This window comes from Rhinatrema bivittatum, chromosome 15 (genome assembly GCF_901001135.1).
Source record: "Rhinatrema bivittatum chromosome 15, aRhiBiv1.1, whole genome shotgun sequence".
Taxonomy (NCBI): Eukaryota; Metazoa; Chordata; class Amphibia; order Gymnophiona; family Rhinatrematidae; genus Rhinatrema; species Rhinatrema bivittatum.
The window spans coordinates 49,709,151-49,847,934 of NC_042629.1; the positions used below are offsets into that span (position 1 = coordinate 49,709,151).

Sequence of the window (138,784 nt, forward strand, 5' to 3'; positions counted from 1 at the left end):
CCCCTTACCTTTGTCGGGGGATTTACGCCTCCCAGAGGGAGGCGTAAATCCCCGCGCGTCAGCGGGCCTCCTGCGCGCCGGGACGCGACCTGGGGGCGGGTCCGGAGGGCGCGGCCACGCCCCCGGGCCGCCCCGGGCCGTAGCCACGCCCCTGGCCCGCCCCGGAACGCTCCCGACACGCCCCGAAAACGCCGCGCGGTTCGGGCCCGCCCCCCGACACGCCCCCTCCGAAAACCCCAGGACTTACGCGAGTCCCAGGGCTCTGCGCGCGCCGGTAGGCCTATGTAAAATAGGCTTCCCAGCGCGCAGGGCCCTGCTCGCGTAAATCCGCCCGGTTTTGGGCGGATTTACGCGAGCAGGGCTCTGAAAATCCGCCCCTAAGTAAATTTGATTAATGGCCATTAATGGACTTCTCCTCGAAGAACTTATCCAAACCTTTTTTGAACCCAGCTACACTAACTCCTCACTTAAGCACCTGCATTGCTCTAGAAACATCAGGGTAGATCTTGATCTTTTGGTCCAAAAATCATTTCTATTTAAGAAGAAATTACTTTAGTACCCACTCACAATTTAGTTCTAACAGAAAGGACACCAAAGAGTAGCTTTTCCTAGGGACTCATGCCTGTGAAAGATCTTTTTCCATAGCAGGCCCCATTACCTGGAACTCCCTCCCTGTGCAGATCCGTCTTTTAACTGACCCCAAAGAATTCAAAAAGGCTCTAAAAACCCATCTATTTACATGTGCTTTCCCAGAATAACTTTGTTCCAACTCATTCTCCTTTTGATTCTCTATTATTTCTTCTTGCTTTTCTTCTTTTTCTTTTTTCCTTCCTTCTCTACTCTTCTTCTTTTTAAGAATATTTTATTCTTTTCCTTTTCTTTTCTTAACTTTACTTATTCTATATCATGCTATTATTGTAATTTTATTGTATTGTTTTTATGTGATCCTAATTTTATGTATGTTTTTATTGTAAACTGCCTCGAACTTTAGAGGGTGTGTATATAAGTATTTTAAATAAATAAAATAAATAAATGAATCAGACCCTATATGTTAGTTTTGTTCCATATTGACATTTTATTTTGCAAAGGGTGAAGCTGCTACCACTGACATGATCTTTAAATAAGGTCCAATGATAAAGTTCCATGATGCTGTATAATATTTATGTAGCGCTATTAGGGAGTCAAATTTAAAACCCGCACGCGCGTGTCCATGTGTGCGCAGTTCCCAGCACGTGTACATAGATGCAGCTATTTTATAATATGTGCGTGTTGCCGCGTGCATAAAATATGATTCCTGCGCGCATGTGCGGGCAGGTGTCCTCTAACGTGCACAACAGGCGGGGAATTTTCTAAAGAAATGTTTGGCAATGCAATAGGGCCTTCCCCAGTTCCCTCCCAGTCCGCTCCAATTACGCTAACTACCCTTCTTACCTTTTTCCCCTCTCCTCTCCTCCCTGACCCCTAACCCTAACGATCCAGTATCGTCCGCTCGAGGATTGCCCGTCTGTAACGTGCTCGTAGCGCACAATTCGGGCGCGCAAGGCAATTCGGCGATACAATCTCCAGTTTCACGCGTCCGTATCGCTTCTGAAAACAGACGCATAACCCTTTCCGCACCCGGCATGTAAATGAACGAAAAAGCTGTATAATGAAGGAATTAGTTATTCCCCTGCGATACTGTAACGGGCGCTGATATTATCTCCTCCGTAACCCGCTGTTCTGCCGCGTCACACCCCGTCACGACGTTTGGCGTCACGGGGTGTGACGTCACGTCTTCAGTGGCCAATTGCACGATTTTCCCGTGCAGGCGGCCATCTTTACTTTGCCACCTACCTGCCTGCTCGATCGAACATGCTGCCGCTGCTGGCTCCCCGGATCTCGCTGCCACCCCCCCGGCCCCTGCTGCCGCTACCCCCCCGGACCCCGCTGCTGCCTACCCGCCGCTCCCGGATCCTGCTGCCGCCCCCCGCTTGCCGCCCCCCCCCCGCTGCCGACCCGCCCGTGCGATTTTGGCGCTCATCCAGGCAGGGGAGGGAGGGAGGAAGGGAGAAGGGACTACCGGATGCCGCTGATGGCTGCCCGCCGCCCACCGGCCGCCTGGACCCACGGCCCTCCGACAGGTATTTAAAATTGTTTTTTTTTTTTATATAACACACAGGTTTTTTGTTTTTTACACTTTTTACACTTTTTTACACTTCCTGGTGCCTGTCATTCCAAATGTCATTTGAAATGACAGGTACCAGCGCACCCAGGTTACTGTATAGGCGCTGTTACAGCGCCTATACAGTAAAATGGGTTGCGCGGGCATAACCCTTCCCTAACGCTTCACAGCCGCGGCATGCATTTGCATGCGATTAGAGGAGAGTATCGGGGAGTTAGTGAAGAGAACTGTGCGTGCGGGGAGGAAGGGTGCGCCTGACACTACCTCACTGTTTTTACCGCGGCCTTACTGGATCGAGCCGCTAGTGAGTTAAAAGTTTTGGGGTATATTTTAAAAGGGCGCGTGGGCATACACGTACGCGCGCTACCCGTCACGCGCACATGTACACCCAATTTTATAACTTGCGCGTGCAAGTTATAAAATCAGGGGTCGGCACACGCAAGGGGGTGCACAATTGTGCACCTTGTGCGAGCCAAGATGCACTGCCTTCCCCCGTTGCCTCCCCTCTAACCTGACCTTCCCACCCTTTCCCCTAACCTTCCCCCCAGCCCTACTCTAACCCCCCCCCAAAATTTTTGTTTTGTTACCTTTTGCCTCTGGGTAGGCTGAAGTTGCGCGCGCCGGCCAACAACCGGCGCGCGATCCCCGGCACAGTGGCAAATATGGCCGCTGTGCCAGGAGCCTGACCCTGCCCCCACGCCGCCCCCGGACCGCCCATTCCCCGCCCCTCCTCCACCCCTTTTTGCAAGTCCCGGGACTTGCATGCATCCCGGGGCTTTACTCGTGTCACTGGGCCTTTTTAAAATAGGCCTGGCACGCGCAAGGCCGGTTACGCGCGTAACCCTTTTAAAATCCGTCCCTTTGTGTTTTAATACACTTCCTGCTCCTTCAGAGCAGAAGTAACTTCTGCTCCCCAGCCAGCTGACGGTGCACGCTTCCCCAGGACAGGGCCTAATGGCCGTTGTCCTGCTCGTTCCCCGCCCTGCCCCTCCCCGCCCTGCCCCCTTTTGCATGGCCCGGCACTTCTGTGCGTATCAGGAGATATCCGCGTGGCCAGGCCGTTTTAAAAGTGCACTCGGAGTGCACACAAGGCGCAGCCACGCACGTATCTTCCGAATTTTAAGCGCGTGGCCTTTTTAAAATTCGGGCTTTAATGTACAAAGTATTTATTTATTTATTTATGTATATAATGTATTTATGATTTTCTTCTAAATATATATCCAAAAAAAATCCCAAAGTGGGCTACAATAAAAACATGATACATCAGATAGAAAAAAAAATCTTCTGAGTTAAAACAACAAAACTCCTCCAAACACTTAATCCCCCAACCCTCCCTTCCCCCACTTTCCTTTAACCACCCCCATCCTCCATCCCCCCCCCCCCCACTCACACTTTCCCCTTTATTCACCAACTGTATCCTAATTTCTTGAAAATCACCTCCAATCCCTACCCACATGTGCACACCCTATTCTGAAAATCCTTTCTAAAACAAGAAGTAGGTTTTTTTTCCAGACCCTCAGATTTGATTTGTATCAAGAAAGTCGGTATATAAAAGCCTTAATAAAATAAATAAATAAATAAATAAATAAACAGATATCCAGAGGAACTAAATTCTACAATCTTAGGCCTTAGTTAGAAAATGTGGTGTTTTTAGTGAAGACTGGCTGAACCTCCTGAAATTTAGGCACCATCAACAGGGCTTGCTGTAAAGATCACAGGGGACTTTTGTGGCTCATAACAACACAGTAATTGGCTAAATCACATGGGGCCTCATTTTCCAATATCGCATTGGTAACGCATTAAGGGGCGTTTCCCATGCAAATGAGGCTTTTTTCGTGCAGCGGGGAAACTTCGCATGACGCGATTGCGAAAACATCGTCGCAGTGCACAAAAGTGGGAGAGAGAGAGAGAGAGAGAGAGAGAGAGAGAGAGAGAGAGAGAGAGAGAGAGAGAGAGAGAGAGAGAGAGAGAGAGAGAGAGAGAGAGACTTGCTATAGTATCTCTTCCCTAGACAGGTATTTGTATCCCTATGGGAGGCCCACCTAGTAACTCGAGGTGGGGATTAGGTATGAGTGTAGGGGGTTGGGGGCCACTTTCACATTCAACATGAGACGTACGAACAGAACAGTGGTCTCTTGTGAAGATTTGCTGGCCTTCGGAGTGAGGAAACTCACTCCAAGATGAGATTTGGACAATGTTCTCTCCTCCTAGCTTGTTGTTGCCCAGGTAGAGTGTCCACACGAAGAATGTGAGTTACTGGATCTGAACTCTTTTTTTTCCACCTAACTAAACAAGCTGAGGTAAATTTGTAATAACTGCAGCTACTTCGTCCTAATCTGAGGGAACTGCCTGATAAAAGGGCATTGCAGTGGTCTGTTTTACTAAGCCTTTCTGGTTTTAACAGAGCTCTCAATTGGTAGGCGTAGAGTAAGATCATAAAAGCGCTTCTCAGCACTGCAGATATCTGAGCATCCATCTGCAGCTGAGACTCCAACATCACATCCAAACTGCACACGAACTCCTTCAGTTTGAAAATGTGACCCTGAATGGAGGGATCAGCTAATCACTGATCTCTCTCATCTATTGACCCAGAGTAACTCCGTGCAGATCTCAGAAGGCTTATGTCCAATGATCTCAAGTTAGAAAAGAGTGTGATAAGGCTGTAGCCAGGGGGATGCTAGGGTGCATAGGGAGAGGCATAACTAGCTGAATAAAAGGGAGTGATAATTCTTCTGTAATTATTAGTCAGACCTATGCCTGGAATATTGTAGCCAGTTGTGGAGGCCTCACCTCCTCAAGGATACAGACAGGCTGGAAGCAGTCCCGAGCAAGGCTACCAAAATGGTGCAGGGTTGGCACCAAAAGTCTAATGAGTTGAGATTTTTCGGGCCCAAATCTACATTGCCTGGAGAGAACATCCGAACATAAGGAATGCCAGGCTGGGTCAGACCAATGGGCCATGGTGCCCAGCATCCTGTCTCCAACAGGAACCAGTTTGGGTCAGTAGGAAGTACCTAGCAGATCCGTATTATGTCATTTACTCCCAGAAGTAAGAGTGGGAGATTTCACAAGTCTACCTGGCTAATAATTGTTAATGAATCTGTCCTCCTTTATTTAATTTGTCAAAACATTTATTTAACCCTGCTATACTGTTAAACATTGACCACATCTTCTGGCAGCAGATTCCACAGATTAATTGCACTTTGAATAAAAAAATACTTTCTTAAATTTATTTTAAATCTGCTACCAGTTTCCAGAAGTCTCTGTCCCTTAGTCCATAAGGGGTAAATAACCGTTCCCTATTAACTTGTTCCTCACCACTCACGAGGAGAAGAGGCAGGAGGATAATGATGGAGATGTTTAAATATCTGAAGGGCATAAATACAGAAGAAGTAAACCTTTTTCAGAGGAAAGAATGCTCTAGAACAAGAGGTCCAGATATGAGGTTCAACGGGGGGGAGGCAGGGTAGATTCAGGAATGTCTCTTCACGGGTACACGAAATGATCTCTCGGGGGAGGTGATGGAGACAAAAGCAGTAACAGAATTCAACAAAGCTTGGGAGGAACACAGAGGCTCCTCAGTTGCAAAGACGTTAAGGGGAGGGGGATTGTGGACCAGAGAGCCACTGGATTTTAAGGCCTTGCACCAGGAATGAGACTGGACAGGCCAGATGAGCTTAATGGTCTTTCTTTGCTGTTATATTCTGATTCAGTACAGTTCACGTGATTGCAGTGCCCCTCCCCTGGGGAATTTACAACCTAAGAAGCCTCGGGAGGTCAAGCAGCTAAGCTTAAGGCCACCTTGTGATGTGTGGCTAGGGAGAACCGAATCAAGATCTCCAGGTTCCGGGCCCTGTGATCTCTCTGCCCGGAACAAGCCTTTCTGTGAGTGTAGCATGATCCGTGTCACCCCCTCGGTTACTGCAGAAAGAGGATGGGATGGGATGTGAAGGAGCTGGAGATGGGGTCTTTACATCTCTGATATCCTCAGAGCATTACCGGCTACCAGAAAGTAAATAAACGTTTGGGGGTTGTTTTTTCCATAAAGGAGTTAGTTTTCAAAACTGCAGCTGTTTGGATTAAAACAAAAAAAAACCTGATTAATTTTAGCTGGATATCTTTAGGAGAAACCGGGTCGGTTTTTAGCCAAAAGTTTACCTAAACCCAGCAGGTCAGTATGTGACACGTGGGACTGCTATTCGCGCAGCTGGAGTTGCTCGCCTATACTTAGCCGGTTAGCAGTAAAAATCAGCGCTGGCTAGCCAAGTCATAAATCAGCCCCAAGAGAAGCCCTGCAGATGCCCCTTCTTCTGACTGGCTAAACTTAGCCACCGTGTGTGTGTGTGGGGGGTGGGGGGGTAATATTTAAAAGCAGAGGCTGAAGTTAGCAGTTAAATGTTTCCAAAAAACCACCTCAAAGAGGCTGGGGAAGGATTAGATCTTTATTAGGCTGTTGACGTGCATAATGAAGTGAAAAAAACACAATCCCAGGAACTAAAATGACACAATAATAATTTAATTCATGACAAATTTCAACTGGGATCGCCACTGGAGGCCAAAAGCCGGAGGAGCCATAGGAGTGGGAGCAGTCAGAACCTGTATATTGAAACGCCATGCACAGCTTAAACGTGGTCTTCGTTATTTTTTTAGAGCGCCAGTCAATGTACATAGCACTGTACCAAATGATCCACAAGGCTGATGAGCTTCCCAGTCCAAGCTTGAGCACAGGGAAGCTAGATAACTCGCTCAGGGTCAGGTCTGGGTCTCCAGGTACCACAGCTGTGAGCGCCCGCCACTGAGCTATGTCGCCAGAGCAGGGAATAAAACCTTACTATAGAAAAAAAATATTAAATTACTATACATGCACTGCTGAGATACCAACATTTTCCATGGGAATTCGACAGCAAACCAGAACTAACACTGAGGTCAAGATTGATGAGCAACATATCCAGATGTTCTTTTTTGCTTAGACCCTTAACAGGGACTTGTTCTGGCTGCCTTTCTGGGGATCGGGAAGGAATAACCTCACCTGGGCAACCCAATCAGATAAAGCTCCAGAGGGCTTTTGCAAACTTGGGACCTTATCTACTAAGCTTAGACACAGGATGGGAAAAAAGCCCTTAGTAAATCAAATCCTTATTTAGCATCACTACATAGAATAATTTTCCAAAACATGAGTAGTTTATCAATAAACTTTTTGATCAAGTTTATAATGGTAACAATAATAGTTTTGAATTAAACAGCAGCTTTCCTCAATACAGGATACTAATGTGCTAGAGTTTAGGGCTGCGGAGACATAGAGGTGTCACCTCCGGCTGCTCTGACAGCACATTCTGGTTACCGAAAGTCTCCAAACTGGGGTAGGGTAGAAAAGGGGATGAGGAAACAAGGAAAAATATTATTTTTATTACTGAAGTACAGCCAGATGAAGGTGAGGCACTGGGAGGTCAAGGGCACACAGTCAGTGGTAAAGGTGACGTCTCAAGCTACCTTTTTGGTGTTCTGCCCGTTTGACCACATCCCCTCCAGCACCTCAGCCAAACTAACAACAGAAAAGTACTCCTCTCACACAGAAACAAGTGAAATGCAAAACCAGAGCTCACCCAATGGGAGGACATCATTATCATGTAGCTGGTTCATGACTGGACAACAAGAAAAATGTCTGTGCTCCCAAAAACACTTGAAAAAAAAAAGGCAAGTGTGCGGTCTCAGAAGCTCGTGCACTGCAATGTTTCTGAACAATTTGCACACAGGTTCAACTAAAGGGGTCACAGCCTACAAAGAATCTAGTTTGGTCTCCAAGAGCAATATGGCTCCTAGCCCTCTGCATCTCCTCAGGATACCGAGAGAAGTCAGTTCTGCTCCACGTAGTAATCCAGCGGCTTCTGCTGCGCGCGGGGCCGGGGCCTTGGGTCCCGTTGCTTCTGAGGGCCCCGTTGGGGCGGGAGTGGCTGCGGTTTCTGCACGGGCGGCCGGCGCTGCTCATGCTGCTTTATCTGCCTCCGGGGCTTCGGCTGCTTTTCTCGCTGCGGCTGGTCCAGAGGCTCGACCGGAGGCTCGGGAAGCTGGCGGGGAGGCTCGGGAAGCTGGCGGTGGCTTCTTCTGGGAGCGGGTTTCATGGTTGATAGCTCCGCTTCCTCTTCTGCTATTCAAGGGGGGAAAAAAACCAACAACATTTCTTTCTCAATCGATCTGATTTGGAATCGTAATGATAGAAGAGGGTGAAGGGTTGTGAAAGAAGCTGGGTTTGAGAGATCACTGGGAGACTTAATAAAAGCCCCCTACAATCTGAGCGATAATTACAGTGATGCTGTTCTTCAGGAGCTAAAAAGTCACAGAAATGCAGGACGGTAGCTCCACATCAAAATCTGTTTCATTGTAGATTTTGGTACAACTAAAGCTCATGAAGTTATTTTGCACAGTAAATTAAAAAACAGTCTAAGTCGGAGTTTGCCATTGGCAGTGTTCCCTGCTGTAATGCGGAAACAATAGGAATCCCTGCAAAAGAAGGCAGAGCTCTGGCTGGCTCTGTTGGGCACGGAGGAAGGTCATGGTCTGATAACACTTCCACGCAGCCCCCGCCGTCCCCCCCATTTCCAGGTGAGCGTGGGCTTGCAAGAACTTAAAACAATTAAAAGAGATTGGTGCTTTGCAACCTCAGATGAGAGGGAATGGGAATCTCCTGAGAGCTTCTGCTTGTGGCGGGTGCCGGGGTGAGTGCGTGCACAAAATGATGTCACAGTTTGCCTCTCAGTCAGGTCACACCTGTAACTTTTTTTCTAGTTCCTCTGAAATAAGATCAGCTTCAATGTTAGTTCCTTGCTGTTCCTGAAACCAACATCCATATTATTCCATCTCTTTGTGGATGTTTCTGTACGTTTGCACTTGAAATAACCAACAAAATCTATTTATGCCTCTGGAAGGCGGCTAACCTGAAGCTCTGTATTTTTCCATTCTCTCTGTGGGTAGGAAGATCCCCCAACTGCCTCTTGCATACAGGTGCAAGCTGCCTCTAAGAGCTGATGTCTGTTGCTGGGTTCGGCCATGTCTCTCATAGTTGCAAACAAATACAGGATTACTTAACATGTTTTTAGCGTTTTCCAACACCACGTAAACCAAAATGCACATAGGAGAGCTGGTTCACTCCGTCCTTCTGTCCACCCACCCAGAAGCAAGATAACATCTGTGAAAATTAACCAATTGAGTCCAGATTGGGGAAGGGGGAGGTAAGGAAAGGCAGAACATGGACCTGGATGGGGGTCATGATTAGCAGGGTCAAAGTTGAAAAGCACTAGGAAGTTCATCCGTGAGTGTGGTTTCCACTTCCTTTCTTGTTTTATTTTGGGAGGGCTCAGCAGTTTTCTCCTGCTCTTTTTGAGATTCCAGCTCCATGAGTACTTCCCATTAGGGCTACAGCTGTGTGAGCGTTTCCCCCATCCTTACCCTCCACCGCCCTTCCGGACCAACCTCTTCAGTGACAGATCGTGACCAGGGGCCATGGAGTCTGCCCCCTGGCCGACAGGGTCTCACCGTGATGCAAACACTGGGACTCTCCACGCCTCTTAGGGTAGGGAGGGCTACCTCGGCAGCATCCCTGGCCTCTACTTGTCCAATGTATGGAAGTCAAGCTCGGGAGCCAAACCCCAGGCCTTCCTCATGGCAGGCCTGCAGCACAAGCACCTGCTCAGCCCTGAGCTCTCCATCTAGAATACACCACACCAGACTCAGTGTTAGAGCCCAGTGCCCTCAGCAAAGCTCAAAAGCAGGGAGGTTCTCTTACTTACAAGCCATTTCTGTTACCACAAGCAGGAAACGTCTCTCCTGAAGGAAAGGGCATGAGAAAATATAGTCTCCCTTCTGAAAGACAGAGAGCTTCCCCTGGCACCAGAGTCTGAGAGGAAATGACTTTCCTCTGCTGTGCTTCACAACAGGGGTTTATGGAAAACAGGGAAGAGCAGGAGAGAGGGGCACCAGCAGAAATATGGCTCGCTGATTTCATAAGAGGCATGGCAGTGTGGTACCAGAATATCACTAGGGTCTCCCCATACCTAACCTGGGCATGCGCCCTCTTTCTAAGACTGAGCTGACTGGGGAAGGACTGGTTTGGAGTGAGTAAGTTACAGCCCCGCCTCGTGCTGAATTACTGTTTGTGTCCCACTCTTAAAGACCATGCGGGAACAGAAGCAGATATTTCCACCTGTAAGGCCCATACCAGGCATGGCCCTAGATGCATGTGGAGTATTGAAAGGTTGTTGTACTCCTGGGTCTCGCCTTCATCTTCTAAGACATGAATGATTGCTATACCTGGAATCTAACAGCGAGGTGTAAGGCCGGCCTGCTGGATCAGCGGCAGTGCTGGGCAGGAGCATGGGGAGGGCCTGGGTTTGATTCCCAGGCGAGAGGGCTGCTCCCCGGGCTGGCTGGGGATGCAGTCCTCACAGCTTCTAGTGGGGGTGGGGAAGAGGGAGGAGGTCCAGGCATCATTCGGCGGCGGCCCCCAGCGGGGTCTCTGTTAGCTGTGCTCCAGAGGGCGCTGCGGTTGGGGGCCCCTGGTTGTTGCTGCAACAGCCAGGGTTGAGCTGGGGAGAGAAGGATGTAAGAAAAGGAGAAGGGAACCCCTCCCACCCACCCCCCCGGGGTGTTTGGGAACGAAAGACTCACGGCACCACAGCCCACTAGAGCCTTGACCCATTTTTGATGGAGCTGGAAACCCTAAAGGAGAAGGAGGAATGCGCCAGGCCAAATGCCCCTCCCCCCCCCCCCCCCCCCAAACCCCCAACAAAACAATTCTTACCAGGGTTGCACTTCGGCTGCTTTCGTCTCCTCAAGCAATAAATTAACAAACTCAAGAAGATAACAAATAAAATTGCTCCACCGGCAACGCTCAGAATAAGGATCAAGTCGAACTCTGTAACTGAAAGAAAAAAGGAGGAGGAGGGGGTTAGAAATCAGCTCTCAGGCCCAGGCGATTTCCCTCCCCTTCCCCACGGGTGGCACGTGCTGGAGAGAGAGCGTGGATTGTGTGGGGTGTGAATGGGGGAGGGAGAAAGAATGCAAGCAGACCCAGCGCCCCCAGGGAAGGTCTTTGCTCACAGATTCGGTAAAGAGACCAGGAGCACAATGAGAATACATCAGACAAAAACGAAAGATGCCTCCAGAAAGGAACGTAGGTGATGCTGGTGAACATGCAATGGGATTCCTTCTATGCCACTACCTGGCGTGAAGGATAACACAAATCTCAGAAAATCTGGTATTCTAGTGGCAATACGCTATCGGGGGGGGGGGGGGGGGTTCAGGTGGGATTTAGCCCAGCAGTTTTCTTCCTGCTCCTTTTGGGCCTCCAGCTAGGTCAGAACCAGCCTCCAGTGGGCTGTGGCATCATGAGTCTTCCTGTGCTTCCACCCCTATTTTTGTCCCCTGCCCCTAACATGAACCCAGCCATGGCAATCCCCGGCCTCGGCCAGGGGCCACAAAGTAGGGCTCCCTTTGGAACCTGCCAAATGTGGACCCTGAGCCCAGCCACTAGGTGTCAGCATTGTGCACTGCTCTCACCCCACAGGGTCTTTCACATGGTAGTGCATCACCAGACCAGTCCCGGCTTCTTCTTCTTCTATTACCATTTCAAAACCTAGGTGCCATGATAGTGCCATGAATCTGGCGGGCATGACATTCAGTTATACTATTAACTATCTACTGCAGGAAGGGGGAAAGTCACAGCTCCTGGCCCTACTGACAGAGGCAGTGCAATGACATTCCCTGCTAGCACTACGCATCCAAATCAGAGCCCAGGCAAGCAGCTGGCTCCCAATAATTTTTACTCTGAAATCAGTCACACCACAGTTATCTGGCAGGATATGTAAGCACAAGTTTTGACATCCATAATTTGAGTGGGTGGATAACCCTCAAAAAACAGCAGCATTTGATGCAGGCAGCAGAGGTGCATCAATCAAGGCAAATGTGGGATAGACCATAGAGACAACATCGGTTGAAACTTGGTACGAGGAGCCTTAAATACGTAGGGCCTGATATTCAGTGCTAGCTATTTAAGTAACTTAGCCAGATATGACTAATCTGGCTAACTTACGATGGATATTCAGCGGCACGGCGAAGCCACTGAATATACGCATATATGTATGCACTTTGTCTGATAAGTCCACCCAGCTAAGTTTAGACCTGCTATATGGGGCATCTATACTTAGATGTAAATGTATGTAGCTAACTCTGAATATTGGTATAATTTATCTGGCTAACTTGCTCCACCCTGATCTGCCCAGTACGCGCTACTTTTTGGTGCATGTAACTTTTAGCCCTATAAAGGACTTATACTGCTAAGTGGCAGCCGCTGAGTGTAGGAGTATCTTCAGCAGCTGCTACTTAGCTGGATAAGTCCCACTTATCCAGCTAAAAAGCACTGAACGCACTGTGAATATTGGGCCCGCAGTATTTAACTCCTGTGCTCAGTGTTCTATAAATGTTTACTATTAAGACATGAAGCAAAGATAAAAAGGAACAGATGGCGTTTTTGTAACAGTATTGATTTAATATACACTGCAGAGTGGATCTGTTTTTTGTTTAGAAGTCTAAATGCATAATACCAGTGGGGATCTTAATTCCAAAGGATCCTGCAACAAAAGGATTTACTCTGATTGCTCGCAGAAAAAAGTTTAATCAAGGTTATGGGGACCTTGGATGCTGGATATTTGGGAACAGCTGTACTGGTGTTGGAGTTAGAAGGGGGAGGGGGGATGTGTAAACTGAAAATGATGATTTTGCATGTTCGGCTACCCAGGAGGATGAATAAAACCGCCTTGGATAAGGAGTGATATCCTTGAAATCGGGCCTTGGGGGTGCCGTCCTTAAGTGGGTGTCTGCTTTTTTGCAGGACCGTCCACAGTTCCACAGGTTCAATAGGGGATGGTCCCCACTGTTATTTCACTTGTCTTCAGCCCCACTGGGGAAGTTAATAAGATCATTTGGTTTCTTCCCATTTGTTTATGCAGATGTTATCCAGATATTAGCGTCGTTGGGAAGAAAAGAATCAGTGGCAGTAGATTGTTTCTCATCGGTGGCATCTTGGTTAAGAGGAATTGGATTGGTGAGAATTGCTGAGGTTAGGCCCAGGTCCTGAAATTTCCCATCCTATTTTACAAGGGGTGAGGCTGTTACTGGCTGAAGAGGTAAAATTCCTTTGAGAAACAGGTGGCGGTCCAGAGCAAAAGCAGCGTTCTGTAGAACAAAATGGGTTTTAGACAATTGTGTCCTTTTCTGGCTTTGCCCTCGTGCTGTCGCTTTTGGACTACCGCAACGCCATATATTTTGGGACTGTCAAGTAAGGTAAGAAGAAAACTGCAGGTGGCCCAAAATGCAGCAGCGCGGGCAGTACTGGGTCGTGCAAGAAGTGTGCCAGCATCCCCGTTGCTGGTTAAACTTACACCGGGTGCCGGCTGCACGGAGCTCTGCTTTTAAAAATCTTCTATTGGCGTTTAAAGCGCTTCACGAGTTGGGCCCGCCGCAATGAAAAGGCTGAATTCAATGGTATACTAGTGGGAAGGAAGAGAGATCGAATATGAAATCGCAGCTGCAGCCTTCATCAGTAAAAGCTTTTAGGAAAGTCCGGTTGCAAAAGAGATTTTTTTATGACGAGCTCCCTGGGGGGGGGTTAAAGAGAGGAACGAGATCTTATGAAATTTCGAAGAGGGCTTAAAATGTGCAGCAGCAGAATTTAAAGAGCACACAGGGGGCTTTAGCAGGTTGCTAGGCGAGATGTGCATCAGATACATTTTTTACATTTTTGTGTGTAGGTTTGTTATTTTATTGTTATGTTTTATGATATTGATTGTACCTCGCTTCGGGAACAGCGATTCATAAATGCTGTTAAATATTTAAATAAATAAATAAAATAAATATCCTGCAGATGGCCACGCTGTATGACTAGCAGCTGAGATATTACTATCATTTTTATAAACCACATAATCTTTCATGTCCTTGGCAGTGTGGACAGGAATAAATGGGAGGCTTTGGTGGACCAGTTTGGTCTTGTTTTACCATTACCTGTATGTTACTGTTACAGTGGTGGTCAAGAAGCATGCAGATGTTTTGATGCTGAGAGCACAGACCCTTGGCGGGCCAGCTCCCAGACAGATAAAGTTAAAGCAATGGAGTTTGTGCTGAGTTTAAATCAAATGCCCACAGAGACTGACTAGCAGTTCTATTGCTTCAGCACTCCAAGGACTAATGCAAGCTGTAGAGTCGAGCTTCTGTAGCTTTTCTGGACTCTTCGAGCTTCTGCACACTGCTCCTCATCCTCGCTCCCCTCCAAACCAGAGGCAGACTCTCAGCTCCACCTGAGGTTACATTACCCTGTCCAAAGCAGGCCAACATGAGAGGTGCATTAAACATGAATGCGCCAGTCATGCTTTAGAGGTAGAGTTTAATTTAACTTTTAGAAAATTACCACAGGGCAGGTTACACCTTTAATTTCTAACTTACATGTGGACACAGCAAAGAAATACATAAGCAGATAGAGCAGAGGAGAGCCAACTTAGACCAAGCATCATGACGAAGGCTTTCACAGAGCAGTTTGTGTTTCTTTCAGGGGAGGCTGAGTCCCTGAATCTCTAAGGGCCAGATTTAAGAATCAAGCAAAATTAGGGGATGAGTGAAACAATGAATAAAATGCCAAAGCTAGCAAGTCAGGGTGCTTACGTGAGTCTGAAACAGCACATCACCCAAGATTTAGTTTCCGGCAACTACAGAAATGGAAAAAAAGCAAGCAGCAGAAAAAAAACCCCCAACATATGCTAGTAAACCTGGTGCAAAAAAACATCAGGGAACTTTTGTCTGATGGTGCCAAAGGTAAAGAGCGAGCCAAAGAGCCCGCCACATTGTTTGGTTTTTTTTTTTTTGCACTGGTGTTTGCATGCAGAAGATTTCTATGTGGAAAATATTTCCCTTTCAGAAGTTACAGGAAGTTAAAGCCTCAGAGAAGAGATGCACCGTTTTCAAACTGTGCAAAGTCAATCGATTCTCAGGCTTTGCATGCTCTTAGGTCTTAACGTTTGCTTGCTAGCCTTTAATGTAGTCTTTAACGCTCCCCAACCCCCCTAACGCCTAGTCTAGGTCTGGTCTCTCTAGGTCTGGAAGTTTTCAAAGCCTTTGACAGGATTAGAGCTAAAAAAAAAACCCAGGATTCCGTGCATACTTGCCTGCATTCTGTTTATCTTAGATTTTCAGCCAGGGCAAATATCGTGCATACTTCCACCCGACGTACATGGGCATTTCAGGGGCACGATGGCAGCGTAGGCACGCATTGCATACTTTCAGTGCATTGTGTGCACTGACAGGATCATCAGACTGTACATACTTTGCACTGGCTTTTTAAGCAGGTAAGGCAAAACACGCCTGTGCCCTTGGTACCGTAATGGTTGGTCTGGTGGCAAATTGTTGGAGCTTTTGTTCCTTTGCTACAATGAGTTTGTGTCAGCCGTGGGTCTTGAGCCATGACACCAAGAGGAGGCGTAGGCAGCAGAGGAAGAGGAGAGATAGCCAGGGCCGTCGGTGTCCACCACCCTCGGAGCACTAGATAGGAGTGGGTGCCCGGCACGCCTTGTCACCGCTGTCACCACAACTGCAGTGGTACTGGTGAGCCCTCACATGGGAGCGGCGGCACAGCCACTTCATCAGATGGGGGCAGGCCCTCCAGCCGGCTGTGAAATCAGAGGGTGTTTCTTCACCCCCATCCCCCCCGCAGCCTCCTGGGGCTCCCTTTAACCCTGGAATATCCTCCAGAAAGGGTCTACAGGCCCAGAATCAGGTTTTTGGGGTTATCCGAGGAGCAAGTGTTCATCAGCTGACAAAGTAACTACTGCGCATCCCTGCCAGGCATTAAAGGCGGATTTAGAGCCGTCCAACCCAAAGAAGCCATGCCTTGCCCTATAGATTTAAGTCTCCTCTGGCCTAGGCTTTCCAGCTAAAGGCAGCTTTCTCTGTAGGGGACACCACCGGCGTTAGCCTCATAGCCACTTCTCACTGTATTACCCAGTTTATTGATGCTCTTTTTAGGAAAACTCATCAATATATTTCCTTTCCTCAAGAAGCACAGCACCAATAGCAAACCATGAGAGACTTTTAAGAAACTGCTATTTTCCCATCAACGTGGGGGGGCAACAGAGTGCAGTCCCATTGCAATCAGGGCACCTGCAGAGAGGCGCCTCTGTATCGCTCCATGGTGAGACCGCACCTTGAATACTGTGTACAATTCTGGTCGCCACATCTCAAGAAAGATATAGTTGCAATGGAGAAGGTACAGAGAAGGGCAACCAAAATGATAAGGGGAATGGAACAGCTCCCCTATGAGGAAAGGCTGAAGAGGTTAGGGCTGTTCAGCTTGGAGAAGAGACGGCTGAGGGGGGATATGATAGAGGTCTTTAAGATCATGAGAGGTCTTGAACGAGTAGATGTGACTCAGTTATTTTCACTTTCGAATAATAGAAGGACTAGGGGGCATTCCATGAAGTTAGCAAGTAACACATTTAAGACTAATCGGAGAAAATTCTTTTTCACTCAACGCACAATAAAGCTCTGGAATTTGTTGCCAGAGGATGTGATTAGTGCAGTTAGTGTAGCTGGGTTCAAAAAAGGTTTGGATAAGTTCTTGGAGGAGAAGTCCATTAACTGCTATTAATCAAGTTTACTTAGGGAATAGCCACTGCTATTAATTGCATCAGTAGCATGGGATCTTCTTAGTGTTTGGGTAATTGCCAGGTTCTTGTGGCCTGCATTGGCCACTGTTGGAAACAGGATGCTGGGCTTGATGGACCCTTGGTCTGACCCAGCATGGCAATTTCTTATGTTCTTATGTTCTAGTCCCTTAATATGCGGGTGACGTGCACTGCCCAAAAATGTCAGAACTAAGGTGCTGTCAAAGGAGCCTAGCTCTTGCCATGAATTTTGTCCTCAGGACTAAATCATCTCTTTAAGAGCGGCCAAACTAGAGATTGAGTGCAGGCTTCCTGGGGGATTTCCAGTTGCTTACGGCTTTACCACTCCCGATCTACACCCATTCTACCCCCTTTCTTTGTTTTCCTTCTCCCACTTAAGAGCCTGAAATGTGAATTAAATTCATTTCACTTTTTTTTATTTCTATCCCAGCTTTTGTGACTGCTCAGCCACTTCAGAGCGGATCACGTTCAGGCCCGGTAGGTTATTGCCCGGGCCCCAGAGGGTTTATAATCTCCGCGTAAGGGTAAAATGGTCTGCCCACGTTCACAAGGAATGGCAGCAGGGCAGGGCTGCTATCGTGGGCGCCTAATCCCATCCCATTCTGCTGTTCCTCAAGTTGGAGGGAGGGAGTCACAAGCTGCAGGGCCAGAGAAAGGGAGCCGGCGACACGTAGCGTCCCTCGGGGGTGCGCTCTGGCATGACGTGCCACGGCGTCCTCGTGGCTCGGGAGGCAGGGAGACATGGGGCAGCTTCCCAGGACCCTTGCGCTCATTGGAGTTCCAAGTTCCAGCGCCGCTGCTGCTGCTGCTTTCGGGTCGTTTGCGAGGGCGTGGGGGCTCCTTTCCTGGAGCGTCAGCAAAACCGTCCAGCATGAGGCCGGGAAGCAGAGAAGGTTACGCAGCGTGAAGAGGCAGCTGCCAGCGCAGATGGGGGCAACTTTAGCGACAGATCTGGGGTTTTCCTCTAATGGTTCTTAGTTTGCCACGTGGGAGTGGAGCACCCAGTGCAAGAGGTGCCGCATTAGGGGATGCGACCAGGAGACTATGTGGGCTTTGGCTCCTTTTCCTGCCCCACCCTTCCAGCTCCTCCTCCACTTCCGGCCTGCTGCATGAGGGATGGGCACCTGCATGGGCGGGAGCGGATTCTTTGTGACCACGGAGAAGGGTGGCACTGGGGTCTTAGAGGGGAGGTGGCACTTCCTAGGTTGCAACCCCTTCTGATTTAGACTAGCTGTAACCCGTCTCAGCAGAATGAGAACGAGCGTTTCCCCCCTTTCTGTGGGGAAAGAGTCATCCTTTTGACCTCTTGTGTTTGCAGGGCTGCTCTCGGCTGCAGTGGACCTGTCTGATGATCCTGGATGGTGTTTCCCTTCTGACTCATACTTCCCCCGTTCCTGGCTCCTGTAGAGGATCAATGTGGCCCCCTTCGCTGCCTGATTCTGGGGACCTACCTCAAGGCTGCACCTGGTGAAGGTCACCCACCCCCAGCTTTATCCCTGTTTTCTGTGTTCCTGTGAACTCTTGGGCTGCTTTGCCCTTTGACGTACACTTTCTATATGCACATGGACCCTAGTGGTGGAAGAAAGACAGAACACCAGATTTCCACAAGATAGCAATTTTATCAGGAATATAATGAAAATATTTACAAAAAGGTAAGGATGATAAAGAAAAAGCAGAAGAGCCAGAGGAGGACCTCCCTAACAGGGGGAGCTGCCTCAGCAGCGGCAGTCTCGGAGGGGGTGCTGGCAGCAGGAGTGGCCTCTGAGCCGCTGGTACCTGTTAGACAAGAAAGAAATGACTGTTAAGTCCCCAAGCTGCATGAAGACTTTCCCCAGCATGAGTTTCTTCCAGTAAGAAGAGAGAGAGAGAGCTGTAAACCTTATCAGAGGAGAACTCTTTTCCCCATAGACAGCACCTGTCCTGTGAGTTCCCAAATGATGCCCACTACCCACCCGTAGCCCACCGAGTTTCCTGCAAGGCTGCCACACACCATTGCACTGTGCCGACCAGACATCTCCAAGCAGTGTTTAATTTTTGGTTTCCCTCTACTCTACATCCCTACAGTGTGAGCGGGAGCAGTAAGTGCGCAGAGGGAATATAAAATGGGATCGTTCCATTGGAGGAAGATGCTGCTGCCATCTCCTCCCACTCCCAGACCTGCCAGCCACGAAAAGTGCACTTGCCTCAGGTGGGTGCTTTTACTAAACCTCTCCTGGGGATCCTACTGCCTGTCATGTTTTCAGGACATCTGCAACGAATATGCATGCGATACACTGGCATACACTGAGGCTCCATGATATGCAGATTTATCTCATGCATACTCATTGTGAATATCCTGATAACCCGGCAGGCAGTGGGGTCCCCAGGACAGATTTAGGAAGCCCTGTACCAAACCGTGAACATGCCAGTATCTGAACTTACCTGGACTGGACTGCTGAGAGGAACAGAGCTGGTCCACTCATTCTTGATGCCTCAGCCTTCTGGTTTTCTTCAAGGTCCTCCATCTCCTGGGGCTATAGCTGGCCTGGTGGTGGAAGCACTAGAGAAGGGCAAGGCGGGAGGGGGATATCTGGGCAAGATTCCTTTTGCCTGCCAGCTGCTGGAAACAGCTGCTCCTCCTCCAGCAGGAAAAAGAGCGACACTTCAGCCCTGGGGAGAGAACGTGGGCCTTGTGAGCTCCTTGGGGGGCTGCGCAGCGGCAGAGGAGCCGGAAACAGAGCACGTAAAAGTAGGCTCGTAAAAAAAAAAAAATCCCGAAGGTCATGTGCAGTTTTGGCCACAACTCGTGCAGCGTTTTTTGGGCGGAGGAGATTTTCAAAACAGTACAACAGCAGTTTGAAAATCCGAGAGCCAGCTTACTGTGGCTGTGGATACCCCGCCTATCTGCTCGCTTAGGAGCACTACTGACAAACGGCCTCTGTAGGTATTTCATTCTGTCAGGAAGTGGATGAAAAATCCGCGTATTCTGACCTCATGCCTTCTGCCGGCTCATTCGTTTTGGTCTCTTTTCTGTTTGCTAAGGATCAGCTGACAGAAGAGGGAGCCCCGGGCAGTGCTGCAGATTTGGCATTTTACAGGGCAGCATTCTCTGCCAGTAGGTAAGGCTGATAAATGTTATCGAGCCATGGAACACAGAATACGATGGCGGATAAGGACCATCGGGCCTGTCTTATTTTTTTGCCCAGCTTCTTTCCTGGTGCAGTGCTGAGGTAGATCTCTACGATATATGTCTTCTGTACAGCACTGCGTACGTCCACCAGGAGCTCTACAAATCCTGATGAGCATTTCTGCCTTTCCCTCTGCTTCTTGGGCATCCCACGTGCTTGTCCCAGCCCTTCGTGAATTTGGTTATTGTTTTTGCCTCCACTGGGAGGCCGTTCCATGCATCCCGCGCCCTTTCTGTGAAGAAAGATTTCCTTCTTTATTTTTGCTGGGACCCAGCAGTTTCCTCCTGTTCCTCTGTGTTTCCAGCTTCATCAAAACTGGGGCTGGGATCCAGCCCTGAGCTTTCTTTCGCAGATACCGGGGTGGGGTGGCTTTCCTCTATTTTATATCCACCCCCGGTCCCTCAGCTGGCAGCCGTGCTCCAGGGCTCCTGCCAGAACTTGAATCCGACCATGAGGTGTTGACACTGTGGGGTGCCCGAGACGCCTTCCACATCTGGGACGCTTCCACAGCCTCAGCCGACCCAGGGAGCGGAAGGCCTCAGCCGTGAATTCAATTCAGATCCCTCCCTACCGAGTGCTGCAGATTTGGCATTTTACAGGGCAGCATTCTCTGCCAGTAGGTAAGGCTGATAAATGTTATCGAGCCATGGAACACAGAATACGATTACGGATAAGGACCATCTGGCCCGAAAAATTATTTCCTGATGTTATTCCTATGTCTACCCCCCTCGGAGTCTCAGGCTATGACCTCTTTTATCCTAGAGCATTCTCTCCACTGAAAAGGTGAACTTTGTGTGCATGTAGACCTTTGAGGCCTTTGAATATCTGCCATACCTGGCAACTCTCCGGATTTGGCCCGGAGACTCCGGAATTCTAAAAGAATTACCGGGTCTCCGGGCCAATACCGGAAATCTCCGGGTGCTGCAGCAAAACCAATCTGCATGGATCCGGAAATAAGAAAGGAAAGTTATTGGTCTTGGGTGGTTGAAAAAGGAGGAACCCGACAATGATTTCTACCATCCCCGGACCTTTTTAACTCTTAACTTCGCTTCCTCGTGACACCACCTGCTCCCTGTATCCAGCCACTTGCCCGCCCCATCCTGTTTGACTTGGCCAATCGACACTGCGATTTCCTGCCCGTGCATCAAACGAGGAGTAAGAAACAGGCAGCGTCCACTTCCGCAGAACAGGAGGAGAAGGAAGAGGCTGCTGCTGTGCTCCAGGAGCCCACGTTAGAGTCTGCTGTTGCTAGTGTGTTTTGAAAGGGGGGAGAGAGAATGAATGAGCATGTCTGTGAGAGCGAGTGAGTGTGTATTTGTGTAGGAAGAAGAGATCTGAGAGTGTATGTAGGTGAGTAGGAGAGAGCTGAGTGCAAGTGAGCATGGGTGCGAAAGTGAGTGGGCATGTGGGTATGGAAGAGGGAGAGACGTGAGTGAGTGTGTGTTGGTGGGAGAATGGCAGAAGTAAAGGTGTAAATGGACATGTGAGAATGTGAGAGAATGAGCAGTGAAAGTAAGTGTGAACATGTAAGAGTGTTTATGAGAGCACATTTGTGAGCATCCAGTCCCCACTGTGCAGTTGCGCCCCCCCGCCCCCCCCCCGGTATGAATATCTGAGGCATATCCCCCATCTCTCCTCTCCTCTAGGGTTAATTCTGTGGATATGGCACCCTATAGCCTGGCCTTCCTCTGGGAACAGTATGGAGCTGGTATACTGTAAAAAGAGTGTCATATTATCAGATGGTAATGTGAGAGAGTTAGGACCTACACGCATCATATGGCAATCACTCAGCAGAGGTTTCAGGATGTTTATGAATCTGAAAGAGCAAGGGGAAACAATGCATCACAAAGGCACCTGTGTATGAGGGACATGAGAAGCATCATTTTGTACCTGCTGCTTTAGAAGTGCACTGAATGTTCGTCTGCGTGCTTTTTGCACCAAATTTGTTCTGGACGACGCACTTGAAACTCATCCCGGAACTTGTTTTCGATACGCTTTTGGTCATGTTCATGGCGGAGTTCCCAATCTGCGTAGCAGGACGACTCAATAAGTCATCTTTCAGGAACAAATTCATCTCTGGCTTGTCCCTGGGGTCAAAGTCCACCGCGCACCAGAGCCGGATATCGCTTGTCCTGCATGTCCAGTTGATTCTTGGCGCAGATAAAGGTTCTGAAAAGCCAAGTTGCAGGTGGTGTTAGTTATGTGGAAATCCAGATGCAGGAGAAATCAGAACTGCAAAATGCAAGTTTAATGTCGCACAGTAAAACAAAGCTACGTCTGCGTGAACTAGCCCTGGTAGGGACACTTTGCAAAGCCTTAGCATCTGCATGAAATCCTGATGTCACTTTTGCTTTAAGCTGGATACATTTTTTTCACTATAACATGTATTATTTATTTAAAATTGCTTATATTCTGCTTTTTATAGAATAAACTATTCTAAGCGGATTCCATAAAAGCGTAAACAACCAAAAGTCCTACATGTAAACAAGCAACCAAACTGTCCAGATAGTAAAACTAAGCCTTTTCCTTTCGGTTTAGTGACGTGGATATGTTGGCTTTGGGAACGGGAATGTGTAGCATTGCTGATGTCTTTATGTTTTGCACAGCATTGCATTGCATGCAGAGAATGGCTTCTTAGGGGTTCCAGGTCAGTTTCTATTTATAATTCAGGGTGACTTATACTGTATTTGGTGAGGGTCTCTCCATGCTCTGTCTGTGTGCACAAGGTGAGATATTCTGCTAGCATAGTTTTTGGATAGGGATCCGTATCAGTCCAGCTTCTTCTTTTTTTTTTCCCCCAATAGGAGGTGTGTTGGTGTTCTGCGGTCAAGTGTATTATTTGCAATGCTGTCATTTCATAGGTGGGACTCTGGATGGCGGTCTCTTCCTTTCCCAACCCGCTCCCAGGGAGGTCCTGGCCTGTGAGCACCGGCACCTTTTTTTTTTTTCCAGACAAAAAAATGTACTGGAAATAATATATTTCAAGCACAGGACCTGCATAGGAATACACAATCTGCGTTTCTTCATATTAAGAGGCCAAGGCAATAAAATTAGAAGAATTGCATGAATATGGCAAATGCTGCACATTATTTGCAATCACGGGCGCCGTTTTCTTTTTTTAAGCGTGCCAAGCGGGTACAGAGACCCCAGAGGGATCTCCTCTAGCAGGTGGCCTAGTGCTAGGTCCTGGCAGAGTAAGCATGGAAAGAGCACATATCTCAGATCAAATGTTGGTATATAAAAAAATAATAATAAATAAATATCATTTCGCCAGAGAGCGCCCCCATTGCAGGCTGCTTCACTGCTGGACTCCTGGGACTGCTGGGGAGTTTTGTCGTGGAATTTGGAGAAGAATCGGATTTTTGTGGTTCCCCTGATCTTTTTTCAGTACTGGCAAAAAAAAAAAACAAACCCAAACCCAAATCCTTCCATTTCTGAAACGTGTAGGAAGCAACTGGATCAATGTGCTGACTGCCGGCCCATATACAGTGGCTGCTGACTGGGGTCTTTTCTTTAATATATTTTTTTAGTATTTTTGAGGTGTTGGGATTTGTTTTATGTTGGGTGGAAATGTATTGTCCCAAGAGGGAGGCGGGGGAAAGAAGAGGAACTGAGTGTTCCCTGCTGCTGTGAAGAATTTTATTTATTTATTTATTTTTCAATTTTTCAACCGGAAGGGTCTCCGGTGCCAGCTGAGAGGAGTCTGGAAGTGTAAAGGATTCCATCTGGGGAAAGGAGGAGAGACGAGACCCCCCACGCAGGAGTCTGTACCCCGGAGAGGTTTGCAGTAAAGCAATGGACCATAGGTATTCTGGGAGGGGAGAGCAGGGAGCGTGGCAGATCCTTTCCATCCCAGCGCAGCCTTTTGTTCTACTCTCAGGGGAGAAAGGGGACACTGAGGACCCTGCCAAGGACCCATAGACACAGATAACGCTTTGGAGTGGAACTGTTGGACTGGTCACGGATGTAACCAGAAGGAAATGTGTTTTTTCCTTTTAGCGCTCAGAAGCGCACTTTTTTTTTCTGTATAGCTGTAGAATCGTCTACCTTTTCATTTCCATACTGAGGTCAATTTAAAAAAAAAAAAAAATCTGAGTGAATAACTTATCCAGCTAAAGTTAGTGAAATAAGTTACCCTGGATATTCAGTGGGATAAGTGACCACCTGAAAATTCCTGAATAAAGCTGTCCAGTTAAAATCAGCTATCTTTGAATATTGCTAATTAAGTTTAAAGTTATTCGGCTAAAGGTAGCCGGGTGACTTTAGGTTTAACTGGCTAGATTTAAAAGAATCTGGCCAGCTAAGTGGCAATATTGTTTTGTTGTTGTTGTTTTTTCTAAGTACAATGTGGGCCTGGCAGCTCTGATTCCTCATCCTCCAGGCCCCACTACAATGTCTGAAAAATGGTTCCTGGCAAGCAGAGGTGCCCCCCACCCACTCTCCCAAACCCGTCCAAGCAAACTTAAAATTATAAATAAGCTGGGTCCGCTCACAGGCCACATCTCCTCCACCATTAGATGAAATCAGATGGGAAATCCCCTCTCCTCTAACTGCCTCCTGTTACATTTGCCAGTAAATGCACCAGGGCCATGGACTGCCACACTCACCCTTGCCTCTGGGGTTTCCTGAGCCACCTGCTCCCTCAGCCTGGACAGCCCCCGCACTTGTCTGGTCCTCCCATACCAGGTACCGCCACGCAGCCTCGGCATAGCCACCTCGGGCCAGCGGAGCTCCTGCCTCATGCAAGCCCCGGGCTTGCTTCCACTGACGCCATCAACCAGGGCACCCCCTAGGTGTGTGTGCACGCACCTTCCAAATATTTAAAGGACCCTCAGATGCTGCCTGATGACATCACAGCCTTCCTCGAAGGCTCAGTGCCTTGGCAATAGGTCGACTACCTTCGGGTAAATTGAGTTGCCATGGCATTATTCCTGCATTCCAGTCCCCTTCCTGTCTATGGTCTCTGTGTTCCTGTCTCCTGGGTGTCTGCCCAGTCTGGACTCATCTTTGGTCAGTCTTGTCCTATGATCTCCTTCCTTGTCTGTTTTCTCCTTCTGGTCTCCCGCCTGTCCCACTACTCTTCCGGACTTTTGACTTTGACCTCTGGCTTGACCCTAACACTGCCTGCTTACTGCTGCCTGCCTCTGACCACCGCCTGGACACCGACCCTGCGTCTCCATGCATGATTCAGCCTTCACTAGCTGAACTTCCTGCGGGTTCACCCCCGGCTGAGCGTCTTCCTCTATTGCCTGGATTCTCCGCTCAGCTGGTCCTTTACCCCGTGCTCTGCTTGGACCGTGCCTTCTTCCTGGGACCTGTCCTGCTTCTTCCATCTCCACAACTCGTCGCAGAGGCCCGCGCCTAAGAGCAGCCGGCCCCGGCACCCGAGGGCTCAACCTAAGGGGAATGTGGGCTGGTATTGGCGAAGCTCCTGTTGGGCCTCTGCCTCAGTCAGCTCTGCCTGCTGACGGTGGGGACCTGTGGAGCTCCTCCCCGCAGGTAGCGCCAACTCCCCCTTAGCCCAAGGGTCCACTTCGCCAACACCTCCCCCCCAACGCCTTTCCAAATCATTTTCAGCCTTTCAGCCACTGGGATCAGAGTACGATTATGTGTGTGTGTGTGTGGGGGGGGGGGGGTTTGCACACGAGTATGCACATGTGTGCATCACTAGCAAACAGAAATACCACACAAAAAATTAATACTATAGCTTACCGAGCACTACCACGTGGAACTTATATTCCTTTAGGTGCTTTCCGTTGTTAGCGTAAATGTCCACAGTGTATGCTCTTTCATCTTCTTTCATCAACCGATGTATCCAGAGAGTCCCGTTAGCAAATATCTGACACCTCGGTTCATTGGAGATACCGCACGATACTTCAGAACTTTGCAGTTTACCAATTCGAATATTTGAACTCCTCCATTCAACACTTGAAATACTTTCAAACTTGTCTGAAAAGCCCAGGAGCACTGTACCATTTAATTCTCCATAAACAGTGTTGGCTTGGTCCGTGGCACCTTTAAGGGAAAGAAGGCCTGTTAAAATTCTGATCAGTATGCGAGAGAGAGAGAGAGACAACATTTTGTGCAATGATTTGAACTCAAGTTTAGTTTGTAAATGAAAACTTTGGGGATGGAATTGAATTCAAAATGCTGGATATTTTGGCTATATTCTGGTATAAGGATAAAAATATTAAAAGGTGAATTTTAAAAGCCCGACATGCACCGAAACCAGGAGATACATGCACAAGTAGGGGCGGCACGTGCCGAACGGCTTTTGAAAGCCGTCTGTGTGTGCGGGTACTTGTTGCTACCGTATGCACTCAAATGAAAAGTTCCAAAATGGGGCAGAGCATGAGCATTCCTGAATTTAAAATAGAAGTGTGCGTTACAGGTGTAAGCCGGAGTCCCCTGCCGCGTAACTAAAATCAAAGTGTACGTTACAGGTGTACGCCGGGGTTCTCTGCCGCGTAACTAAAATAGAAATGTGAGTTACAGGTGTACGCCGGAGTCCCCTGCCGCGTAACTAAAATCAAAGTGTACGTTACAGGTGTACGCCGGGGTTCCCTGCCGCGTAACTAAAATAGAAATGTGAGTTACAGGTGTACGCCGGAGTCATTACAGGTGTACACCGGGGTCCCCTGCCGTGTAACTAAAATAGAAGTGTGCGTTACAGGTGTACGCCGGGGTCCCCTGCGTATAACTAAAATAGAAGTGTGCGTTACAGGTGTACGTCGGGGTACCCTGCACGTAACTAAAATAGAAGTGTGCGTTACAGGTGTACGCCGGGGTCCCCTGCGTGTAACTAAAATAGAAGTGTGCGTTACAGGTGTACGTCGGGGTACCCTGCACGTAACTAAAATAGAAGTGTGCGTTACAGGTGTTCGCTGGGTCCCCTGCGTATAACTAAAATAGAAGTGTGCGTTACAGGTGTACGTCGGGGTACCCTGCACGTAACTAAAATAGAAGTGTGCGTTACAGGTGTACGCCGGGGTCCCCTGCGTATAACTAAAATAGAAGTGTGCATTACAGCTGTACGCCGGGGTCCCCTGCGTATAACTAAAATAGAAGTGTGCGTTACAGGTGTACGCCGGGGTCCCCTGCGTGTAACTAAAATAGAAGTGTGCGTTACAGGTGTACGTCGGGGTACCCTGCACGTAACTAAAATAGAAGTGTGCGTTACAGGTGTACGTCGGGGTACCCTGCACGTAACTAGAATAGAAGTGTGCGTTACAGGTGTACGTCGGGGTCCCCTGCGTGTAACTAAAATAGAAGTGTGCGTTACAAGTGTACGCCGGGGTCCCCTGAGTATAACTAAAATAGAAGTGTGCGTTACAAGTGTACGCTGGGTCCCCTGCGTATAACTAAAATAGAAGTGTGCGTTACAAGTGTACGCTGGGTCCCCTGCGTATAACTAAAATAGAAGTGTGCGTTACAGGTGTACGCTGGGTCCCCTGCGTATAACTAAAATAGAAGTGTGCTTTACAGGTGTATGCTGGGTCCCCTGCGTATAACTAAAATAGAAGTGTGCGTTACAGGTGTACGCCGGGTCCCCTGCGTGTAACTAAAATAGAAGTGTGCGTTACAGGTGTACGCCGGGTCCCCTGCCGTGTAACTAAAATAGAAGTGTGCGTTACAGGTGTACGCCGGGGTCCCCTGCGTGTAACTAAAATAGAAGTGTGTGTTACAGGTGTACGCTGGGTCCCCTGCGTGTAACTAAAATAGAAGTGTGCATTACAGGTGTACACCGGGGTCCCCTGCGTATAACTAAAATAGAAGTGTGCGTTACAAGTGTACGCCGGGGTCCCCTGCGTGTAACTAAAATAGAAGTGTGCGTTACAGGTGTACGCCGGGGTCCCCTGCGTATAACTAAAATAGAAGTGTGCAATACAGGTGTATTCTGGGTCCCCTGCTGTGTAACTAAAATAGAAGTGTGCGTTACAGGTGTACGCCGGGGTCCCCTGCGTGTAACTAAAATAGAAGTGTGCATTACAGGTGTACGCCGGGTCCCCTGCGTATAACTAAAATAGAAGTGTGCATTACAGGTGTACACCGGGGTCCCCTGCGTATAACTAAAATAGAAGTGTGCGTTACAGGTGTACGCTGGGTCCCCTGCGTGTAACTAAAATAGAAGTGTGCGTTACAGGTGTACGCTGGGTCCCCTGCGTATAACTAAAATAGAAGTGTGAGTTACAGGTGTACGCTGGGTCCCCTGCGTATAACTAAAATAGAAGTGTGCGTTACAGGTGTACGCTGGGTCCCCTGCGTATAACTAAAATAGAAGTGTGCGTTACAGGTGTACGCCGGGTCCCCTGCCGTGTAACTAAAATAGAAGTGTGCGTTACAAGTGTACGCCGGGGTCCCCTGCGTGTAACTAAAATAGAAGTGTGCAATACAGGTGTACGCTGGGTCCCCTGCGTATAACTAAAATAGAAGTGTGCGTTACAAGTGTACGCCGGTGTCCCCTGCGTATAACTAAAATAGAAGTGTGCGTTACAGGTGTACGCCGGGGTCCCCTGCGTATAACTAAAATAGAAGTGTGCGTTACAGGTGTACGCCGGGGTCCCCTGCGTGTAACTAAAATAGAAGTGTGCGTTACAGGTGTACGGCGGGGTACCCTGCACGTAACTAAAATAGAAGTGTGCGTTACAGGTGTACGTCGGGGTACCCTGCACGTAACTAAAATAGAAGTGTGCGTTACAGGTGTACGTCGGGGTCCCCTGCGTGTAACTAAAATAGAAGTGTGCGTTACAGGTGTACGTCGGGGTCCCCTGCGTGTAACTAAAATAGAAGTGTGCGTTACAAGTGTACGCCGGGGTCCCCTGCGTGTAACTAAAATAGAAGTGTGCGTTACAAGTGTACGCTGGGTCCCCTGCGTGTAACTAAAATAGAAGTGTGCGTTACAGGTGTACGCTGGGTCCCCTGCGTGTAACTAAAATAGAAGTGTGCTTTACAGGTGTACGCCGGGTCCCCTGCGTATAACTAAAATAGAAGTGTGCGTTACAGGTGTACGCCGGGTCCCCTGCGTGTAACTAAAATAGAAGTGTGCGTTACAGGTGTACGCCGGGTCCCCTGCCGTGTAACTAAAATAGAAGTGTGCGTTACAGGTGTACGTCGGGGTACCCTGCACGTAACTAAAATAGAAGTGTGCATTACAGGTGTACACCGGGGTCCCCTGCGTATAACTAAAATAGAAGTGTGCGTTACAAGTGTACGCCGGGGTCCCCTGCGTGTAACTAAAATAGAAGTGTGCGTTACAGGTGTACGCCGGGGTCCCCTGCGTATAACTAAAATAGAAGTGTGCAATACAGGTGTATTCTGGGTCCCCTGCTGTGTAACTAAAATAGAAGTGTGCGTTACAGGTGTACGCCGGGGTCCCCTGCGTGTAACTAAAATAGAAGTGTGCGTTACAGGTGTACGCCGGGTCCCCTGCGTATAACTAAAATAGAAGTGTGCATTACAGGTGTACACCGGGGTCCCCTGCGTATAACTAAAATAGAAGTGTGCGTTACAGGTGTACGCTGGGTCCCCTGCGTGTAACTAAAATAGAAGTGTGCGTTACAGGTGTACGCTGGGTCCCCTGCGTGTAACTAAAATAGAAGTGTGCGTTACAGGTGTACGCTGGGTCCCCTGCGTGTAACTAAAATAGAAGTGTGCGTTACAGGTGTACGCTGGGTCCCCTGCGTGTAACTAAAATAGAAGTGTGCGTTACAGGTGTACGCCGGGTCCCCTGCCGTGTAACTAAAATAGAAGTGTGCATTACAAGTGTACGCCGGGGTCCCCTGCGTGTAACTAAAATAGAAGTGTGCAATACAGGTGTACGCTGGGTCCCCTGCGTATAACTAAAATAGAAGTGTGCGTTACAAGTGTACGCCGGGGTCCCCTGCGTGTAACTAAAATAGAAGTGTGCGTTACAGGTGTACGCCGGGGTCCCCTGCGTATAACTAAAATAGAAGTGTGCGTTACAGGTGTACGCCGGGGTCCCCTGCGTGTAACTAAAATAGAAGTGTGCGTTACAGGTGTACGCCGGGGTCCCCTGCGTGTAACTAAAATAGAAGTGTGCGTTACAGGTGTACGCCGGGTCCCCTGCCGTGTAACTAAAATAGAAGTGTGCGTTACAAGTGTACGCCGGGGTCCCCTGCGTGTAACTAAAATAGAAGTGTGCGTTACAGGTGTACGCTGGGTCCCCTGCGTATAACTAAAATAGAAGTGTGCGTTACAGGTGTACGCCGGGGTCCCCTGCGTGTAACTAAAATAGAAGTGTGCGTTACAAGTGTACGCCGGGGTCCCCTGCGTGTAACTAAAATAGAAGTGTGCGTTACAAGTGTACGCTGGGTCCCCTGCGTATAACTAAAATAGAAGTGTGTGTTACAGGTGTACCCTGGGTCCCCTGCGTATAACTAAAATAGAAGTGTGCGTTACAAGTGTACGCCGGGGTCCCCTGCGTGTAACTAAAATAGAAGTGTGCGTTACAGGTGTACGCTGGGTCCCCTGCGTATAACTAAAATAGAAGTGTGCAATACAGGTGTATTCTGGGTCCCCTGCTGTGTAACTTTACTTCTATGGATGACATGCAAGTTGTGAAATAAAGATAAATAGACAGATTGGCGGAATTTTAAGGGTCAAGGCTAACAGGAGAAGGGAGGCTATTAATGTAGGGGATTTGGAAAACCTATTTCTTACTTGGGCAAACTTGGAATGAAATGGGAACACTGGTAACGGCATCGACATGCGTATCTGGTAAATCCCCCCCACTTACCCGACAGAAGCGTCATTTGCGCACATAGGCGTGCGTCCACTTAAAATTGTGTGCACATGTGCAAGCGGTCAGTCTATTTTCTAACATGAGCGCACATATACACGCATGTTATAAAATGGCCGTGTCCCTGGGTGCTGGCTGACGAACGCGCACACGTGTGCGCCCATTTAAAAGTTACCATCCCTGTGTGCAGGCACGACATGCGGCAGCGTTACTCCGGTGCTATGTCAGTATTCAGAAGTGGGTGCCCTCCCTGTGCAAATCATGTACCTTAGAGTTGGCCTGGTTTGCCCAGGGATTTTCTGTAATCCAGGGAGTCTGATGCAAGCCTATTGCAGCGTCCTCAGTGCTAGCTGAAAATTGTAAATAGCCCTTCCTTTCCGATCCAGTTTCCGAGCTCTCAGCACTTCAAAGACATTTTACAGTGACAATTTGTTCATTGCAGGCAGGGATGGCCTCAATGAAATATTTAGGAGGTGGGTTGTCATGGGGGGAGGAGAACGCCATGAAGTTGTGAATTTCAATGCGGACTAGTGAATGAATGGCCTAATGCTTAGAGCAGTGGGGTTGAGAACCAGTAAAGCCAGGGTTTAAATCCCACTAGCGCTTTGTGAGACCCTTGGCCAAGCCAGGTACTAACATAGACTGTGAGCCCTCTGGGGACAGGAAAATACTTACCAGCATCTGAGTATGAAATGGCTGAGCAATCACAAAATGCAGAATAAATTAAATGAAATACGCCCATTTCATGTGTCGCAGCAAGGTGCATCTCGTGGTGTCCTGTTATATGGTTTTCAAATTCTGGGTCAGTCCCTGATCTTAAAAGCAGGCGGCCAGAGGCTGCTCTAGGGACTGTGCAGGCTGGTGCTCTGCCTCTTCACCTGAACGGTGGGGTCATACAGAGGGGGCCATTCCCTATACTTCTGTCAGCATTAGTGAAGTAGGGAATACTTCTGTCAGTGACTCCTCCTCCAGCAGTAGTGAGTTTTGGTCTTTTATGATTTTTCTCAGTTTTTCCAGCTCTGCGTTCTGTGATTCTACAAGGAGCAACTTACAACCCAGTCCTGGAAAAACTGACAGAAAGGTCATTAAAGGAGGATGAGTCACCGAAAGAAATATTCCCTGCCCTGCCAGTACTGACCTTCTGTCCGGCCCCCTAATCTGAAGCACAAACTAGTGAGATGCAAGAGAGAAGATAACGGTGCATATACCTGCAGGATACCATGCTGCAAACTATTCCAGCAGCAGTCTCGGGGCCCCCAGAGTTACACATGGGAAAGACATTCAACTCCTCTAATGTAGGGCTTCTTATTCAGTGCAGAAAACGTGAAGCAGGATGGCACACTGGAGAAATTATAGACATTTAAACTGACAAGAGACCCAGAATTACATATCCCAGAGAAGAGCAAGGTAACACCTGGCTGGGGGAATGATGTTGGGAGCCAGAGCACTGCTTCCATGGCCTTATGATCAGGATACCAAAAGGTAAATTCAGAACAAGCCAGCAACATATAAAGCATTTTAAGTCAAAACACTTTGGACCAGACACCAAAGGACTGAGCAGAGACTCGAGGTTTGCTTTTTTTTTTTTTTTTTTTAACTCACTACCAGAAAGAATCCAACTGCCTCTCTGTCACCTTCTTATCAACATAGCACATCAACCCCCCTACTCCCACCGTTTCCCTTTCATTGGAACATTGCGAGTTGTAGTTTCTGACACTTCACCTCTTACTCTGACTGGTTCATTCTGTTTGGACCTGAGGAAGGAAGTGTTAAATCCTAAAAACAAGTTATGAAATGAATTAAGTTGGTCCAAAAAATAAAAAGGCATCGCCTTGTTTTATATATTTTTTGTTTTGTTTGTAAACCTCTATTCCTGTGCAGATAAATGACAGAATTTCTTAATCTGCACGTCGCTTCAGAGAACAGAGCGTGGGGCGGCTGGCAAAGAGAACACTCTTTTCTGGGTCGAGGTTGGCGCTGTGAGTTTGTTTCGACATGCCACACCAACAGGCCCATACAATAAAGACACACGGAAAATGGGCACTCAGTGCTGAGCGCCCGCTCTCCTAACGTATGCCTGGCCACCTCTCCTGGGCGCATGATACTTTATTTAAATGAGGGGTTGCGCTAAAAGGAGGAGCTAGGGACAATAGCATGCCCCTAGCGCCTCCTTGGCAGCAGACGCCCAGGACAGGAGGCTGTCAGCGGGTTAGGAAAACGGATGTTCAGTTTTATGAGCGTCTGTTTTCCTAACCTGTGCACAGCCACGGGTTAGGAAAATGGACGCTCGTTAATTGTCCCTTTTCCTAACCTGACCGCTGACACACTTTATAATTTTAACCTTTTGGTTCTTCTGACTTAATATTGCCACGATATTAAGTCAGAGGATGAACAGAACAGCAGTATTTTCTGCTTTTCTGTACACTTTTTTGGACTGCTTAGAAATTAACGCCTGCTCCGGGTTGGATGACCGTTTTGGACGCACTAAACCCCTTATGGTATAAGAGGTTGTGGACGCACGTCCAACCATGGGTTAAACAGTGCACTCACACAGTATTATATCGGCCTGCAATTCAGTGGCAGTTTATGTTGTGCTGACTGCTTGCATGATTGGATGCAAAGAGGAGGAAGAGGTGCACAGTATGAGGATGGATGTTAGACAGCATGGAGGTCCAGAATTCATAGCTCTCATAATTTCCTGGAACTTTTCTACCCCCCCTCCCCCCCAATAGCTGTATTCTATCTGGAGCGTCTGCTCTGAAACAGGGCTACCCAAACCCATAGCCAGTCAGGATCTCCATCGTGAACATGCACGAGATAAATCTTCATATACTGGGTCTCCAGTGCATGCAAATTTATCTCCTGTATATTCATAGTGGATGTACTGAAAGTCTGAATGTCTGTGGGGTCCCCGAGGCAGGGTTAGGGAAGCCCTGCTCTAGAGGGAAAACCTCCTAGCAGGCTTCTGTATGCATCCGTGGGTGGGTAAATGTAAGACAGGAAGAAATAATCCACAACTCCACAGGTGCTCAACCTCTCTCTCCAGAAGCATTTCCAAAACCATTCTAGAGATTAGAGACACAGATGGATATTCTACCAGGATTACCCCAATTAACTCTTAGTGACTTGAAACGGTTCCAAGGGACCAGGAAATAAAATAAAACGACAGGGAGAGCGTGACCACCATCTTCCACACTCACTCTTCCCTCTGTACAGGTCATTGGTGAGGCTTCACCTAGCGCCCTGAGATCAGTTTTGGAGGCCGTATCTCAGAAAGGACAGAGAGAGGCTTGGAGGTGTTCTGGGGAAAAAGAACTGAAATGGTGCAGGCTCTGTGCCAAAGGCCATGAGATGAGATTTAGAAACTTAAATATTTATATCCTAGGGGAGAGGGGACACCAGGGAGATACAACAGAGACATTTAAAGGTACTAAAAATACACCAGAAGCAAACCTTTTCCAAAAGAAAGAAATCTGTAAAACTAGGGGTCATGATATGAACTTCCAAGGGAGTAGGACTCAGGAAAAACATCAGAAAACATTTTTTTCAGGGAGATGCCTGGAACGCCCTCCCGGAGGAGATAGTGAAAACAAAAATCAGTAAGAGAATTTTTTAAAAGGCCCTGGATAAAACCCTATTATCAAGAGGATGTTAATGCAATAACAGGCACGGAGCGCCAGTTCGGCTCCAAACATCGGTGAAAGGGCTGAATTGTGCTTCTGAGAAGGAGCAGCAGTTACAACCCTCAACGCTTTGCTGGCCAGACTGGATGCGCCAGTTTGGTCTTTATCTGCCGTCATTTTACTATGTTACTGTGCAGGAGGGGGTGAATGAGAACGGTGACTGGAAGAGAGTCTGGCTTGCATGACTTCCATGCAGACCAAACCACTAACGGGCTTTACTTTCAGAAACCCATTTCCCTTCATTTTATGGTGACAAACAGCTTCTTAATATTTTCTTCAGCTAAATCGCATTTAAGGGGACTAACGTTTAAAAAGAAAGCACTATTGTTACTAAGGTTTTGCAAGGTGATTGTCCAGCGCAATATTTTAGCAGATGAAAACTCAAAGGAAGACAAGACTGACTTTTCTCTTGGGTTAAATAAGGCAAAGAATGGGGTTCATTTCCTAAAGGATTTCTCCCATTCTGTGTCTTTGGGAAATGCTCAGTAAATAGGGCCCACATGTGAGGATTTTCAAACCTACATTCCTTCTAGATCTAGACTGGTAAGTACCCTGGGGAAAATCTTCTCCAACTAACATAACGTTTTCTCTATAAAGCTTAGTCCTCTAACATAGTCCTACCTATAACAGGAATTAGATATTTTTGTAGCAACCCACTGGGGTGAGCTCACCGTGTTTTACAAAGGGTGGTTTTTTCCACTTGTTTTAAATGTGCTTCCCTCTTCCCCTTCACCGTCCCAAACAGTCACATTCCTCACTGATATTTAAATTCCCTAATAACAGTCTTCAGAAAACACTGTGCTCAGACCTTTTTGAACCAAGCATGAGGTGCCAAAGGTAAGATGAACTAATCTTGGAGCACACAGGAGAGAAATATTGGAAATAAATAAATGTAGATGGAAGATGCGCAAATGGACAGTAGCCAAGGTTGAAGCTTTGGAGACTGGTGCTATTGCTCACAAGTTTCAGAGATCTGTGAATCCGATCCCTTTGTGTGTCTGTCACCGTGTGTCCCATATATGTACACGTTTTTCATTCACTAATCACATGTGAAAAAGGGATTGCTTAGCTACAGCAACGTCGCTGGATAATTCTTGCAAGAAAAGTGTCATCAGGAATTCAATTTTCTCCAGAACCAAGGCAACTACTGGCATGGGAGCCAACTTTTTTTAAATGACTGGGGACGCTAAACTCAACACAAATTACTCTTCCCTGGGCCCTGTGAAGGTGTCTGCTTAATATTGGAGGCGCTCAAGCATCCAATGCACCCCCAGAGCATTTATGGCTACTGGAGCTCTGCACATTCAAGAAAAAAAATCTTTTTTTTTTTTAAATGAGATTTCTCTATTTTACAAAGAAGGCATTGAGAGGAGGAGGAGGAGCAGCAGAGGATCTAAGATCCCGCATATCCACATACCTGTGAGAAGCCAGAGAGAAACTGCAAGGAACTTCGTTAAGAGACGGATGTGGCACTTCATTGCCAGGCTCTTTTTCAAGCTCTTTCGCATCCAGACAAAAGCTTGACAAGAACAAAAGGTGTGAAGGCTTTTGAACCAACTCACATCAGGTTGAGGCTTCCTTCTGTATCTAGACCGGAGGTTGTGAGGGTGAAAGGGAGGGGGGGGCAAGGGAGAGCAAAGGCAAAAACTCAAGTCTGCATGACTCACAATTTGTGGGTTTTTTAAGGATTGGGGGTAACAGCGGCAATTTTTAGAGAATGTGGAAGGGCACCAGCAGAGAGGGAAGAGTTAACAATATTAGTAATGGGTGAGGCTATATCATCTTTAATGGCTTTAAGAAGAGCAAAGGAACAGGGTGATAGAGGATGAGATGAGGGTTTCAATTTTTAAATTATTTGTAGGATTTCTGTACGGGCAATAATCTCGAAAGTATCCCAAGTCTGGGTGGGAGGAGTGAACGCAACCGATGGAAGAGACATTGGAAATGTTATGATTAAATTTTCTCTGTGATTCCTCCTAATAGAATCAACGTGATACCAAGTAGGAGGCACCAAATAAAGCAGTATTTAGGTTAAAAAAAAAAAAAAAAGTTTTTGAAAAAAAAAAAATTCTGGATGCCCAATACACAGTCCAGGCCGAGGAGGCACTAGGGATGCACATTGCACATTTTTCCCTAGCGCCTCCTTTTTAGTGCGACGCCCTCATTTAAATAGTGAATCACGTGGCCAGGAGAAGTGACTGGGAGAGCGTTAGGAAAATGGGCGTTCAACATGAGCACCCATCGTCTGTGCACAATTATTGCATTGGCCCCCTTGTGTTTAATAATGTGCTAGAGGGAGTTCTTGGAGTTAAAATTTTCTAGCATAACAAAACAAACATCAAAGTGGAGCAGAGTCGGTGAGAAGACCTTAGATGCTTCTCTTGCACGAGTTGCGTCTGCTGTGCAAGCAGATCCCTCATGTGGTGAAAGAGAAGAACTTTGGGGATTTATTTCACAAGAGTGTTAATTATCTTGCTTTGGCCATAAGAACATAAGAAATTGCCATGCTGGGTCAGACCAAGGGTCCATCATCCTGTTTCCAACAGAGGCTAAACCAGGCCACAAGAACCTGGCAATTACCCAAACACTAAGAAGATCCCATGCTACTGATACAATTAATAGCAGTGGCTATTCCCTAAGTAAAATTGATTAATAGCCATTAATGGACTTCTCCTCCAAGAACTTATCCAAACCTTTTTTGAACCCAGCTACACTAACTACATTAACCATATCCTCTGGCTACAAATTCCAGAGCTTAATTATGCATTGAGTGAAAAAGAATTTTCTCCGATTTGTCTTAAATGTGCTACTTGCTAACTTCATGGAATGCCCCCTAGTCCTTCTATTATCCAAAAGTGTAAATAACCGATTCACATCTACTTGTTCAAGACCTCTCATGATCTTAAAGACCTCTATCATATCCCCCCTCAGCCGTCTCTTCTCCAAGCTGAACAGCCCTAACCTCTTCAGCCTTTCCTCATAGGGGGGCTGTTCCATCCCCTTTATCATTTTGGTTGCTCTTCTCTGTAATCTAATCTTGACCCCCAACAGTATCACATGGCAGGGTGTTAAAACAATCCTGCCCCATCAATCCAATTTTATACAGATTCTCAAACTCAGCTAATAGTCCAGAAAAAGAACCATTCCCAGCACCTGACTCAGAGCCACACTGTATTTAGACAGTCTTGTTGGCTAACCAGTGGCGTTGTCATCTGCCTATATACATCAAAGCCACAGCTGCCATCAGCACCTTCTAGTTCACCCTCATCTCAGGGTGATGCCCTCATTTTTAGGAACTCTCTCCACATGTTAAGTGCCTCCATATGCTCCATTCTCAGCAGGCTTGGAAGATATTAAGATATTTAAATATTTTTTTCTTAAAAAAAGGAATTGAATTCCCTTCGTTTGGAAATCACTAGGGTGGAAGATTTGCCAGAAGGCTGTTGGCAAAAAGAAGCACAAAAGGCAATCCAGAGGTCTCATTCCTGATATACTACTAAATTGGTTTGCCTGAGACTCCCTCATCTGGGGACCATGAGACTTCCGAGTGTGCTCCCTTCAGTATCCCTCAGAGGTCAGTCGGGCATTCATGCTTTTATAGGACACTGCAACATGCAGTACTTGGTGCCCTATGATTGCTTTCTTACTGAGGACTAACACATGGAATAAATCCAAAATATTCAAATGAACACAGCTGTTAGACCAAAAGTGACAGAGCTGATGACTATTCAGTGTGGATATCCTGAAAAGCAGACCTGCTTGTCTCTCTCTCTGCCCTCCTCCGCCCAGGATCAGAGCTAAGAAAAGCAGACAAGATTTAAGGGGCTTGGCTTCTGTTTGCCAACTGTGCCTCATTACCCACTGCCACCATAGCAGTTCCAGGTCTGGCCAGCCCAGGGAGGTATCAAGCTCCACGATCCAACCTTTGCTGCCCAGCATGGCGACACACAGTGCTGTTGCTGGATCTCTGCGTGTGCTCAAACTGTGCCAGTTTTGTTGTCTAGTTCGGCATCACGAGACGAGAGCTATTCTGATTAAATCTGCTGCTTGCTGGGGCAGCTGGCTAGAGCTGGCACAGGCATATTTTTGTATGAAGGTAGAAGGTGATGCATATCCTATTCTGTGGCTGAGAGCTATTCTGCCTGCACTTGTTTTGGTTTTTCCGTTCAACTACAGAGACTTTCAGTGGTTTCCAGTCCTGCAGTCTGAAGAGCAAACAGTTTCTGTCTGTTGCAGCAGCAGTGCAAGCTGGAGTCTGTTTTTTATTTCTAGGTCTTCTTTCTCTTCTGCCTGTGTTGTAATGGATACATTTTCAGAAAACATAGTGCCATGTTACTTGGATAAAAATGTAACCGTTTTTATACTTGTTGCACACCATTATGAATGACCTTCTGAAAGCTGGGAAGGCCTAATATATAATCTAAATAAATCAATAGGTCAACCTAAATGGGTACATGGATTTTCAGATGCCTAAAACCCTGTGCATGCGCCTATAATGTAAAACAAACTTGGCCGCATAAGAAACAGGCGTTCCAGGGGACATGTGTGACGTACACACGTACTCTACATTTTCCAAAGGTGAAGTGTACAGAAGGGCTGCTGCTATCAGGCTGAACTTACTGTCCCTGTTTTGCATTTCCTAAATGTGTGCACCACCATAGCAACCCGATTATCACATGCAACATACGAGGGACGCTTGGGTTTCAAAAGCGCTTTCCCACCTTACTGTACATTTACCCTTCAACATCTTCATTTATTTTGAATTCAATTTGGCCACTTTTTAATAAAGCACATCATCTATCCTTCCACATTAAAAAAAAAAAGTCAAATCACCACATCTCTGTTTGAACCTGCTCTTCGGTTGTTCCATGCATCACGAACACATGCGTAATTAGGGACTGGTTGACCTAAATTCATGAAGAGAGGAAAGGGGCAGGTCAGAGGAGCTTCCAGGAACTTTAGAAGCTGACATCTCATGGGAAATCAGTGGCGAGTGGTGTGCACACTTAGTAATTTTGCTTTAAGTGACAAATGTCAGTCCTACTGCTTTTTAGAATTACGACATACGGTAATCAAATTTCAAGAAACCTGTCAGCTGGTCCCAGGGCAGGCCAGGTTACCCACTGTTTCACATCTTTCCATGAAGTAAAAGTGACAAAAAAGCTGGTGGCATCCTAGAAACTAACCAATTTATTGAGGTGGGAGCTTTGGAGGACAATTTTTCTGATTTCCAAATGCAATGTGAATTACCCCAAATAATGATTGAAACTTGGGTCTTATCAAAATAACCGATATGAAAGACACATAGAAGAAAAGAAGGCAAAACCATCCATACTCTAATAGTCTGAAATGATAAAACCGGGATAAAAATCACCTTTAAAATTTTGTGCTGATTGTTTGTACTAACATAGTAAATGTTTACTTTACTACCAATCAGGCAGATACAGAACAGAGTGCACCGTTTAGCCCTCGTTTGGCTGCGAGTTTTAGACGCGCTATTATTACCCCTTTTATACTGGAAGGGGTAACAGCACGTGGAAAACGCGTGGCCAACCACCCCGAAACTAATAGCACTCATCACATGCATCACCTGCTTTTCTGTTCACCCTCCGACTTAATATCATAGCGATATTAAGTCCGAGGCACCAAATCTAAAAAAATAAAAAAAAAAAAAATCTGCCACCTGCTTGGTGGGTTCGAAAACTGATGCTCAGTTTTGCCAGCGTCTGTTTTCCGAACCCATGGCTTTCAGTGGGTTTGAGAACCGACACCAGTAAAATTAAGCGTCAGTTGTCGGACCCGCTGACAGCCGCCGCTTCCAGTAATAAGGAGGTGCTAGGGACGCCCTATTGTCCCTAGTGCCTCATTAGCACGACACCTAATTTAAATAGAGAATCACGCGCCCAGGAGAGGTGCCTGGGCGCGTGTTGGGAGAGCGGGCACTCAACTCGGAGCGCCCGCTCTCCCGCATGTTTTACTGAATCGGTCTGAATGTAATAAGTAAATGAGAAGAAGAATTAAAATTGTGTCGTAAACAGGAAGTAAAGATAACTTTGAAATTACATTTACTTTCTTTTTTTTTTTTAAGCTAAACTTCAGTGGTTAGGGATGGAACTTAAGTTTTACTCACACCTCTAGCCATTGAATTAAAAAATAATTGAACACTCTCTGGTTCAGGCCCAGGACTCCTGAGGCAGAGATCCTGTGCCTTGTAACCCCCGAGGCAGGAGACTGAGTCTCACACACTCACTACTCAGAGTAGTGAGTGGTGAGGGGTAGGTATATAATGTGGGGTTCAGAAGAGTGGGTGGTAAGGGAGTTAGGGGATGGATTAGTAGGTGGATGGAGGAATAGGGAAAGGATAGGGGAATAAGATGAGTGGTGGGGAAAAGTAGGTGGGTGTGGTTAGTGAGTGGAAGATTAGGTAAGCAGTCAAAGAGTGTTGAGGGGTATTTATTTATATTTGGCTTATGCCTTTTCATTGGTAGCTCAAGGCGAGTAATATTCAGGTACTGAACGGTATTTTTTTGTCCATAGAGGGCTTATCATAACACCTAGCGCCAGTAAGCCACGATGGTTTTTCACAGGAGGGTTTCCATTATTATGAGGGGGGGGGGGGGGGTTCACCACAATAGGAGACCCCTCCCCCCATCAAAGTAGGATGGCAACTTGTTTTGTCTTGCTGCCAAACACTGCAGGACAAAACAATGTAGCTAGGGGCATTGGCGGCCCCAACCTCAAGGGATGGCCATCGCCTTAAGGGCCGACCGCTGAAAAAAATGGCTGCAAAAAGACAGTTGAGCGGGGGTCAAGACTGACCCCTAGCTCAATCAGGGGCTGCCACCCCAAAGTGAAAAACCAGATGCAAGTGCATATGTGCAGCCCCCATCCCCGATATATAATGCCTGCCCAACCCAGTCTTCAATAAAGAGTACCCCACTCTCCCTTTCTAAAGACATGACCTCTGAGAGCCTTACCCCAAATTGTTGGGGGTATAGTTCTCCCCATCCTCCAGTATATTAAAAACAAATCATTGGTAGCTCGTGGAAGGCCCCCTGCTGCACCCCAAACCTTCAATCAGCTTTTGCGGATCCTTGCCCCAGTTCCTTTTTATCTCCCCTTACCTATCCCCTCCCTTCTTCCTTCGCCTCCCCCACGCCCTCTCACTTTTCTCCTCCCGTCTCTTCCCTCTCCCTCCCTCCTCTTGTCTCTCCTCCTCCTTAACTTTGCTAGTCCCCCCCCTCCCCTCCCCTCCCCTTTACACGTTCTTCCTCCCCCGCCCCTTCCTTGCCGTTCCCGGAAGTGGGCGGAGCTCTCCGGGGGTCGCGTTATCGTGCGCGAGCGGCCGGACTCATGTCCGCCTTCATACGGAGGCTGCGGGGGCGGCCCCGCGCACCGTCGGCAGGGCATGGGTCCCGGGTCGGGGAGGCGGAGTTATGTGCCTGCGGTCTTACAGGTCGGTACCGTCCCGGGGGAGGGACTGGCGGCGCCCGATCCCTGATTACTGCTCCAGGAACAGGCAGCAGCCTCCACCTCTCATCTTCCTGGGCTACCCCTGTAGAGATAGGGACCGGCAGCCTCTCCCCCGTTCCCGATCACTGCTGCAGGATAAGACCGGCAGCAGCTCCTACCGCCACCCCTCGGAGACTGTCAGTAGGCTTGCAGGGAGAGGGACCTGGAGCTCCCATTCCAGATAACTTTGTAGCAGGAAAAGACCAATTACTCACCTCGTCTACCCAGTTATTTCCCCCCATACAGGGATCAACTTTTTTTCATGTTGGTTATACCTTTCCCTGTGCATTCTGACTCCGACCACTGCAGTGTAGTACTGTTTATCCACAGCTATGATCACCCCACAATCTCTCTTGTTTTGTACCCATCGGTATGACACCCCCATCATGCTCTTTGGATTTCTGCACCTCGAATCAATGATTTTGCACTCAGCTGCCAAGCACTTGACTTCTCACTTCCTTAGGTTATGCCTCACCTTATCTGCTCCATTAGTGAACTCTTTGTTGCAGATCTTAGTATTATCTCTGAAAAGACAAACCATTCCTGCTAACCCCATGAAAATATTGACCAGAATCAGGCCCAGGACAGCTCCCTGAGGCACTCCACTTTCAGTGAACATCATTGATTGTTTAATGTTATATGTGTTTATATTGTGTATGTTATGCTGTAAACCGCCCACAACAGATGTCCGGGAATTGAGCGGGTTAGAAATTACTGTAAATAAATACATTTACTGCTGCTTTCTGTTTCCCGTTACTCACTTAGGGGACCTACCCCTCATCTGTTCACTTTATTTCTGTGTGGGACAAAATACAAATGAACTGCATCTACTGCCTGCTCATGATCTCATTCTCTGGTCACCCAATCAAAGAAATTGATGGGATTTGTTTGAAATGTTAAGAACATAAGAAAATGCCATATGGTCTGCCATACTGGGTCAGTCCAAGGGTCCATGTTTTCCATCTGGTGCTGCCTCGGATCCTGCGATCCCCTGGATTCTAGATACCCCACTGGCCTCTCGTACTGCTGACTCAGTTTATCCATGTGGCACTGAGCTCATATTGCCAGCCTGTTCCCTAGTACATTATGGATAAGGAATTTGCCCTCCTCTCGGTCTCCAGAAGCAGTTTTGTCTCCAAAGACTGAACAGAAGGGCCTGAGCCACCAGACGCTTTCCGAGCTCCCCTCTTATCCTAGGATGTGTCCTGTCTGGTCCCGTTGCCATCTCCACTTTTCAGTTTTGCAAGGCTCCATGCAAACCGGCTCTTCTGTAAATGGAGTTACATCCACCTGCCCGCTGCACATAGCAAAGGCCTCCGAAGAAGAAAAAAAAGAGAGGGAAAAATGATGTTGTCTCCTCCAGTTCCCCCCACCCCCCTGACCTTACCATACTTGTCTTTTACTGGGCGGGAGCGATTACTGCCCCGCCAGAGAGACGCTTAGAAATGGCGCCGGCCTCGGTCTGCTAGCGCCATTTGTAAGCACAGGGCAAGAGTGCCTGGGAATTGCTCCTTAGATGGGAGAGGAGGGTTTGTTTTGATTTGTTGTCATTGGTGCTGGTGAAAACATTTTGAGGTTTTTCATTTTTTTCCCTTTTATAAATGAAATGGGAAATCTTTTTGTTTTAATGTCCTGCTTCATTTTAAGATGAATACTCAACCCTATTGTATTATGGGTTGTACAGTTGTCTATTGCTAATATGAGACACAGAAGTGCATAAGGGGACTTGTTCAGCTTGGATGCATTTTACATTGCCTCTTTGTTTTGGCTTTAGGACTCCAGCTACGACCCTACCAACTAGAGGGAGTAAACTGGCTGATTCAGTGTTTCAAGGATTATCATGGCTGCATTTTGGGTGATGAGATGGGTCTTGGGAAGACTTGTCAGGTATGTTCCTGTGCTACGTTTGAAAAAGACTATTAAATATTGTCAAACTGTGCCAACCTTGCTTTGTCATTGGGGCTGCCAACGTGAGACAGGGCAAGGGGAATGCTTAATCCAGACCCAGTCAAGTAGCGGGTGATAAAGAAAACTGTTCTTATCCAAGGCAGCTTTTGTTTTCTTCCTCTTTGCTGCTCTACCATTCTGGGTTCAAGTTCTCATACTTAATCCAGCACTCAGCCTCTCTCACCATGTCTTGTCACCAAGCTTTGAAATATTCTAAACAGCCACCAAAACTAGTAAGAGGGCAACCTGAACACCTGTCCCCATGGCCTGGCTGGCCAGCATCCCACCACCACCACCAACTTGCCAGCATTGAGCCAGTTGTAGACTGCTGGATCCTACCCAGCTAGGTCATAGTTCCTATAGCTTGTTTTCTCCTTATCACCAAGAATTGAATCAGAAAGGATCCAGCGCCCGGATCCCTCCCCATAGGCCTCCGACCAGCCTCTGCGCCTACCTCCGTTCACGAGGCGCCGACCCAAGGCCTGCGACCACCACTGAGGCCTGCCAACTCAAGACCTGAGCGTCGAACTGAGGCCCGTGACCACCACCGAGGCCTGCCGAGGCCCACGAGCACCACCAGGCCTGCGACTGCCGCTTGCAGAAGCCCCTGCTCACCACCGGTGACGTCAGAAGCCTCCAACCGGCGACATCACCCAGACGCGACGAGGGAGCCCTTTTAAAAACCACGCTGGTGAGCTCTGATTCCCTCTTTCCCGCTACCAGCGCCCGGATTCCTCCCCCCCCATAGGCCTCTGCGCCTACTCCATCCATGAGGTCCGCGACCACCACCAAGGCGCGCCAACCCGAGGCCCGAGCCTTGAACTGAGGCTCGTGACCTCCACCGAGGCCCACAAGCACCACCAGGCCTGCGGTCCCGCGACTGCCAACCGCAGAAGCCCCCGCTCACCACGGCGACGTCAGAAGCCTCCAACAGACGATGTCACCCAGACGCGACGAGGGAGCCCTTTTAAAAACAACGGTGGTGAGCCGTAGGCGCCGTGCGCCGAAGGAGTACAACTAAGGGGCAGGCCCCTTAGTGCGCCCCTTTGTGCTGCACCAAAAAGCAACTTCACCAAACTGCACCCAGAGCGACAGAGAAACTTCACCTAGAAACGACACGGGACAGCTAGTTCAAAGATTCCATCAGACCAACATGCTCTCCAATCAAGCACACGGACTGCTACACCACAATTGACATTGACGGCCCTCTAACTGTTCGTCGACCCAACCGGCATCCCGAACAAACCGTCCGCCTGACTCAGCCAATGAGGCTACAGCATCGGACCCAGCGGCTCGCGCGATCGGCGCACTCCCACCGGGGTGGTTGAGGTGTGTAACCTCTGAGGTATGAAATCTCATTTCTGGCATCCTCCCGGTATCCAGTGTTGAGAACCCGGGGACCTCGCCCTGAGCACGCCTGTCCGGCCCCCTATCCCCCCGTGCCCATGAGGCCCACAGCCCGACTCCGCCGTGATTTCCTGCTGCCTCCTAGCAGCTGAAATCCCGCCCACCAGCATCAACACCGACACGACGAGGGACAGGACAGCCTGCTTTACATTATCCCATAGCCTGTTCCGTTCCACGACAACCTACCCCGAACCTCACTGAGCCTCTGGTACCCTGAACAGCTTTGCTGTATTTCCTCATCTTCCGCTGTCCACCCCAGACGGTTCACCGAGCCCACGGAACCCTAGGCCCCGGCCACATCGGATATAGATCATATTTCCCACTCTTAGCCTGGGCTCCGTCTTTATATTCAACAACGTAGTGCACCGTTGTCCAGTGCACCATGGTTTGTCTACTCCTCTGATAGGTCTGTTAAGCTTTGCCAGCTTTAATACCGCAAGCTGTTCTGTGAACTATGGTTTGTCTACTTCACTGGTAGATTTGTTAATCTCTGCAAGCTTCATAATACCGTTAACTGCTATTTCTTGCTGCATCCTTTGTTCCCCTCACCCTATCTCTGTGGTCTAACATGATAATCCATACCACCCTATCTCTGTGGTCTAACATGGTAATCCATACCATCCCCCGTATTCATCACCCTTTCCACAGACACATCATACCCGCCATTCACACACACACACGCAAACACACACCCCCCAGCACAGCGCAAATCACTCCTCCCTATTTTGATCTCCCCTCTGACACAGCTCCTTGGTCTTACCACCCTATCTATCGTTCTCCTCAATGCCCAATCCCTATTGAAGAAAACTCCCATCCTCAAAGATCTCCTCCTAGACTGCAAGCCTGAAATTTGCGCCATCACTGAATCCTGGCTTAAGGACACTGACAATGTCCTCTTAAATTAGCTCCCCATTCAAATTTATGATATCTTCTCCACCCCATAAAAGAGGTGGTGGTCTCCTCCTAGCCGTCAAAAAACACCTCAAACTGAGACCATTAAACATCAAGGCCCCCCACAGATTTGAAATCTGCTTATTTAAATCCCTGGAACTTCAAATTTGCCTTATCTACACCCCCCCCCCCCCCCCCCCCCCGGCCTACTTGAACACAACCCATCCCCCCAAATCAAATTCATCACTGACAACCTTAATATAGACTTCCCTTTTATTAATAATTTTATTTTGTTTAAATATCTTATTGTATTTTAACTACCAGAATTTATTGTTGCTTTTATGATTTTATGATTTCATGATTCTATGATGTGAACCGTTGTGATGTTTCTTGCGAATGATAAGAACATAAGAACATAAGAAAATGCCATACTGGGTCAGACCAAGGGTCCATCAAGCCCAGCATCCTGTTTCCAACAGTGGCCAATCCAGGCCATAAGAACCTGGCAAGTACCCAAAAACTAAGTCTATTCCATGTAACCATTGCTAATGGCAGTGGCTATTCTCTAAGTGAACTTAATAGCAGGTAATGGACTTCTCCTCCAAGAACTTATCCAATCCTTTTTTAAACACAGCTATACTAACTGCATGAACCACATTCTCTGGCAAAAAATTCCAGAGTTTAATTGTGCGTTGAGTAAAAAAGAACTTTCTCCGATTAGTTTTAAATGTGCCCCATGCTAACTTCATGGAGTGTCCCCTAGTCTTTCTACTATCCGAAAGAGTAAATAACCGATTCACATCTACCCGTTCTAGACCTCTCATGATTTTAAACACCTCTATCATATCCCCCCTCAGTCGTCTCTTCTCCAAGCTGAAAAGTCCTAACCTCTTTAGTCTTTCCTCATAGGGGAGTTGTTCCATTCCCCTTATCATTTTGGTAGCCCTTCTCTGTACCTTCTCCATCGCAATTATATCTTTTTTGAGATGCGGCGACCAGAATTGTACACAGTATTCAAGGTGCGGTCTCACCATGGAGCGATACAGAGGCATTATGACATTTTCCGTTTTATTCATCATTCCTTTTCTAATAATTCCCAACATTCTGTTTGCTTTTTTGACTGCCGCAGCACACTGAACCGACGATTTCAATGTGTTATCCACTATGACACCTAGATCTCTTTCTTGGGTTGTAGCACCTAATATGGAACCCAACATCGTGTAATTATAGCATGGGTTATTTTTCCCTATATGCATCACCTTGCACTTATCCACATTAAATTTCATCTGCCATTTGGATGCCCAATTTTCCAGTCTCACAAGGTCTTCCTGGAATTTATCACAATCTGCTTGTGATTTAACTACTCTGAACAATTTTGTGTCATCTGCAAATTTGATTATCTCACTCGTCGTATTTCTTTCCAGATCATTTATAAATATATTGAACAGTAAGGGTCCCAGTACAGATCCCTGAGGCACTCCACTGTCCACTCCCTTCCACTGAGAAAATTGCCCATTTAATCCTACTCTCTGTTTCCTGTCTTTTAGCCAGTTTGCAATCCACGAAAGGACATCGCCACCTATCCCATGACTTTTTACTTTTCCTAGAAGCCTCTCATGAGGAACTTTGTCAAACGCCTTCTGAAAATCCAAGTATACTATATCTACCGGTTCACCTTTATCCACATGTTTATTAACTCCTTCAAAAAGTGAAGCAGAGTTGTGAGGCAAGACTTGCCCTGGGTAAAGCCATGCTGACTTTGTTCCATTAAACCATGTCTTTCTATATGTTCTGTGATTTTGATGTTTAGAACACTTTCCACTATTTTTCCTGGCACTGAAGTCAGGCTAACCGGTCTGTAGTTTCCCGGATCGCCCCTGGAGCCCTTTTTAAATATTGGGGTTACATTTGCTATCCTCCAGTCTTCAGGTACAATGGATGATTTTAATGATAAGTTACAAATTTTTACTAATAGGTCTGAAATTTCATTTTTTAGTTCCTTCAGAACTCTGGGGTGTATACCATCCGGTCCAGGTGATTTACTACTCTTCAGTTTGTCAATCAGGCCTACCACATCTTCTAGGTTCACCGTGATTTGATTCAGTCCATCTGAATCATTACCCATGAAAACCTTCTCCATTACGGGTACCTCCCCAACATCCTCTTCAGTAAACACCGAAGCAAAGAAATCATTTAATCTTTCCGCGATGGCTTTATCTTCTCTAAGTGCCCCTTTAACCCCTCGATCATCTAACGGTCCAACTGACTCCCTCACAGGCTTTCTGCTTTGGATATATTTAAAAAAGTTTTTACTGTGAGTTTTTGCCTCTACAGCCAACTTCTTTTCAAATTCTCTCTTAGCCTGTCTTATCAATGTCTTACATTTAACTTGCCAATGTTTATGCTTTATCCTATTTTCTTCGGTTGGATCCTTCTTCCAATTTTTGAATGAAGATCTTTTGGCTAAAATAGCTTCTTTCACCTCCCCTTTTAACCATGCCGGTAATCGTTTTGCCTTCTTTCCACCTTTCTTAATGTGTGGAATACATCTGGACTGTGCTTCTAGAATGGTATTTTTTAACAATGACCACGCCTCTTGGACATTTTTTACTTTTGTAGCTGCTCCTTTCAGTTTTTTTCTAACAATTTTTCTCATTTTATCAAAGTTTCCCTTTTGAAAGTTTAGCACGAGAGCCTTGGATTTGCACACTGTTCCTTTTCCAGTCATTAAATCAAATTTGATCATGTTATGATCACTATTGCCAAGCGGCCCCACCACCGTTACCTCTCTCACCAAGTCCTGTGCTCCACTGAGAATTAGATCTAAAATTGCTCCCTCTCTCGTCGGTTCCTGAACCAATTGCTCCATAAAGCTACCATTTATTCCATCCAGGAACGTTATCTCTCTAGCGTGACCCGATGATACATTTACCCAGTCTATATTGGGGTAATTGAAGTCTCCCATTATTACTGCACTACCAATTTGGTTAGCTTCCCTAATTTCTCTTAGCATTTCACTGTCCATCTCACCATCTTGACCAGGTGGACGGTAGTATACCCCTATCACTGTAGTCTTCCCTGATACACAAGGGATTTCTACCCATAAAGATTCAATTTTGTATTTAGTCTCATGCAGGATGTTTATCCTGTTGGACTCTATGCCATCCCGGACATAAAGCGCCACACCTCCTCCCGACTGCTCCTCTCTGTCATTGCGATATAATTTGTACCCCGGTATAGCACTGTCCCATTGGTTATCCTCTTTCCACCATGTCTCTGAGATGCCAATTAAGTCTATGTCATCATTTACTGCTATACATTCTAATTCTCCCATCTTACTTCTTAGACTTCTGGCATTAGCATACAAACATTTCAAAGTTTGTTTTTTGTTTGTATTTTTATTCTGCTTTTTAATTGATAGGGATAAGTTAGAATTTTTTAGCTCAGGTGAGTTTTTAGTTACAGGCACTTGGACTACTTTTCTAATTATTGGAACCTCACTGTCGGGATGCCCTAATTCTAATGCATCATTAGTATCCTTTAAAGATACATCTCTCCGAACCATGCGCTGCTGAGCGACTGTCGGCTTTCCCCTTTGTTCTAGTTTAAAAGCTGCTCTATCTCCTTGTTAAAGGTTAGCGGCAGCAGTCTGGTTCCACCCTGGTTAAGGTGGAGCCCATCCCTTCAGAAGAGACTCCCCCTTCCCCAAAAGGTTCCCCAGTTCCTAACAAAACTGAATCCCTCTTCTTTGCACCATTGTCTCATCCACGCATTGAGACTCCGGAGCTCTGCCTGCCTCTGGTGACCTGCGCGTGGAACAGGGAGCATTTCAGAGAATGCTACCCTGGAGGTTCTGGATTTAATCTTTCTACCTAAGAGCCTAAATTTGGCTTCCAGAACCTCCCTCCCACATTTTCCTATGTCGTTGGTGCCCACGTGTACCACGACAGCCGGCTCCTCCCCAGCACTGTCTAAAATCCTATCTAGGTGACGCGTGAGGTCCGCCACCTTCGCACCAGGTAGGCATGTTACCAGGCGATCCTCACGCCCACCCGCCACCCAGCTATCTACATTCCTAATAATCGAATCACCAACTATGACAGCCGACCTAACCCTTCCCTCCTGGGCAGTAGGCCTTGGGGAGATATCCTCAGTGCGAAAGGACAATGCATCACCTAGGGAGCAGGTCCTTGCTACAGGATCCTTTCCTGCTACACCTGGTTGGTGCTCTCCCATTATGAGACCTTCTTCCTCCAAGGCAGCACCAGGGCTGCCAGTCTGAAGTTGGGACTGGACTACTATGTCCCTGAAGGTCTCATCTATATACCTCTCTGTCTCCCTCAGCTCCTCCAGGTCTGCCACTCTAGCCTCCAGAGATCGGACTCGTTCTCTGAGAGCCAGGAGCTCTTTGCATCGCATGCACATGTACAACTTCTCACCGGTGGGTAAAAAATCATACATGTGACACTCGATGCAAAATTTTTAAATAAATAAATGTCAACCTCCACGTAGACTCCACCCCCCCTCTCCTCTTCCTGTGAAACTTTCCTTAACTCTCTCAATGCCATCGGGTTCAGGCAACTCATCACATCCCCCACACACAAAGCTGGCCGCACACTCGACCTTATCTTTGTCAACGCCTGCATTGACTCCCCTAACTCACCTACCTGTACACCTGTTCCCTGGTCAGATCACTCACTCATCCACGCACTCCTCTCTATAAAGCTCTCAACCACACTCAACCCTACCCACAGTAATACCATTATCTTTAGAAAACCCTGCTCTACAGAGGATTTGATCTCTTCCCTCACAAACTCTCTCAACCACCTAGACCAAACCAATCCAGAGGCCGCACTCTCCTCCTGGAATAACCTCACTAAGAACATCACTAATGAAATATGTCCCCTCATTAGTAGAAAGATACACCACGCGCAAAAAAGCCTGGTACACCCCCGAACTAAAAAGACTAAAAAACGACCTCAGACTTAAAGAGAGAATTTGGCGCAAAGACCCATCTCCTCAACAAACTGCCATATATAAATCTGCCCTTCACACCTACAGACTTTCCACACTCCAGACGAAACGTGACTACTATGCTACCAAAATACATGACTACCAATACAATGCAAAAGCCCTGCAAACTACAGACCAATCTCCAATCTCCCCTTCGTTGCCAAGATCCTGGAAAAAACTGTCAACAAACAGCTCTCCGAACATCTAGAACACCACAAAATTCTAAACCCGGCTCAACATGGTTTCAGAAAACTCCTCAGCACAGAGACACTCCTTCTATCCCTCACCGACTCCAAGCTCAGAGGCCTAGACAAGAACACATCATACCTCCTGATACTCCTTGACATTTCTGCTGCATTCGATACTATCAACCACAACACCCTGCTAACCAGATTAAAAGAAATTGGTCTAGGTGTCACCACACTTAAATGGTTTGTCTCATATCTCTCCAGCAGATCCTACTCAGTAAAAATAGAATCATTTCAATCCAAACAGATCCCCCTACCACACGGCGTACCCCAAGGATCATCCCTCTCCTCCACCCTGTTTAACATCTGCAACCTTCTTTCCAAAAAAGGCCTTACCTATTACTTATACGCAGATGACGTACAGATTCTGCTCCCCCTCAATTCATCCCTCGAAAACACTCTAAAAACCTGGGACACCCATCTGTCAGATATAACTCAACTCCTCGCTCAGCTCTCACTCCACAAAAAAACTGAAATCCTACATATCACCAACAACACTACCTGCAACCTTAAAATTCAAAGCATAACAACCCTCCCGAACCAACAACTAACCATTTCAGCAAGAAACCTCTGAGTCACTCTGGACACGGAAATCAACCACAAAAAGCACATCAGAACCACCATCAAAGATTGATTCTTTTAACTCCAGACCCTCAAAAGACTCAAACCACTCCTCTTCCCATACGACTACAGAACCATCCTCCAGACCTTACTCTTCTCAAAGCTTGACTACTGCAACTCCCTTCTGCTCGGCCTCCCTGCTGCCACAATCAGACCGCTGCAGCTACTACAAAATGCAGTAGCCAGATCCCTCACAAACAGAAAGAAATCGGACCACATCACTCCAGTCCTCAAGGACCTACACTGGCTATCCATCAACTTCTGAATACAACACAAAGTCCTATCACTCATCCATAAGTCTCTCCACAACAACAAATTGAATTGGTTAAGCACACCCCTACGATTCCACACACCGAAACGAAACCTCCGATCCTCTAACACTGGTCTTCTCCACATCCCCACCCCAAAAGAAACGCATCTACCCATAACAAGAGAACGCACACCGACCATAGCCGGACCCTCACTTTGGAACAACCTTCCAGTACGTCTCAGATCAGAACCCTCAACACAGCTCTTCAAAAAACTCCTAAAAACCTGGCTCTTCCAACAAGCCTTCCCCCAATGATCCTATACCCCCACCACCCTTCCTTCAGCACCATTTTCCCGTCCGACCCTTGTTACACATATTCTCTGCCTCTATGTTTCCCATCACGCATGCTGGTTATGCTTATTATGTTTACATTTTCATTGTTGGATTTCAAGCCTCACAAAATTACTTTAGAGGTCTTTTCATATGAATTCATATTTTTAATTTCTAATTTTAGTTCTTGTTAATTAAGTTGACTCGTAGGAAATATGCAAGAATCCAAGTTTCATTATTTTACATTATTAAAAATAGGTTCCCCCGCTTATTTCCTTTGTTATCTGTAAACCGATGTGACATCTCTGATCTAATGGCGGTATATACAAATGTATAAATAAAATAAATAAACTCTCCTTGGCTTGAAGAGCCGCTCCGCTTCCTCCCCTCCAAGCGCCCCACTAGAACTGCACAGAAAGGTCCCCTTCCTTAAGAACGCAGACCTCACTTCCACGCGGGAGCGAGCACTATCTGTGGGCAGGCCCGGCCCTCTGGAATACCCTGCCCCCTGAACTCCGCCTCCAGCCTTGCACAGTGAAATTTAAGAAAAAGCGAAAGACCTGGCTTTTTAAACAGGCATATCCAGATGAGGTTTTAAGAGTTTATCCTATTTAAAAGTGTATCACCCCATTCACCCTCCTCACCTGATATTCGTCTTTTTTACCTGTAATCTTCCCCTTTTTGACTCCACCCTGCACCCTTCCTACCCGCTTTATGCCTTCTATACCTTGTATCCTCCACCTCTATTGACGTTATCTTCCCCTTTATATCTGTCCTTTCTTTTTCTTTCTTCTATCCTCGTCACTCCTTTCCTTTTCTTCAGAACTTGCTCTCTAGACTTCCCCTGTTTCATTGGTAACTTACTTTTTAGACACCCTGTCTTGTTATATTGAATAATGTATTTTCTGTTCACCTTAGTTGTTAATTAATTTTTCAGTCACCCTCTTTTCCCCTCTTTTGAATTTTTTTACCTGGTTATTTTGTAATAATGCAGTTTACTGTTCGCCTCAATTGTTAATTTACTTTCTCTTTTATTTCATGCTTCTCCTCTCTTGCATTTCCTTTTCTCCCGCTGCTCCCTACCCCCTCCCCTGTTTTATGTATTTCATTAAATTTTATGTAAACCGATATGAGGTACCCACGAATACCGGTATAAAAAAGCTGTGAAATAAATAAAGTAAATTACCTTTTCAGCCCCTGGATGTGGTTTTTGCCAGAGTAGGGGGTGAGGCTTATTAGCAGGGTAGCATTGCTGCCCTTCTGTGCTGTCACCAGCAGGGGGCGTAACTGGAGATTTTCAATTTGCTTTTGCCCAATCTAAAAATTATCTGAATGCTTTTTTAAATACAATCTGCAAACATCCTGTCCCTCTCTAATTTTTAGACTATCTCACTTCTTGTTTATTTGAGAGAGAGCCTGAAGCAGAAGGATCCTTTCCTGGTTCTTTGCCCTCTCTCTGTCCTGAGCAATTGGAAGGAGGAACTGGCAAGGTAAGTCTACAACAGAGATCTGCCCTTCCTCAGGCATTCGAAATGCTTTTTGTTACTGCAGCAGAAAGCATCTGGTGAAATCTTGTGCTGAACGTGTGTGTATGTCGCAGGTCTCCTCGTTTCCCCTGTCGGACCTAGATCTATCCTGAAGGCCACTTTCCTCACTCTGGTATATGCTGCTTTTGGTCTCCGATTATAATATTCAAATTACCCGAGAACAGGCAAACTGGTCTTGGGGTGGTGGGCGTTTAGTGGTTCTCAACCCGGTCCACAAGGACCTCGGAGCCAGTCAGGCTTTCAGGATAACCACAGTGAATTCCCATAACGTACGTAGTACATACACTTCCTCCACTGTAAGGCAGCAAAAGGCCAGCTGGCCTGTCCAGTCTGCCCATTTAATCCTGCTCATGCTGCAAGGATGCATCCCAGCTGCCAGCCACAGAGCATGACTGCTTCTTAGTTATTGCTCCCTATCCAGAACAGTTTTTGTCGTCATTCAGCTTATGGTGCTGGCATACAGCATCCCCGACTTAATTCAGGCCCAGCACCCCTTCCTGTCCCATGTCTAACCACACAGCTTTGTAATAATGTAAATGGCTGCCCATTCCAGCGTGGACGCTGCCTGAACATCTGGCCTCATAAGTCCCCTGCATAGGCTGCTAGACAGACCTGGCCACGTGAGCGCCCGGGTTTCTGCTGGGACCTCTTACAGTACATAAGTTAATTCTGCCCTCGCAGCCTGTCAGACGAAGCTTAGTGACGACCTCTGTTCCCATAAGGTCTCTGACTTTTCACATTACCCACTTTGTCATTTGTTCTTGCAGCCCCAATGCTCAGCTTTGAATCGACCCAGAACAGCACTTTAAACACTTAAACACATGTCACTTGTTAATTTTTTTTTTTTTTTTAATATTCCACCTTTCAAATACTTCAAAGCAGATCATGTTCAGGTACTGTAGATATTTCCCTAACTCGGTGAGGGGTTTGGAGGGGGTGGGGGGTTACATACACAATAGGAGCAAAGTTGACATCCTTTAAGATTTTCTGCTGTTTGAATCAACGAAAGGTATAAGAGGAGTTGATTTGTACAATGCCCTCTCCATCCTCTTTCTCCTGGGTGGAATGTTTCCACGGCCTCTAGATCTTTCTGCATGGGTGCCTAGGGAAGGCGATGCAATCTACTATGTAGGGGTTGTGTGCTCGGGCTTCCCATTTGTCGGTCATGACAGGCAAATGCCGCAGGGAAATTGAAGAGGGAGAAATTGCATATGATTGAGAGCCGCTTTGGACTCTGCTCAGATTGTTTTCTTTTTTCACAGAGATGTCTTGCTGAGTCTGTTGGCTCAGACCCTGAACATGCTTAGTGTGGTCGGAGATCAGTTTTAAGTTAAACATCCTGTTTCTTTTCCTTCCGTATCCAATTCAAGAGATATTGGATTTGTTAACATAATAACAGGCACGCAGCGCCAGTTCGGCTCCAAACGTCGGTGAAAGGGCTGAATTGTGCTTCTGAGAAGGAGCAGCAGTTACAATCCTAAACACTTTGCTGGGCAGACTGGATGGGTCAATTTGGTCTTTATCTGCCTTCATTTTACCATGTTACTAAAGAAGGTAAACTATGAGGTCCAACTCTGAGGACTGTCATAGCAGCGGTATGAAAGGGAGACTTCTTGGCATCTCTTGCCTTGATAGAGGCGTATCTGCACATAGCCATCAGACTGGAGCATCAGATATTCCAGAGGTTCATGGTCTTAAGAGAACATTTTCGGTTTTGAGCCCTTCCCTTCAGCTGGCGATGGCTCCATGTACCTTCATCAAGGTGATGGTGGTGAAGGTGGCCGCATTGCAAAAGGAGGGTGGGTTGGTGCATCTGTATCTGGATGACTGGCTTATTCATGCAAAATTAGATGATCTCTGTCGACAATCAGTACAAAAGGTACCAATGCACTTGAAGTCTTTAGGATGGTTGGTGAACCTAGCAACGAGCCATTTAGTTCTCTTACAAACTCTGGAGTATCTGGGAGCTCAGTTCGACACATTGGCAGAGAGAGTGTTTCTTACCAAGAGAGATTGCTGAAATTGCAGAGTCAGATTAGGTTTCTGCTAGACCTTTCAGTGCCCAGGGTCTTGGACTATTTACAGGTTCTATGACATCAACTTTAGAATTAATGCATTGGGCGTTCGCACATATGCGGCTTCTGCAGGGGGCTCTTCTCTCATGCTGGAATTCGTTATTGGAAGAGTTTCATCTTCCTCTTCCATTAGAGAGGGAAGCTAGGGACAGTTTTCCTTGGTGGCTTACTCCCACCAGTCTCATGTGTGGTGTGGAATTGGAGATTTCAAATTGGATAACAGTCACGACCGATGCAAGACCGATGCAAGATGCCCTCTCCGGATAGAGGGCAGCGAGCAAGATCAGTCAGCGCAGGGCCAGTGGTTGAAACAGGAGGCGTCATGGCCTATCAGTCGGTTTGAGATGAGAGTGGTGCATTTCGCATTGCTTGCCTGTCTGCCAAGGTTACATGGCCATCCAGTATGGATCCTATCTAACAAGGCGGTGACAGTGGACTACATCAACCAACAAGGCAGAATCAAGAATCAGGCAATGGCTCGATAGGCCCTGGAGTTGATACTCTGGGAAGAGCAGCACTTGGAGCGGCTGGCAGTGTCTCACATCACCAGAGTAAACTATGTTCAGGCGGGTTTTATCAGTCGGAGAAAGTTTTACCCTGGGGAATGGGTTCTGTTGGAGGCAACGATATATCTCATTCATGGAAGATGGGGATATCCCAAAACACCAAGGCATCACGGTTTTACAGCCGTTAAACAGAACACAGTACAAAGGAATTGGAGCTCTGGTGCTAACGTGGACTCGAGGGATTCTTCTTTGTCTTCCCTCTCATGGCCTCTGGTAGACAAGGGATTACAATGGATAGAGAAACATCCAGGCCACGTGATTCTGGATTGCTTCCCAGATCTGATCAACATGGCGATAGATGGGCCCCTCAGGTTCAGACAGTGGTTGACTGTTTTCCACCAGGGCCCAATATTTTTGGGTCAGGCAGCTCACTTCTATCTCATTACTTTGCTTCTGAGAGAAGACATCTGAGATGTAGGGGATATTCCGAAGCGGTTATTTCCACCTTGTTGCAGACTAGGCAATCTTCTACATTCTTGATATATGTACAAATTTGGAGGATCTTCAAGTCCTGGTCTTCTGTTGACGGTGTAGCCTCAGTCTGTTCAGGCTATGGTGTCACATATTTTGGCTTTTCTGTAGAAAGGTTCTGGTCAAGGGACTGGCCTTTAACTCTCTGAGAGTCCAGGTAGTGACACTGGGTTGTCTTCGGGGTAAGGTGCAAGGGTATCCTCTTGTCCGTTCATCCGGATGTTATACGGACTTGCATCCTCTGGTGCAGAACATTTGTCTGTCTTGGAATCTAAATTAGTCCTTAGAGGATTGTGTGAGGCTCTGTTTGAACCACTAAAGAGAGCTACATTTAAAGACTTGATTCTTAAAGTGGTTTTCTTGTTGGCTATTTGTTCAGCCAGGAAAATTTCGGAGCTCCAAGCACTGTTGTATCGAGATCCCTTCTTACAGATGTCTGATTCAGGGCTATCTTTATGCATGCTGGCTTCTTTTCTGCCTGAGGTAGTCTTGGTGTTCCATCTTAGTTAGCAGTAGAGCTTCCAGCTTTTATGGATATGGATTCCTCTGCACCTCACGCAGGGGAGTTTAGGCTTTTAAGATTGCATTATTAAGCTATCTAAAGGTCACATATGATTTCCATAGATCGTATCACCTCGTTGTACTGTGGAGTGGTCTAAAGAAGAGAAAGAAGTCATCTAAGGCTACAATTGTGCGGTGGTTGAAGGAAGCGATCGAGTTGACTTACATTTCTAAAGGGCGCCCACTGCCAGGGGGGGGTTAGTGGAACACTTGATGCGTTCTCAGACGACTTCCTGGACTAAGTCATAACAAGCATCTAAGCATGAAATTTTCTGGGCAGCTACTGGGAAGGTATTGCACACTTTTGCTAGGCATTATTGTTTGGATGTGGGAGATTCGGTTTCCATGTGCTTTAATGAGAGTGTTCTATGAGTGGAACTCTCCAGGTCCCACCCGAGTTAAGGGGAGTTTAGGTACATCCCAGGAGCCTGGACTGATCTGGGTACGTAGAGGGAAATGGAAATTGGTTCTTACCTGCTAATTGTTGTTCCTGTAGTATCACAGATCAGTCCATAGACTCACCCATTTACTGGGAGGGGGGTGGGGGAGAGTCCACTGCTCATATTGTTGCTTTGTATATAGTGTGAGTTGTTGGAGGTTTTTCAATGCTGATCACTTATGTTAAATTTGGGAAACAAGTTTTCCATTATCTTTTAGGGCAACTTCACCTTCTTCCATCTTATTGGAGGGGAGAAAGTTTGCTTAGAAATTTAAGGTTGTTGCTGTTATCTTGGCTTGGGTATAGGTTAATACTAAGGGACTGCAGGTGGCCCACTGAGTTATGTACAGTGTCAGTGAAACTTTCTCTGTCTCCATCTGCTTCGAGGGAGGCAAAACTACAGGAACGAAAGTTAGCAGATAAGAACCAATTTTCCTATTTTGTTTTGTGTATTTATTGTGGATGTCCTGAAAACAAACTGACTGGGTGACCCTTTGGGCCAGGTTGAGAATAGCGACTTCAGAGTTTTTAAAGAACTCCAGGATTTGCTTCCTTCAGTTATCAATAGACACCACTTCTCTTTTGTGCCCAGCCAAGACATGTTTAATGGCCTTGTAAACATGTACCATTTTACACATTTTCAAGATTTCTTTTTGGTAAGAAACTTCTTTGAGTTTATAGATATGGCCTTATGCCTTCTCATGAGGAGCCTTTGAACCCAGCAGGAAGCCAGGGTTCAAATCCTGCTTCTCCCACTGATGCCTGTTGTGACCTTGGGCAAGTCTTTTCACCCTCCCCTCAGCTACAAACGTAGGAGAAAAGCCTTAATGAATCTGGCCCTTAGATTGTGAGCTCTCTGGGACGGAGAAATATCTGCAGTACTTGAATGCAACTTACCTTGAGCCAGAGTTTGGAAAGGCGAGAAATTAAATCTAAAAATCCAAATTCAAGTAGGTTTTGGATCCCTGGTTCTCAATAGTTGAACTGTACACTATACAAAAATATTGTAATTACTCTTTTATTATCCTAATTAGCACTGGAAATGACTTGAAGTTTAGTATAATTTGCTCACAAGGAGCTTATCTTGCCATTGTTGACAGTTGAATTTAGCTGGGTGTAGCTATGCTCCTGCTGGCATGATGTGAACACAAGCTGGGTATAATTTAACAGCATTTTTTGGGTGAGTCTAGAAGATTTACAGATGAATCCGGTCATACCAATGACTTTGACTTATGCTGCTCTGGCAGATGGCAGTACTTAAGGAGAAATCAAAGATTTTCTGGCCATTCCACCCTATGTTCTTAATTGTGAACCTTAGCTTGATACTGAGGACTGGCAGTAGGGAAGGAGCAAGACATTTAGGCATGGCTGAATAGCAGCAGTGACTGGTCGGCTCAAGGGTAACCTTGTCCGTATCTGCAAGTTATCAGTCGGGGAGAGACCAAAGTATAGCACAGGCAGGTAGAAGTCACAAATAAAAGCGCACCGTGCCTTAGCCGTGGTGTGAAAGCACGGTGATGAGTGACGCCTGAGGCAGGTTCCGAAATTCAGGAATTCCCAAAATAAATCAATAAAGGACGAGACTTTGACACGCTCCATCTGTTTTGCATTTTGTGCCGTTTTAACGTGTTCTTGTCTTGGCAGGTTTTCTCCAGGCCTTTCTGTCATGATATACGCAGGAGACAAAGAGAAAAGAGCCGAGCTTCAGCAAGACCTGAGGAACATGGCTACCTTCCACGTCCTCCTGACTACGTATGAGGTAGCTGAGCCAGCGGGATGGAGGTTGCCTGCATCCACTGGATCTGGGTAGCATGGGCTGGGATGTGCTCTGAGTTTATTTGGATTGCTGCCTGTTGCAAAGGTGTAGTCACCCATACGGTGTTTGCTGACGGATACCGATTCGGAGAGACTATTCCTGTGTTCTTGGGAAATAAGAGTATGAAACTAATATATATTTTTTTAGCTTTGAAAGATTCGGGTTTCTATGGTCAAATCAGACTCAATTGATATGATCGTGGGCTTTGCATGCCAAGGTTATCAAGGCAACTTTCTGAGAAACTTTTTCTGTTTTTCTGTACATTTTTGGCATTGAAAATTAACAGTCTCCTTTCATTTTGTTTTGGGTACTGCTTTTTTTTTCTTTTTTCCCATTAGAGAGTGTAAATTGTAAATTTTAAAAAAAAATTTTATTCATTAGGACGCACAGAAAAGAGCAAACAATACAATGTTGGATCAGGCATTGGTTATTATTATTTTAGGTAATATAATATAATATGGCACTTCTGAAGTCATAGCTCCACATTGTTCAAAATGGAGGAGAGGGGGAGAAGAGGTGCAGCCATAATAAGATATGTGCACTTTTTTATTTCAGAAAATATGGGGGGGAAAAGTATGAAATGAACTTTTAGACAAAAAAATCAAATAGAACTTGGAAAAGCCCAAAAAAGGGCATCAGTAGTTAGGCACGTGGCTATTTTGTGTAATCTTGGGTGCTCTATTGCTTTAAGTTAAACCTTAAAGCAAAAAATGGAATACTAAAACTACGAGGAGCTTGCCATCTCCTCGCTTTGCGAGTGTTAACACAGCAGATGTATCAGGGTATCGTGGAAGGCATCAGAGAGGATCAAGGTTTTCTATTTATTTATTTATTTTTTACAGTATTGTTGAACTGTCAGGCCAGCTCTAGTCTTCCATTGCTGTCGACATTGACTGTGCATGATAATCAGTGTCAGGCATCGCCTCCAATGTATGCAGATAGAGCTCTTGCATATTCATCGTGGATAGCCTGAAAACCAGCCCTGTTTGCGGACCAGAGTTGGCCGCCCCTGGTGTACACGGTTGTGCTGCACATTCACTGTTTGCAGAGGTACAAGTGCCTTCCCTGACTCTGATATTTTCTTGTTTTTGTCTTACTTCCAGATTTGCTTAAAAGATGCTGGTTGGCTAAAAAATGCGTAAGTAAAAAAAACTTCTCTTTCTTAAAAGTGTTACCTTCTCCCGTCCTACGAGCCCTGAGAAGATAGAGGTTGAAACCCCAAGGATTTGCGCATGAAGCCTGATAATGCCGTAGCCTGGTGGGGATGGGTCTGATCGATCTGGAAGTCCAGGGAGCAGGAGGGAATGCCTGGGCCCAGAAAATGAGCAGCGCGCACTGCCCCGTTCAGCCCTAAGGACCCCGAGGATTAGCTTGGAACTGAATCCAGATCTCCAGCCCGGCCTCTGTCCTTTTTATTTCTCCTTTTAGCTGTTTGCCACAACTTGAATTGACCTTGGGCTTGGACGGGAGAATATAATGATGGAGGACTGCTTCTAGTCCTATCCCATTGGTTCCCTTCCCATTCCAACTGCAGTATTGCGGCCCGCGCCCAATCTCTTGAGGTCATGCTCATCCCTCCACCCTCTGTGCTTGTCTGAGCCGGTCTTAGCGGCTCTTAAATTACAGTACTGCTTTTACTTCCACCTCCACTGGGTTTCGTGCAGCAGAATTCATTTTGATGGGAAAGACAATATTTGTATTAATTATAAAAGCCTCAACCAGAGCTACCAGCGTATGTAATGTGAACAAGAAATAAAGAATGGAGCAGACATTCTGTTTCTATTTATAGTTTTAATTGGTGCATTCTGGTGGTGGATGAAGCTCACCGACTGAAAAATCAGAACTCCCTGCTGCATAAGACGCTCTCAGAGGTGAGAAGACTCTGGCTTCATATAAAGACCTAATCCTCGTAAAGCCTCTAATTATAGCGCTGTATGTTGTGATGATCAGTTATTACACTTCTCTGCTCCTCTTGGGATTCAGATGGTCAACGTTTATTGTAAGATAGAACAGATTGGAACCCGTGAGCTCATATCTTATAGTGACATTAAGTTTACTCCTGGGGGAATTCTGCGCTACTGTGGAGTGCAGAATTCCCCCCCCCCCCCCCCCCCCCCCCGCAGAATTGCCATTTTCTGCACAGAATTGCCAAATTCTATGCAGAAAATAGCAGAGGAGACCCTGGCGTGCCTCGAACGGAGCGCGACCCGCGGTTCACGGGATGCACTCCATTTGCAACGAAGATGAAGGCCCAGTGCATCGTTCGCGGTGAAAAGGGAAGGCCCCCGTGTGCCACAAACGGCGCACCGGGCTTTCATCTTCGCCGCAAACGGAGCGTGTCATGCAGCATGCCGGTGAGAGAGAATGTGTGTCAGAGAGGGGAGGGGAGAGTGAGAGAGAGCAGGAGGGTGTGAGAGAGAGCATGGGAGGTAAGATAGGGTGGGTGGGGGGATGCTTGAGTGTGGATTTCAGAGAGAGGGAGCCTATATGAGGGGAGGGGGATGCCAGTGAGAGAGAATGTGTGTGAGAGAGGAGAGGGGGTGTGGGGAGAGGGTGAGAGACGGTTGGTAAGAGAGGGAGTGGGGGGATGCTTGAGTGTGGGTTTCAGAGAGGGCGCCTATATGAGGAGATTGTGAAGGAGTGTGTATGTGTGTGAGAGATTGGGAGCTCATGTGTATGAAAAAGGGATCGTGTGTATGTGAGGGTGCTAGCCTGTGTGAAGGGATTGTGTATGTGTGCGACAGAGCTTGTGTGAAGGGATTGTGTATGTGTGAGACAGAGCCTGTGTGAAGGGATTGTGTATGTGTGCGACAGAGCTTGTGTGAAGGGATTGTGTATGTGTGCGACAGAGCTTGTGTGAAGGGATTGTGTATGTGTGAGACAGAGCCTGTGTGAAGGGCTGCGTGAGAGAGAGACATAGGTAGCCTGTGTGAGAGAGAAAGGGAGCTTGTGTGGGTGTGCATGCAAGAGAGAGGGCCTTGTATGAGGGGATGTGTGTGTGCGAGAGAGTGAGGGAGCCTGTATGAGGGTGTGTGCATGTGGAAGAGACACTCTTACTGCAACTTTAAGTAATAACTTTTTTCTGTAATAATTTAAAAATGTAATTACTTAAAGACTCATATATTAAAGGACCAAAATCACCTCTATTTCTACATCAATTTTACAGCTGAAAAATTGCTGTAGAAATAGAGGTGATTTTGGTCCTTTAATATATGAGATTGCTCATTGACTGAACCCTCCAAAGAAAAAATTAGAGAATTTCTGTCATCTGTAATTACTTAAAGACTTTCATGTAAATTGTGATATTTTGACCAATATAAAGTTTGCAGAATTTTGCAGAATGTTCAGTTTTTGTGTGCAGAATTCCCCCAGGAGTATAAGTTGTAAAGCTGTAATGGATACTATGGTATGAAAATTCCTGGGCCCTGTGCTGTCGTGTGGGGGAGACCTGGGTTTGGTTCCTGGACACGACTGCTTGGGCCAGCATGGGCTGGGCGAGCCTGTAGAGCCAACGATGAAGGCACCCCCGGGGACAGTGTCCCATCGATTGCACCACGATGACACCTGCTGGTCAGGTTCAGGTCCCATGGGTACTGATTACGAAGGTTGCCGGGATAGATGACTCTTAGCCATAGAGCTGCTGCTGCTGCTGTGACCTGATTGTAGAGGAGATGGCATTTATAAGAAATGGGATGGAAGGGAATCCTGGAATACAAAGAATAGTTTAAGAAATTCTTTAAGCTTTTTGCTTGCATGTGTGGGAGCATTTTTTTCAGGACAGTCCTGCATAAATTTGAATTTCTGGTATCCCTATTGATTTCTTTAAGATAAAGCAAGTCCAGGCAGACAGCAGGCTAAAAGCAGGATTGAATCCAGCTGTCCTGAAAATCTAGAGTTGACAGCCATAGCCACATGTTACTCATGACATCACACACTGTGTAAACCAATCAGATGCCCTTGTCTGTGATGTATGGATTAGGTGCATGAAGAGACAGACGCGGGGAAGCTCTGGAGAGCTGCTGACAGGGTACCTTTCTGTCATTTTGCGTGTGAGCCATGAGTGCTCTGGAAGTGTTTCATGCCCGAAAGCTTCGTTTCCCCCCAAATACTCATTCCTTAATGTCTTGGCATTTTTTCATTCTGGGTCTGGTTCATGGCTCTCCATTTTGTTGTGCACAAAAGCAGTTTCCTGTTCATGGCCAGACAAGTGGGTTTTGTATCTCTACCAGCAGATGGAGGCAGAGAACAAAAACGTTGAGGCACTGCTACATAACCAAGAGTGCCACCTGCAGTCCCTCAGTATTTCTCTGCCTCCAGCAGATGGTAGAGGTACAAACCTGCAGTCTAACAAAAAAAAAAGGTCAGAGTTTGGACTGAGGCTCCCTGAGGTGTTAGGTACCTTTGTGGACCATCCCTCAGGTGGCGCTAGGCGACCGGGGGGTTGGTAACCCCTGTCTGTTTGTAGCCCATGGCTTCCAGAGGCCCTGATAGCCAGGAGATTGGCTCCCTTGTTGCCTCTGAGGTCTCCTCCCTCAAGCCGCCATCCCCAGACAGGGAAGCATTCCTGGTTGTTTTTTGTTGGTTTTTATTAAGTTTAAAGAAAAAAAAAAAGAAGAAGATTAGGTGAAGCCAGAAGCTTCAGTCGCGACAGTGGGGCGCTTTTGACAGAGGGGAGGCAGTTGGTGCCGGTAGCAGGGAGTGAGTTGGGAGCCTGCCTTCTCTTTCTACCGCCGGGGGATCCCGGGGTCTGGAGGAGGTTTCCTGTACGCTGTTCGGCGTGGCGTGGTCACACGGCTCGACTTGCTGTCTGCCGTGTGCGGCTATTCTTTCTGATCAGCGCGTGCCAGTTTAAATTATTCCCCATAGCTCTGCCGCTTGTGCCTTGTGGGGAATGGCGCCAAAACTACGCATGGCAGCATGTAGGACGTGCAGCCGCTGGTCTGTGAGGCTAAACGCACGCTCCCTCTGTACCGGCTGCCCGTCAGGGGGAGGGGGGAACCTCCGCGGGCGCAGCTGGTGAAAGGAGGGCCACTAGTTCATCGGGGGCTGCGGTTGCAGTCCCGGGAGGATCGAATTTGACAGTTAGGCCGACGGAGGATCGCAGTCAGAGGTCCGCGGCTGCCAGGGAGGCTGGGGATTCCCCCCCTCCTCTCTTGCCTGTGGATCAGTTGTCTACGGAGGATCAGGATAGAGGAAGGGAGTCTGATGGTAGTCTACCCAATCAGAGTGTCAAGGATCTGGAGAAAGGCAGAGGGTGTTCCTGACCGCAGGCAGAGGGTCGAAGTTGCAGGCGCAGGTGAAGCATCTCTTCCATCTTCCGGTGCCAAAGGTCTGGGATTATTTGCAGCAGAGCCTGGGTTCCATGGCTTCCACATTGTATTTGGTTCTGTGGGCCTTTGCTTACATGCAGCCTTTGCAGAAGGCACTGTTGTCCAGATGAAATCCGTTGTCAGAGGAGTATCGCCTACATTTACCTCTTCTGGCAGCATCCAGGTCCATTCTCTCGTGGTGGCTCTGCCTTCACAACTTGGAGAAGGGAGTGGATCTGTAGGCCCTGGATTGGGTGGTAGTGACCACAGACGCCAGCCTCAAGGGTTGGGGGGTGGTGTGTCAGGGGCGGTCTGCCCAAGGTCTTTGGTCATCAACGGAGGGGACCTGATCGATCAATTGCCTGAGGATGAGGGCGTTTTGCAGGGCCCTGGAGGCTTTTCTACCTTGGGTCAAGAGCTGGATGGTGAGAATCTTCTCGGACAATGCAAAAACGTGGCATACATCAGTCGTCAAGGAGGGACAAAGAGTCAAGGAATGGCTCTGGAGGCTCAGCAGTTATTTGTTTGGGCAGAGCTTCATCTCGAGGGAGTAGTGGCATTGCACATTGCAGGTATGGACAATGTGCAAGCGGATTTCCTCAGCAGACAACAGCTAGACCCAGGGGAATGGGAGTTATCCCCGGAAGCCTGGGATTGCCTATTTGCCAAATGGGGCATTCCCCTGTTGGATCTAATGGCAACGAGAGCCAATGTGAAGGTGACAAGATTCTTCAGTCTCAGAAGAAAAGTCGGGACAGAAGGGCTGGATGTTCTAATGTGCCCGTGGCTTAAGGGAGTTCTCCTGTACGTGTCTCCTCCTTGGCCACTCATCGGTCGAGTCTTGTGGCACATAGAGGCACATCCTGGGAAGGTGGGTCTGGTGGCGCCAGATCTGGTGTATCTCACAATAGACAGACCCCTCAGGTTGGCTCACGTGCCAGGGTGATTTCGGCAAGGCCCCATATTTTCAGATCAGGAGGATCGCATTTTGTCTCGTGGCTTGGCTTTTGAGAGGCGGCAGTTGCGCCTGAGGGGATATTCGGAGCCAGTCATTTCCACTTTGCTCCAGGCTAGAAGGCCTGCTACCTCTGTGGCGTATGGTCAGGGTCTGGAAGGCGTTGCGTCTTGGTGTCTATAGCAGCAACTCAACCTTCTAACTGTGGGTGTTCCTCACACTTTGGCCTTTTTGCAGCAGAGGTTGTGAGCTTATAGCTCCCTCCGTGTTCAGGTTTTGGCCTTGGGATGCCTTAGGGGCAGGTTGTGGGGGAGGTCTTTAGCCTCCCATCCGGATGTTGTGCAATTTCTGAAAGGAGTCGAGCATTTACGGCCTCCGGTAAGGAATTTATGTATGGATTGGAACCTCATCTTGGTGCTGCGAGTGCTCTGTGGGGCTCCTTTTGAGCTCTTAAAAGGAGCTTCGTTGAAGGCTGTTTTTCTGGTAGCCATATGTTTGGCCAGGCGGATTTCGGAGCTGCAGGCTCTCTTGCAGGGTATCCTTTTCTACGTATTGATAACGATAGGATAACATTGTGAACGGTTCCCCTCCATTTTACTGAAGGTGGTTTCCACTTTTCATTTGAATCAGACAATGGAACTTCCGGCTTTTCCAGAGTGGTCTAGGGAGTCTCCGCAGGAGAGTGAGCTTCATCTTTCGGATGTGTGCAGGACTCTGTTGCGTTATCTTAAGGTTACTAACAGTTTCCAGAAGTCGGATCACCTCTTTGTGTTGTTCGGGGGTGCAAAGAAAGAAGATAAAGCCTCAAAAGCCACAATCTCTCGTTGGTTGAAGGAGTCCCGACGCAGCCTTTTTGGCGAAACATGGTGTCCGTGTTGGGGGACGTTTTATTGTTTATAATGTAAACAATTGAAAACATAGGAGTTTCTTTGTTAATAAACTGTTTATAAGCACCTACAACTGAACGATTGATTTTCCTCAAGGGACTTTACTTTATACCATGCTCCTCTTCCTCTCATTATTGACTTTACCTCCAGGAACTTGTGCAAAGCTTTTTTAAATGCAGCTACATTAACAGCTTTCACCACATCCTCTGGCAACAAATTCCAGAGCTTAATTATGCATTGAGTAAAAAATAATTTCTCTTACTAGTTTTAAATGTAGCACCTAGTAACTTCATTTTGTGTCTCCTAGTCTTTGAGCTCTTTGAAAGAGTAAACAACTGATTAACGTTTACTCGTTCCACTCCACTCATTATTTTGTAGACCTCTCTCATATCCCCCCTCAGCCATCTCTTCTCCAAGCTGAAGAGTTCTAACCTCTTCAGCCTTTCCTCATAGGGGAATCGTTCCATCCCCTTTATCATTTTGGTCGCCCTTCTCTGTACCTTTTCTAATTCTGCTATATCATTTTTGAGATGTGGTGACCAGAACTGCACACAATATTCAAGATGAAGTCACACCATGGAGCGATACTAATCTACACTCATAAACCCAGCACTTGGGTACTTAAATCCTTTAATCACCCATCTTAGAGCTAATAATTGATTCAATTGTCAATCCTACATCTATGTTTGCTCCATTTGTATCCGTTGTTTTTTTGTTAACTAAAGATAACCCGTTCTGAGGCTGGCTTTACTGGATTAGCCAGATGATAACGCAAAATGTGAGGTACCACTAAACCACCTTGCTGCCTTTGCATTCAGAGTAGACTCCTATTCCAAATATAATCAAATAAGCATTCTCAAAAACCCTCCATTGAGAAGAGTCTGAAACCGAGAACATATTCTCCGAAGGATATTGATTTTAATACTGGCTATCTTTCTAAACCATGACATGTTACAGGCAGACCATTGTTTTTAAAACTTTTGTCAAATTTTCCATCAGGTCTAGATAGTTTGCCTCCTATAGCAACCTCCAGTCATTCATTAGTTTTACTCCTAAATAGTTGAAATAATTCTAAACCCACTTAAATGGGAAAGTTTGTTTTCAGTTGCTGTGCTGATGCTTCAGGGCCTCTGATTTCTCTGCGTTGGCCTTGAAGCCTGAGACGTTCCCATAGCTACTCAGTCTCTCTTTCATCAGCACTGGCAGAGATCGTAGGGTTTTGTGATAGTAAGCAAAACAATGGCAAAAAAAAAAAAAATCTTATAACTGGTTGTATCTACATTTGTTCCCTCTCTATATCTCAGGATTTTCTCAGCTAGGGGCTCCATGACCTGGACAAACTGTGGAGGGGACATCCCTAACCTAAGGAATCTCGACTAGGCCTCATTTATTTTTACACATGCTTCAGGAGCTGCGAAAGGATGAGAAATTCAGCTTCCAAAGCCTAGGCCCACTCCTACGTTTTGGTGTACTCTAGCTGATTCTATCAAGGGGCTTTTCCGCGTCCTACGGCCATAACTGCCGCTGCCGTCTTCCCTTGTAAGGTGGATGCTCTTCTGAATGTTAACCTGGTGCTTGCCTGCCCGCTGTAAGTCCCAGCCGCTCCAAGCGGATGACTGTTTTTTCTTACTCCATGCAGTCTTCGTGCAAGCCCTTTTGCTAGAGTCTGGGGGTGATTTTCAGAGTCCTTCACATGCAGAAAAGGGTTTGTTAGAAAATTGCCCAGGCTTCGTTCACATAAAACGATGTTCGGAACCCGATTTCATGCATATTTTGTTTTTGCGCGCCAAGAAAATAGGCATTCCCGGGGGGGGGGGGGGGGGGGGTGGCGGAGGCTGGAGTTGGGATGTAAGCGCACGTAGAACTGATTTGTGGCTCATTCAGGCCAGTTCCCCTCTTAAATTCAGACGTGCGGAGGGGAATTTTTAGAACAACCTGAGTTACTTAAGCTTTGTCAGAATGCACAAGTCGGCGGCACGTTGAGCGCCGTCCGGCTATCTGCATGAGCTGTTCTGGTGTTATCTGGGTGAAGCGGTACCCGTAACGTTGCCCTGGTGCATTTGGCAGCAGGGGGGTCCCGCTGAGCATCTGGATAAAGCTGTGCACATCAGTGTACCTGCTGGCTCTCTGACTATATCGATGTAGAGTTGATCTAAAACAAAAAATCTTTAGATAATAAGAATAATCTTCCTCTCAGCTCTGTGAGGTCCTTTTATCATTTTCCCTTTATTTATTTCTTGGCTTCCCCTCCAGTTTTATTTGATTTACAGGTTGATCTGCATTTTCTTGCTTTGTGGTTTTTGTTTTCATAGCACGGCTTGTCGGTCTCATCCTGGATCCCACCTCCCCTCCATTTAATTCAGAATATTCCAGAATGACTGTCTGCTTTCTCACCTCTTAATAAGCTTTCATTTAGCATCCAAAATCTTTTCTTGACGTTCTCACTGGGCCTTTTCGCTACCATCCAGCAGAGGGCATGATCTGACCAAATTGTCTTACTTCCATATATATTTTTAAAATGTAGCTCAAGGTGCGTTACATTCAGGTACTGTAGATGTGTATCCAGAGGGCTTATAATCTAAGGAGTCTGTTTACTAAGCCACAGTATTTTTCCCAGAGAGAAAAATATCTCAGGGTTCACTAAGCAATGGTACTTGGTACTGCAGTTCTGTAAATCCCGTGGGTATTTTTTTTTTTACCGCCGAGAAAAATATGTTGGTGAGGCGACCTGCACGGTGGCAGCCACAGAGTCTTAGGCTGCCATTTTATTAAAGGGCCCAAACAGACCATGCAAACCCCCCCCCCCCCCCTCCCTCCAGTCAAATACAAAATCTTATCCTTCCACCTTGTTTCAGACAGAAAAATCACCCCCTCCAGTCCCTCTGATCACCCCTCAGATCCTATCCCTGGTGGTCCAGTGGAGCTCAGAGCGCTCCCTAGTGTCCTATGGACAAAAGTGGATATTTGGCTGACTGCTGCCATTATTAAATGGGGCTGCTGGGTCCGGCACAGTAGGGGCTGCTGTGGGAGAGTTGGGTGGGATTTTTCTGTCTGAAAGGGGGTAGATTTTGGAAATGGGGGCAGGACCAGTCCAGACCTTGACATTTTTTTTTTTTTTTTTTTAAACTTTGGCCACCTTGAGGGGCAGCCAGGGGGGCTGATGGGACTAACAGTCTCAACTTGTCTTGGGGGGGGGTGAGGTTGCAGTGGCTGAGGGTTTTAACTTGTCTCCCTTAGGGGAGGGGGCTGGCAGAGTGTGGGCCACTCGACCCCCGGGAACATCGGGGGTGTGCATTAGATGCGTCTTTGGAGGCGTTGCGAGCTTTCCATAGAATAATGCGGCTTGTGGACTTCGCAGCAAGCCACGTTAGTTTGTTGGCAAGAAATCCAGTCGTTTGCGTATCTGCGTCGCCCTGGATTTCTCGGTGGGGGGGAGAGAGCATGCAGTATTTGCAATACTGCACTATCTCTGTGTTAAGTCCTAACACAGGTTAGGAAGTCACCCCCTACGTTTGTAGCTGAGGCAGTGGAGGGTGAAGTGATTTACCCAAGGTCACAAGGAGCAGCAGGTTCCTGGCTTCCCTGATTCTCCGCCCTCTGCTCTAAACACTGAGCTGCTCCTCCATTCTCTTTGCCTGAATGACATCTTCCAGTCACCAGTTTTAGGCTTACTGGCCACCTCGATGGCCTAGCTACTGCAGTGGCTCACTTTAGGTGCTGGATTTCCCCGTTGCTGGCCCTTCAGAGCTGCCTTAACGGAGCTTGCTGACTAGGCTGCCACCTCCTGGGGTGCGGTCACGTCCTCAGCAGCCCGTTCTGAATTTCCTCCCTTGTGGTCGCACTCGGCCGCTTTTAAAACGTGGTTCCAAGAACAGCGCTTTTGATGCGTTTTATGGTGGCGTTTAGCTTAGGTTCCCAGCAGTGGTTGACACGGCGTTGCCCTGAAACGTGCTGAAATCCACAGTGCTGTGAGCCATGGCTCCTGCAGATTTTGTCCATCTGAGGCCTGAACTGGGCCGTGCTGCTGACCGATTTTTCCTTTTTTTTTTGCATCCTGTGCAGTTTCCGGTGGGCTTCAAGGTCCTGCTGACCGGCACTCCCATTCAGAACAACTTGGAAGAGCTGTACTCGCTTCTTAGCTTTATTGAGCCCGACGTGTTCCCTAGAGAAGTGACGAACGAATTTGTTGACCATTACCAGGAGCTGGACGAGGACACCGAGCAAAGTCAGTAGTGCGCCGTGATGACTGTCGCATGTCGCCGTGAAGCAGTGATTCCCCTGGCTCTCGGGGGAGGGGGGGGGGCATCCAACATATTTGAAATCATTCCATGGCAGGGTTTGTGTGAAATGCCCTTATGATGCTTCACGAGACCCAGAATGTTTTTCGTTTGATTTTTTTTTTGTAAGTTGCCCCTGTGTAAAATCCCACTTGTAATGCGCTCATGACACCCGAGCAACCCCAGCTCTTATAGCTGGATCTGACCTTTAGTTCATGCTGCTCTGAGTCCGAGGGCGGGTAGCGTGCCAAGTTGCCCTGGGTTTTGTACTTCCAGCTTTTATCTCCGGTATCTGTGCACCTGTTTGATTGTGAAGCCAAGCCCCGTGTGTGTTCAGTTAACTCATATTCCACAGAGAGCCCAGCACGATCGCAGGGAGGGGAGGCTGTCCTTTGCTTGGGTTCAGCTCAGGTCACCTGCCGGTGCGCTGCTCGCTGCTTCAGGTACTCTGCCTGTGCCAGCTGGTCTTGCAGCAGAGCTGGCTGACCTCCAGAGGACCTTGTACCCTGCCCACTTGATTCCATCAGGTCATTGACTCAAAGCTGGGCTTCGGCTTAAAGTTGGCAGGAGCTTTTGTTTTACTTTTTTTCTTTTGAAAGGAGAAATGCCCATGGGTTATGTTGAATCCCCGCTCCCCTTATCAAATAAAATAAAACGTGAGGCAGTGGTCCGGTGAAGACAGAGTTAGGTACCCGTTAAGTCTGAAGGGCAATAAAAGGCAAAAGGCCTCCAAGAAAGGAAAGGAGTGAGGGAAAGCAGTTTGAAATTGCCTTAGTACATTCAATTCTGTGGTTCTGCTCGGTTCGGTTGCGATGTTTTGTTGGGTTTTTTTCCCCCCCCCCCCCACAGCTAAAGAGCTCCACAGTCTACTGCAGCCGTTTCTGCTGAGGAGGGTGAAATCCGAGGTGGCTGTCGACCTGCCAAAGAAGACGGAGGTGCTGGTGTATCACGGGATGTCAGCACTGCAGAAGAAATACTACAGAGCTATCCTGATGAAAGATCTCGGTAGCTGAATGGCACAGCCCGTCAGTTCTTTCCCACAGGGCAAAGGGTGGGGACTCTGTAACTCGCTTCTGAAATGGTGCTGACATGGGAGTGATGCAGAGATGAAACTGGAAAGAGTGGCTGCTTGGGACCTGTTGCTGAGGGGGAGGGATAGAAATTTGAGGGCTGGAGAGCGAGAAGAGTCAGAAATGGGGAAAGATCGAGAGAGCAAAAGGCAAGAAGAGATGTAGAGTTTTGGTCAAGGGGCTCCAGCAGTTTCCTCTTGCTCCTTGGAGCCTCTGGCTCAGTCAGAAGTGTTGCTGTGATCTGGCACTGTAAGGGAAGAGGAGTGGGTGTATAAGAACATAACAACATAAGAAGTTGCCATACTGGGTCAGACCAAGGGTCCATCAAGCCCAGCATCCTGGTTCCAACAGTGGCCAATCCAGGCCATAAGAACCTGGCAAGTATCCAAAAACTAAGTCTATCCCATGCTACTGATATCAGTAATACCAGTGGCTATTCCTCAAGTCAACCCGATCAATAGCAGTCAGTGGACCTCTCCAAGAATTTATCCAATCCTTTTTTAAACACAGCTATACTAACTGCACTAACCACATCTTCTGGCAACAAATTCCAGAGCTTTATTGTGTGTTGAGTGAAAAAGAACTTTCTCCGATTAGTTTTAAATGTGCTACTTGCTAACTTCATGGAGTACCCCCTTGTCTTTCTGTTATCTGAAAGAATAAATAACTGATTCACTTTTGCCCATTCAGACCTCTCAACCAGAACAAGAAAAAAATAATTGAAAACCCCTTCACGGTAGCATAGGGGCTTTATCAGAAAAGACAGATCCCAATTAAAGATTAAATTTACTACAACACGGCTACACAGGAGAATTGAAGTAAGATGTGGAATAGTTTTGCAATTTTGTATATTTCAGACGCCTTTGAGAATGACACAGGAAAGAAAGCCAGGCTCGTCAACGTGCTCGCTCAGCTCCGGAAGTGCGTGGCTCATCCATACTTGTTTGACGGTAGGACAGTGCGTACTTATGCAAAGACACCACCACTGTTTCTTAAAGAGGTTTACACGTACAACAGGGTATCAGCAAAGCATCCCATTGCGTTTTAAGTGATAGCTCCTCCTAACAGAAGCTCTTCCCTAGCAGAACGAGATCTGGGTGGGGATAAAGTTACTGCAGGATTCTCCTGGTTTGTAAAATGTGCTAACATCCTTCTTCCCAAGCACTCTGGTCATCCACCTCTGCTTCCTCCACGACCTGCAGAAGTGTTGGGAAGAAAGGAATGATTTTCCTGCTACTGTGGTTTCACTGTACCTTTTGAAGGGATCCTGGTGAAAGGGTTATATGCAGCCTTATTTGTAGGACTGTCGCCGCAGCCGTACCTGGTTGGGTTTGGGTTTTTTTTGGTCCTATATATCAATAACTCAAAAAATAAAAGGAACCCCTGTTACACTATTTAAACCATCTAAATCAATTATTTTAGTGAGATTTTCAGCCACATGAGCAAGCCTTAACAACGTGATCTGAACGGACAGAGCGCTTCTCGTGAAGATCTATTTCGAGACTCAGCGTCCGGATCAGAAGTATTTGTGCTCTACTGGTGATACTCACCCCTGAAGAAGCTACGCGCTTCGTAGCGAAACACCGGCCATTGTCGGGTTTGGAGTGATAACTGTTTAAATGGGGATAGACTACGTTTGATAGCACTTTCAAGCTTTCGCTGGATATAAAGACCTTGCCGCAAATGATTAAAAGACCCAATGGTTCTGTCCGTTCAGAACACGTTGTTAAAGCTTGCTGATGCAGCTTAAAATCTCATTAAAATAATTGATTTAGATGGTTTAAATAGTGTGACACGGGTTCCTTTTATTTTTGGTTTTTTTTTTTGTTTTTTTTACAGAATTTTACGGCTGGGGGGGGGGGGGGGGGAGAATGACCATGAGATCTCGCGATTGGTTTAAACCTTGTCCATGAGGTTAGCTGGATTGACGTTGCTTTTAAGCCAACTGGGGCTAGCCATCACTCTGAAGACTGCAGGGAAGGATTTCAGGGGGAGTCCCAGAATTGCAGCTATGCCCCTAGTGACAGACTGAACGCAGCTGAGCAGATGATCCTGAAGTCGCGCCATCTTTCAGCAGTGGCCATGCCAGGCCTCCTGCCGTCAGCAGTTTGTTTGCAGATCCCTGGCGGGGTCATGGCATGCTGGGGCATTCCGGGTGCTGACCACATGTAATAAGGGTAGGGGAAGTGCTAGTTTATGGTTTCGCAGCGTACCACTGGGAGCGTCCCATGCTTTCTCTGCCTTTCCCCTGGCCGTGTTTTATGACACAGATGCTTTAAGCTCATTCACCAAAAATGGAGGAGTGGGGAGAGGGATGGTGTGTCAGAAGCAGAGCTCTACTTGCTAACTATAACAGTTTATTAATCTTTGAGAGAAAGGGTCAAGGCCTTTTTTTTTTTTTAATTCTCAGCTTAAACTTGCGTGGTTTTGATTCTGCTCTGGGATGATACCGGGCCTGAAAAGGTGACAGAAGCAATTCCGCCACTTGGCAGCCAGTTTCTGAATTGTGCAGGCAACTTTTCTGGCTTCGTCTTTGTTTTGTGTGTTTTTGTTATGCTGTTTGGCAATTTGCCTAGACCAGGGATATGGTGTTTTAATTTAGCACTAAATAAATAAATAACCATGCCCGCCCCCGCTTCAGGGAAACAGAGCCATTAGGGTGGAGCCATTTCATGCTTACGAACCTAAGCACTGTGCAGCGTTATCAAAATATTGCTTTGCCAATTATTCTTCTAACGTGGACCTATATTTCTGTCACAGGTGTTGAACCAGAGCCCTTTCAAATTGGAGAGCATCTTGTAGAAGCCAGCGGGAAGGTTCACTTGTTAGATAAAATCTTAGCTTTCCTGCACACCGGGTATGTGATGCTCTGCTGTTTGATTGTTAAGGGGAATGGGTTTGTACCTGTGGGGTTATGTCTTCCTTCCCCCTCCCCCCCAGTATGGGAGGAGGGGGAAGCACCCAGTCCACAGCGGGACTGTCCCATGAAAGTACATGGCGGGAGAGCCCAGTCCCTGCTGAGCAAAACAAATTTTTGAAAGGAAACCTCTGCGGGGAATTTGTGTTTGCAAACGTTCCCACAAAGTACCGGTGCAACTGCAAGCTCCGTGCACAAACTGAAAATTATCCTTCCCCATGATAAATGTATAAAATCTTATCTACAGTGGCTTGCAAAGCAGAAACAATGTTCAGACCTACAAGTAGAAAATAACAATATAGTGTTGCCTTAAAACCAAAACCAAAAACCCAGGTCCATATTCAGAGGCATGTAACCATCTAACTCAGAAGTTAGCCAGCTAAATGAAATATTTGGGAACTTATCTGGCTAGAATTTAGCCAGTTAGGTTAAGGGCTTTTCTGGTGGCATAGCCCGGAGGAGTTCAACTGGCCAACTATGATATTCAGAGCTAGCCGGATGCCTTAGCCAGTTAAGTCTGATCGAGTCAAAGAGCTGTCCTAAAGTTAGCCGGCTATTCACTGTGCCTCCAAAGTTATCCGGATAAGTTTATCCGGATGACTTTGCTATCCAGACAGTGACTGAATATGGACCTCTGCATTTTTAAGCTTCCTAATGGTGAGCCCAGTACTCGTTGCCTGATAGCTTTGGATCCAGCTGGCCGGGAGTATGGTGTCCAGTGCTTTTCAATAGAAATTGTTGCACCTTTGTACATATTTGGGTGCCGATGCTGTGCCTGGGATCCTCAGATTCGTTTCACGGTTCCTAATGGAGTTTGGCTTCTGTCCGCATAGGGGCCATCGCGTTTTGCTGTTTAGCCAGATGACCCGCATGTTGGACGTCCTACAAGATTACATGGAGTACAGAGGTACCAATTTGCACTGGGTAGCCCGTTTGGCAGTTTCATTTTCTTTTTTAAGATTCTTTTTCTTGTTTTAAAATCATTTTATTAACGTTGAGGCAGAAACCCACAAACACCAGTGAAGTTTCCAGCACAGGCATACAGCTTTCCAACAGGCTCATCAACCGCTTCAATTTTCTTTCTCTCTCAATCCTTACCTGAAGAAAAACAAACCCTGATTCTCCCTCCACCTCCATCATTTATTTATTTATTTATTTTATTTTATTTATTTAAATTTCTTATATACCGGCATTCGCGATGGGAGTCGCATCATGCCGGTTTACAAATAACAAGATGTGACAACAGAATAAATACTTAATAACTTAAAAACATTAACATGTGATAGAAGAATAAGGTAGCAGTTACAATAAAACAGGGATAAAATGCAACTTGGAATGAAGAGAAGGCAAAAGAGAGATTAACACTGAGATAACAAAAGAATGACCAAGGTAAATAAAACCAAGGTAAATAAAACCTGCCTCATTACCCCTTCTCTTCCTTAACACAGCCTATGTAGAAAGTCCAAGCTATCAGCCACCTTCCCACACTGTTCCCACAGTCAGTTTAGGACGTGCCGTAATTTTAATCTCCCAAAAATTCAAAGATAGTGCTCCTGAATATTTATGAATTGCAGGTTCACCCCTGTGTTTAGCAGGCAGGATCTCCTTTTCTACCGTGCCACTCAATTCTGCATACAAATCACATAGACTGGGGAAAATATTCACAGGAAAGCAGAATGAAAGAGGCTGAAATGCGTTCCCCTTTATCGCTGCATTGCACCCATGCTCTTCTCCTCTTTCTGACTTAATTGTATTGTTACCCTATGGCAAATGAAAAGCTGCAGACGAGGCAGATAGTATGCTTTTGGCAATTTAATGGACATTTGAGTGTTCATTTAGAGAGAGCCTCTAGGAGGTCAATATCTGGTTAGCCGGGCAATGAGTGGGTCGGGGGCAGTAAGTTATCCAGCTAAGTGGCAATATTCAGCCTTAAGCAGATAAATTATCTGGTTAAGTTAGACCTCCTCAATAGCAGGGCTAAACTTTGACAGATATGACTTATTTATTATTTTTATATACCGACATTCGATCTCAATTGAGATATCACACCGGTTTACATTCAGGTACTGTAGGTATTTCTCTAAGTTTTTGTACCTGAGGCAATGTAGGGTAAAGTGACTTGCCCAAGGTCACAAGGAGCGACAGCAGGACTCGAACCTTGGACTCCTGGTTCACAGTCCACTGCTCTAACCACTAGGCTATTCCTCCTCCCCTTATCCACTTATCCATCTAAGTAGCGATTTATGTGGGGATATTCAGCAGCACAGCTATGCTGCTGAATATCCCATCTGTCCGGCTAACTTAGATAACCAGCCAGCTTTTAAATATTGACCCCCCCCCCTAGGAATCTAAAATCCTGTGATTAATCATAAGGAGGTGCACTATTTTTCTGTATTAAGTGGATTTTGTTTTGTATAAGGTTATAGTTACGAGCGGCTAGACGGCTCTGTCAGAGGAGAGGAAAGACACTTGGCTATCAAGAGTTTTAGTCATCAGCCCATCTTTGTTTTTCTTCTGAGCACAAAGGCAGGTGAGAGCCGCTATCTCTTGGTGGATCTGGGAGGATGGGGAAGAGAATATGTTATGTTATGCTGTAAACTTTCTGGCTTGGTTGAAGGGCGGGATCAGATTCTGTTTCTTCTGAGTGTTTTTTCATCTTTAAAGAGTTGATGGTAGCCTCCGTAGTATTTGCAGTAATTCAGGGGTTCATGGTAAAAAGTGATCCCCTTACCTCTGTCAACTAAAAAGAAAACAATGACTGAATTTACTCTAATGTTATTTTTATAATTGTTCATACAGCTTCTCTGTACATAAGAACATAAAGGTGTGCCATGCTGAGTTAGACCAAAGGTGCATTTGAGCCCAGAAACCCATCTGACTCACCTTGGTAGTACCCAGCGTAGATCCATTCCCTTTCATTCACTCCCAGCTCCCGACAGTAAGCGGCGGTGTTCCCCAACACTGTCAGGCCAATACTTGTTAATGGGCCTGTCCTCCAGAAATTTGGCATCATCCTTTTTTAAACCCGGCTATGCTACTGGCCTTCACCACATCCTCTGGCACCAAATTCCACAGCAAAATTCTCAGATCCCTGGCAGCAGCCGTGCTTTTTAAATCTCTTTATCCTTAATATAAGAGAGGTTTTAAACAATTATCCTCATGCACATTCAGTATCCATTTAAATCATCATACCATGAACATATCTCGTAGCATATTCAAACCGTAAACTCAGGAATAATGTGCAGAAAATCTCATAAAACCAGCTAACCAATTAAACAACAGATTTTAAAGAAACAATACGAGAATCTCTGTTTCCCAAGTTCTAACTTATTTGATTAATTAAGCCACCTCATTTCTGCTATCTTTCTTTGTAACCCATGAAAGGAGCCCAGATGTACAGAAATATGTTCATATGTCTTCAGTTGTCTGGCTTTTCCCAGCCACTCCCTGTAAGTTCAGCAGCAACAGTATTTCCAGTTTCTCACTAACACGAACCTTGGGGATTCGTATAGAACAAGAGTCGCAAATGTCCTTCTGGTGCTTGGATGTTTTCTGGACTGGGTGGTGTGTCGTTGCAGATTTTGCTGTGCGTGCGACGCAAACTAACCACCTCCTCTCTATTGGACATTTCCCATATTTTGTACCTCCGTCTTTCATGCCTGTTCATCTGATTTACCCTTTGTTTTTCGCGGTGTATTTAATTCTATACCATGGAGAGGTTGCATCTCCTTCCGTTCACTTAGAGATTCATTGGAACATTCAGTTTGATCAGGGATTCAAATTGCACCTCCCTCTTCATCCGGGTAAGCCAGTCTGCACCAGTGGGTTATGCACGCCAACCAGCAGATGGAGATGGAGAACGACGACTCGCTAACGTCACCCTCATTTAGCTCTGCTCAAGCACGTATGTTCAGTGGGTCTCCGTCCTTTCAGGCAAAGAAGCCAGTTAAGGACGGCACCTCTGGATCCGGAACTCTTCGATCCTCTCAATGAAGTTTTGGGGGTCCACCCTCCGGTTCCGGAGATAGGCGGACGACTGTCTCAGTTTTATCGGAGGTGGACCCACATCACTTCCGACCAGTGGGTTTTGGAAGTGGTGCGCAACGGGTACGCTTTGAAACTTATCCATCCTCTCTCAGACACTTTTATGGTTTCCCCTTGCAATTCCGTGAAAAAGAAGTCAGCAGCCAAGTTCACATTGCAATGGCTGCTCGCCTTGAAGACCATGGTTCCAGTTACAAAGGATCAGGCGGGCACAGGGCGCTATTCCATTTACTTTGTGGTTCCCAAGAAAGAGGGCTCGTTTTGACCTATTCTTGATCTCAAGGGGGGCAATCAAGCCCTTTGGGTTACCTATTTTCAGACGAAAACATTAAGATCAGTGATCATGGTGGCGCACACGGGAGAATTTCTCACTTCTCTGGACCTCTTGAAGGCTTAACTGCATATTCTGATTCACAAACGGCATCAGTGCTATTTGTGCTTTGCAGTTTTAGGTTGGCACTACCAGTTTCAAGCATTGCCCTTTGCTTGGCCACAGCACCAAGGACTTTTTCCAAGGTGATGGTAGTCGTGGCTACGGCCCTCAGAAAGAAGGACATTCTTTTTCATCCATATTTGGATGACTGGCACCAAGTTGTTAGAGGAGAGCCGGATGGTGTCGAGCAGGGTGGTTCAGTTGTTACAGCACCTGGGATGGGTAGTGAACTTAGCCAAGAGCAACCTGCAGCCATCTCAGGTTCTGGAGTATCTGGGCATCCAGTTCAATATGGCACAAGGCAAGCTGTTTCTTTCGGAGTCGTGCATCTAGATGATCTGGGATCAGGTCTGGACCCTGCAGTCAGTGATCAGTCCATCCATCTGGTTGTAACTGCAGATGTTAGGATCAATGGCCATGAAGGTTGTTCTTTGGGAGAATGCTCATATGCGTCCTCTGCAGTGATCGCTCCTGACTTGATGGAGTCCCCAGTCTCAGAAGTACAATGTGACATTGACTTTACTGCTGGAGGTGAGGCAGAAGTTGCTTTGGCAGTTACAAAAGGAGCATCTTGAAAAAAGTATGGATTTGGAGATGCACAACTGGTTGGTGATCACAACGGATGTGAGTCTCCAGGACTGGGAGTGCACTGTCAGGATTTGGTGGCCAAGGCCAGCGGGCTCCTGAAGGAGGAATCTTGGTCCATCAACCGGCTAGAGGCCCACGTGATCCAGTTAGCCTTCCTGCAGTTCACGGACCAGTTGGAAGGAAAGGCAGTGAGAGTTATGTCAGACCACACAATAGCAGTGGCTTACATAAATCACTAAGGGGGAACGCGAAGTCAGCAAGTTTCTAGAAATGGATACCCTTCTTCCATGGGCGGAGCTTCATTTGCAGGCACTGTCAACCTCGCAAGTGGCAGGAGTCGACCAACATGCAGGCAGATTATCTTAGTCATCATAAGTTGGATCCAGGAGAATGGGAATTGGTTCCCAAAGTTTTTCACCTCATCGTGGATCAGTGGGGTTGTCCTTTTCTGGATCTAATGGAGAGTTGCAGAAATGCGAAAGTGGAGAGATTCCACAATTGGACAAAGGATGTTCAAGCACTCGGAGTAGATGTGCTAGTTCAGTCTTGGCTGCAGAAGTTACTCTATGCATTTCTGCCGTGTCCCATGATTGGCCAGTTATTGCAAAAGATAGTGCGACATCGAAACATGATGCTTCTGGTGTCCCCGGATTGTCCACGCAGGCCGTGGTACACAAATCTGCGTCTTCTTCTGATTGGGGATCCATGGCAGCTCCCTTTTTTCTGGGAGCTGTTGCCGCAAGGCCCAATATTTCACAATAATTCGGGTCAGATTTGTCTTACGATTTGGCCCTTGAGAGGGCTTGGCTCTTAAAGCGAGGTTAGTCAGGGGCAGTGATGGAAAGTTTTCTGAGAAGATGTTAGTTTTTCCACCTTGTTGGCCTATATCCGCGTTTGGCGGGTTTCTGAGCATTGGTGTCAGAATCACGCTTGTCTGCCCGCTTCAGCACCTGTTCCATTAATCTTGGATTTTTTACAAGAAGGTCTGAGTGTAAGGGGTTGGCCTTGAGCATGCTGAAGATACAAGTGGCTGTTATAGCGTGTTATTGGAGCCATGTGCAGGGGAGGTTTCTCTCTTCTCACCCAGACGTGTCTAGGTTCTTGAGAGGAGTGAAACACCTTGGGCCCCCTTTGCATTTCCCAGTACCTTTGTGGTTTTTGAATCTGATCCTCTCCTTTCTGGCGAGTCTGACCTTTCGTCCTCTTTGGGGCATTTCCTTGTGCTTACTAAGCCTGAAGACGGTGTTTCTGGTCGCTATTTGTTCGGCGAGACAGATTTCGGAATTGCACACCTTGTTGTGGAGAGAGCCTTTTTTTGGTTATTTTTGCTTATCACGCCGGATAGGGTGCAGATTCGGACGGTACCTGCCTTTTTTCCCAAAGGTGGTTTCGGACTTTCACTTACATTAGTCTGTTTTCTTGCCATCCTTAGACAGGAATAAGGATGGACAGGAATACAGGAAATTGTGGCCGTTGGATGTACGGCGGCATTTATTATATTATCTGGAGGTTACAAACGATTTTCGGAAATCGGATTGGCTTTTTGTTCTTCAACGGGGGGGGGGAGGGGAGGCGGCTTCTCGGGGCACAGTGGCTCTTTGGATTAAAGAAGTGGTGTCAATGGCCTATGTGGATTCCGGGAAGCCTTTTCTGAGGTAAGTTCGAGCACGTTCGACCCGGGCGCAGGCAGTTTCCTGCGCAGAATTACGTTTGCTTTCTGTAGAGCGGCGACGTGGTCTTCCTTGCATACGTTTGCCAGGTATTACCGGCTGGATGAGGCAGCGAGAGAGGATTCTGCCTTTGCTAGGGCAGTGCTGCTTGGGGAACCCTTCTGGGGAGTAGCTTTGATGCATCCCACTGGTATGGACTGACTTGCCCTCCTTCGAGGAAAGGAAATTATCAGGTAAGAAGTAATTTCACCTTTGCTCACAGTTAGAGCCCCTTTCAAAGAGAGACAGCAGAAACGAGACTGCTTAATTAATCAAGGAGATTGGACCTTGAGATGGAGAGATTCTGGCATTGTTTATGTGAAAAGCCGTCGTTGGATCCGATAGTAAGTTGAAAAATAGATGCATAAACTCATATAGAGATCTTGCTTTTTAAGGAACTTAAGGCTGTAAAGTGTTTTTGATTTCTTCTCGAGGGAATAGCACACCTTTCCCTACCTGCAGTGTGATATTTTATTGGCCTTTTATTAAACGTCCTCGTAGGTGGTGTTGGGATGAACCTAACTGCAGCAGACACCGTGATTTTTGTGGACAGCGATTATAACCCTCAGAATGATTTACAGGCGGCAGCCAGGGTTCATCGAATCGGCCAGAACAAGTAAGGAAGTCCAGTTGCTCTTCCTTGCGGGCTTCATCTGAACTTTTACTGTTGCTGTAATCATCCTTTTGTGTGCTTGCTTCAGAATCTGTCGGTCGGTCCCATGTCTCGTACCTTATCCATCTAGCTGTCCATTCGATTTATATTTTCACCTATTTATTTCTTATCTGTCCGGCTCGTCTGTCTGTCTGGCTGGCTTTACTTTCTCATTCACGTTCTTCTGCTCACCTCACTGACCAGTTTTCAGCTTTTGTGAGCGTCTATATCCCCCTTCTCCAGGGAGAATTGGCTGATTCGTGTTTTGCATTGTATGTGCCTGGACATGGACTGGGAATTGATTTTTGTTTGTAATCATGCTTCTGGCTCATTGCCTTGAGGTTTTAGCGGTAAGTTGGTGCTACCCCCAAATTTGTTAATCTGCCTCTGTATTTGATTTGGATAGTTCCAGCCACACAAGGACTCCGCCATCCAGTTATTCAAAGAGTTTCTTATATGAAAATAAAAATGCACAAATACATTTCTTCTGAGCAGCTTACCAGTTTTCCCACTTTACCACCAGTGCTATGGAGGGATACGATGCTGATTTTATTTTGTTGTTGTTGTTAAACAAACCCCTGAAATTGCAGGAGAAGTGAAGCATGTGTCACTTCCACGGTTAGCATGTCTGGTTTGTGTCACCCGTGTAGCCAGGAGCAGCAGTGCAGTAGCCGATCCGTTTGCTGCCATGGCTTTTACAGGTGCTTTGTGGAGCATTGCGAGCCTGGGGAGCGATGCATTTGGCCCTCCCCCACCACCTGCATGTAGTTACGTGCTTGTGTGCATGTGCTGAGAATGGTGCAGGTGCTGTTTGTCTTTTGGGCTTTATCCAGAATTTATTTTTAGCCAGCTGGTTTACGAGAAAATAAAAAACTGTAATTGCATTTTCAGCGACAGCTCAGCAGGCTGGTTCCATGGGGGGGGGGTGCAAGTTATGCAAACCAAGTTTTGGCACTTTTTTTTTTTTTCTTTTTGCAGACCTGTAAAAGTCATCCGCCTGATCGGGAGGGACACGGTGGAGGAAATAATATACCGGCGGGCGATGTCGAAGCTCAGACTGACCAACACCGTCATGGAGGGAGGCCAGTTTGCACTGTCGGGTCAGAAGGCACCGGTGGGCACAGAGGTAAAAGTTAAGGGGCCGTGCCAGACAAAGCCAAATGCATCAGATCGGTCCCATGTCAGTGCAGGAATCCTGTAGGCGTGCGACGCACAACAGCCGGAAGGGTTTGAAGGATTACACGCAGGGCTTCCCATACCTGTCCTGCAGGCCCCAGAGCCTGTCGGGTTTTCGGGATAATCCACAATGAATATGCATAGGATACATTGGAAACCCTGTATATGCAGCCTTCCCTCTTGCATATTCATTGTGAGCATCCTGAAAACCCGACTGACTGTGTGTGTCAGGGCGGCCCTCGGTTACGTTCACACACAGCCTGGCTCAGAGTTTTTAGTGCCTGTTGAGAGAGAGAGAGAGAGAGAGAGTGCAAGGAAAGTGGATCAAAAGATCTATTCGAAGAGTAGTGGAGAAGGGGCAGCATGACTGTAGCAGAAAACGTCCAGTGAAATAAATTGGCCAGTTGTAAGAACAGCGCAAACTGCACAGATCTCCTGTGAATGAACAATTCATTTGGCATTTACTGGAAATGTAAGATTCCTACAAAACTCCTTCACATTTTGTCCCCCTCCTCAAGGATGATGAGATGTGTAAAAGACCACCCTCGTGCCGCAAATCATTCGACCAGCATCACTTTGACATGGCACGGGTTTTAGCTGTGGCATCAATTTGGTGCTGTGCCGACAAAAGAATATTGCGCCTGATTTAAAGAGGCTCGAATCATTAACACTCAGGCCTAAAATGGCAATTGAGTTAGGTAGATGGGCAGAGTGGGGGAGCCCTGGGGACACTGGGGCTGCTGAGGGGCTAGCTGAGATGGGAGAAAACGTGGATTTTGATACCTACCGATGTGTCTCTGAGAAGTACCGCCTGACCAGGCTCTCCTCAAGTTGCTTTTTGCTGTTTCTTTTTTTTTTTAATTACAAGTGAAAGGATTTGGGTGCTATAAAGCATGTCCAAGGGTTTTTGCATTTGCAATGTCTATTACCTGCCAATAAAATAAAGGTGGTGGGGGAGGGAGGGGGGGGAGAGGAGAAAAAAGGATTGGGCAGAGAGAGAGAGAATAATAGGCAGGGCGGAAAGAGAGCCAGAAATGCAGTTTTTCTTTAAATTCCATGATTACCTATTTGTTGGTTTTATGCTGGCTACAATTGTTACCTTACTGTGATGATGCTAAGAGGGCGAGTAATACGTTTGAAAAATTAATAAGGTTCCAAGGATCTACTTCCCCCCCCCCCCTTATAGCTGAATGAAATCCTGAAGTTTGGTTTGGACAAGCTGCTGTCCTGCGAGGAGAGCAGCATCCAGGAGGTGGACCTGAAGGACGTCCTCGGAGACAGCAGAGGAGGAGAATGGGTGACTGACGCGCTTCGGCGGCAGGAGGACGAGGAGGAAGGAGGAGACTGGGAAAGTAAGTGCTGCCATCAAGCTTGCAGAGCAGCGAGGGCGAGAGAAAAAAGAATAGGATTGTTTTTGGGTAAGAAATATGAGCTCTTTATCAGCAATATGATGGGACTATTCCATACAGAAACTGTACGGGGCTGAATAATTGTTCATTACAACTTGGGTTCATCGTATTGTTCTTTATTATATTTTGCAATAAAATACAATTTACAAAAAAAAAAAAATATGGAGAAAAAGAACGTGAGAGTAAGCATCCGCTTAGGCGGCTTGCACAACAAGCACAAAATAATTGTATTGTGACATTATTTACATCTGTTGTTGCCACCCTTGGAAAACCATGAATGTCCTTTCACTTTGATGGAGCTGGAAGCTGTGATGTATTCTTTATGAATCTGATTCACAGGTTGTTGTTTTTTTTTGGGGGGGGGGTTCCCAGACGCAAGCAGAACTTGACACGTTGAAAGCATGTACCAGGCTTTCTGGGAGGGAGGGGCACCTGATATACCAAACAGGTTTTGAGTGAGGCTTGCATGCGGCTCTTAGCCTTTCGTTCATGTTTTACAGGCCATATGTATTTGTACGAAGGCAGAGATTACTCCAAAGAGCCCAGCAATGAAGATAAAAAATTGTTTGAGCAGCTTTTAGAGCTCCAGAGAATCACGCTCGATACGGCCAAGACGGAAGGAAGAGCGCTTCGAAATAAATCCAGTGTAAGAGACATGAGAAGGCCTGGAGGGGGTTGGGAGGGTTGCAGCCAGGATGTTTGGAGTAGGGGTGTTCTGGCAGGGTGTAAAGAAGTACAGAGGATTTCCTGGCTTGAAAATATATATACACAAAAGTGAGAGAGAGATTGGCAGGGGGACTCCAAAAACACACAGCTCAATCATTTTTATTCCTGGTGCTTAGTCCACAGTAAAATGCTCTCCTGAGCCTGCTTGGTGGCAGCGCTGCACGCCGCCATGCGTCGTCCCCAGTTTGATCCCCGAATTGGCTCTTCCTCTCCTCGTGTTGGCTGAAGCCTAGGAGTGAAGCGGGAGGGAACCATCCCCAGCTCCCCAGGCAGGGGGGGGGGGGGGAGTCATGGTCATCTTGTCAAGGGTGGCCGGATTCAGGGCCCATGAACCTTGGCTGATCGAGGACTGGAGGGAAGTCTCCTCACAGGCTTAACCCTATGGGACCAGAAAGGGGGTGCACAGCAGCAGCCGTTTCCCCTTCCCGGGACTCCAGTGCATCGCCTCCATGGCACATCTGAACCTTGCCGGCTAGGACCCTCGAACCTCTCCCCAAGCTCTCCTGCACCGCTCCCCACGCAGTGTCAGTGCCAAGCTGCAGGGCCTGGGCCCAAAGAAAAGAACTTTTTAAGTAGGATCGTCTCTCTGAACGTTTTCCCCTAACTACAACACAGTCCTGCGAGAGTGGTGCAGAAGCAAAGCTTACCATCCAGAGGGAACTCAACAAGTCATGAAGGCAAATTAAGTGGAAGGTCTGGCAATTCTGTTGGGAGCTATTGTAACAGCAAAATAGGGAGTGAAAAATGAATCCGGAAACAAACCCACTTTTTGTAGTGTTTCGGTATTGTATCGGCCTGCTTGTGTTAAACAGACTGGGAAAAGATCGCCAGTCTGACAAATAACAAAGCAGGCCGAAGGCGTGGCTGCCAAAGTGCTGCTTTCCCAAAATCCTCTGCAGAGCAGAGTGTGCAAGCAGAGCAACTAAAAGATGTGTGTCGCATAACGCCTCAGTGTTACCCTTGACCCCCCCCACTCAGGGTTAACACCATGGCCACTCGGCAGGTCCAGCCAAGCACTACTCAGGCACATCTGCACCTGTGTCTGTGCCCTTATACTGGGTACATGGGTTCCTGCTTGCCTCGAAGCAAGTACCCTAGCCATAAGCAATACCCTGGTGGTTTCTAGGAACACTAAGACCCCACACAATCCAAGGGTTACACAGTTCCTAGAAATTCACCTATAGGCCAAATAAAGAAAATACTGGGATCACAAATTAGTCACAGAACAGAGCTAACAAACTGAAGAATTTATTAACAAAAAGCAGGAACAGAGAAGGGAAAAAAAGATTCAAGTTGCAACCAGTAACTGATATAATAAGGATTCATTTAGTAAATGCTAACTATACACTTTTCACTGTACATAGCCAATGCCTGGGGCGATCAGGAAAGGGCTGGCCACATGAGCTGGAGCAGGGTCTTGACACAGATCTGACCACGCTATACTCCCATCCAAAACTAGAGAGTTCTAGCAACTTCAGGGTTAGTTCTCTGTGAGCTGCAACTAAAAAGCCAATCCGAGCACAACGTATTAGCGATAGCTTTCTGACCAGTGATAACTTTCTGTCCAATGGCACTGCAGGTTGTTAATCTTACAGCTCCCGAAGGACACTAGGAAATGTGCTGCCAAGCAAGGACCCCAAGCCTCAGTTTGAACTACAAGATCAAATGCCACCTGTAGGCCATCTTAAAGCTCTCTCTGGGGAAAATACAAGTTCCAGGGCAAAACAAGAAATCCCAGTGCAAATAAAACTCTTGTTTTGCCTCAATGGGCATCAGCACCATGTGCTGTTATGTGGCTCATGATAAGTTTACTTTGCTCTGTGTATATTAGGTTTGTATTGTAGAACATGTAGGCCTTTTGTACCGGAGCAGATTAACGAGTCCGTTGACTGCCCTGGGTTTATTGAGATAGTATTTTTGTTTGGTTTTTTTGTTCATTATTTTATACATTTATGATTATGTTCTGTTTTATATGAATGTTGTTATATTGTTTTATGTTATTTATATAATTATTTCTGTTTTATTGATCGTATACTGCTTTGATTTGTAATCTTAAGAGGGTAGTTTATAAATTTTAAATTAAATTATTGAGCGTGCTAAGCTGCCTGGGATTATTCTGTTACATTAGTTTTTGAAGGGAATGAAAAGATGGATCTTTTCAGTTAAAATGAATAAATCAGGGTCTGGGAATGCAAAAGGTTTCCTTTTTTTTTTCTTTTTAAGTGAATTTATAAAACATGGGTTTGCACAGTTCCCCCTCACAGGACAGCTGGATTTACCTGCCAGGAAGAAACGGCTGCTAAGCCCCGAAGAGCTGGCAAAGAGGCAAAAGAAGCGGCAGGAGGCGGCAGCAAAGAGAGCACGACTGATGGAGGAGAAGAAAAAGGAGAGAGAGGAGGAGGAGCAGAGGAAAAAGTAGGCTACCACTTGTTAGAAAAGCAGGCCATGTAAGGAAAGCCGCACATGAGAAAGGAAATGGCTTTGGAGGCCAGTAATGTTGTCGACTGAGAAGGGCTACCAAACCAGTGTGGGGGCTGCACAAAAAGTCCAATGAGATAAGGCATGAGGACTTCAGTATGCATGCCAGAGAGACAGGGGAGGTATGATAGAGACATTCAGACACCTGAAAGGTGTTAGTGATGCACAGGAGGTAAAGACCTTTTCAGTGGAATGGGGGTCATGATATGTGCAGTGTCCTCCTGGGATGGGAGGTTGACACTAAAACAGCAAAGGCACTTTAAGAAGATCCTTTGTTGCAAAGAAATGAAGCAGTAGCAGAAGCACAGCCTAGCGGCACATGCTTTAAGAATTTAAAATGTTCTACTCGAATCATTTCCACAACTAGTTATGTGGTTGCCAGAATGAATGGCAAATTAGGTACCATGAGATGTTTGACGTTCTAATGGAAACGCAGGCAACCACGCAGCCGGGTCTGTCCGGCAGGTCACAATGAGGGAATTAAGCGAGCAGCTGGGACTGTCTGGCAGGCTCCAAACACATTAATAATTCCCTGTACGTACCCAGATCAGTTCAGACTCCTGGGTTTTGCCTCCCTGCCAGCAGATGGAGACATAACCCAGTGTGTCACCTGCAGTCCCCCAGTATTTCTCTGTCTCCAGCAGTTCTCTGTCTCCAGCAGTTCTGCTGTCAGGAGACTGTTTTGGATTTGTGAGCCTTCCTCCCAGGGGTTTTTTGGGTCCTAGTGGGTCTTTCCCTGTCTGGTCGAGATGGACGAGCTGGAGATTGGTGACCCTTTTGTACGCTCACTTCTTTCTTCCGTGGGGTGAAAATCTGGTGGTCCAGATCCCTCCCCTTTATGAGGCTGCTGAGGCAAATACAGGCTCAGGTTGGCTATTTTCTTTTAGACAGTCCCCTTTTTAATTTGGCTGATTTTCTTTTTTTCTGCTAGCAATGAGCCATTTAGTCCTCTTACAAACTCTGGAGTATCTGGGAGCTCAGTTCAACACACTAGTGGAGAGAGTGTTTCTCATGGAGAAAGATTGCTGAAATTGCAGTGTCATATTAGGCTTCTGCTAGAGCTTTTGGTGCCCAGGGTCTAGGACTATTTACAGGTCTGTGTTCTATGGCATCGAAACTGGAATTAATGCATTGGGCGTTCGCACATATGAGGTCTCTGCAGGGGGCTCTTCTCCCGCTGGAATCCATTATTGGAAGAGTTTAATCTTCCTCGTCTGTTAGAGGGGGAAGCCAGGGACAGTCTTTCGTGGTGCTTACTCGCACCAGTCTCGAGCGTGGTGCAGAATTGGAGATTCTGAATTGGATAATAGTCACTACTGATGCAAGCCTCTCTGGATGGAAGGAGGTGTGGCAAGATCAGTTGGCACAGGGCCAGTGATCGAAACAGGAGGCCTCATGACCTAACAATCGGTTAGAGACGAGAGCAGTGCATTTAGCAGCCCTCCATTACGGATCCTATCAGACAATGCGATGACTATGGACTACATCAACCATCAAGAAGGAACCAAGAATCAGGCAGAGGCTCGAGAGGCCCAGGAGTTGATTCTCTGGGCAGAACAGCACTTGGAGCAGCTGGCAGTGTCTCACATCACCGAAGTAAACTACATCAGGCAGATTTTCAGTCATAGAAAGTTACTGGGGAACAGGTGCTGTCGGAGGCAGCGATATGTCTCATTCATGGGAGATGGGGATATCCCAACCAAAGAGAACACCAAGGCATCGCAGTTTTACAGCCACTGAACAGAATATGGTATGGAAGGAATCACAGCTCTGGTGCTAGCGTGGACTCGAGGAAGTCTTATTTGTCTTCCCTCCCATGGCCTCTTATGGACAAGGGATTACGGCGAATAGAGAAACATCCAGGCAACGTAATCCTGGTAGCTCCAAAGTGGCCACATCGCCCATGCTTCTCAGATCTGATCAACATGGCCAAAGATGGGCCCCTGAGGTTTGAACATCGGTCGACTGTTTTCCACCAGGGCCCAATATTTTTGGGTCAGGCAGCTCACTTCTGTCTCACGGCTTCACTTCTGAGAGGAGACAACTGAGATGCAGGGGATATTCCAAAGCAGTTATTTCCACTTTCTACATCCTTGATGTATATGTGAATTTGGAGCATCTTCGAGTCCTGGTCTGCTGTTGACGGAGTGCAGCCTCAGTCTGTACAGGCTACAGTGTCGCATATTTTGGCTTTTCTTTTATTGAGCACCATCCTGCAGGTTTTCTGTACCACTAAAGTTACGTCCATATATGCCTCCGTTTCGGGTATTCCCCCTACTCGGATATGGGCTCGCCTCGATCTATTCTCAAGATCCTCCATTTTAAGTAGTATGTCGTCGTTAGTCTTGTGTAGTGCCGTAAAATCTTGCCGAATGCAGGAGACTTCCACCACCTGTCCCTCTACTATATTTTCCACATCTTCAACTCTCCTACCGTAGTCTCCGAGCTCAGAGCGAAACTCCGACAGCGCCTCCTGCATATTGGATTTAATAGACTTAATATCCTTTTGTATTTCCGCAAACCATTGTTTAAAGTCATCTTTGGGAGAAACGTCAGAACTTACTAATCTTCCGATTTCAGTTCCCGCAGTTGGGATTTTCCTCGCCTCTGTATCCGGCAGTCGCGGCCCGTCCGCCATTTCGTGATCTCCCGATCCCTCTTCCTCGCACAAGGCCACGAAAAGGGAACCTCCTGGCGCATATGAAAAAGACTTCAAATCCAGCGATTTTTTTTTTTCCTGGAAGTCATCACAGGGGCTTCCGTCATCCTCTGTCGTGTTCCAGAAGGAAAAATTAGCCCCGACTACGGCAGTCAAGCTTAAATTAGGATGAGCGAGGAGAGAGCTATCGCTTTATGTGACCATGCTGTTGGGATGACGTCACTTCCCCCATATTTTGGCTTTTCTACAGAAGGATTCTGGTCAAGGGACTGGCCTTTAACTCTCTAAGTGTCCAGGTAGCGACATTGGGTTGTCTCCGGGGTAAGATGTAAGGGTAGCCTCTGTCCGTACATCCAGATGTTCTATGGGTCCTTCAGGGAGCTAAGATCTTGTGTCCTCAGGTGCGGAACATTTGTCCATCTTGGAATCTGAATCTAGTCTTTAGAGGATTGTGTGAGGCTGGGTTTGAACCACTAAAGAGAACTACGGTTAAAGACTTGACTCTTAAAGTGGTTTTCTTGGTTGCTATTTGTTCAGCCAGGAACATTTCAGAGCTCCAGGCACTATCGTGTTGAGATCCCTTCCTACAGATATCTGATTCGAGGATATCTTTATGCATGGTGCCTTCTTTTCTACCTGAGGTAGTCTTGGTGTTCCATCTTAGTTAGAAAGTAGAGCTTCCAGCTTTTATGGATTTTGATTCCTCAACACCTCATACAGGGGAGTTTAGGCTCTTAGATTGGAGGCATTCATTATTGAGATATCTAAAGGTCACTTATGATTTCCATAGATCACATCTCCTCTTTGTAGATCGTATCACCTCTTTGTACTGTGGAGTGGTCCAGAGTCGGGAAATAAGTTGTATAAGGCTACAATTGTATGATGGCTGAAGGAAGCGATCGAGTTGACTTAACATTTCTAAAGGGTGCCCACTGCCGGGGAGTTTAGGGGCGCACTTGGTGCATTCTCAGGCGACTTCCTGTGCTGAGTCACATCAGGTGTCTCCGCATGAAATTCGATGGGTGGCTACTGGGAAGTCATTGCACACTTTTGCTAGGCGTTATCACTTGGATGTCAGGGCTCCGGTTTCCATGTGCTTTAGTGAGAGTATTCTACGAGCGGAACTCTCCATGTCTCACCCAAGTTAAGGGGAGCTTAGATAACATCCCAGGAGTCTGGACTGATCTGGGTACATACAGGGAAAGGAAAATTGGTTCTTACCTGATAATTTTCGTTCCTGTAGTACCACAGATCAGTCCAGAGACCCACCCATTTACTGGGGGGAGAGTTTGCCGCTTGTACTATTGCTTTGTATATAGTGCAGAGTTGTTGGAGGTTTTCAATGCTGATCGCTTATGTTAAATTTGGGAAATGAGTTTTTGGTTGTCTTTTTGGGCAACTTCACCTTCTTACGGCTTGTTGGAGGGGAGCAAGTTTGCTTAGAAACTTGCTTAGAAATTTATGATTGTTGCTGTCATCTTGGCTTGAGTACAGGTCACTACTGAGGGCCTGCAGGTGGCACACTGGGTTATGTACAGTGTCAGTGAAACTTTCTCTTGTCTCCATCTGCTGGAAGGGAGGCAAAACCCAGGAGTCTGAACTGATCTGTGGTACTACAGGAATGAAAATTAGCAGGCAAGAACCAATTTTCCTTTGTAAATCCTAGTGGAAACACATACGTTCACATAGGGTCTGTCAAGCAGTGCAGGAGACCTAGGAAGCTGGATGCTCAGGAAACAGCCTTGCTAGTATTGGTAGCTATTTTGATTAGGCTGCAATGGTAAAATTAAACTGGCAATTGGGTGTGTCTGGTAGGGATTTAGGAGGCCTTGCTGGTATGAGTATTACAGAGCTTTCTGGTTAGACATGAGAACAGGAGGGTGCTTGGTGTGTACTAAGCTGGGGATCTTGTTTGCTCCTCTGCTGAGATGGTGGCATACAAAGGAAGAAGACTGCAAAATTCTTTTGGATAAAGAGAGAGATCCTTCAGATGGTCATGCTGTGTGCCTGTTAGCCAGAATATAACTTTTGGATGTGTGGACAGGAAAGAACGGGGTAGACTGGTGGAGCTAGTTGGTCCTTTTTCTTATCTACTGTTTACAATGCTACACCAACAAAACAGTACTGATGGCAAGTAATATCGTTGTGCTTTTATTGAAGATAAAAGCTGGTGAATTGGTGTGCATTTTGTACAAGGTGTGAGACTGTTTTAGATCTTGCTTGGCTCCCTTGTGTTGTCTGTTTAGAGCACGTTTTTATGCTGAAAGACACCAGTGTGGCTCAAAGATGTACCACTTGACCCATTTCGAGTATCTAAATCCTCTTTGTTGGTTAATACCAACCATCAAAAAAGAAATGATTAGCATTATCTTCTGTATAAATACTCTTGTGATTGCCAACTTGTGGGATTAGGAAGGTGTTTTCCTTAGAATATAAGCATTGTCATACTGGATCAGGCCAAAGGTCCATCAAGCCCAGTATCCTATTTCCAATCCAGGTTTCAAGTACCTGGCAACATCCAAACAGTAAATAGATCCCATGCTGCTGTTGCATAGTGATAAGTAGTGGCTATTCTCTAAGTCTATTTGGTTAAGAACAGTTTATTGACTTTTCTTCCAAAAAAGCTTGTCCAAACCTTTTATAAAATCCAGCTATGCTAACTGCCTTAACCACATCCTTTGGCAATGAATTCCAGAGCTTAATTGTGTGTTGAATGAAAAAGAATTATCTAGATTTTTTTTAATGTGCTACCTAATAACTTCAGTGAGTGTCCCCTAGTCTTTTTATTTTTTGAAAAAATAAATAATCATTTCTGTTTCTACCCCAGATCAGTCAAAATGCCTGGATTTTGCCTCCCTGCCAGCAGATGGAGACAGAGAAGTAAAGCTTTACCAACACTGCTACTTAACTTAATATGCTACCTGCAGTCCCTCAATATTTCTCTGTCTCCAGCAGATGGTACACGTGTAAAACTTGCAGTCTGGAGTTTAAAAAGTATTGAGAGCGTTAGGAGCATTCCTCCTGGGGAGTCACTAGCTGCCTGGCAGGACCATCCTCCCTGGTAGAGCGGAGGAGCAGGGGATTTGGTGACCCGCATCTATATTCATGTAGGGGTTAGACAGCTGGTGGTCCTGACAGTGAATTCCAGAGCTTAATTATACGCCGAGTGAAAAATAATTTTCTATGGCTTGTTTTAAATGTTCTATCTAATAACTTCAGTGAGTGTCCTCTATTCTTTGTATTTATTGAAAGAGTAAATAACCAATTTACATTTATCTGTTCTCTTCCACTCATGATTTTATAGACCTCTGTCATATCCTCCCTGAACAGCCCTATCCTCTTTAGCCTTTCCTCATAAGGGAGCCGTTCCATTCCCTGTATCATTTTGGTCACCCATCTCTGTTGTACTTTCTCCAGTAGAGGTATATTTTTCTTGAGATGTGGTGACCAGCATTGCACACGGTATTCCAGGTGCAGTCTCATCATGGAGCAATAGAAAGGTATTGACAAAAAATGGGGGAGTGTCTTATTTTAGGTCTTCCATTTTAACAGCAGATTAAGACCCTAGTATTAATGTGAAGGTGATTGGGAGTTTATCGGAATAACCCTGCTTGCCTTTTGCATCCCCCATAGTACAGGATGTCTCTGAAGTATCTTATTCAGTAGACTGAAAGGTGTTAGCCTCTTCTAATAAGAAAAATGCTTTAGGCCCATAATCAGTTCAGTGTACTGCTGAATTCTTTTAAGTTCCTTGCGGATAGCAGTGTGTCATTCATGAAACAGGGCCTCCTCTGTAAGGGCACATCTTTTGCTCTGCTTTCTGTGGGATCTTCCTCAGGTAAGTCACCAAAAAGTCGGGGGGGGGGGGGGGGTTTCCTTGACCCCGAGAACTTGCCTTTATTTTCGAAAGTGACACCTTATAGTGTCCACATTGCTCACCTCCACTGACATCCAGGGCATCTCTCTATTGCAAAAAAAAATCCCCCATTTACCCCATGATGGCTCAGAATGTCGAGGGGTATTCCCCAATTTAGCCAGAGATTCACTGAGCCCAACGCAAGGACATCAAGAAAGCAGGGAATTGTTAAGAAAGCTCTTACTGCTGGTCCTTTTGATAGGCGAGTGTAAAACAATTGTACGGCGAGGAGTCCGTATTGCTCGTTGCATTCTCAGTCCTGCTGGCGAAGTGAGACCCATTGTAGGGTTGGCACGACATGACCTCACGCGGAAGTGGTGTGACAGCACTCCCTGTATTTCTCTCCAGGCTGGCCTGGTGGGAGTCGTGCGGCTACAGATCACCGTGCATCGCCTCGGAGGAGAGTGACGATGAAGAGGAATCTGAGGAGGAGGAGGTGGAAGCCTTCGGTTTCGATGTAGATTCCAAAGAAGCAGAGCAGTTCTCAATCAGATATGTGATTGGCGATATCACCCATCCGAAAGCTGGAGATGAGGATGCGGTCATCGTCCATTGCGTAGGTAATGATGGACAGTGGGGAGAAGCCTCAGCACTGTATCCTTATTTATATGGTGTCTGCCTTAGAGCTGTTAGCCATGCTGCACGAGCGATTGCAGAAGGAGGCCATTTTTGACTGGAAATGAAAGCACTAAAGGCCAGATGCATTATTTCTGAGAAAGCTCTTTGTGCGTCAAACATCACATGTGTCATATGTTGGGTAAATAGACAGGGGTCAAGACAATTGCATCTTTTATTACAAGGATCAGTTTATTCCATGGATGGCAGAGAAAGATGTAAACAAGACTTGACCTATTACTTTGCCTGAGGTTTGCAGCATAATTTTTTCAGTTAGCGATTTGGCCTTAGACTTCCTTAAGAACATAAGAAAATGCCATATTGGGTCAGACCAAGGGTCCATCAAGCCCAGCATCCTGTTTCCAACAGTGGCCAATCCAGGCCACAAGAACCTGGCAAGTACCCAAAAACTAAGTTTATTCCATGTTACCATTGCTAATGGCAGTGGCTATTCTTTACGTGAACTTAATAGCAGGTAATGGACTTCTCCTCCAAGAACTTATCCAATCCTTTTTTAAGCACAATAATTCTCGATACAATGCCAAACCGATGTCAATGGCAGATTTGGGTCCAGGAGGAGGAGAGAGCCAAAATAACATTCTGTCTTATTTTTTGGGATGTCTTCCTACCATAACTTTGTGCTCTCACTCACATGCTTCTCTTTCCCTTCGCTCCATCTATTCAGCATTCTCACCTATGTATAAAGTTATTTATTTATTTATTTATTTATTTAATTTTATATACCGACAGCCGTTTGCACATCGTGCCGGTTTACAAGTAACTTACAACCATAAGATATATAGGCAGAAGCCTTTACAAATAACAGTATGTAACATAAATGCAGTAACAGAGCAAGAAACTAATGCAGAAACAGAGCAAGAAACTAAATAACTTAGGGAGGGAGGGGTAGGGGTAGTCATGACAAAGGGGGGGGGGCGGGGGGGAGGGTGAGGACAGACACATGGGGATAAGATATGTACAAGGGATTCAAGCAATAAATTGATATGTATAATGGTTTTATACAAAGTTGTATAGACGTGAAAACAAAAGTCATTGGGGTGAGGTGGTAAGTGTGACTTGTACTAAGTAACATGTTTTAAAAGCAGGAAGTTAAGTGAGAGGTTTGTAATTCCTTAATTAGATTGAGGGGTAGGTGTGGGGTGTAGGTCATGATGGGGGGTGTTAGTGAGAGAAGATGAACGGGTAGGGTTATTGGAAGGTGAGGAAGCTGATTGGGGGTAAGCTTGGCGGAAGAGCCAGGTCATGATGTAGGTCATGATGGGGGGTGTTAGTGAGAGAAGATGAACGGGTAAGGTTATTGGAAGGTGAGGAAGCTGATTGGGGGTAAGCTTGGCGGAAGAGCCAGGTTTTGAGTTTCTTTTTGAAAGTGGATGTGGAGGTTTCGGTACGAAGGTCAAGAGGCATAGAGTTCCAAAGGGAGGGGCCTGCGAGGGAAAGGGCTCTATTGGTGGTGGAGATGAGTCTTGTGGATTTTATGGAAGGGGGAATAAGAGTTCCACGGAGGGAGGAACGGGTGGGTCTTGTGGAGGTACGAGGGAGGAAGGGTGGGTTTATCCAATTGTAATGTTCGTTAGTAATACTTTTGTGGATGAGGGTGAGGGTCTTGTAAATGATTCGTGAGTGTATGGGGAGCCAGTGAAGATCAATGAGGGTGGGAGTGATGTGGTCTTTCTTGTTGGCATTAGTGAGGATGCGTGCAGTGGCGTTTTGAAGGAGTTGTAGGGGTTTGATGTGGGTAGCAGGGAGTCCAAGTAGAAGAGCGTTACAGTAATCAATTTTTGAAAAAATTATAGATTGGAGGATAGTACGAAAATCGGAGAAGTAGAGAAGGGGTTTGAGTTTTTTGAGAGTTTGGAGTTTGAAATAGCAGCTGCTGAGGATAGATTTGATATATGGTTTGAAGGTTAGTTGATTATCAAGGATAACACCGAGGTTTCTTGTGTCAGAGAGGAAGTTGGGGGGGTGGGGAGTGGAGGGAATGGGTATGGATGCATGTCTAGAGGAGATGAGGAGGAGTTCAGTTTTTTGCGGATTGAGGGCTAGGTGCATGTCAGTGAGGAGCTGGTTTATGGAGGTGAGAATGGTGCTCCAGTTTTGGAGTGCGGTGAGTACAGAGTTAGTGAAGGGGATGAGGATTTGCACATCATCCGCATAGATGAAGTGTGTAATCCCAAGGTTGGAGAGGAGGTTTGTAAGAGGGAGCATATAGATATTAAATAGGGTGGAAGAGAGGGAGGATCCTTGGGGAACGCCACAGTCGAGATTAACAGGGGGGGATGTAAAGTTGTCGGTGAGGACTGTGTAAGTACGGTTTTGGAGGAAGGACTTTATCCATGAAAGAGCAGTACCTGAGATTCCTATGTTAATGAGGGTGTTAATGAGGATATTATGATTTACGGTATCAAAAGCGGCGGAAATATCTAGCATGGCAATGAGATAGGAGTTACCAGCATCCATTCCTTTGATGATGGTGTCTGTAAGGGAGAGGAGTAGGGATTCTGTACTGAGGTGTTTTCGGAAACCATATTGTGTTGGACGGAGTATGTTGGATTGTTCTAGGTGTTCAGAGAGGCGGGAGTTTACTAGTTTCTCAATGACTTTGGAGAGGAAAGGGAGATTGGAGATGGGACGGAGGTTAGATAGATTGGAGGGATCAAGGGAGGGTTTTTTTAGGATGGGTTTGACCACAGCTTGTTTCAGGGAGTTAGGGACTAGGCCGTGTTCCAGGGAGCAGTTAACGATTTTGGAGAGAGGAGAGGCTATTGCTTTAGGGATAGCGAGTAGAAGTTTGGTAGGGATGGTTTCCGAGGGGTGGGAGGAAGGTCTCATCTTTTTTAGAATGTTCTCTATTTCTAGAGTTGAGGAGGGTTCAAAAGAAGAGAGAATGGTGGGTGTGTGAGGGGTGGGGGGGATTATGCTGTTGGTGTTGGAGGGGGTTTTGGTGTTAGGGGTAAACTTGGCAGTGATGTTGGATATTTTGTTCTTAAAGAAATGGGCAATTTCATTGCATCGTGTCTGTGTGGAGGGGATTTGGGGTGTGGACACGTTGGATTTGGTGAGATTAGAGACAAGGGTAAATAGTGCCTTTGGGTTGAATTGGAGGTGGTGAATTTTCTTGGCATAGTATTCTTTTTTTGTTGTTTGAATGGAGTTTCTATATGCATGCATGAGTTGGTAATAGATGGTTTTTGAGGCAGGGGTGGGGTGTTTGCGCCAGTGTCTTTCAGCTGCTCTAAGCTGGATTTTTTGGGTTTTGAGTGCATGGGTGTACCAGGGTTTTTTGGGTGATTTGGTTTGTGTAATTGTTTTTTGAATGATTGGACATAAGTTGTTAGCAATCTTTTGGGTAGTTTCTGCCCAGGAGGATATAGCACTATCTGCTGTCTCTAGGTCAATGTGAGTAGGGATGTTGGAGCAAGCCGTTGCAAGGGTGTCTAGGGGGCAGGTTTTACGAAATTGGAAGGATTTAGGCTGAGAAGGAGAGGGAGTGGAAGGGGTTTGTGGAGAAAGGGTTGTATTGATAATGGAGTGGTCAGACCAGGGGACAGGGAGGCATGTGGGGGAGTGGATGACGTTGATGAGTGAGTTAGTGAAAATGAGGTCAAGGGTGTGACCGGCTTTGTGCGTTGGGGAGTGAATGAGTTGGGTGAAACCCATTGCGTCTAAGGATGAGATGAAGGCTTCGCATGAAGGGGATTGTGGAGTGGAATCGACATGGAGGTTAAAATCGCCAAGGAGAATCGTGGGGATGTCGGGAGAGAGGGCGCTGGTGAGGAATTCAATGAGGGGGGAGGGGTCTTTTTCTAGTAGCCCGGGAGGGGTATAGATAAGGCAGATTTGTAGAGATTGTGATTTGAAGAAACCTACTTCGTATTGGTTGGGAATATTGCAGGTTTGTGAGGTGAGCTTGAGTTCCCTTTTTGCTATGAGGAGTAGGCCCCCTCCTCTTTTCTTTTTGCGGGGGATAGAGAAAATGTCATAGGTTTCAGAGGGCAGTTGGTTAATGAGGGGGGTGTCACAAGGTTTAAACCAGGTTTCAGTTACTGCAAAGATTTCTGGTTTGGAGTCAGTTAAAATATCATGGAGAAGGTGTGTTTTTTGTTTCAGGGATTGGGCGTTGATGAGTATTAGAGAGATGATGGAGAGGGTGAGGGCTTGCGAGGGGGGAGAAATAGGGATGGGGTCAGACACCTTTTTTGAGGGTTGTGGGGGCTGTAGGGGGGGAGGGATAGTTTTGAGGGGTGTCTGGGTAGATAGTTGGGGGAACAGAGGTAAGCGTGTGGAGGCATTGTTAGGTGGAGGGCTAGTAGAGGTGTATTGGGAAGAAAGATAAATTGTGAGATGCATACAGGTCAATGTGAGTAGGGATGTTGGGATTCGTAGTGCGATTGAAGCAGAGAAGTGCAATTGAACAGGGAAATGCGATTGAACAGAGCAATGCAATTAAATAGAACAATGCAATTAAACAGAGCAATGCAATTAGACAGAGCAATGCAGTTGAAACAGAGAAATGCAATTGAACAGGGTAGATTATGAGATGCAGATGTTGTTAACGTGAGTTAACCGAGAAAGACATATGATGGAGACACACTTAAGTATGATACGCTTGATGTTAGAGTACAGTGTGTTGGTAGATTTATCAGAAGGAGATTGGAGATTTGTGATCGGTCTATTTGCTGTCTTTAGGGATCGTGGTTCTCTTGGGGCTGAATCTTGTCTTCGATGTGATAGGAGCGCGGTTCTTGACGGGGTGCTGTTGGCATTAGACAGGTTGCTGGATACAATTTGGGAGGTATCGTGAGGAGCTGCGAGGGGCGATACGAAGGGGCGAAACAAAGGGGCAGGCCCCTTTGTTTGCGCTCCTTCGTGCGCGCGCCTGGTGGCGCGCGGCGCCGCGGGATGTAGCCCAAATTTAAAGGGCTTTCTTTCCCCCCTCCCAGGCGCTGATGTCAGCGCAGCTCTGACCTGCTATTGGCTGGTGAAGGCAGGAGGCGGTCAGAGCTCAGGGAGAGGAACGGCAGTGCGTCGGGGCCTCTCCACGTGGTCCGGGGTCCGGTCGGAGGCTCGGTGGTGGTGCCGGCGGTCGGGTGGGCCGGAGGGTCCTGGGCCGAAGGGCAGGTAGGCAGGTCGGCGTGGCAAAAGGAGCGAGCCGCGGGATGGAGCCCAAATTTAAAGGGCTTTCTTTCCCCCCTCCCAGGCGCTGATGTCAGCGCAGCTCTGACCTGCTATTGGCTGGTGAAGGCAGGAGGCGGTCAGAGCTCAGGGAGAGGAACGGCAGTGCGTCGGGGCCTCTCCACGTGGTCCGGGGTCCGGTCGGAGGCTCGGTGGTGGTGCCGGCGGTCGGGTGGGCCGGAGGGTCCTGGGCCGAAGGGCAGGTAGGCAGGTCGGCGCTTTTTATGTCTTTTTATGACATTTTTATGACTTTTTATGTCTTTTTATGTCTTTTTATGACATTTTTATGACTTTTTATGTCTTTTTATGACATTTCAAAGCGGATTACATTCAGGTATTTCTCTGTCCCCAGAAGGCTCACAATCTACGTTTGTACCTGAGGCAGTGGAGAGTAACATCCTATTCCACAGAGGATTTCTGTAGGATATGATGTGCACCACTGTCTGAAGGTGAAGGTCATAGGAGATATGGGGAAATGGGTGCTGGATGTCTGGTGAATCATCATGTTCATTGCAGTAGAAGTCTTTGTGGTAGCAATTACATCTTACTGTAATTTTGTAGTACTGTGACGAGAACCTTATGGGAAAAATAACATACAGAATGAATTAAGGATTACATCTAGAGATTCTCTACATCTCTTAACTTGTAGAATTAAACATTTCCCCTTCATCCAGCCAGGCCAATCCATGCTCATTCGTATAGGATGACCTACTGTTCTAGAGGAAAGGAAATTCTCCAAGGACAACAGGATGTTAGTCCTCACACATGGGTGACATCATCAGATGGAGCCCCGACACGGAAAACTTATGACAAAGTTTCTAGAACTTTGACGTGGCACACTGAACATGCCTGGCATGCCCTATACCACACGTCCATGCAAGGTCCCTCTCCAGTCTTTCTTTTTCCACGGAGCTGAAAGCATTGTGGTGCTAGTGAGCTTATTTTGGCTTTTTGGCCTTGTTGCTGATCTGCTGCCAGAGCCTCCTCCCCTCCCAAGCTCGGATCTGTCACTGCCACCGCCTCTTTCCCTCTGTTCTCTGATTGGCTCTCTCCTCCTTCTGGACCCAAATCTGCCATTGACTTCGGTTTGGCATTAAGAACATAAGAACATGCCATACTGGGTCAGACCAAGGGTCCATCAAGCCCAGCATCCTGTTTCCAACAGTGGCCAATCCAGGCCATAAGAACCTGGCAAGTACCCAAAAACTAAGTCTATTCCATGTAACCATTGTATCGAGAATTATTGTGCTTGTGATAAAATCAGCTCCCTGTGAACAGAGAGAAATAAAGAAAAATGTAAACGTACCAGTATCTGGTTTTCCAACTCAGTTTGGGACCAGGGCTGGGATCTGGCACCATGAGTCTTCATTTTATTCCCACCCCTTCCCAACTTCCTTAGACCGAGCCTATTGCAACAATGTGGGCCAGAGATCAGGACCCTCCAGAATAAGAAAATGATCCTGAGTCTGGCCACCACTGAGTGATGTCAGATTCCTTCCCCGCGGGGGCGCCTCTGCAGCATCCCCTAGCCAGAGTCAGACTCCACCGCATGGCAGTGCACGGAGCTGTCCCTGGATAGCGTTCTGTGTTAACGCTGTCCATCTTGAACAGTGGGACCTCAGTCCATGCTTTGAGCTGAAGAGCTCCATTAACTGTGAAACTTGACTTTTTGGTTTTTCTGTTGCAGTACATAATACCTGGTTTTTTGTTTTCCCCCAGATGATTCTGGACGCTGGGGAAGAGGCGGTTTATTTACAGCTTTTGAGAGTCGATCAGATCAACCGAGAAAAATCTACGAGATGGCAGGGAAGATGAAGGGTAAGGGCAAAAGATAAAATCTTTCTTAAAAAAAGAAAATACTGTTCATAACCTGAGGGGCTGCAACACGCAGGGAATTCAAAGAATCGGTACCTGCCTGTGCAGGGAGTTCACAAATACCTGAGTGCTCCACGCACGCAGAGTTCAAGGCCCGAAGCCTATGCTTCCTGGGCAGAAGGCCGGCCCTTCTAGAATAATTAACAGCCTTTTTGTCTTAATGAATCTTTATTAGTAAAAGAAGAACAGGAAATAAGATACAACAGTTTTTCTTGGGAGCAGCAGCAGCTGTCTACGTACTACCAAGCCTGCTCAATTTCTAAGCTATACATTGCTTTCTTATATACCAATATTGCTGACAACGAACATTTTACTTTTTTTTTTTTTTCTTTCTGGGACTGCTCCCATATATGGAGCGGAAAGCTACAGAAACTTCTACTAAAACTAATGATGTCAAGTGCCGTTATCTGGTATACTCCCCCCCCTTTCCGAGTTCAGTAGCTAGGCCTTGAGCTGGAGACAGTTCTCTACACAAAACTGCTTCTGTTCCTCCCCCAAGGTTGCCTTGCTTGCTTATACAGACAAAATATATTCTTTTCTCTTGTGCAAAACTGTTCCATTAATTTCATCATTTAATCCAGGTTATCCTCAATACATAGAAGGAATGTTATGCCTGCTGCAAATTTTTCTCCTGCTTATTGCTAGTTCCAATTTTGCTTTGCATGTGAGGCACATGCTACCTTACAGATAATTAACAAAATCAAAGGAAACCGAGGAATTGCTTTTTTTCTGTTGTGGCTGCTCTCTCCATCCCTGCTTTTTCTTGGCCCTGAGAACTGATTCTAATGTGCTTTGTACACGCTGACAGGGCCAGAGGCTCTCTACAGTGGCAACGTTTGAGTTGTATAAACATCTCCAAGGAAGATATCAGGAAGCCGTTACCATGTGACAATTGCAACCCAGAACACATGAGCATCTGAGTGACATCATCTCCTACCCCCCACTTACTAAAAATCATGCCCCTCAATCGTCTATCATAATTATTTTTTTTAATAACTGTTATTTTAACCTCACTGCAGATCTGGTTTTGGGAGGAGTCCTGTTGTTTCCTATTGATGATAAAAAGTCACGAAACCAAGGGCATGACTTGGTAAGTATTATCAGAATATCGATTTCTCTGTTTTGTCTTATTTACTATTTAAGCAGCTGCTGTTCTGTCACAATGCTGAATCCACATACCAGGGATAGGCTCCTCCTAGCCAAAAAAAAAAATGAGTGTCTCACTAGTCCAGTGCTGCCTCAGATTGCAGGGACCCACCTCATCATCCAGCATTAATCTTGCTCAGCTTGCATTGCCCACGGTCATCTCTGTCCTTGCTGCGCTGGCTCTGCCTTGCCTGCACTTATCTAGGCCTGCGTAATTTCCCGCTCGGATTACTGTAGCTCGCTTTACATCAGGATCCCCAAGCACATTAAGCCGGCATCTGCAACTCATGTAGCTGCAGCTAAGTGTAAGTAAATCCAGAAGGATCACACCAGTTCAAAACACCCTGCACTGGCTCCCAAACTTTATCGTGTCGCATTTAAAATCTTGGGCCTGGGCGATGCCTTACCTCAACAGGCAGCTCACTCCATATACGTCTTCCCGCACTCTGTGCTCACTGTCGCAAGCCCAGTGCTCCTCACAGGCACCGGAAAGAGATCCTTCTCGGGATCCTTCCTAATTCTATGGAACTCTCGTAGGTCCTAACATCAGGCAAGCTCCAGGTCACTAAGTTTTCAGGAAACTGCTGAAAACTTGGCTCTTTGAAGCAGCTGTAATCTGATTTACAAATTCCCTGACCATGAACCACTGCATTCTTTTTATAAATATTAACATCGCCCTCCGCAGACCAAATGTGACCAGGCCCTACCCCAACTGTGACAGCCCCCTTCACTGTATTTCACTGACTGTACTTGCGTGTGTGTTCCTCTTTCCTGGATAGTTGCTTGTCTCCTGGCCTTCCCATGTTGCACTATTTATGTACTATGTGTCACTGTGCTTCATAGTGGGAGGGTTTTTCTGTACTCTATTTCTAGGGTAGATCCTCACCTGTTGTAGCAATGCATTTTATACTACACTATACTTTGTATGCATTGATTATCCCTATCCATTGTAGCACGCTTTGAGCTCTCTAGTTGGGAAAAGTGGGATTATAAATAAACGACGATGATAACGTAAAGATATAACACCTTCATCTGTGTAACGTTTCTCTTTTAGTTGGCCCTGATTGTTGCACAACACAGGGATCGATCCAAAAATCTATCTGGCATTAAACTGGCTGCCTTGGAAGAGGGACTGAAGAAGATTTATTTAGCAGCCAAGAGAAGGAATGGTACATGCGTGCATGTGTGCGTGTGCTCGAGCAGAAGATAAATCACGTCCCTATGTGTCTTAATATGAACGGTGGCCCTTATCTCCTGAGCCTTCATGTTGCCACTGTAGAGGAAGGGAGTGGCTGCTGTCCTTTGTCAGTAAATTGCCTTGCATTTTGCATTGACCTTGGTGGCTGGAGCCTTATGACGCCCCTTCTATTTATCCATCCGAAACCCACTGGTTGGTTATCTTTTTCTGAAGCGCGTGCCCCCTTCCCAGGCTAGGATGGTGCAGGCTAGACGTGTCTGTCAGGATCTGGGAGACAGTGTGAGGCCCACCTGAGGTAGGACACAGTCCGGGCGGGCTCTCCCATCCACCCCACTGCACACAAGAGTGCACCCAAGTAAACCATTAGATTCGGGTGACCTTTGACATGGGGGGCAGTGCCGGCCAGCTTGAAAAGTCATGGATTCCACACTCTGTCTTGACCTGGCCAATCTCGGTTTTCATTGTAAAGCTCAGATTTTGCTCTGCTCAGCTTGGGGACTCTGTTTCATTTTTCTTGTGAGCTGTTTTTGATTGTTTGCGGAGCAGGTTCCCCAAATTCCAGCATTTCTTGGCAGTTTATTTCTTCTGGAAGAGTTTTAGGAGTTAATTATTGGATCTCTGACTTCTTTCCTGCATTTCCAGGCGATTTCCTTGTTCCAAGTCGCTGTTTGCTTCCCTTTTTGTTGTCCAAGAGAGATGCAAAGTTTTTTAAAAATGCAGAGCAAGTGATTTGAGAGGGTAAACATTTTCTGATTTTTTTTTTTAACCCACATGAGAAAAGGGGTAAAGTTAGGTTAGAGTGAAAGCATGCACAGAGATTTCATTTTTAGATTTCCACGCTTACTTTCACATGTGAGCTCTGCATCTGCTTCTGTGCGTGTGCAAGGCACACTCGTGTTCCCACAGGACTTGCAAGCTCTGCAGGGAAATTGAGAATTGCCCTGTTAATATTAACAGTGGATTTCACAGAGCAGAATTAGTTTTCTGTAAGAGCATTCCTCCTATAAAGAAATGTTTTGGAGGAGAAATGCCTGGTACTGTAATTACTGCCAAGGGTCGAGCCTCGGAGGAGTTAATCAGCCTCTGTTATCTCTGAGGTAGTTGAACACCTGCTACAGCATTCTGCTTTACTTCCCAGCACCTTGCCCTATAATCAAGGTAGTCTGGGCTCACGGCACCTGCAGGCTAATGTGAGCCAGCATGCAATGGGAAATAAAATTATCATTTTCTCCCGTCCTTCACCATTGGCTTCATTGCAGCAGATTGGACCCTGTTGTGTACAACCCCTGTATTTTGAGAAACACCCCCCACTATAGTCAAGTGGAATGTGCAGGGTGGGAAAACCATAGTTAGCAGCAGGCTAACAGGCCGATGCAGTACATGGCTCAATCTGCGATGGGGCGCGTTTTGGATGGGCGTCCATGACCCCCGATGCAAAATGGGGGGGTTAGCGCGTCCAAAACACTGCTTTTCTCTACTTCCTGCGACTTAATATCGTGATGATATTAAGTCAGAGGAACTAAAAATTTAGACTGTCTGGGGAAAAAAGGTACCGCGGTCAAGTTAGGAAAAGGGACGCTCAATTAACCTAACCTGTGGCTGTGCACAGGTTAGGAAAATGGATGCTCTAAAATTGATCGTCCGTTTTCCTAACCGGCTGGCAGCCACCTCCCATGGGCATCCGCTGCCAAGGAGGCGCTAGGGGTGTGCAATTTCCCCATGCGCCTCCTTTTTACCGCGACACCCAATTTAAATATTAAATTGGGCGCCCGGGAGAGGTGGATTGGCGCGCGTTAAAAGGAGCGGGAGCTCAATCATGAGCACCCCTTTAATGTGCACTGGTACTGCCTCGGCCTGTTAGAGAGGTGAAGAGTTGAAGACTGGCAGGTACTCCCATCTAGTGAGTGCATACTCGTGCGTTCTGATGAGATGGCTGCAAGGATGGGCAGCACTCCAGCTGGAGGTAGCCTATGGCATGAGCCATCAGCCCATTGAGCAATACTGTTAAGAAGTTAGGAAAAAAACCCAAAAACTATAACTGTTGAATCCAGCGTCCTTTGCCTTTGTATATAACTTAATATCAAATATCCTTTTCTCCACCCTATTAGCAAGTGTCCACCTTCCTCGTATCGGGCATGCTACCAAAGGCTTTAACTGGTACGGGACAGAGAGACTCATTAGAAAACACCTAGCGTCCAGAGGTGTTCCCACTTTCATGTATCCTTTTTATACTGTAATTATAGCACTCATTTTGCAACTGTAATCCCCTACCAAGATCTATAAACCTTCCCTTTTTGATGCATCCCTTTCTGATGTGATCATGAAGTTGTTTTATGTGGCTGGAGCAGATTTTCATACGGTAAGCGTAAGGGATGCTTCTGCCTTTCAACATGACAGAGAGGCCAGGGCGTCTCTGGTAGAGCTGTTCGTGCCAGTTTGAGCTTGTTTCCCTTCTGCAAGCTGTGCTGTTGGCCATCCAGTTTTTAACCTCCCAAGGGTGCTAGGCTTCTAACTTATTATTTATTTATTTAACTTCACTTGTGTTCCGCAGTTTCTACAATGCATATACTGAGGATAACAACTAACATTCATAATCCAAAATCACAGACAAAATAATTCAAACATAACAGATAATTACATAGTAAAAGCTATTTTAAATAAATTAGCCTTTACTTGTTTTCTAAAAACCTTCACATCTGAAGTATTACAAATTAAAGTGTAGATATCTGAAGTAAACCAGCCTTCTTCTCCACCCCTTTTCAGTTTTTGTCAAGTTTTTTTTTATGTTTTACTTTTATTTTTCATATTGACTGTTGCATGGCACTGACCAAAATACACTTCCTGTTTGCTCGCCACTCAGAGTCTGATTTACAAGTTATTAGTTGTGACTTTTTTTGATGTTGCCTTGAACATTGATACTTGTTTTTGCTCATTTGTATTGAGAAAACTCTTGTGTGTTTTTGGTTAAGCTGCAACCATAGGTAACCTTGGATCTGCCCTACAAACCCAAAGATGTTACACTCCGTGAATATCGTAAGACTGGTGATTGGTTGAGTGTTGCATGCGCGTGGGCATCTGGATAAATTCTGCAAATTATGAAAGGGGTTTTTTATCAGGAATGAGTGTTTGTGGATTCCCTCCCATAAACTGATTGTAGGAGCATCTGGAATATTCTTTTACCAGCTGCAGCGCATTGGCTAATAGCAAAAACAGTTTCCTGTACCCCACTGGTATCTGTGTCTGCTATCTGTCCTTTCACCTTTCATCTCATTAAGGGATCTAAGAGAGGAAACCTGCACTTGACTGCTGTAGCCTTTACATGCCCACTAATGACCCACTAAATGAAAGAAAATGCATTTTTATTTATTTTCCACTATTGTGATTTTTAAAAGATATTAATATCTTCATTTGATTTTCAGAACTAAAGAAATCAAGCATTCTTGTTGTAAGCAACAACATAGATTCTCCTACCAATAGCTGGAAAAAACTAATATATAGAAAGAAGAAAAAGAGCTAGGCATAATCACCATTCTTAGACCTCATTTTGGAGGCTTCAAAATAAGGGAAAAAAGAAAAATACATTCTCACAAGACAAGCATATGGGTGACATCACAGGATGGAGCCCAATCACAGAAAACTTCTGTCAAAGTTTCCAGAACTTTGACTGGCCCCTACTGGGCATGCCCAGCATGGCACTAACCCCGCAGCCAGCAGGGGTCCCCCTTCAGTCTTCTTTTTTCCGCGCAGCAGTAGCCTCGCGGTTAAGGAGCTCTGCATAGATTCCTGACAGGAATTTTCCTCACGGAATTACGAAAAGTTAATTTGCCCCACAGGGGTCCCTCCTCTAACTTTTTCAAGCCGCGGTACTCCGGTAAGTTTTTACCCATTTTTCCGTCAATTACCGTCGAGTTTGGCCCCTCACAGCCTACTGGCCGTCGACCGTACCTCGGCTCAATTTTTTCCATGGCCATGGTGTCGGGGTTCCGTCGGTGCCCGGACTGTAATCACACCATATCCATCACGGACCCCTATAAAGTCTGTGTAATGTGTCTTGGACGAGAGCACGATGTCTTGACCTGCACCAAATGTGCCCCTATGACACCAAAAGGTCGCAAGGCCAGAATGGAGAAGATGGAACTTCTCTTCCGTGCTCAAACCCCGACTCCGTCCATTGCATCGACGTCGTCAGAACCGGCACAGTCAACTTTGCGCCAGCATCATCCACCGACCGGTGACCGTCCGGCATTGATGACATCTCAGCCTTCGACACCCTCTAAGGACCGAGGGGATTGTAGTGACAAACATCGCCACCGGCCTAGAAAGTCTCCTCCCACCAAGGGAGCGAAATCATCAACGTCACCATTGTCCGAGCCGCCGTCGAAGAAGCCCCGTCCAGAAAAGGCACCGACCTTTTCAGCGACCGGGTCACCGAGGCAACCCTCCCCCGATGGGGCATTGGGAGCCACGACACCATCTTTAACTGTGATCCCTCCGGCTATGCCTCTGCCTCCTTCTTCTGTTCCGGAGCTGGGGCTGCTTGCTCCAGGTCTCCAAGAACTGGACCGGATGGTTCAGGAAGCCATCGACAAGGCGATGCAACGACTCCAGGTTCCTCCAACACCGGTACTGATTGCGGAACCGATCACCGACCCGATTCCGGCAGCGTTGGCACCGCTGCTTTCCAGGATGGAAGCGCTAATTGCCGCTTTTCCACCAATGGACTCTGGGTCACCGATGGCACCTGTGCCCTCCCCGCTCACTCTGTCATCGGGAGGAGAAACACTGTTTCGCATCCCTCCTTTGGGAGTTCTGCCTCAGCCATCAATGCTGATACGCCCGTCGGCACCACCGAGCCATCAATCGATCCCCTTGATGCCTGCGCCAGTGCCTTTGATGCCTTCATCGGTGCCTCCGATTATTCCTTTGATTCCTTCGGAGCCTAGACCAGGACCTTCAGGAATACCACCATCCCGTCCCCCTCTACATCCTAGAGGGGCAGGTGCTGATCCTTATGATACCTGGACTGGTGATTCCTCACCAGACACCAATGATTTGCCTTCACCACCTTCACCCACTGAAAGCAGAAAGCATTCTCCTCCAGAGGACCTTTCCTTTATAAATTTCATGAAGGAAATGTCTGAATTGGTTCCCTTCCAATTACAGACTGAACAGGATGATAGGCATCAGATGATGGAGTTGCTCCAATTCTTGGATGCTTCCAAAGTAGTAACCTCCATCCCTATCCACCAGGTTCTTCTGGATCTCCTGAAGAAGAACTGGGAACATCCTGGCTCCATTGCTCCAGTCCACAGGAAAGCTGACACTACCTATTTGGTGCAGTCAGCTCCAGGCTTTCAGAAACCACAATTGGATCACCAATCTGTAGTGGTGGAATCTGCACAAAAGAGAGCATAGAGATTAAAGCCTCACACTTCTTTTCCCGCTGGCAAGGAACAGAAGTTTCTAGATGCCATTGGTCGCCGAATCTTCCAAGGATCAATGCTCATCTCCCGAATTGCTGCTTACCTGCTCTATATGACCCAATATAACAGGGTCATTTTTAAGCAGATACAAGACTTGACTGATTCCCTGCCTCAGCAATTTCAAGAACAGCTCCAAACCTTAGTAAACAAAGGTTTTGAGGCAGGCAAGCATGAGATCAGATCATCTTATGATATCTTTGATACTGCTACTAAGGTGTCTGCAGCTGCTGTTTCGGCGAGAAGGTGAGCCTGGCTCAAGTCTTTTGACCTTCGCCCTGAGTACAAGACAGGTTATCCGACCTGCCTTGTGTAGAAGATAATCTGTTTGGAGAACAGATTCAACGGACGGTGGCGGAACTTAAGGACCATCATGAGACCTTAAGACAGCTCTCTCTGATGCTTTCCGACTGTTCTTCTAAGCAGCCCTTCAGGAAGGACTCTAAAAAGTCATTCTTCTACCCGAAGAAGTCCTATCCGCCACCAGCCAGATCCCATGCCATGAGACTTTTCAAAAAGCACAGTCTCGTCAAACACATAAACAAAAACCACAAGCAGCTCCTCAACCAGGGCCTGCTTCAGGTTTTTTACTTTCACCTAGAGAGCAGCAGCCAGATTCCCCTGCCTCACATTCCAGTGGGAGATCGAGTATGCCACTTCCACAACATATGGCACTCAATCACCTCAGACCAATGGGTACTGGCAATCATTGCTCAGGGTTACCATCTGAACTTTCTCTCTGTGCCACCGGTCTCCCCACCTCTACCGATGTGGAGAACATCCGATGACTCCATCCTCCTGGATCAAGAGGTCTCCCTCCTTCTCCAGTCCAAGGCAATAGAACCCGTACCCAACTCTCAGCACGGCCTAGGGTTCTATTCCCGGTACTTTCTAATCCCCAAAAAATCGGGAGGCGTTCGTCCTATTCTGGGCCTACGGGCCCTCAACAAGTACCTCCAATGAGAGAAGTTCAAGATGGTAACCTTAGGCTCGCTTCTTCCTCTTCTACAAAGAGAGAAATTCTAAATCTAATTCTCAGTGGAGAACAGGATTTGGTGAGAGAGGTAACGGTGGTGGGGCCGCTTGGCAGTAGTGATCATAATATGATCAAATTTGATTTAATGACTGGAAGGGGGACAGTAAGAAAATTCATGGCTCTCGTGCTAAACTTTCAAAAGGGAAACTTTGATAAAATGGGAAAAATAGAAAAAAACTGAAAGGAGCAGCTACAAAAGTAAAAAGTGTGCAAGAGGCGTGGTCATTGTTAAAAAATACCATCCTAGAAGCACAATCCAGATGTATTCTACACATTAAGAAAGGTGGAAAGAAGGCAAACGATTACTGGCATGGTTAAAAGGAGAGGTGAAAGAAGCTATTTTAGCCAAAAGATCTTCATTCAAAAATTGGAAGAAGGATCCAACAGAAGAAAATAGGATAATGCATAAACATTGGCAAGTTAAATGTAAGACATTGATAAGACAGGCTAAGAGAGAATTAGTAAATCACCTGGACCGGATGGTATACACCCCAGAGTTCTGAAGGAACTAAAAAATGAAATTTCAGACCTATTAATAAAAATGTTTAACCTGTCATTAAAATCATCCATTGTACCTGAAGACTGGAGGATAGCTAATGTAACCCCCATATTTAAAAAGGGCTCCGGGGCGATCCGGGAAACTACAGACCGGTTAGCTGACTTCAGTGCCAGGAAAAATAGTGGAAAGTATTCTAAACATCAAAATCACAGAACATATAGAAAGACATGGTTTAATGGAACAAAGTCAGCATGGTTTTACCCAAGGCAAGTCTTGCCTCACAAATCTGCTTCACTTTTTTGAAGGAGTTAATAAACATGTGGATAAAGGTGAACCTGTAGATGTAGTGTATTTGGATTTTCAGAAGGCATTTGACAAAGTTCCTCATGAGAAGCTTCTAGGAAAAATAAAAAGTAATGGGATAGGTGGTGATGTCCTTTCGTGGATTACAAACTGGCAAAAAGACAGGAAACAGAGAGTAGGATTAAATGGACAATTTTCTCAGTGGAAGGGTGTGGGCAGTGGAGTGCCTCAGGGATCTGTATTGGGACCCTTACTTTTCAATATTTATAAATGATCTGGAAAGAAATAAGACATGAGGTAATCAAATTTGCAGATGATACAAAATTGTTCAGAGTAGTTAAATCACAAGCAGATTGTGATAAATTGCAGGAAGACCTTGTGAGGCAGGAAAATTGGGCATCAAAATGGCAGATGAAATTTAATGTGGACAAGTGTAAGGTGATGCATATAGGGAAAAATAACCCATGCTATAGTTTCACAATGTTAGGTTCCATATTAGGTGCTACTACCCAAGAAAGAGATCTAGGCGTCATAGTGGATAACACATTGAAATCGTCGGTTCAGTGTGCTGCGGCAGTCAAAAAAGCAAACAGAATGTTGGGAATTATTAGAAAGGGAATGGTGAATAAAACAGCTCCCCTATGAGGAAAGACTAAAGAGGTTAGGACTTTTCAGCTTGGAGAAGAGACTGCTGAGGGGGGATATGATAGAGGTGTTTAAAATCATGAGAGGTCTAGAACGGGTAGATGTGAATCGGTTTTTTACTCTTTCGGATAATAGAAAGACTAGGGGGCACTCCATGAAGTTAGCATGTGGCACATTTAAAACTAATCGGAGAAAGTTCTTTTTCACTCAACGCACAATTAAACTCTGGAATTTGTTGCCAGAAGATGTGGTTAGTGCAGTTAGTATAGCTGTGTTTAAAAAAGGATTGGATAAGTTCTTGGAGAAGTCCATTACCCGTTATTAATTAAGTTGACTTAGATAATAATCACCGCTATTACTAGCAACGGTAACATGGAATAGACTTAGTTTTTGGGTACTAGCCAGGTTCTTATGGCCTGGATTGGCCACTGTTGGAAACAGGATGCTGGGCTTGATGGACCCTTGGTCTGACCCTGTATGGCATGTTCTTATGTTCTCTGGACCTCCAGAACGCATACACTCATTGCAATAACTCCATCTCATCGCAAATACCTGAGGTTTCTAGTAGGCCCCAAGCACTTTCAATACCGAGTGCTTCCATTCGGCCTAGCGTCTGCACCACGAGTCTTCACAAAATGCCTCGTAGTAGTTGCAGCCTTCCTCAGGACCCAAGGTGTTCACGTCTACCCCTATCTAGACGACTGGTTAATCAGGGCTCCCACTCAGCAAGCTGCTCTGTTGTCCCTCAATCTAACCTTACACACTCTAATTTCATTAGGATTTCTCGTCAACTACGACAAATCCTACTTAGTCCCATCTCAAACCTTGTCGTTCATTGGGGCAGACTTGGACACCTTGCAGGCAAAGGCTTTTCTGCCTCGACATCGAGCTCTCACTCTCGTGTCTCTTGCACGCCAGCTGCAGTCTCAGCACTCCGCGACTGCACGCCACTTTCTCATCCTCCTGGGACACATGGCATCCTCAGTTCAGGTCACACCAATGGCCCGTTTGGCCATGAGTCATGCAGTGGACTGTAAGGTTTCAATGGACTCAAAGCATTCAGCCCCTGTCGACCATTTTCCACGTAACCGACTCACTCCATCAGTCTCTTGCCTGGTGGAAAAATCAGATCAATCTGTGAGATCAATCTGTGAGAAAGCAAATGTTGCTTACCTGTAACAGGTGTTCTCACAGGACAGCAGGATGTTAGTCCTCACGAAACCCGCCCACTGCCTGTAGCTTTGAAATAAGACTGAAGGGGGACCCCTGCTGGCTGCAGGGTTAGTGCCGTGCTGGGCATGCCCAGTAGGGGCCAGTCAAAGTTCTGGAAGCTTTGACAGAAGTTTTCTGTGATTGGGCTCCATCCTGTGATGTCACTCATATGTGAGGACTAACATCCTGCTGACCTGTGAGAACGCCTGTTACAGGTAAGCAACACTTGCTTTTAAGAGATTACCACGGAATACAAGGCAATATCCTAATCCCAGATCTCAGACATTCAATTGTTGGGCAGACAATGCTGATAAAACCCTCTTCTGCAAGAATCCCTCCAACTGTTCAAGTCAAAAAAAAGAAACTTCACTCCTGCCAATTTAATTTAATATCTGCAAGGACAATTTTTTTTTAAAGTATTATTTCATTTTTAAAAGTAAGCACACGCTTCTACCCTGGGAAAGAGACCGTGCCAGGAAGTTCAAGGTACTTTTCTGAGCATGGCGGTTCTCCAGAATCCAGGGGGTGGGTTTAAAGGATTTTAATAATGTAAATGCACCACAGTGTTTATTTACTGGGCTTGAATCACCAGGGTTTTTTATTTATTTTATTTATTTATTTATAGTTTTTTATATACCGCCGCTCATCAAAGATATCACGTCGGTGTACAATGAACAGGAACTTACGCCGGAGCGTTATACATTTAACAGGATTAAATAAGCATTATACATTTAACAAAAGCAAGAATATATATATTTGAACATAAAACAAGTAGAATCTTTTAAAACAGAACTATCATTTTTCCAATTCTTTGTCTGTGTGGGATAAAAGCTTAGTCAATTTTGACCCACGGTGTTGATCACCATGTGTTGTTGCCCGGGCAATATGAAGATCCCCAATGAAATCCTGGGATTTTCCCTGCTTGCGGTAAGCAGGAGATGAAAGAAGTTACTCAGGAGAAGCTTTCAGCCGAGTGATGTGGCAGCCATCGAGTAGGAAATCAGGATGTAAAAGTCAGTGCCCTTTTGGTATTCCCATGCCATGGGCTTCCTCCTCCTCTCCCCCGTGCTGCTGGCTTATTGCACAGCATTGCTGCCCGGGATTGGTTGCACGCAATGGCCATCCTTGCTCTGATCGCTTTTGCCATCTGGTGTCTAGATAGAGCTGCACTAAAGGTTTACTGGGGCCTTAAGCACAAAGAACATTAGGAGCCTTCCCATCCCATTAAAAACACAAATGTAACCAAATGAATTACTGCGTAGACCTCATGCCCTGTTTATACCAGGAGTGGACAGACCACGGTTTGCAGGAGACAATGCAGCCCATGGTGGTAAAATTCCCTGCCTGCAGCAGTGGGAGGATGCCACTTTATGTCTGCAAGTGATGCCATTATCTGACCTCTCGGGGGGGTGGTCCTCCCTCCCTGGGTGTCTCTCAGACTTCAAGGGGGACCTTCAGCCAGACCAGGACCCCAGAAAAGCCCTCGGTCCCAAATGTTTAGCCACTCCTGTTTTATATGGTACGGTGCCTGCACTAGCAGCCCTTTGAGATGAGGCTGGGGGATCTGCTCTAGAGCAGAGGAGTGAGAGATAAGAGATATAAGGCAGTAATACTGTTTCTTGGGACAACATCCACGGTGGTATTGGTGGTGGTTTAGTTTAGTACAAAGCTTTGTGGCTAGACATGGGAAGGGCGGGGTGCTCTGCATATCTGCCTAAGTCCTCAGAGTGCAAATAAAGACTATGACAAAAGCTGTCCTGGATAAGGAGAGATCTTACAGGCGGTCCTGCTTTTAGCACCGGCAGCTGGGATACTTCCTTAGCAGGGTAGACAGGGATAGCTGGGCAGACAGAAGGGGCCAGTTGGTATTCATCTGCCATGTTACTGTAAACACAACATGAGTAATGAAGGAAGCCGTATATCCTAATCCATATGCCTACCACCAGTTTTGACAGAGATGTTTCCCAGGCTCCCAAATTGGCCTTGTGGTCCCGTGAGTTAATCCATCACTGGCGATAGGAGAGGTGAAGGTCAGATGCAGTCATCTGTGATCAGGTCCTCTTTCTGCAGTGCTGGTAATAAAAACTTTTCTTTGTCCTTCCTCCACTCTGCTGGATTTCTGCAGATGCTATTTTCTTTCCACTTTTACGCGTAAGCCAGTGCGCGTTCTAGTTGACTTCTCTCCTGGCTTGACCGTTCCTTATCAACGTCTTTTACTTTGATGTGATCAGAATTGTATTGTTTGGTGGCCCAGCAGCATCCTCCTGCTACCTTTTGGGCTTTTGGGTCAATCGGAACCGGCCCTCTACTGGGCCAACAGAGCCAAAGCAGCAGCTGCAACCCTAGAGAGCGGTGGTAAAAGCGCATTGGGCTTCCAAGAGTGCTGGGGAGACCTGCACGGAGGGGCCATGGTGAACACCCAGACTGCAATGCGTTTGGGGAGGCTGGATTTCTTACAGCAGCCTCACTAACTTTGGTGGCTGTGAGGATTATTACCAAGCTTGGTAATAAGAGATAGAAGGGGGTTCCTGGGTGCTGGCTTAAATAGGTCTTTTAGGGAGCAAAATTGAAGAAGCAAGGACTGGAATGGTCTACGAGCAGAGGTGCTGGAGGCCATCCCAGTAACAGATTTAGGGCATGAGTGGGATGGATATAGAGGACAGTGGTGGGAAAAAGGTTCAGAGGTCAGGTAAGAGACATGGGGGAGAGGGAAGTTGGTGTTGGGTTGCAAATGGGAATTTATGCGTACATCTGCCTAAAGTGGACTATTCTCAGCTGGACAGACTGAACGGGCTATCTTAGGTTTTACCTGCTGCCATCTTTCCTGTGCTACTTAGCCATGAGACCCAGCACTAGTTTTTAATGCATTTAAACATTTAATGGTAATAATGATAGTAATGTTCCTTAACCGTTTGGGGTCAGCTACTACTACCCTAGGACTAGGGCCTCTTCCAGCTGTTCGCAGGCGTCTACTTCCTCAGCAGCAGCAGCTCCAGCCTGCACAGACTCAACCAGAAAAATCGCAGCGGAAACCAAAGACCTTCCTAGCTTCATGGCGGAGGTCAGCGCGTATTTCTACAACATTCCCGAGGCCGAGAAGAAGAGACTGAGCCGCTACCTGATTTCATATCCTTTGCTGGGTCCTCGCTCTTGCCTGTCTCTGCTGTCGCGCGTTAACGTTCGTAAGATGCTGTCCACTTCCCCGAAGACACGGGGGGGGGGTGAAAGTCTTGTTAAATCTCCCTCGCTGTCACTGCTTTTGTTCTGCCCTGCATCTCATTTTTGTTTTTGGCAGCTTGCTTGAGCCTCTGTAAATGGCCCTGGGTTGCCATGCTACCTTAGCCGAGATTTAAATGATCCGGGTTGCTCTGGGCTGGTAAAAGCCGGACCCCTTTGAGCTGTGGCTACAATTTATGCGTTTTGGCTGCTGTGCCGTGGTTGGGAGCGAATGCTGGTGATTGCTGGGCAGCGCAGGTAACCCAAAACCGTGAAAAGTTTTTCATTAAAAAGTTAGCAAGTGGCCGGTCCGATAAAGAAAGGCAAGACATAACTTGAGGTAGCAATAAAACACTATGATCATAAGATTTACCTTGCAAATTCCCATTTTTCCCCCACTCTTACATTGACTCCCTGTTAACTTCTCTGAAGTTGGTTTACTTAAGGAGGTTATCCAGATTTCTCTTACATGATGGTATATACACAACCTTCCTGGCAAAGTTTCCATGTATGGCTCACCTTAATAGTAAAGTAATTCAGACAGGTTCTATATAAAGGCATATTGTTAATAATAATAATTAGCAGTATTTACTCTCTAGAACATCAAAGCTTCCCCGTTGCCTGTGTAAGTTCTATTTGTTGTCTCCAGGCGTCTTTCTCACCTACTGTTCCCCCATCTCCATACCTGAAACTTTTCTGTCTGCGGAAGATTTAAAAAGCTCTTTTGTCCTGCTTCCACTTTAGAAATTGCTAATCATTGACCAAAAGACACAGTGGGAATGTCTAATAAAGAACTTGACTGCTAAGCACCAGAGCATGCAGTGCAGCTTGTCTATTCCAAGGAGATGCACGAATTTTAATATAGTTTCTAACTTCATATGAAATAAAGAGAAACAGACTTTTATTTTATAAAGGTACCTCTGAGATTGGAGGTAGTTAGAAACAGTTGTACAAAAGCAGTACCCACTCCCTACTGCCCCATTTTCAGGCAATAATATCTGTGTTGTTGGGATGACTTCCTGGTGCTTAATTGTTTGTAGAATGGTTTTATAATATTTGCATTGCAAGTCAGTTCCATTTGTTTTTTTTTATGAGATGAGGACTATTAAATTTTAGCATTGAAGTAAACTCCATGAATAAGAGAGCCAAACAGAATAGGCATCCTATGTGCACACCATCTGCAGCCTGTGAGGAGTTCTGTATCTTTTAACTTAGCAGGCATCACCTGTGTTTTACAGCTTCTATTAAGTTGTACTGAATCCAGAGCTGTAAAACAAATTCTCCGGCTCAAACACAAGGCAGGTGGTTTGCAGCATGCGTTGAGGTCTCTGCCCTTTCTCCTCACCTTCTCCCAATAACTGTTTCTCTCTAGCAGCCTTCCAAGTCTCCTTTTCATCCCACCATCTCAAAACCAAACAGTGTTGTAATTCGTATTCCTTTTTCAGAAGTTTGACCCCCGCCGCATTAAGACCTTAACAGATTTGCACATATAATGGAAGCGTGGAGCAGAATTTGACCCCGAGCACTACTCATCTCGTTGCACGGGTGGATTGCCTCAGTCAAGCTCAGGTAGCTTTGCGCCTCTGTGCTGCAGCTCTGGCGGTGATTAGGGCAGGAAGCGGCATGCTTGCTGGCTGCTCTCTGCCGTCAGATGCACCAGGCGGCTGTCCCTCCGGGGGGGGGGCTGGGAGATGTTCCTTCTTGACAGGAAGGCCCAGGCTGGTGGCTTTACTGTGGCGCTTTCAGGACTATAAAAGGATGGCTTGTGTGTCAGGACCAAGAGTGCCACGAAAGTGCAGGCACAAAGAAACGTGGTGGGGCGGGAAAGGCTTCTTCTAAAAGGATTGGGTATCTCTGATTTATTTATTTGGATTTTACTACCCTTTCCTTCCTGCCTAGGAGCTCGCTTGCCTCGCACCAGATTTGAGGTTCAGTGACCGATTTTACCCACCCCTGATATACTCAAACAGGCCTGTGTTTCCCGGTGGAGACTGGAAGCTGCCCTTCCCTAAATAATTGTAACAGCGCAGTTCCTGCAGACTGTTTTTCCCATAGAAAAGCCATAGTCAGTCTGGCCCTTCGTGAATGGAGAACAAAACGGAGAATATCACAGTGGTTTGACCACACCTCGAGCATTGTGTGCAGTTCTGGTTGCCCCATCTCAAAAAAAAAAACCCCCCAAAAAAACACAGCGGAGCTAGAAGAGGAACAGAGAAGGATATTAAAAATAAGAGGGGATGGAACGGCTTTCTTATGAAGAGAGGCTAAACGGGTTAGGGCTTTTCAGCTTGGAGAAGAGAGAGAGGGGATGTGATAAGATTAGGACTAGGGGACCCGCCATGAAACTAGCAGAGAGAGAAGAAATTGGAGAAAGCTTTTTTTTTTTTTTTTTTTTGCTCAACGCGAGGGCAAGCTGTGGCGTTTAATATGGATTTGGGGAAGTTACTAGATTAAAAAGTCCACAAACAATTTAAAAGCCGTGGAAAAGCCACTGCTTATCTCTATGAGTGAGCAGCGGGGAATGGATCTACTCTTTGGGGATCTGATGGATACTTGTCACCTGTTGGAGACAGGATGCTGGGCTCGATGGCCCTTTCGTTTGACCCTGTACGGCACAGCTTATGCACTTCCAGTGTAATCATATTTAAGGGGAAGAGATTTGAGTTGACAGTTAAAAGACAATCACAGGAACTGCAAATTGTAAATTCAAGCAGTGCATTAGATGTCTAAAAAATAAGGGATATTTTTCTGTTTTGTGTGGAACAGCAAAAAACGGGAGACTATTTTTTTTTTTTTTTAACTTACAGCTTCATTTTAAGGCTTTTGTTTTCTGACTCTGTTTTAGGACATTCAACGGCTGTTACAGGACAACCCAGCATCCAGGGTGGTACAGCCCCGATGGCTTGAAGCCTGCTTTTCCAAGCAGAAGAAAGTTGACGCAACACAATACCAGATCAATTTAACAAAACATTTAGCGACCGCTGCCACGCGTGACCACTCGTGACTGTGTAGTTTTTCTTTCTTTGCATTCGTTGGGCCTGATTCACTAAAGAAGACATCAGTAGTCGGTCACAGCTAAAGTTGTGAAGCCTCAGCAAAATGGGCACATGGTGCCCATGCCCATTAGCTGGCAGTGAGGAGGTCAGACAAGTGAGAACAGGGTACTGTCGGCCTCAGATTAAGGAAAACTTCTCTCTCTGTCAGCTGATTGATTCTTAATTGCAGGGTTTATCCCGCCCAGGAGCTTGTAAGCACAGCATCCCCAGCCTGAGGAGAAGAACGAGGGGCTTGGACCTCATGACCCAGACCTGAGCTCTCCTCCTGGACAGCGTGCAGTACTGTCGCCGAACAACTGGGTCAGAATTGGGCCATTAGAACTTTTTTTTTTTTTTAAATATAGAACTGGATGGAGGTTATCACTGACACGGGTCAATATATTTTGTTTCATTGAAAGTCCATTTTGGATGCTGCATCTTCAAAGGAATGTATCAGGCTATGTTTTGCAGTCAGTGGGTGGAAATAAATGTTTTTGCAAACAGTCATTTCTCTGTGAAGTCATGTTGACAGGCACCCAAATGTACAGCAGGGGAACTGGGGAAGCAAGCTGGGAGTACTGCAATAAATTCCCAAAGCTGCATCAAGGGGGTATTCCGACTTCAGCATCAATTTGAGCGTCTTGATGACAAGGTGCAAACTACTAGGTTAGGTTCACAATCTTCTAGGTTAGGGCACAATCTTCTGCAAGCTTCTTGAGGTAGATCCCAAAAGTCATTAGAAAGTCTCCATGCACTCCCTTTCCTCTGAATTTCCCTGTATTCATGCATTTTCAGCGTTTTTCTCTTCTGGGCTCTTGGGCTATTTCCCTTTTATTGCCTTGTGGATCTGCAACCTTCCAAGACCCTCCTCCTCGTTCAGCCTTTAAGCGCCCATGCTCAGTAAATGATGATGCAGATTGGGGGGTGGAGGGGGAGTGATAGGAAAAAGGAGATGAATATATTGGAAATATGCAAAAAAAATATATATATATTGTGAAAAAGTGCATTTCTAGGAACGCCTTGTGGCAGGAAAAACTGAGCCTGGATAACTTGGAGGGACAGATGATGGCAGAACACCTCCCTCTGAACCGTGTTTATGACACTGCTGTTTGCGTGTTTATGAGACGTGGAGTATTGGGACATTTCTTCTCTTTCGATGAATGTGTGCTCCTTACCTCTAATCACCATCCTTTCAGGAACGGAGCTTCATTATGGCCAAACGGATCGCGGGCATCGTAGTCCTGGACTGTATTTGAGCTACTGCCTGTGCCCAGCACGTGGGCTGGGCCATTCTGTAGCCAAGAAAGGGCTGCGCAGGACATGGAAAGGCAGTGGCTCGCTGGTGTCCCAGCCTGGATCCTGGCTCTCGGTAGGAGGGATCTGGAGGCTCTCGTCAGCTGGTTTGTTTGTTCTGTGGTTCTGGGCGCTCTCCTGTCGAGCGTGTCTGTTTGCAAGCGCATTTCTCCTTTTAAGTCCCAATGGACAAACTTGGCAGCACAGCTGGCAGCGCCTCTCTGAGCTCCCGGAATATTTTGTCCGCTCTCAGCTTTGCCACTTCCGGGTCAGCCCGCTCCTGCAAAAGTGGTCCTTGCCCTTCATTCAGCACCGAGCAAAAGTGTTTGCTTTGCCTCCCTCTGCACAGTCCTTTTTCTGTTCTCAGTTTTACAGTCCCACCTCTGCTCTTCCTCTCTTCACTGACGCACCTGAAGTCCTTCTCACCTCACTTCACTTCACTGCCTTCATCGTTTTGTTTCCTATGCTGGTACCTTTGCTGTCCTGTCAGCCTTCTCTGCTTCTCTTAACCACAGACAATAATTCTTTGCTGTGCTTCTCTCTCTGATCCCCTCTGGGTGCTAATCTTTTTGCCTGTGTGCTGGTCTCATTGTTCTCTTATTTACTTTCCTAACAGAGATTACTTGTACTTGCTATACTGTAGTTCCTTTTAGTTTACCCCACTTCTCAAAGATCTTGAAGGGAATGTTATTTCTTAGCTGATGCTGTTTATTGTATATTGAATTGTCTTTTGGGCAATTTTGTCCTATTGCTGGGAGGGAGTGATATATTTTTTTTTTTATTATGAGGTCTGGCCTGCCACACTCCTAAGGAGAGTAGAGGATGACAGACCATTGTTATATGTTATTTTTTTATGTGATGTATTGTTCTTTTATGAATGATATAACAAGCCTTGGGTTTCCTTTGGGAGTAAAAGAAATTGGTATAGAAATGGAAGCCTAGGAGGTCACGGCACGTTGTGACAGAGAGCTGAACTGTAATGAGACCACCCGTGCTTGCACGGTCTTTGAGGAATTCTTTGCCGTTGGCGGTGTAGTGATGGCGTCTCTTGTCTAAGGTCTCAGGGGCAGTGCTGCTGATCTCGGCAGCAACCAACCTGTAAAATATTAACAGGCAGAATGAAATGATGGGAGGAAAGAACTTGGGGGGGGGGGGGAGGAGATAATGGATTTCATTCTGCAGCCAGCTCTGTGCTGGCTTATTATACTTTCTCTTTTTGCCTCTCGCAGCTTGATAAATGAGGTCTCGGAGTGAGTTACACAGGGAGCCAAGCCCAAACCATGGCTCTGGGTAGCTTACTGACTGACTGTATTTTCTCATAGCTGGCAAATTGCATGCTTACCTTGATTTTGCAATCACTTCTAAATATTTGCATAACTAGAACTCTGTGAAGCTTTCATTATAATTTGGTAGACGTCCTCTTTTTGTTTTGACCTGTTGAAGGAAGAGTAGACCTAGTCCTAGAATTGTCCAATGGTCAGAATTGCCCAGTAAAAAGGTCTCACCTACAACTTTTTGGTTGACCTTTTCTATGTATCCAAGCCTAATGCCGCAGCTACACTGTTTATTTAAGAATACTAAATATCAACAAACTGCCAGCGATAACGTTTTATTGGACTTGTGTGCTACAATTCTGAATATCTGTAGAAGATTATAGAATTACTTCATATAGCGTTATTGTGCAACCTACTGAAACTGCACTGGAAACAGCCCAATGCCTACATTTCATTAAGAGGATTGTTAACTTAATGGAATGTGTAACTTTTATGTGACTAAACCTTTTGGAATTTTTATAGATCATTTAAAAGACGCCAATAAAATTTTTACAGTCTTAATACCAATGTATAGTTTTCACATTCTGCCATCTAAAAAAGTAGGCATTTGTTTCACTGATCTACACAACATACTTTGCACTTTTATCATGAAAAAACAATTATTGATTAAGAATCAAAGAATAAAAAACCAAAAAGACTCGAATGCATAAGTCTTCACAACCATTGACTCAATACTTGGTGGAAGCCTCTTTTCCAGCAGTAACGGCCATGAGTCATTTAGGATAAGCATCTACCAACTTTGCACCGTGAAATGGTGCAGTTTTTGCCCATTTTTCTCAGTAGATGAGTTCAAGCTCTTTTAGGTGGGCTGGGGATCATTTGTGGACTGCAGTCTTTCAAGCCTTGCCGCAGATTTTCGTTGGATTCAGGTCTGGGCCACTCAAAGTCATTCCCTCTCTCTTCCTGCTGAGCCACTCCCATGTTGCTTTGTGCTTGGGATCATCATCTTGCTGAAAGGTAAATCTTCCCAATCCCAGGTCTGTGGCAGTCTGGAACAGGGTTTTCCTCCAGGATCTACGCCAGCCATCTTTCCTTCTATCTTCACAAGTCTTCCAGTCGCCTCCACCTCCACCGTGCTATGGTGTTCGAAGGGTGATGGGCTGTATTTGGTTTATCCCATACACATTGCTTATCATTGAGATCACAAAATATCTTCCTACATGCATGCAGTGTCTCTTCTGTGTTTCTTCAACAGTGGCTTCCTTCTTGCCCCCTCTCCCATTCTGGCCCCGTTTGTGGAGTTGTCTTAACACTTTTGAAGTCAGCATTTTCCCCAGTCTCAGCCAGAGACCTCTGTAATTTTTAAATAAGCCTTGGGCCTCACAGTGACCACCTGCAGCAGTTTCAGTAACCCATGGCTCCAGACTTTGGAGGGACGGCCTGACTGCAGTAGTGTCTTGGTGGTGCCAAACTCTTCTTTGTTACAATAATTGACATGGCAGTGCCTTGAGGGGATATTCAACCACCTTGACATTTCTTTAATGGTATCCTGGAGTTCTTTCGGCAGCTCCTTGTTTGCCATGTTTTGACCTTTGCTTCGGATTTATTTCAAAGAACAGAAACAGCTTGATTCTTCATTCAGGAGTATTCGAATTAGCTCAACTACTGTGATTGGACACAGATAGCCTCTATTTAACCTATTATGGGCCTTGTTAAGGCAATTATTTTTAAACCAAAGCTAATTTGGGTTTGCTTTGACAAAGGGTGTGGAGGCTTATGCAATCAAGACAGTCTGACCTTTTTTATTCTTAATTACTTTTGGAATATTTCTATAAAGGTTCTTTCATGATGAAAGTGTAAAGCATGTTGTTTAGATCAGTGAAACAAACTCCTGCTTTAATGCATTTTGATTTGTGTCCTTGGACAGCAGAATGTGAAAAAATGTACATGGATGTGAAGACTTTTTTTACAAGGCATTGTACTACACAAAATGTGCTGAAGGGCTAAATAGTTGACAGTTACTTGCTAAACCTTTGGGACAATGGACACTAACATATTTTTGATATCTCTGGGATTTGAAAATCAGTAGCCTGGTGATAGATTTCTTTTAGTGATCTCATGGGACCTTTACTGCAAATGTGCCTCATGGACACTAAGGAATACTCCACCACCTGTTTTGACAGGAGCCCTACAGATGCCCTCTCCAACCTTGGCCCCGGCTCTGACGGAGCAATTAATATTCTATAATGCGCTGGTTGAATTGGAGATCAGGCAGGACCCAGGCCATTGGACTTAGGGAAAAAGCCAGTGCAGACTGTGCCTGGTGTCTGGCCGCCTATTTCTACAATGGGAAGGACCAGGGCTTGATTCTATGGTCAGTTATTCCACTCCCTGCGCTGACTGGTGTATGTGGTATGCATTCTTGGGTTGGTGTGTATGTGTGTGTGGGGTGTGTGCATGCACCTTTTCCCCCTTATACTCTCCATGTTCTCCCCATGCCCCTCTCTTGTATGTGTTGTGAATGGTGGATATGTAAGTGGTTATCAGGAGGTGAGTGGAGCCATGTGCTTGTGTGTTGGGAAACGCACCCGATTTTCTGCTCTCCTTCCCCTACCCTAGGCGCGTGAAGGGATGCAGGTGTGTGTGGCCCCTCTTCCTTCCCTATGTGTGTGTTGTAGGGAGGTGAGAGTGAGGATGTGTGTGGAGGGGCTGGACTCTTTTTCCCTTTGCAATCTCCACAGACTCCCCCTCCCTCTATGTGTTGTGGTGGGAGTGAGAGTGTATGGGGTTGGTGTGAGTGGTATTAGGGGTGTAATGTCAAGGAGAGTGAGGAGTGTGTGTGTGTGTGTCTATGTATACTCACACTCTCCACATTTCCCTCACCCCTATCCTCTCCTCCCCTCTGTTTTTGTGTGTGGGGAGAACATAGCGATGGGAGTGACAGTTTGTATGTACGCGTTTCGGAGTTGGTGTGAGCGACTGGTGTGTGTGTCGGGGAATGATTGAGGGTGCTGGGGGTGTGGGTGGGTGTCTAGGGCTAAGTGTTGGCAGGTTAGGCAGTGACTGGTGGGGTGTTGGTGGGTAACTGGGGAAGTGTGTTGGGTGGGTGTTGGGAGTCACTGAGGATGACTGGAGGTGGGGTGCACTCTTCACTTTCTCCCTTCTCCTACTCCTGTGTGGGCAGAAGTGTGTAGGTGTTGTGAGGTTGAAATAGGAATTGTGTATTGGGGCCAGAGTGGAATGAATTGGATGGAGAAGAATTCTCCCCCTCACTGGTGTGTGTGTGTGCGTGTGTGTGTGTGTGTGTGTGTGTGCGTGCGTGTGTAAAGTTTGGGGTTTAAGGATGAGTGTATGGGGGAAAGGAGGTTGGGGAGGAGTTGGGGTGTGCATAGGGGATGGGTGTGTGTGTTGAGGGGAGAAGATATGGGGTGTGTGCTGGAAGGAGGAGGAGGTGGTTGTGGTGTATGTGTGTCATAGGAGTGGGATTTGCATTCTCCCTCCCTGTAGCCTCCCTGCCCTCCCTTCCCCTCAAGCCCCATCCCACTGCTCCTCCCCTCCCTCTGTCCTGCTTCCCCTGTCCCTCTCTTCTTCTCTCCCCATCTCTTCCAGCCCCCCTTTCCTCCTTCACCTACTTTGGCACTTCCCCTCCTCCCTCTCCTAGTTCCTACCCACCTCAGGCTCTGAGATGATCTTTCTGCAACTGGTGGTACCTGGGAACACCCCCCCCCCCCCCCCACCACCACCACCAGTTTTTCTCCTGCCAAGTTGCCTCTGCATTTTATCTTGCACTGGTGGGACCTGGGACCCCTCCCCCCCCCCCACTCCCCCCCTCCCCCCCCCCCCCTCCCCACACACACACACACACGTTTTTCTCCTCCCGTGTTGCCTCTTCATTTTATCTTGCATTGGTGGGACCTGGGAACCCCCACCAGTTTTTCTCCTGCCAAGTTGCCTCTTCACTTTATCTTGCACCGGTGGGAACCCCCACCAGTTTTTCTCCTGCCGTGTTGCCTCTTCACTTTATCTTGCACTGGTGGGACTCAGGAAACTCCACCAGCTCTTCTGCTGATGTGCCTCTTTTTTTAAATTTGTTTCCTGTGTTCTGGTAGAACCCGGAAACCCCCCCCAGTAGCCCTTCTGCTGCCTGCACCCGTTACTATATGTATATTTTGAAACACTAATAAAATATATATATATATATCAAGAACCACCTTGACACAGGAAAGAAGGAAATCAGTTAAAGTATTTTTGATTGTAAAATTTATAAGAAAACAGTCCTGAATCCTGTTCAATAAACCACATATTGGGGAGGGCCATCGAAGGCAATAAAAGTTAAAGAAAACCAAGCCTTTCCAATAAATCCCACTAAGGACTACATTATTAAGCGGGGCTGTCACACTATTAAAAAGAAAAGTTTCCAATTGCACTGGATCATAGAACAAATATCTAGGGCCTTGAAATGTAATAATACATTTTCAAGGAAATCTTAGCTGGAAAGTAGCTCCCAGTGCTTAGACTCTCTCCCTGTTAGACAGGAACAATTTCCTACATTGTTGTGTCTGTTTTACTACATCTGGAAACAAGGATATTTTATGTCTGAGAAATAAGGCATCTTTACATTGAAAAATACAATCTCAATGTCCACTGCTTGTCTGACTCACGAGGGCACTCCACAGTCAGTGTAGCCCTACCGAGTTGGACTGCCAAACAAACCAGGAGCAGCAATAGCTGCTTCCCTTGAAGATGAAATATTGGATTCAAGAGTGGGAGCAGAGAGGAGGCTGGAAACTACAGGCCGGTTAGCCTCACCTCAGTGGTGGGAAAAGTATTGGAGTCGCTGCTGAAGGAAAGAATAGTGAATTATCTACAAGCAGCAGAATTGCTGGACCAGTGGCTGCATGGTTTCACCAAGGGAAGGTCCTGTCAGACGAATCTGATCGACTTTTTTGATTGGGTGACTAAGGAATTGGATCGAGGAAGAGCGCTCGATGTCATCTACTTGGATTTTAGCAAAGCTTTTGATATGGTCCTGCACAGGAGGCTTGTGAATAAAATGAGACGCTTGGGAATGAGTGCCAAGGTGGTGGCCTGGATAGCAAACTGGTTGAAGGACAGAAGATAATGTGTGATGGTAAATGGAACTTACTCAGAAGAGAGAGCGGTGAGGAGCAGAGTGCCGCAAGGGTCGGTGTTGGGACCAGTCCTGTTCAATATCTTTGTGAGTGACTTCGCGGGCGGGATAGAAGGTAAGGTTTGTCTATTTGAGGATGATACTAAGATCTGCAACAGAGTGGACATGCCGGAAGGAGTGGAGCGAATGAGACGGGATTTAAGGAAGCTGGAAGACTGGTCGAAGATATGGCAGCTGAGATTCAATGCCAAGAAATGCAGAGTCATGCATATGGGGAGTGGAAATCCAAAAGAAATGTATTCAATGGGGGGTGAAGGACTGATGTGCATGGAGCAGGAGTGAGACCTTGGGGTGATAGTGTCTAATATGATCTGAAGTCGGCGAAGCAATGTGACAAGGTGATAGTTAAAGCCAGAAGAATGCTGGGCCTCATAGAGAGAGGAATATCGAGTAAGAAAAGGGAAGTGATTATCCCCTTGTACAGGTTCTTGGTGAGGCCTCACCTGGAGTACTGTGCTTAGTCTGGAGACCGTATCTCTGAAGGGACAGAAACAGGATGGATGCGGTCCAGAGAAGGGCGACCAAAAAGGTGGAGGGTCTTCATCGAATGACTTATGAGGAGAGATTGAAGAATCTGAATATGTATACCCTGGAGGAAAGGAGGAACAGGGGTGATATGATTCAGACTTTCAGATACTTGAAAGGTTTTAATGATCCAAAGTCAACAACAAATCTTTTCATTGGGAAAAAATCAACAGAACCAGGGGTCATGATTTAAAACTCCAGGGAGGAAGACTCAGAACCAATGTCAGGAAGTATTTCTTCACGGAGAGGGTTGTGGATGCCTGGAACGCCCTTCCGGAGGAAGTGGTGAGGACCTGATACTTCACTTTCAATGCATATCCAAGCAGCTCTCTGCTTCAATGGCAGGGCGGAATGAAGAAAAGAGGATTAATATTCAGACAACAACCAACAAGGACTAAATTGCACAGGCTGGGTAAACAAATAAGCGTGGGAGTAGCTTGCTCTTCATGGCTGTTACTACCCTGAACCAATCAAGCCTGATACTTCACTTTGAATACATATACAGCGCAGCTCACTGCTTCAACGGCAGGAGGGAATGAAGAAAGGATTTATATTCAGACAACAACCAACAAGGACTAAATTGCACAGGCTAGGTAAACAAATAAGCATGGGAGTAGCTTGTTTATTGCGGCGGTTACTACCCCTAACCAATTAGGCTTGATACTTCACTTTGATGCAGCTCCAGCTTTGATGCAGCTTTGATGCAGCTCCAGCACTGCTCTCTACAACAAAGGTGGGGGTGGAAGGAAATTAGAACCAAAAAGTTACTAATAAGGGCCCTGACCTCAACGGTCAGAGTAACAGATAAGTATGAGAAAAATAAGTGTGAAAGGTTGCTGGGCAGACTGGATGGGCCATTTGGTCTTCTTCCGCCATCATTTCTATGTTTCTATATCATTTCTATGTTTCTATGAGAGGGTGGTGGTTGCCTGGAACACCCTTCTGGAGGAAGGGGTGAAGACTAAAACTGTGAAGGATTTCAAAGGGGTGTGGGATAAATACTGCGGATCCATAAAGTCTAGAGGATGTGAATGAAGTGAAGAGGCATGGGGGTGGCTTTGTCAACTACTACCTGGTGATTAATACCCTTATTCAACAAACATACATACGGTTAATGTGACTCCAACATTGCTCTATGCTTCAACGTCAAGAGAAAATGTGGAAAAAAGTATATGCCATTCACAAATAAGCGGGGGAGTAGCTTGTTTATTGCGGCGGTTACAACCCCAAAACAAATAAGCCTGATACTTCACTTTGAATACATATCCAGCGCAGGGAGTAGCTTGCTTGTTGCGTTGGTTACTACCCCAAACCAAATAAGCCTTGATACTTGACTTTCAATGCATATCCAGCGTAGCTCTCTGCTTCAACGGCAGGGGGGAATGAAGAAAGGATTTATATTCAGACAACAACCAACAAGGACTGAATTGCACAGGCTCGGTAAACAAATAAGCATGGGAGTAGCTTGCTTGTTGTGGTGGTTACTACCCCTAACCAATTAATCTTGATACTTCACTTTGATGCAGATCTAGCACTGCTCTCTACATCCATGGCGGGGGTGGAAGGAAATTAGAACCAAAAAGTCACCAATAGGGCCCTGAACTCAGTGGTCAGAGTAACAGTGGTCAGAAAAATAAGTGTGAAAGCTTGCTGGGCAGACTGGATGGGCTGTTTGGTCTTCTGCCATCATTTCTATGTTTCTGTGTTTCTATATCTTATTCACATTAGGAACAACTTTGTTAGATACCTTAAGAAATTTGACATAAAACGTTTTAAACATGTCTAATGGCAAGGTCAAAGGACACTTCAGTGAATTTAGAGACCTCAAAGTTAATATTCTATTATAATTCCCTCTTTTCTCATTCCAATGGTATAATGAAGTAAGATCTTTAATGGTAGAGACATTTGAATCTGACATAGCGGAACATTTCTTCTTAATCTGTGAAATCTGTTCAGTATGATCTTTAATCGCCTGGGAGTTGGACTGAGCCTGGGTAGCCACATCTTCAAGGTTAACCAGCACAGAGTCAGTCTTCTGAATAAGTGCATTCTCCAGCCTTGTGATAGCCGTCCACAGGACATCTGAACTTCTTGACTCGGGCCTCCTTCCCAGAACACAGGCCGAAGCCTCTGCCATTCCATGAGAAGACGATGGTAAACAACCAGTAGGGGAGTCTGCAACAGAGCTGGAAGAGAAAGGAGCAGCTTTGGCTCTTAATTCTTCAACCCCAATCCCTGCCTGAAATACACTAAGAGCCTGAGGAGGCCGGGGACCAACAGAGCTCAAAGACAACAGTAGTGACATCTTTCTCGGAGGAATCCCCTCCTGTGGTGCATGAAAAAATTGAAAGACTCTAAGGTTGGCTGAGATATTAAGGGGCTAACAGTAGATTTGGTCGGGAAAACTCTTACCGCACTCTTTCTTTTCTTTCCCATGCTTTCCAGGAGCCCACCAAGAAACCAAGAGATGGAAGCAAAAATGGGCAGACGGGCGTGCCCCTTAGGGGTGCGGCATTGGAGCGCTGGCAGAGGCACGCCGTTACTCCCCAGGTTTTCAGTCCACCCAGGGAAGACACCCCCCCCTCTGTATCGGGGGAGGGTGACCAAGGTGTGACGCTTGTCGCCAGCCTGCACGAGGTTCCTTTCACGAGGTCCTCCCCCTGCTATTCTTTCTTCGTTGCGCTGGTGGAGCCTGGGAAAAACCCCATTAGCCTTTCTGGTGCTGGCGCCACGGCTACACTTGCTGGCCCCGTGACCCAGATGTCGGCAGGCCTCCCTCGCTGCCTTTAGCCCTTCTCCCCAGCTCGGCGTTGACGATATTATGTCAGGCATGCACAGATGTGACGCAATGATCACCCAGAGCCCCTACTATTTTTATAATACAGAGCGATTACTGCATTATGAGCCATAAAGTTCTCCTGCCTGTCACCTTCTGATCATCCATCAGTTACCTTCCCCCCAACCTGTTCCCCTTCCTCCTGTCACGGGAGTGCCTTTTCTGATTCTCTTACATTTTCTGGTGACTGTCATCTATTCTGACCTGAGGCCGGGAGTGCTAGCTCCTGAAAACTAGTGGAGAAATGTGTTAGGTGAGTCCAATAAAAAGGTTATCACCTTATGCACTGTTTTGCTTTTATTTGTTGAACTTTCTTTCTGTGCATCCAGGTGGACTAACGCAGCAGCTCAAAGTACTCAGCAAGAGAGAAAGAGATTTGTTTATGGCACTTAGCAACCCTCATTTTTGTTGTAGCTGCTGGAGCGGCACATAATTATCTCCTTACCTCCCCTGCGTTGGGCGCTGTAGGAGGTTTCTCCCCCTTTTTTTTTTTCTTTTGAAAAAAGAAAGCTGACTGTGTTACCATGGAGGGAAGGGCAGATGCCTTGCAGTGTCGCCTGGTAGAGTCTGCTGAGTTCTAACCCTGTTTAGAAAGGGGGCCACAGCTTTTCTCCCATGTGTGGGAATCTGACTACAGTTGTTCCTAAGAAAAAGGCGTGGCAGGATGCTAACCACAGGAAATTTATAACAGATGCCCTCGCAGCCAGCTTCTGGCAGATCCTGCTCTGCTTCCGCACAGAAAGAAGCGATAACAGTGATGGGAATTTCCCAAGACCAGTTAGCTGAGGACTGCCAGTAAACTTGCTTACAACAAAACCAGCAAAGCAGCTGGGTAGAAGTAACTCCTGTACAGGACTAGCAAATGTTTGAAGATGCAAGCTTTTTGGGTTCCTAAGATTCCTTGTTTTGTTTTGGGTTTTTTTTTTAGGCCATGTAAAGGTATCATCAGCTTCTTTAAGCAGAAGGAAGGCAAACCAGCTGCCCAGTCCACCTCTGGAAGCCACAGTCCTGGCAGGACCAGTTCCTGCTGGCGGCAGAAGGAGACCTGGTAGAAGGCGGATGCCATGCTCTCTGCACTCTTGGGTCAAATGCATTCTGGGAGCTCTTTTCTCTCCAGCATCCTTAGTTTCCGTCTGACCTAGTCACCTGTGTGGTGGCTGTTGACAACTGGTGAAGTATGCATGTGTGCATCGGCATGCAGCTGCCAGGAGTGAATGTGCATAGTCCTGTGAGTTATGTGCATCCGTGCCGTGCTAGGCGCCTGGAGACTGTACGTGTAAACTCAGCGGGGTGCCCAGGAATGTACACACACAGACACTAGACTATACCCATCACCCAGAATCTGTGTGTTCACTCCGAGGGGCACACATACATCTCCTCCTGTGGCATTCAGGCCCTGCCACCCAAAGGTACAAATAGGTAGTGGTGATGGGCAGCAGGAAGCGCAGACCCTGCAGTCGGACACAGGCAAGCAGGTGGGACGAGCAGTCAACAGCACTGAAATGCAGCAGCTGCCGGTGGAGACTGTGGGGCCCTGCCCGGCCCAGTGGAAGCAGTGACCATGGATGTGCGCACCGTGGCTCACAGCGCAGCAGGCACGGAGTGTGTGGCACACAGCAAGCCCAGGCCCGCGATCAAGCGACAGTGTGAAAGGAGGAGGCGGAGGGGAGGAAAGGTTGGGATGAGGGAACAGAGAGGTGAAGTGGGAGAGACTAGGGCGCACGTGCAACTCCCACTTCATTCACTCACACCCCCCCCCCCACCCTGCCCACTCACACACAGCCCACTGCCCACACCCCACTCACACAAAGTGCCTAGAGACCTCTCTCGCAGACGCACTTGCACACAGAGCCCATGCTCCACCTAACCCCTCAAACACTGCTCACTCCCCCCACTCACAGACACTGCCACACACATGCAGCCCCCATAGCAAGTCATCAGGAATGAGCAAACAGAGGCCCTACCTAACGTACACCCTCCCACACACCCACCCCCATTCTGTGCCCTGCAAACATCCCACAGCCTGTGGCCACAGATAAGACCCGCCACTGCAGCCCTGTCAGGTTAGGATGTCTGGCCAGTTGGGCTGTCTGAGAGCATAGCTTCTGTGGGGTAACGTAGGTAGGGGAGGGGGGAGAGGGTGCTGAGCACCTGCAGTCTGACATACCGGCCCAGTGCAAACATTTCTTTTCCCGGTAGGCATCCTGCACCTTTCTAAAGTACACCCACACCCCTGCTGTAATTTATGCTGAAAAAGTCTCCATGTCGTTAAATTTTCTGCGGAAAAGAAAGCTGCCTCTGTACAGCCCTGCTGCACCTCAGCTCCCCGGACTGGAAGGAGCGCTAAACACTCGAGCCCCTCGTCGCCCTCCTGAAACCATGGCATCCTCATCAATAAAACTCCTCCGGCTCTCTGTCAGCACAGCCCATCACAGTCCACACGGGCCCTTGCAGGTGTACCAAGCTGCTTTCCTCTTCAGCCTGCAGGGGAGCTCCTAAAAATCTCCATCACTCGGAAAAGATTCAGAACACAAACAACTTCTAATCTGAATCCAAGAGCTGGTTCTCCTTGCGAGGTTCATGGCTTCTCGTGGGTTATACTATTTACCACCATCACCCCTTCTCACTCCGGGAACATTTCAGAGGAGGAGAAGGAGGAGAAATAAGTTCATAGAGGGGGGAATTTTGAGGTAACCCCCCTCCCTACACACACACACACACACAGATGCAAGGTACTGGGGTGCTATCTACCCTCGTGATTTTCAATGAGAAACCTCCTGGGCAGTTATGTCCCTTAACAGAAGGCTTTGGGGTAACCTACATGGAGCAGCAGTTACTAACCTTAACAGAAGACTTGGGGGTAACCTGCACGGGGCGGCAGTTACTGCCCTTAACAGAAGACTTGGGGGTAACCTGCATGGGGCGGCAGTTACTGCCCTTAACAGAAGGCTTGGGGGTAACCTGCACAGAATGGCAGTTACTGCCCTTAACAGAAGGCTTGGGGGTAACTTGCATGGGGCAGCAGTTACTGCCCTTGACAGAAGGCTTGGGGGTAACTTGCATGGGGCAGCAGTTACTGCCCTTAATAGAAGGCTTGGGTGTAACCTGCACAGAATGGCAGTTACTGCCCTTAACAAAAGGCTTGGGGGTAACCTGCACAGAATGGCAGTTACTGCCCTTAACAGAAGGCTTGGGGGTAACCTGCACAGAATGGCAGTTACTGCCCTTAACAGAAGGCTTGGGGGTAACCTGCACGGGGCAGCATTTACTGCCCTTAACAGAGGGCTTGAGGGGTAAGCTGCACAGAATGGCAGTTACTGCCCTTAACAGAAGGCTTGGGGGTAACCTGCACGGGGCAGCATTTACTGCCCTTAACAGAGGGCTTGAGGGGTAAGCTGCACAGAATGGCAGTTACTGCCCTTAAAAGAAGGCTTGGGGGTAACCTGCACAGAATGGCAGTTACTGCTCTTAACAGAAGGCTTGGGGGTAACCTGCACAGGGCAGCATTTACTGCCCTTAACAGAGGGCTTGGGGGGTAAGCTGCACAGAATGGCAGTTACTGCCCTTAACAGAAGGCTTGGGGGTAACCTGCACAGAATGGCAGTTACTGCTCTTAACAGAAGGCTTGGGGGTAACCTGCACAGAATGGCAGTTACTGCTCTTAACAGAAGGCTTGGGGGTAACCTGCACAGAATGGCAGTTACTGCCCTTAACAGAAGGCTTGGGGGTAAGCTGCACAGAATGGCAGTTACTGCCCTTAACAGAAGGCTTGGGGGTAACCTGCACGGGGCGGCAGTTACTGCTACCCTAAGGAAACTTGTGGGTAGGCTGGATGGACCATTTTGGTCTTTACCTGCCGTCATTCACTAGGCAGTTCATTCCTCCAAGCTTCTGTAAGCACAGCCCAGTAAGGCCTCTCTTTAATCTGGCTAAAAGGGCGCACAGTGTGAAGGCATGCATGAAATTTTAGCCGCTACCTGGAGAGTAAGTTTCCCCATGGTTACCTGGCTCTCTCCCTGGATATTTCCAGAGCTTTAGAACATGACAGGCTGCGTCAGACCAGTGGTCCATGGGAGCCCAGCGTTCTGTCTCGGGCAGTGACCAGGCCAGATCACCTGCAAAGCACCCGACAGATCCCAATAGGCAAGTCCTATCGCTCACTCCCTGAAGCAAGAGGTGGAGAGAGCCAGTTCTGCACATCCTTCTCCATACCTTTTCCTATCAGCCTTGCACATATTCTCAGACAGTAAATTCCATTGTTTAATTGTGCATTAACTGAGAAAACGCACCACCACTTTCTTACATTTGTCTTAAATCTGCTAACAGTTTCATGGAGTGCGCCCCCTAGTCCTAGCACTAATAGATAAATAACGCCTTCCTATTACCTTGTTCCACCCGCTAGTGATTTTATCGGGGATGTGCATTTGTGTTTTTTTGTTTTTAGTACTCAATAAAAGAAAAAGTAACCCCCCCCCCCCCCAAAAAAAAAAAGCAAACAAACAACAATAATAAAAATGAATATTTTCCAGTTGCATATCCCTTACAAACAGACCTCTCTCATATCCCCCCTCCGGAGTCTCTCTTGCGCGCTGACAAGTCCTAACCTGTTTATAAAGCCTTTCCCCATCCTTAGGGAAGAGATCCCTACTCACCACCATTATCGCTCCTCTGAGCCCTTGCAGTGTGGCTTTTCTTCAAGTTACTACAACTTTAAGGAACACTAAATCCATTAAATGTAATATTTACAATTAACTCTTCTAGCTGACTAATGTCCAATTGAATTAGTTTTCAATCAGGCCGATACAGTACAGTGCGCTCCGGTGGAGTGCACTGCTAACCCGCAATTGGACGCGTATTTTGGATTCGCTTGCTTTACCCCTTATTCTGTGAGGGGTAATAGCGCGTCCAAAACGCGCGTCCAACCCCTCCGAACCTAATAGCGCCCGCAACATGCAAATGTATGTTGATGGCCCTATTAGGTATTCCCGCGCGATACAGAAAATAAAATGTGCAGCCAAGCCACACATTTTACTTTCAGAAATTAGCGCCTACCCAAAGGTAGGCGCTAATTTCTCCGGACACCGGGAAAGTGCACAGAAAAGTAGTAAAAACTGCTTTTCTGTGCACCCTCCGACTTAATATCATGGTGATATTAAGTCGGAGGTCCCGAAAGTTAAAAAAAAATAGAAAAAAATAATTGAAATAGGCCCACGGCTCGCAGGTCGAAAACCGGACGCTCAATTTTGCCGGCGTCTGGTTTCTGAATCCGTGACTGTCAGTGGGTTTGAGAACCGACGCCGGCAAAATTGAGCGTCGGCTGTCAAAACCACTGACAGCTGCTGCTCCTGTCATAAAAGAGGCGCTAGGGACGCGCTAGTGTCCCTAGCGCCTCTTTTTACCGCCGGCCCTAATTTTAATAAATTAAAATACTGTATCGCGCGCATAGGAAAGCGGACACTCGCCCGCTCTCCCGCGATTTTACTGTATCGGCCCGATTGACTTCCGAGATATTAAGGAAATAGGTAATGCATTTGTTTTCTGAGAAGTCACTGTATATACCTTTGATCTCTGCAAGCCTTAAATTCTCCCTTTCCATTCCCTGCTCTCTGAGATCATTTACTGGAATATTATTCATCAAACTTAATTAGTCAGTGAGCGGCTAATAATTGTAAGGCATGTTGTTTCCTGATTTCTCTCACAATTCAAGGAATTCACACACATGCAGCCCCCACACCAATGAGAAGCTGAGCTCCTTAGCCTGCTGCCAGGTTTAAAAAGAAAATTTGAAAATGTAACCAGCCTCGACCTGTTCAGTTTTTTTGTTTGATAGGACACCTTGCCAACAATAAAAAAAAAAAAAAAGAAAACTTAATATGGTTAGCTAAAATCATAGCATATCCTTGCTCTGAGGATTACCCGCTTGAATACCACATGGGCTATCTGCAAATATCAGAAAATAACTCATCATCATTACTGTGCTTAACATTTCTGGAACTAATATGATGGGGTGGGGTCCTCAGAACTACTAAAAGGCCTAGGTAGCCTCCTCCAAGTTGTGCAAGCTCTACTCGTCGGGGGATTCTGCGCAAAACAATTTAAAATTCTGTGCACAAAAACTGAAATTTCTGCAAACTTTATATTGGTCAAAATAACACAATTTACATGACAGTCTTTAAGTAATTACATTTTAAATTATTACAGAAAAAAGTTATTACTTAAAGTTGCAGAATTTTAAATATTTTGAGCAGAATTTCCCTAGAAATTCACTGTAAGAGTGTCCCTTCCACATACACACACCTTCATACAGGCTCCCTCACTCTCTCGCACACACACATCCCCTCATACAAGGCCCTCTCTCTTGCATGCACACCCACACAAGCTCCCTTTCTCTCTCACACATACATCCTCACACAGGTTACCTATGTCTCTCTCACACGCAGCCCTTCACACAGGCTGTCTCACACATACACAATCCCTTCACACAGGGTAGCACCCTCACATACACACGATCCCTTTTTCATACACATGAGCTCCCAATCTCTCACACACATACACACTCCTTCACAATCTCCTCATATAGGCTCCCTCTCTGAAACCCACACTCAAGCATCCCCCCCACCCACCCTTTCTTACCTCTCATGCTCTCTCTCACACCCTCCTGCTCTCTGTCACCCTCCCCTCATATAGGCTCCCTCTCTGAAACCCAAACTCAAGCAATCTCCCCACTCCCCCTCTTACCAACCAAGCTGTCTCTCACCCTCCCCCACGCCCCCTCTCCTCATATAGGATCTCTCTCTCTGAAACCCACATTTAAGCATCCCCC

General features: G+C 46.6%; 2 protein-coding genes across 6 annotated transcripts; one reads left to right on the forward strand and one right to left on the reverse strand.

Annotated features, from left to right (window-relative positions):
- Positions 1–6,661: 6,661 nt before the first annotated feature.
- CD2 (CD2 molecule) lies at positions 6,662–41,623 on the reverse strand. 3 transcript variants are annotated; one of them, XM_029579114.1, is made up of 5 exons: positions 41,468–41,623; positions 25,761–26,063; positions 21,939–22,217; positions 10,956–11,075; positions 6,662–8,306 (listed from the first exon to the last, which is right to left on the reverse strand). In XM_029579114.1, exons 1-5 carry the CDS (start codon positions 41,496–41,498, stop codon positions 8,014–8,016), a joined length of 1,026 nt encoding a protein of 341 aa, XP_029434974.1. In that variant the 5' UTR covers positions 41,499–41,623; the 3' UTR covers positions 6,662–8,013. The 3 variants fall into 3 exon arrangements, with proteins under 3 accessions (XP_029434974.1, XP_029434973.1, XP_029434972.1); XM_029579113.1 differs by lacking the exon at positions 41,468–41,623 and adding an exon at positions 35,908–36,042 and having other exon boundaries at positions 6,662–8,303; XM_029579112.1 differs by lacking the exon at positions 41,468–41,623 and adding an exon at positions 35,908–36,042.
- Positions 41,624–41,783: 160 nt separating this feature from the next.
- On the forward strand, positions 41,784–121,349 carry CHD1L (chromodomain helicase DNA binding protein 1 like). 3 transcript variants are annotated; one of them, XM_029578148.1, is made up of 25 exons: positions 41,784–41,946; positions 43,777–43,889; positions 54,093–54,199; positions 60,013–60,127; positions 61,288–61,322; positions 61,974–62,055; positions 71,398–71,560; positions 72,462–72,617; positions 73,540–73,632; positions 75,443–75,539; positions 76,433–76,506; positions 78,019–78,129; positions 82,875–82,989; positions 84,004–84,151; positions 85,388–85,553; positions 86,111–86,256; positions 88,588–88,751; positions 95,738–95,949; positions 102,917–103,015; positions 104,092–104,162; positions 105,273–105,387; positions 107,525–107,633; positions 117,514–117,717; positions 119,295–119,376; positions 120,653–121,349. In XM_029578148.1, exons 1-25 carry the CDS (start codon positions 41,844–41,846, stop codon positions 120,809–120,811), a joined length of 3,039 nt encoding a protein of 1,012 aa, XP_029434008.1. In that variant the 5' UTR covers positions 41,784–41,843; the 3' UTR covers positions 120,812–121,349. The 3 variants fall into 3 exon arrangements, 2 of the variants coding, with proteins under 2 accessions (XP_029434008.1, XP_029434009.1); XM_029578149.1 differs by lacking the exon at positions 72,462–72,617; XR_003852798.1 differs by lacking the exons at positions 119,295–119,376; positions 120,653–121,349 and having other exon boundaries at positions 105,273–105,403; positions 117,514–117,647.
- The last annotated feature ends 17,435 nt before the right edge of the window (positions 121,350–138,784 follow it).

Excerpts from the sequence above, each read along its gene's own strand:
- CD2 (XM_029579112.1), bottom strand. The coding sequence starts at position 35,998 with ATGCGAAAGAGCTTGAAAAAGAGCCTGGCAATGAAGTGCCACATCCGT. Across the intron at positions 22,218-25,760 it reads GTTCCACGTGGTAGTGCTCG|AACCTTTATCTGCGCCAAGA; the intron begins GTAAGCTATAGT and ends TTGGCTTTTCAG. Across the intron at positions 8,307-10,955 it reads GCAGCCGAAGTGCAACCCTG|CAGAAGAGGAAGCGGAGCTA; the intron begins GTAAGAATTGTT and ends CCCCTTGAATAG.
- CHD1L (XM_029578148.1), top strand. The coding sequence starts at position 41,844 with ATGTCCGCCTTCATACGGAGGCTGCGGGGGCGGCCCCGCGCACCGTCG. Across the intron at positions 54,200-60,012 it reads TGGAAGGAGGAACTGGCAAG|GTTTTCTCCAGGCCTTTCTG; the intron begins GTAAGTCTACAA and ends TTGTCTTGGCAG. Across the intron at positions 107,634-117,513 it reads AGAGGTGTTCCCACTTTCAT|CTACTACTACCCTAGGACTA; the intron begins GTATCCTTTTTA and ends GTTTGGGGTCAG.